The 144,179-nt window shown below is 36.2% G+C and overlaps 2 protein-coding genes and 1 non-coding gene across 3 annotated transcripts; 1 reads left to right on the top strand and 2 right to left on the bottom strand.

Annotated features, from left to right (window-relative positions):
* Positions 1 to 31,890: 31,890 nt before the first annotated feature.
* Positions 31,891 to 32,856, bottom strand: TMEM217 (transmembrane protein 217; the record flags this gene model as incomplete). The annotated part of the gene is made up of 1 exon (XM_074264721.1): positions 31,891 to 32,856. A coding segment is annotated over one exon (702 nt), but the record flags the coding sequence as incomplete, so codon positions are not given.
* A 9,980-nt stretch (positions 32,857 to 42,836) lies between these two features.
* TBC1D22B (TBC1 domain family member 22B) lies at positions 42,837 to 139,794 on the top strand. The gene is made up of 13 exons (XM_074311050.1): positions 42,837 to 43,088; positions 51,258 to 51,314; positions 81,597 to 81,904; positions 82,909 to 83,088; positions 83,662 to 83,732; positions 86,648 to 86,776; positions 89,548 to 89,613; positions 98,163 to 98,277; positions 118,279 to 118,385; positions 121,074 to 121,149; positions 123,722 to 123,849; positions 124,739 to 124,834; positions 136,734 to 139,794. Exons 1-13 carry the CDS (start codon positions 43,033 to 43,035, stop codon positions 136,860 to 136,862), a joined length of 1,518 nt encoding a protein of 505 aa, XP_074167151.1. The 5' UTR covers positions 42,837 to 43,032; the 3' UTR covers positions 136,863 to 139,794.
* Positions 131,964 to 132,065, bottom strand: LOC141542004 (U6 spliceosomal RNA). Its single transcript, XR_012482011.1, has one exon. It is a non-coding gene; the product is annotated as a U6 spliceosomal RNA (small nuclear RNA).
* Positions 139,795 to 144,179: the final 4,385 nt, after the last annotated feature.

Genomic DNA, 144,179 nt, shown 5'->3' with positions numbered 1-144,179 from the left:
TCCCCTTTATGTTGTTGTAATTCAATTGTATCCATTCTACATGTGCCATGGACAAAGTACATGGAGCTTTCTTTGTAAAGATAGTGGAGTCGTTTTGCATTTCCTTCTCTTGTGCATCCCATTTGACTGGAGGAACTGAGGCAAATGGGGCTTAAGTGACTTGCTCAGGATCACAGAGCTAATAAGTGTCTGAGTTCAAATTTGAACTCAGATCTTCCTAATTCTTGTCCTGGTGCTCTATCCACAACATACCCTAGCACCATATTAGTTGCAGAGAAATTCCTACTTTATACACTACTAAAACTAGACCATTCAGCATCAATTGGACAAGCCATAAACCTTATCCACTCTGTGACTCCTCAAAAATATTCCTTCAATGTCTAGCACCCTGTCACAGGCTAAGTGTCATCACTTCACACCTGATTGGTCTCTCTGCCTCTAGCCTATCCCTTATTCAGCTGCCAAAGTGACTTTGCTAAAGAGAAGATCTGACTATGTTTCCCCTCCCCTTCTGTAAACTCTATTGGCTCCCTTTCACTTCTGGGATCAAATATTAAATTATCCTTTGGTCTTCAAACTCTTTCACAACTTGGTCCTCTCCAATCTTTCCAGTCCTACTCTGCTAATGATACTTAGTCTCCTGACTACATTTTTATTGACTATCTTCCCATGACTGGAATCCTCAGCTCTATTTCCTGGTTTCTTTGTTCAAGTCTCAGCTAAAATCTCCCCTACAAAAAAACTTTTATGATTCCCTTTAATTTTAATACCTTCTATGTGTTAATTACCTCCAATTTATTCAATATATATCATAGTCATTTGCAAGTAGTCTCCCCCATTAATATTTTATCATCAGGGCTCAGCATACTGCCTGATCAGTCCAGTCCTTCAATTGTGTCTGACTCTTTATGACCCAATGGATCATGGCATGCTAGTACTTTTCATGGAGTTTTCTTGGCAAAAATACTGGAGTGGTTTGCCATTTCCTTCTCTAGTTGATTGAGACAAATCCTCTAAATCTAAATCACCAATAAATCTTCCAACCTTTTTTATGTGAAATGACATTTTGGTTCTCCTTTGTTCAGCTTTAGTTCACAGAAATCTTTCCAAATTTTTCTGAATTCTTTATATTTCCATTCTTTATAGTATGATTACATTTAATTCCATTTACAGATCCCAAATTTGTTAAACAATTCACCAACTAATGGATGGACACCCAATGTGGGATCTTTGCCTCTATCTGACATCTTTGGGGGTTCAGGTATATTTAGTACTGACATTACTGGAAATTTTGATCCATTTTCTTAGATTTTATTTGTCAAATATAGAAATACTAATTTTTTTTGCCAATTTACTTTTACTTTTAATTCTTTTACTTTGTTAAAGCTACTTCTTGTCCTAATGAGTGTTTTTGTTGATCTTTCTAAGCTTTCTAAATAAACTATCATATAAACTGCAGGGAAATTTTAACAACTACTCATCAGTGTATACTCCTTTGATTTTTTTTTTCTTTTATTATTTTTATACCTAGCTTTCCTAAAATTGTGGAAATCATAAGTGACTGAAAATATCTTTGCTTTGCCCTTGTTCTTAGCAGGGAGAAATGTTTATATATTCCCTGTTACAAAGAATTCCATTTCTTAGTTTTAGATAAATGCTTTTAACTATGTTAAAATAGTAACTGACAGAAAACATTCTTGTTTTATTCTTGTTCTTAGCAAGGAGAAATGTTTATATTTTCCCGTTACAAATAATTCCAGTTCCTGGTTTTAGATAAATGCTTTTAACTATGTTAAAGAAAAATCCTTCAATTCCTGTTTCCTAATGTTTTAAATGTAAATATAAGTGTTATATTTTATAGAAGGTTTTTCCTGCATATATTCTATAATTATATGGTTTTCAGTGTTAACATATTGTGCTTATTATCTCCTGAATATCACTTTGTGCATTTTTAATATAAATCTAATTAATAGTCATTTGTATGTTACCACAAACTATTTTCCAATATTTTATTTTATGTTTTTATACTAATATTCACTAATGCTATTGGTCTATAGTTCTCTTTCTATGACATCCTCTTTAGCTTTGGATATTTGGACTATATTTGCTTTATAGAAAGAATTGAGGAGAGAGGCTTCTTTCCCCATTTGTGAAAAGTTTTATAACATAAGATTATTTTGTTTTTTAATATCTGATCGAATTTACCTTTGAAGTCATTAGATGCTCATGCTTTATTTTCCTTTGGCACTATAGTTTTATCTGCCTGTTCAATTGTTCTTTCAGATATTGAACTGTTCAGATTTTAAAAATTTCATTTAATTTTCATTAAATTGATCATTTAAATTTATGAATAATAAATCACATTAATTAGTATTAATTAAATTATTTATCATTAAATAATTTTATTATTTAATTTAAACAATATTTTGTTAAATACAAAATGTATTAATATTAATAATTAATATAATTAAATTTAATCATTTAAGTATATAAATGATCATTTTATTTAAATTTCATTAAATTGATCAATTTTTATATTCTTTATAGATATCATCCATGTCATCCATGTTCAATTTTGCTAACATAACCAAATATATTTTAATAGATATTCATTCATTTTACTTAGATTTTAAGTTTTGCTGAAATCAATTTTGATTATTTTATATATTTTTATATTCATTATGATTTCTCTTGTTTTTATTTTAGTAATTTAATTTCTACTTTCTCTCTCTCTCTCAATCTGTATGTATGTGTGTATGTCTCTCTGTTTTTTGTTTTTTTCTCTCTTTTGATAGATTAACTAATGGAAAGTTGAATTTATTAGTTCTTAAACCATATCTTTATTTTGTTCATTCATTAAATTATGGAGGTTTGTGTCTTCAATTCTGTAAATTTTTTCCTTAATTTTCAAAATGACCTCTTTTGTTCTTGTTTTGTGTTTGTTAATTTAATTTTTTTAATTGCTTGTTCATTTCAATCATATTTTATTGACATACATGTTGAAGGATATAAATTTGCCTCTGAGTGACAGCCTATACACCTATACATTTTGGTATACTTATTGCAATTATTTCTAATTAATTTAGATAGTCTCTATCATATGTTCCCTTTCCCACTTGTTATTTTAGGTTTTTGTACTCATTTAGATCTGCTTCTTTTGATCAGATCTTGGAAATGAAACAACTCTAAATTATGATTTGCTCATTCCTATATCAAGACGATAGGGTAAGATTGTGTAAATTTGAGGGCACAATTCCAAAACTTCATTATGTAGTTCATTCTTGTTTTTTTCTCTTTGAACACATCATAACTAGTCAATTTATTTTTTAAAATTCAACAAAAATTCACTTTAACTTCATGACATTTTTATTTATATTTGCAAAAAGTATTTTAAAACAAAAAATTATTTCTATGCATAGAATATGTGTCTAGAATAGCTTGAAAAACTTCCTCTAAGTAAAAGTTCTTTATTTTTAACCATTAGCATGATCAGAATATTATGATAATTCAAAAGTTCTTATTCTTAGCAACTGCTTTGTAATTTTCAATTTTTTTGGCATATACATGCATTATGTTCTCTAAAAGTTTTTTTTTTTTTTTATTTCTTTTGCATTCAGCATGATTTCTCCTGTTGTCTTTCTAATTTTGGTGATGTGTTGTTTTTTTTTCTTTCTCCTTTTTGCTAAATATTTTAATGTTTTGTTAGTTTTTAAAAACATATTTTGGTTTTGTTTTTATTCAGTTTTTCCCTTATTAATTAGCAAGTGCTTATTCTCCTTCTCCTACTCTTTTCCCTCTTCTAATTAAACAACGGAAAAGGAAAAAGCAAAAAACAAAATCCTTGCAACAAATATTCATAGCCAAAGTGAAGCAAATTTCCTTCTTGGCTATGTATACAAATGCATTTTTTTATTCTGCATTTTGAGTTCATTACTTTTGTGAAAGAGACAGACTAGTGTCAATTCTTTGGCCCTTTGGAATCATAGTTTGTTATTGTACTGATCAGGGTTCTAAATTTTTTCAAAGCTTTTTTTCTTTATTATATCATCCCTAATTTTCTCCCAGTTCTGTTCACTTCACTATTTATCTGTTCATTTATTTGTTCTTCCTGATTATCTTTGAAACTGTTCATTTCATCATTTATCACATTTCATTATATTCATATATCATAATTTGTTTATCTATTCCCCAGTAGGTGGGTGGCCCCTTATTTTCATTTTGCCTTTTTTTTTGTTTTTCTACCATGAAAAGAGTTGCTATAAGTATTTTCAGTTCTGATTTTTAATAAATTATTTTCTTCAGTTACCTTTTGTAGTTCTTTTTGTATTTGGCCAATTGAATTTTTAAATATGTAGTTTTGTTCTATGAATTTTTTTTTCCATTTCATGAATTCTGTTTTTTAAGGAGTTGTTTTCTTTTCTTTTCACAAATTCTGTTTTTCAGGGAGTTGTTTTTTTTTTTTTTTTTTTTTTCCATTTTGTCAAATCTATTTTGTAAGGAGTTATATGCTTTTTCCATTTCACTAAATCTATTTTGTAAGGAGTTTTCTTCAGTTAATTTTTGTGTTTCCTTTCCAAACCCTCTCAAAATTCTCTTTTCCTTTTCCCATTTTTCTTCTCTCTTTTGAGATCTTTTAAAATTTCTTCTAAGAGAGCCTTGTGATATGGGGACCAATTTATATCACCATTTGGTGCTTCATCTGGAAAAGATATGCTTTTAGTGGCCTCAAAGTTAGAAATCTGTTCTTTTATTTCACCATAAAAACTATCTATGGTCAGAGTTCTTTTTGCTTTTTTGCTTATTTTTTAAAAGTTGAGGTTTGCTTTTAGAATAAGGAGGTTGTCCAATCTTCCCCAAAAGGGACAGCGCTTGTCCTTTGCCAGTGCTGATTAACTTCTGGTCTTGGGTAGGCATGACCAGGTTCTGCAGTATTCTTGGGTTTAGGGGGTCACTCTTTGCCTTTTGTATTTGTGTTGGATGCCTTTTAAGTAATGTGCTAATCTACTGGCTTGCAACCAGGGCAGAGTAATCAGTACTATGTAAATTCCTCTCAATAGATTCTCTGGCAAGTGGAGCCCACAGTTTGGGACTGTGCACTGCCTGCACTTGGTGTCTGTGCTTAGACCACCTGTGCTTGGCCCACCTCCTTTTGTGCTCAAATGAAACAGACCTTTTCTGGAGCTCTTCAAAATTATCTTCTGCTGGTAATTTGTTACACTCCCAATATTCATGGGTTCTGTCAGAGGCTGGATTTGCTATTAATATGAGGGTCATGGGGAGAGCTTAAAAAAAAGTTATGTCTCCTCTCTGCCACTTGGCTCTACCTCCAATATAAATATTTTTATATTATATAGGTTCTCTTCTTAATTTCACTGGGGAGTAGTGTATAGTAAGTTGATACCATACTATATTATGTAATATGTAATGTCACTGTTGAATGTGATTCTGGATTCCAAATTTCTAGAATTACCTAATTCATAAATATATCAGTAGTTTTCCTGTAGCCCCTTCCATATCTAGTCATTCTTTTGGCCATCTTTGCCTATCTAATGGCATAAGGTAGAACCTCAATAGGTTTTAATTTGCATTTCTCTAATTATTAATGGTTTGGGTTTGGGGATTTTTCTTTGAAAACTGACTGTTCATATGCTTTAACTGTCTAGTGCAGATTGGTTTATTTTTATTTCACTATTTTTTAAATTTAATTTTGAATCAATTCTTTATATAGTTTGGGGATGAAACCTTTATTAAAGAATTTGCTGCAAAGATTTACCCCCTCTCTCCCAATTATCTATTTCGGGTCTGTTCTAATTTTAACTGCATTATTTTGTTTGCGTAAAAATCCCTTTTAATTCATATAATCAAAATTGTCCATTTTATCTTCTGTGATCATTTCTATCTTGATTGGTCATGAAACCTTCCTCTCTCCATATGTAAAAAGTAATTTGTTCCTTGCTATTCTAATTAATTTATGATATGACATTTTATATCTAAGGCATGTATGATTTTGGAGTGTATCTTAATATATAGAGGTCTTATTCCTGCCAAACAACTTTCTAGTTTTCCCAGCAGTTTTTGTCAAAAAAAAAACTTTATCTCCCTAACTGGGGTCTTTGAATTTATGGAACCCTATGCTATTGAGTTCATTTGTATCCATGGTGTTTTACTGATGTACTTTTCTATTTTGAAATAGTTTTTGATAATTACTATATTGTAGAATAATTTGAGATTTGATTCTACTAGAGCCTTCTTTTCCTCTCTATTTTTCAGGATTTTTCTTGAGATCCTTACTCTTTTGTTCTTCCAAGTAAATTTCATTATAACTTATTCTGATAAACTCTAAAAACAATCAATTAGAAAATTTGTCAATATGGCACTGAATTAGTAAATTAATTAAGGTACTATTGCTAATTTTATTATATTGTCACAAGCTACTTATAGGCAATTTATCTCCAATTATTTAAATCTTTATTTATGTAGAGTATTTTGTAAATATATTCATATAGTTTCTAAGTGTACTGAGACTCCCAAAGTAACTTTTTTTTTTAATTTTTATTTTATTTTATAATTATAACTTTTTTTTTTAATACATATGCATGGGTAATTTTTTACAACATTATCCCTTGCACTTACTTCTATTCAGATTTTTTCCCTTCCTCCCCCAACCCCCTCCCCCAGATGGCAGGCAGTCTTATACATGTTAAATATATTACAGTATATTCTAGATACAATATATGTGTGTAGAACTGAATTTCTTGTTGCACAGGAAGAATTGGATTCAGAAGGTAAAAATAACAGTTTACACTAATTTCCCAGTGTTCCTTTTCTGGATGTAGCTGATTCTGTCCATCATTAATCAATTGGAATTGGATTAGCTCTTCTCTATGTTGAAGATATCCACTTCCATCAGCATACATCCTCATACAGTATCATTGTTGAAGTGTATAATGATCTTCTGGTTCTACTCGTTTCACTTAGCATCAGTTGATGTAAGTCTCTCCAAGCCTCTCTGTATTTCTCCTGTTGGTCATTTCTTACAGAACAATAATATTCCATAACATTCATATACCATAATTTACCCAACCATTCTCCAATTGATGGACATCCATTCATCTTCCAGCTTCTAGCCACTATGAAAAGGGCTGCCACAAACATTTTGGCACATCCAGGTCCCTTTCCCTTCTTTAGCATTTCCTTGGGATATAAGCCCAGTAGTAGTATGGCTGGGTCAAAGGGTATGCACATTTTGATAACTTTTTGGGCATAATTCCAGATTGCTCTCCAGAATGGTTGGATTCTTTCACAATTCCACCAACAATGTATCAGTGTCCCAGTTTTCCCACAGCCCCTCCAACATTCATCGTTATTTGTTCCTGTCATCTTAGCCAATCTGACAGGTGGGTAATGATATCTCAGAGTTGTCTTAATTTGCATTTCTCTGATCAATAGTGATTTGGAACACTCTTTCATATGAGCAGAAATAGTTTTAATTTCATCATCTGAAAATTGTCTGTTCATATCCTTTGACCATTTATCAACTGGAGAATGGCTTGATTTCTTATAAATTAAAGTCAATTCTCTGTATATTTTGGAGATGAGGTCTTTATCAGAACCTTTAACTGTAAAAATGTTTTCCCAATTTGTTACTTCCCTTCTAATCTTGTTTGCATTAGTTTTGTTTGTGCAGAAACTTTTTAATTTGGTGTAATCAAAATATTCTATTTTGGATCAATAATGCTCTCTAGTTCTCTCTTGGACACAAACTCCTTCCTCCTCCACAAGTCTGAGAGGTAAACCATCCCATGTTCCTCCAATTTATTTATGATTTCGTTCTTTATGCCTAAATCTTGGACCCATTTTGATCTAATCTTAGTATGTGGTGTTAAATGTGGGTCCATGCCTAGTTTCTGCCATACTAATTTCCAGTTTTCCCAGAAGTTTTTGTCGAATAATGAATTCTTATCGCAAAATTTGGGATCTTTGGGTTTGTCAAACACTAGATTGCTATTTTTATTCACTATCTTGCCCTGTGAACCTAACCTATGCCACTGATCAACTAGTCTATTTCTTAGCCAACACCAAATGGTTTTGGTGACTGTTGCTTTATAATATAGTTCTAGAACAGGTACAGCTAGACCACCTTCATTTATTTTTTTTTTCATTACTTCCCTTGAAATTCTCGACCTTTTGTTGTTCCAGATGAATTCTGTTGTTATTTTTTCTAGGTTATTTAAATAGTTTCTTGGAAGTCTGATTGGTATAGCACTAAATAAATAGATTAGTTTAGGGAGTATTTTAATTATATTCGCTCAGCCTATCCAAGAGCACTGAATGTCTTTCCAATTATTTAAATCTGACTTTATTTTTGTGGCAAGTGTTTTGTAATTTTGCTCATATAATTCCTGACTCTCCTTTGGTAGATATATTCCCAAATATTTTATACTATCGACCGTTATTTTGAATGGAATTTCTCTTTGTATCTCTTGCTGTTGGATTGTGTTGGTAATGTATAAAAATGCTGAGGATTTATGTGGATTTATTTTGTATCCTGCAATTTTGCTAAAATTCTGAATTATTTCTAATAGCTTTTTAGCAGAGTCTTTGGGGTTCTCTAAGTATATCATCATGTCATCTGCGAAAAGTGATAATTTGATTTCCTCATTTCCTACTCTAATTCCTTGAATCTCTTTCTCAGCTCTTATTGCCGAGGCTAGAGTTTCTAGTACTATATTGAAAAGTAATGGTGATAGTGGGCAACCTTGTTTCACTCCTGATCTTATAGGGAAAGGTTCTAGTTTATCGCCATTACATATGATGTTTACTGAAGGTTTTAAATATATACTCTTATTATTTTAAGGAATAGTCCATTTATTCCTATACTCTCAAGCATTTTTTAGTAGGAATGGATGTTGGATTTTATCAAATGCTTTTTCTGCATCTATTGAGATGATCATATGGTTTTTATTAATTTGATTATTAATATGGTCAATTATACTAATAGTTTTCCTAATATTAAACCAGCCCTGCATTCCTGGTATAAATCCCACTTGGTCATAGTGTATTATCCTGGGGATGATTTTTTGAAGTCTATTTGCTAATATCTTATTTAAGATTTTAGCATCAATATTCATTAAGGAAATTGGTCTATAGTTTTCTTTCTCAGTTTTCGATCTACCTGGTTTAGGTATCAGTACCATGTCTGTGTCATAGAAGGAATTTGGTAGGACTCCTTCAATCCCTATTTTTTCAAATAGTTTACATAGCATTGGAGTTAGTTGTTCTTTAAGTGTTTGGTAGAATTCACCTGTAAATCCATCTGGTCCTGGGGACTTTTTTTTAGGAAGTTGGTTAATAACTTGGTCTATTTCTTTTTTCTGAGATGGGACTATTTAGACTATTTACTTCTTCCTCTGTTAATCTGGGCAAGCTATATTTTTGAAGGTATTCTTCCATTTCATTTAAGTTATCGAATTTATCGGCATAAAGTTGAGCAAAGTAGCTCCTAACTATTGTTCTAATTTCCTCTTCATTAGTGGTGAGTTCACCCTTTTCATTTTCAAGACTAACAATTTGCTTTTTCTCTTTCTTTTTTTAATCAGGTTTACTAAGGGTTTGTCTATTTTGTTGGTTTTTTCATAGAACCAACTCTTAGTTTTATTAATTAATTCAATAGTTTTTTTACTTTCAATTTTATTAATCTCACCTTTTATTTTTTGAATTTCAAGTTTTGTGTTTGTCTGGGGATTTTTAATTTGTTCCATTTCTAGTAATTTTAGTTGTAAGCCCAATTCGTTGGCCCTCTCTTTCTCTATTTTATGCAAGTAGGCCTGTAGAGATATAAAACTTCCCCTTATTACTACTTTGGCTGTATCCCACACATTTTGGTATGATGTCTCATTATTGTCATTTTCTTTTGTGAAGTTATTAATTATGTCTATGATTTGCTGTTTTACCCAATCATTCTTTAATATAAGATTATTTAGTTTCCAATTATTTTTTGGTCTATTTTCCCCTGGCTTTTTATTAAATGTAATTTTGATTGCATTATGGTCTGGAAAGGATGCATTTACTATTTCTGCCTTACTGCATTTGATTTTGAGGTTTTTATGCCCTAGTATATGATCAATTTTTGTATAGGTTCCATGAACTGCTGAGAAGAAAGTATATTCCTTTCTGTCTCCATTTAGCTTTCGCCAAAGATCTATCATATCAAACTTTTCTAGTATTCTATTTACCTCTTTGACTTCTTTCTTATTTATTTTGTGGTTTGATTTATCTAATTCTGAGAGTACAAGGTTGAGATCTCCCACTATTATAGTTTTGCTATCTATTTCCTCTTGCAGCTCTCTTAATTTCTCTTTTAAGAATTTAGATGCTGCACCACTTGGTGCATATATATTTAATATTGATACTGCTTCATTATTGATGTTGCCCTTTAGCAGGATATAATGCCCTTCCTTATCTCTTTAAATTAGATCAATTTTTGTTTTTGCTTGATCTGAGATGAGGATGGCTACTCCTGCTTTTTTGGTTTTGCCTGAAGCATAATAGATTCGGCTCCATCCTTTTACTTTTAGTTTGAATGTCTCACCCTGTTTCAGGTGTGTTTCCTGTAAACAACATATAGTAGGATTCTGACTTTTAATCCAGTCTGCTAACTGCTTCCTCTTTATGAGGCAGTTTGCCCCATTCACATTTATGGTTAGAAGGACTAATTCTATATTGCTTGCCATCCTATTAACCCCTGCTTATGCTTTTCCCCTTTCCTTCCCTCTTACCCCCCTACCCAGTATTAAACTGGTGAACACCATTTGCTTTTCACAGCCCTCCCTTTTTAGGATCCCTCCCCCACCTTAAAGATCCTCCCCTTATTTTACCCCTTTTCCTCGAAATTTCTGTATTCCCTTCCCCTTAGCTTACTCCTTCCCTTTCACTTTTCAATGAAGTGGAAGAAGTTTCACCATAAATCAAATATGTCTATTGATACACACTATGTTCATCTCCCTCCTTTCTTTCTCTCAGATATAATAGGTTACCTTTGCCTCTTCATGAGATGTAGTACCACCACTTTACACTTTTTTATGATATAATTTCCTTTCCACCTCTAGTTTCTAAGACAAATTGTACATATGTTCTTTACATATTTTTTTGGCAGAAGTATAGTTCTCAAGATTTCTTTTTACCTTTTTAGAAATCTCTTGAGTTCTGTATTTGAAGATCAAACCTTTTATGTAGGTCTGGTTTTTTCATCAAAAATAGATGGAATTCATTTATTTTGTTAAATGTCCATCTTCTTCCCTGGAAAATGATGCTCATTCTTGCTGGGTAAGTTATTCTTGGCTGCATACCAAGTTCCTTAGCCTTTCAGAATATCATGTTCCAGGCCCTGCGTTCTTTTAATGTGGACGCTGCTAGATCCTGGGTTATCCTTATTGTGGATCCTCCATATCTGAATTGCTTTTTTCTAGCAGCTTCCAATATCTTTTCCTTTGTCTGATGGTTCTTGAACTTGGCCACTATATTTCTTGGCGTTTTGATTTTAGGGTCCCTTTCAGTAGGTGATCGATGAATTTTTTTCAATGTCTATTTTACCCTCTGTTTCCAGAACGTCTGGGCAATTCTCTTTGATAATTTCCTCGAAAATGGTGTCCAAGCTCTTTTTTTCCTCCCATTTTTCAGGGAGTCCGATTATTCTCAAATTGTCTCTCCTGGATCTGTTTTCCAGGTCTGTTGTCTTTCTAGTAAGGTACTTGACATTCTTTTCAATTGTTTCATTTCTCTGGTTTTGCTTGACTACTCTTGATTTCTCCTTGAGTCATTCATTTCGACTTGTTCCAGTCTAATTTTCAATGACGTATTTTCTTCACTCACTTTTTTTATATCTCTTTGTAATTGTCCAATTGAGTTTTTATCTTCCATGGAATTTTTTTCCATTTTATCCATTTTATTTTTTAGAGAGCTGTTTTCTTTTTCCAGCTCACTAATCCTGTTTTCCTTGGAATTGTTTACCTTTTCCAGCTCACTAATCTTGTTTCTCAATGATTTGATTTCTTTATCCACTCTGTCTTTGAATGTATGGGATGACTTCTCCAGGCTCTCTTGCCAAGCTTCCCTTTCCTTTTCCCATTTCTCTTCCAGCTCTCTTGTGAGAGCCTTTTTAATTTCCTCTATGAGATTATTTTGTATTGAGGAGCAGCTCATATCCCTCTTAGGGGATTCATCTGGGGACAGTCTGTTTTTAGTCTCCTCAGTGTTTGAAGTCTGCTCCCTCTCCACACAAAAGCTGTCAATGGTTAGAGCCCTTTTGAACTTTTCGTTCATTTTGTCAGAGTAGGAATCAAAGAAAACAAACTGACAAGAGAAACAATTGGTCTGTTTTGCCGGGGCTGGGGCTGGATGGTGTTAATGGGCTTCCTCTACAGACTGGGGGTAGGGCAGCAGAGAGCCACTAACAGAACAGCAATGACTGTACTGAGTCTGCACTCTGAGGCTCTGAGAACGCGCTGAGTCAGTCCAGGTGGGGGTTGGGGGTGGCCGGGTTCTGAGAGATGCTGGCTTTCTGGGGTTTTAATCCTCACCCCGGTGTTTACACCCTCTCCGATGCTCCTGGCTTGCTGCCTAGATGGAGTATCCACACTGGGGAAAAAGTGTTTTCACAGAAACGGCAGAGATCGTACCCCTCCCCCCTCCGGTCTGAGCTGTGTGAGCTGCCTGTGTCGCTCTGGCTTGCCTGCCCTCAGTCTGCGCCCAGTCTGTTCCACCCTCCCACGAGCAAACACAGACCCTTTCTGGCGACTTTCAAGGATGTCTTCTCTTGGTGATTATTTGTGAATTTCTTTCTGGGTCAAGCATTAAGTCTGAAGCTTGTCATGAAGTAAGTTCTGAGATAAAACGAGGAGCTCAAGCAGCTGTCTGCCTCCACGCTGCCATCTTGGCCGGAAGTCCCCAAAATAACTTCACAAAGAATCCCAAATGTTTTAGACATTCTGGAGGTATTTTGAATGAATTTTTCATTTCAGCTTTTTCCTGGAGGATTTTTATTGATAATTTACTAAAGATTTAGGTAGATTTCTTTTAAAACTTTGCTGGATTTTAAATTATTGTTTTAGTTAATTCATTATGGTTCTCTATCTAGATCAAAGTTTTTTGAATTTTTCCCTCTCACAACGCCTATTTGCCCCAAAAACTTTTATGTAACCCTGGATACATACATACATACATATATATATATATATATATATATATATATATATATATATATATATATATATATATAAAACAAGTTTACAAATCAAACATTTAATGATAAATTATAAAGAAATTAATTAAAACTATATATATATATATATAATTTTACCATTTATTAAAGATGAAAGCAAATTTGCATAATAATGAGATGGATGGGCTTGTTTATTTTTACATAAAGAATTAAAAACTGGTGGAATATTTGATACTGTAGGACTTAGAACATCTTCAATAGAGCTCAAATTTAAAAGAAAGGAAAAAGGCCCAAAAAAAGAGCAAAAAATAACAATAAGAATCCGATTATAGAAAGTTATTATGATGACAAGGATGATCAAGACACAAACTCAGAAGAGGACAGCAATGTCAAAACACCTATGGGAAAAACCCCAAAGAAAAATGGAAAGTAGTCTCAAGATCAGAGAGAACTCATGAGAGAGCTTAAAAATCATTTAAGACAGGTAGAAGAAAAATTGGGAAAAGAAATGAGAATGATGTGAGAGAATTATGTTGTTTATTTTTTTACATTTGTTTTTAAAACTTTTAAGTTCCAGATTCTTTATCTTATTCCTACCCCCAGCCTCCATTTAGAAACTGTATTTGAAATTAGGCAAAATATTTCCATAAAAGTCATAAGTCATGTTGTGAAAGAAAACATAGTTCTCTCACCCCCAAAAAAAACCCTCAAGAAATAAAAAAAGGAGAGAGAGAAAGAGAGAGAGAGAGAGAGAGAGAGAGAGAGAGAGATTGAGAAATAGAAAGATAATATTTCAATCTGTATTCAGAAACAATCAGTTCCTTTTCTGGGTGTGTTTAGGATTTTTATTATAGGTCCTTCAGAGTACTTATGGATCATTATACTGTCAAGAATAGCAGTTATTTATAGCTGATCATCCCACAACATTGCTTTTACTTTGTGTATAGTACATTTCACTTGATGCAAAAGAATTATGAAAAAACAACTGACATCTTGGAAAACTCCTGGCCAAATGGAAAAGAAAGTACAAAAGCTAATTGAGGAAACAGCATCTTAAAAGTTAAGTGGAAGCTATTTTAATGGCCTAGAAAAAATAACAAGAAAATCATATGGAAGAATAAAGGTCAGAATTGCAAGGGAACTAATGAAAAAAAAACTCAGAGGAAGGTGGTCTAAGTGTACCTGATCTAGAGCTGTATTATATAGCAGCAGTCACCAAAACAATTGGTATTGGCTAAGAAAAGACCGGTAGATCAGTGAACAGATTAGATACAAAGGACAAAAAAGGGTACATCTATAGCAATCTAATCTTTGACAAACCCAAAGATTCCAACATTAGGGATAAAAATTCATTATTCGGAAAAAATTGTTGGGAAAACTGGAAATTAGTATGGCAGAAATTAGATATGGATCCACACTTAACACCATATACCAAGATAAGATCAAAATGGGTCCATGATTTAGGCATAAAGAGGGAGATAATAAATAGATTAGAGGAACAGAGGATAATCTACCTCTCAGACTTGTGGAGGAGGAAGGAATTTATGACCAGAGGAGAACTAGAGATCATTATTGATCACAAAATAGAAGATTTTGATTACATCAAACTAAAAAGTTTCTGTACAAATAATACTAATGCAAACAAGATTAGAAGGGAAGTAACAAATTGGGAAAATATTTTTAAAAACAAAGGTTCTGACAAAGGTCTCATTTCCAAAATATATAGAGAACTGACCATAATTTATAAGAAACCAAACCATTCTCCAATTGATAAATGGTCAAAGGATATGAACAGACAATTCTCAGAGGAAGAAATTGAAACTATATCCACTCACATGAAAGAGTGTTCCAAATCACTACTGATCAGAGAAATGCAAATTAAGACCACTCTGAGATACCACTACACACCTGTCAGATTGGCTAAGATGACAGGAACAAATAATGACAAATGTTGGAGGGGATGTGGGGAAACTGGGACACTAATACATTGCTGGTGGAGTTGTGAAAGAATCCAGCCATTCTGGAGAGCAATCTGGAATTATGCCCAAAAAGTTATCAAACTGTGCATACCCTTTGACCCAGCAGCGCTACTACTGGGATTATATCCCAAAGAAATACTAAAGAGCGGAAAGGGACCTGTATATGCCAAAATGTTTGTGGCAGCTCTTTTTGTTGTAGCTAGAAACTGGAAGATGAATGGATGTCCATCAGTTGGAGAATGGTTGGGTAAATTGTGGTATATGAAGGTTATGGAATATTATTGCTCAGTAAGAAATGACCAGCAGGAGGAATACAGAGAGGGTTGGAGAGACTTAAATCAACTGATGCTGAGTGAAATGAGCAGAACCAGAAGATCACTGTATACTTCAACAACAATGCTGTATGAGGATGTATTCTGATGGAAGTGGAAATCTTCAACATAAAGAAGATCCAACTCACTTCCAGTTGATCAATGATGGACAGAGGTAGATACACCCAGAGAAGAAACACTGGGAGGGGAATGTAAATTGTTAGCACTAATATCTGTCTGCCCAGGTTGCATGTACCTTTGGATTCTAATGTTTATTGTGCAACAAGAAAATGATATTCACACACATGTATTGTACTTAGACTATATTGTAACACATGTAAAATGTATGGTATTGCCTGTCGTCGGGGGGAGGGAATAAGGGAGGGGGGGTAATTTGGAAAAATGAATACAAGGGATAATATTATAAAATATATATATATATATAAAATAAAAAAAATTAAAAAAAAAAAAAAAAAAGTTAAGTGGAAGCTAATGACTATAAGAATCAAGAATCAAATAAATCCAAAAGAAAGAAAAAAATAGACGAAAATGTAAAATTCTATAGTGGGAAAAACAATTGACCTGGAAAAAAGATGCAGGAGAGGCAATGTCAGGGTCATTGGACTACCTGAAAGTCACAATCAAAAGGAAGTCCTAGATAGCATCTTTGAAGAAATTATCAAGAAAAACTGCCCTGAAACTGGACATGGACCCACACTTAACACATTACTTAACACCATATTACCAAGATAAGATCCAAATGAGTTCATGATTTAGGCATAAAAAATGAGATTATAAATAAATTAGAACATAGCATTGTTTTCTTCTCAGACTTGTGAATGAGGAAGGAATCTGTGACCAAAGAATAACTAGAGATCATTATTGATCACAAAATAGAAAATTTTGATTATATCAAGTTAAAAAGCTTTTGTACAAACAAAACTAATGCAAAGAAGATTAGAAGGGAAATAACAAAGTGGGAAAACATTTTTACAGTTAAAGGTTCTGATAAAGGCCTCATTTCCAAAACATATAATCAACTCTTATAAGAAATCAAGCCATTCTCCAATTGATAAATGGTCAAAGGATATGAACAGAAATTTTCAGATGATAAAATTGAAATTTTTTCTACTCATATGAAAAGGTATTCTAAATAATTATTGATCTGAGAAATGCAAATTAAGACAACTCTGAGATACCATTACACACTTGTCAGATTGATTAAGATGACAGGAAAAGATAATGATGAATGTTGGAGGGGATGTGGGAATACTGGGACACTGATACATTGTTGGTGGAGTTGTGAATGGATCCAACCATTCTAGAGAACAATTTGGAACTATGCTCAAAAAAGTTATCAAACTGTGCATACCCTTTGATCCAGCAGTGTTACTACTGGCCTTATATCCCAAAGAGATCTTAAAGAAGGGAAAGGGACCTGTATGTGCCAAAATGTTTGTGGCAGCCCTTTTTGTAGTGGCTAAAAACTGGAAATTGAATGAATGCTCATCAGTTGGAGAATGGTTGGGTAAATTGTGGTATATGAATGTTATGGAATATTATTGTTGGGTAAGAAATGTGTGAAGGTCCAGGCTAGCTCCTCTGAAGGGCTCAGAATAAGTCCTTAAATAAGCTAAAAATCTTTGCCCCACTTTGTGGGCGCCAATTTGTAAAGGTCCTGTTGTCTCTCAATTGTAATCCTTCTCTGGGAGGAGGTTTCTTTTCTCTGTGAATCTTTTTCTCTATCCTCTTCTTCCCCTCCAAAAGTATGGGATTGCTGGACTTGCGAATCCACAGGACGTCTTCTCCTTGACCCAATCCAGAACTGACTTTTCAGACTCTACCTTCTTTTATCCTAGCAGAGAATGGGCTTGGATGTACTCCAGGGGCTTGTGGGAAATTCTTACAACCAATGAAATTGCTTGTTTGAACTAAAGGTGTGAACTCTGAGCTAGAGAATTGTTAAGTACTGACTTAGCACTTAGTAAGAACCTAACAGAAATGACCAGCAGGATGAATTCAGAGAGGCTTGGAGAGACTTACATGAACTGATGCTAAGTGAAATGAGCAGAACCAGGAGATCATTCTACACATCAACAACAATACTATATGAGGATATATTCTAATGGAAGTGGATATCTTCGACAATGAGAAGATACAGTTCAGTTCCAATGGATCAATGATAAACAGAACCAGCTGAGTAGAGACTGCCAAAAGGGAAAGGTGAACAGGGAAGGTGGTATACAAAAGCAAAATTCTGATGAGAAAGGAAAAGGTGAAAGGAGAGAGGGAAAAAATAGGAAGAATAAAATGGAGGGAATACAAAAGTGGTAATCATAACTGGGAGTGTGAAGGGGATGAACTCTTCCCATAAAATAGAAGAAGATAGCAGAGTGTATCAAAACCCAGAAACTTACAATATATAGTTTATAAGGAACACAATTGAAGCAGAGAAATACACAGAGAATTAAGGTAAGGGGCTGGAGGAGAATCTATTATGCTTTAGCTGAAGTTTAAAAAAATTAGGAGGAGCAATCTTGATCTCAAATAAAATAAAAGCAAAAAGATCTAATTAAAAGAGATAAGGAAACTACATCTTGTAAAAAAGGGACTATGGACAGTGAAATAATATCAATATGAAACATATATGTTCCAAGTGGTTTAGCATTCAAATTCTTCTTTAGATAAGATTCCAAGACCTGCGGTCTTTTATTGTAGCTGCTGATAAGTCTTGTATGATTCTAATTGTAGCTCCAGCATATTTAAACTGTTTTTTCCCTTATTTCTTGCAAAATTTTCTCTTTAATCTGGGGTTTCAAAATTTGGTAATATCACTATGTGTTTTCACAAAGGCTCTCTTTAAGGTGGTGATTAGTGGACTTTTTCTATTTCTATGTTCCCTTCATGTTCTATCGCTCCAGGATAATTTTCTAAGATAATTCCCTGCATTATTATGTTTAGGTTCTCTTTTTGGTCACAACTTTCTAGCAGTACACTTATTCTCATATTTTCTCTTCTTGGTCTGTTCCCCAGATCTGTTGTTTTTCTTTTGGGATATTTCACATTTTATTCTATTTTCTCATTCTTTAGAAACTGTTGTGTTATTTCTTGGTCTCTGATAGCTGCATTGACTTCCTTTTGCTCAATTCTAATTTTTTCTTTCTTTTCTTTTTTTTTTTTTGCTGAGGCAGGATTAAGTGACTTGCCTAGGGTCACACAACTAGGAAGTGTTAAGTATCTGAAACCACATTTGAACTCTGGTCCTCCTGATTTCAGGGCTGGTGCTTTATCCACTGCGTCACCTAGCTATTCCCCATTCTAATTTTCAAAGACTTATTTTCATCTTTGAGACTCTGTTCCTCCTTTTTTAATTGCTTAATCTTTTTTCCCATAATCTTGTTTTTCTTGAATGGTTTTAACTTTTTCTCTAGTTTTCCCTCAATGTCTCTCATTTGATTTTTTTATTCTTTTTTGAGTTCTTCTATAAATTCTCTCTGGGCAGGAAGCCATTTCACATCACTTTTTGGGGTAGAAGTCTTTTTTTTTTTTTAAATTAAAGTGTCCTCCTCTGAAAATGAATCCTGAAAAAAAAAAAAGAAAAAGAAAAAAAGAAAAAAAAAAAGAAAATGCATCCTTGTCTTCCTTATTTCCATAATATGTTTCAATAGTGGGGTTCTTTTTTTTTTTGCTGGTTTTTTTTTTTTTAAATAAGAAATATTAGTGTAAGCACCTCTAATCATGGGATAGGAGAATGATGCCTCAATCTTCCCTTAATCTCTCCACTCTGACCAGGAACCCCAAACCAAGAGCTTCATACACCTGCAAGTGCCTACAGCCAGTAGTGCCCATGCCCCATTGTTTCGGCACCCACCAGGTTCTGGCTCCTTCTTACCCAAGGCTGTTTCAGCAGCACAATTGGGCCTGTGTCTCAGTCAGGTAAGATTCACTCTATCTTCCCAGATTCAAACCCCCACTCAACACACACAGTCCTCTAGGTAAAGGGATCTGTGGTGCCTTTGGAGGCTCTAGCCACAACCAACTAGCTCCAAGGGATCCCTATTTGTTTCTGCAGAGCTAGCGTGGAGGTGTTTGCACTTCAGACAGGCTAATTCCCATCCCAGGTCTTTTTTCAGATCTTGTAGAGTTGTATTAGAAGGACCTCTGTTCTGCCCCAAGTCTTCTTGGTTTTTTACCAGTCTATGTGCAAATTAGGTGCAAATTTGTTCTATTTGGTGAGGGAATATGGAGAGTTTGAAATTTACCAACTTAATCCACCATCTTTCTAGAATCTTCCCTGCTACCATTCAGATTCTTAAGGGAGAAATTAAGTGAGTTACAGCTTTATGACCCTAGCTAATAGAGTACTTTAGGAAATGTAAAACAAATAAATTTGATTATATTAAATCAAAAGGCTTTTGCACAAACAAAAGCAATGCAACCAAGATTAGAAGAAAAGCAGAAAACTGGGAAACTTGATAAGCTGAATTTCTCAAATACATATAGAACTGAGTCAAATTTATAAGAATACAAGTATTTCCCCAATTACTAAATAGTGACTAGAAGGATATTAACAGGCAGTTTTCAGAGGAAGAAATCAAAGTTATCCATATGTAATTGAAGAAGTGCTCAAAATCACTTTTGATTAGAGAAATACAAATTTAAACAATTCTGAGACACAACTCTCAGACTGGCTAATATGACAGAAAAGGAAAGTTAGAAAAGTTGGAGAGGATATGGAAAATTGGAATGCTAACACAGTGTTGGTGAAATTGTAAACTAATCCAACCATTTTGGAGAGCAGTTTGGAACTATTAACAAAAGGCTATAAAACTCTGCATGTTCTTTGATCCAGCAGATCTGGTTTATATCCCAAAGAGATCATAAAAAAAGGAAAAGTACCTAATTGTACAAAAATATTTATGGCAGCCCTTTTTAATGTCAAAATAATATTTTAAAAAATTTTATTAATTTTTATAATTATAACTTTTTTTGACAGTACATAAGCATAGGTAATTTTTTTTTTTTACAACATTATCCCTTGTACTCCCTTCTGTTCCAAATTTTTCCCCTCCTTCCCTCCACCCCCTCCCCTAGATGGCAGGCATTCCCATACATATTAAATATCTTATAGTATATCCTAGGTACAATATATATGTGCAGAACCGAATTTTGTTGTTGTTGTTGTTGCAAAGGAAGGATTGTATTTGCAAGGTAAAAATAATCTGGGACGAGAAACAAAACAAAACAAACCAAAAAAAAAAAAAAAAACCCAATGCTCACAGTTTACACTCATTTCCCAGTGTTCCTTTTCTGGGTGTAGCTGATTCTGTCCATCATTGATCAATTGGAATTGGATTAGCTCTTCTCTGTGTTGAAGATATCCATTTCCATCAGAATACATTCTCATACAGTATCATTATTGAAGTGTATAATGATCTCCTAGTTCTGCTCATTTCACCCAGCATCAATTGATGTCTCTCCAAGCCTCTCTGTATTCCTCCTGTTGGTCATTTCTTACAGAGCAATAATATTCCATAACCTTCATATATCATAATTTACCCAACCATTCTCCAATTGATGGACATCCATTCATCTTCCAGTTTCTAGCCACTACAAAAAGGGCTATAGCCACCCTTTTTGTAGTGGCAAAGAATTGGAACTGAATGGATGCCCATCAAATGAGGAATGCCTGATAAGATGTGGTTTATGAATGTAATAGAATACTATTATGCAATAAAAAATGATGCTGAGTGAAATGAATAGAACCAGGAAAACAATGTATACAATATCAGCAACATTGTGTGATGATCAACTAAGAATGATTCAGCTCTTTTCAGCAACATAATGATCCAAGACAAGCACAAAGGTCCTAAATAATTGATAGACTTTGAATCCAAATCAAAACATACTTATTTTCCTTACTTTATTCTTTTTCATATTTTTCCTCTTTTGATCTGTTTCTTCTTTCACAACAACAACTAATAAGGAAATATATTTTACAAGATAATACAAGTATAACTTGTATCAAATTCCTTATTGTTTTAGGAAACGGTGAGAAGAAATAAGCAAAAAGGAAGAAAAATTTGGAACTCAAAATCTTGTAAAAATGAATGCTAAAAATTGTCTTGATATGCAATTGGAAAAAATTAAGTGGCATTGAAAAAAATTATCATTTTACATCCCATAAAGATCTGTCTCTTGTTTGATCATAAATTCTTCTCTTCACAGATCTGACAGCTAAACTATTTCATACTGACCTGATTTGCTTATGGTATAATCTTTTATGTTTAAATCGTGTAGCCCATTTTGACCCTATCTTGTAAGTGTAAGATTAAGTAGAAGGTGTTGCTTTATACCAAGTTTCTGTCCAAATGCTTTTTAATATTCCCAGCAGTTTTTGTGAAATAGGGAGTTCTTATCCCAAACTGCTTGTAGTTTCTTAAGAGTTAGCCTGGAGGTATTTATACTTTCACACTGGTTTAACCTCAATCTTGGGGTTTTTCTTAAGTCTTTTAGGGTTGTCCCAGGAGGATCCCTATTCTACCCTGTCTTATCTTTCACTGTTTTTTTTTTTTTTCACTAGTCTCCCAGTTTTTCAATGTTCTCCAAGAAGAGCAATTTTGTTTGTTTATGGTGGAAATCTGGAGAGCTTGGAATTTTCTGACCTACTCTGACATCTTCCCAGAATCCTCCCCTTGATTTTTTTAATGGCAATGCAGTTGATGAAGGCCTTAGCCCTATAACTGTATATGGATATAGCCAGTTGTTTGAGAGATGTCATAAAAGATTCTAAGAGAGAGAAATGCAAATCAAAGTAGACTCTTGGAATTTTAGTATCATTTAACAATTGTGCTAAAGAGGATAATTGAAATTTGTTTTGTTTTAGTTTGTAATTTGAGAGACCAACAGAATTTTGACATATGGGTTTTGTCATGATTATTTGGTACAAGCCATTAGGTATTAGATACTTGAAAAGACTATGTTTAATTCTTCCCAGGACCCCATAGACCTTTCCAGAATTAGGGATATGAACAAATGTGCCAACAGCACCCAGATTAAGATGAGCATAGGCAGAGGTGTTGTATCAATTTCAAAAGTTTCTACTTTAAACTATGAACTCTCTCTCTCTCTCTCTCTCTCTCCCCCTCCTCCCCCCCCCCCCCGAAATAACTACTGCTAATTCATAGCCAATAGTGTATATGGAGAATTTCTAGCAAAAAGCAATAAAGATTGATTTTATTTTGCTCTATATATAAGTGGATGACCCTGAGCTAGACATTTCCACTATTGGTGGCAGTCTTGTTAGTTTGAGATGTCAGTAGGTCCTAATTTCCTGAGTAGGGGCTAGCTGTTATCAGGAGAAATTTCCTATATTTGAGAGGAACCCTAGCTTTCAAATGATTGTCTGGATTTTTGGAATTTCCTGATCTCAAACAGTTGGCCCCAGCATCAGAGTACAGAACCAAGCAAAGGAAGGCTGTAGTAGTGAAGGTGAGGCGCAAGCTTCAGTGACTGGGAGGTGCAGGAGAGAGTAGAGAGTTGGATCACAAAGAACAAATAGAATAATTAGCTCCTAGTGGGAATAGCTGCCCAGCCAGCAGAAGAGTTAAAAAAAAGCTAACAGTATTGAACCTCCTATTTCCTATAATATAAAATGAATTGACCCTTCTCCATTGCTGCTTTCCTCAGGAGAGTTTAAAGATCCAAGGATTGGCATTCTTGGGAGGGAGTTTGGTTTCTGGCAAAAGCAAGGAAATGAAAGTGTCTGATCGGTTCCCCACAGAAAAAAAAAAGTTATTAATTCCTCAGAAGTCTCTCATGAGTGGAAGATTTTTGTGTTTTATCTCCCTCCCCACTCACCACCTCCACTATGTGAGTTCCAGGGTAAAGGAGGTCCCAGTTAGGGAACTAAGTGGCTGATGATATAAGACATGTTCCCCTTTATCCAAGAAGAGGATTAGTGATAATGCAGTAAGTGTCAGTATCTTTATTATAGCCCTAAAATTCCTCAGGTTGTTCCTTCTTATAGTCACCTTTTTATATTGAGAGACTCACTGTGAATTGTAAGCTTTAATTCAGCCTATAGCAGACTTCTTGATTAACTGAGGTGTAAAGGGCTAGAACTGAGCAATGCACTTGGATAATGAAGCACGTGAGACTAATTGCCAATTGGACGGTTCCCTATTAACTTGTTTAAGGTTGACCCTCCCCAGCTGTTCTGTGCTGACTTGATTGGTGGGACAAAGAGAGGGAAGTGACTTGTGTGGGAGGAGTAAGAGAAACTTGGGTGGTGGAACTCACGCTCACTTGCACTCGTGACCTGGCGTTGGAGGTGATGGTAAAGATCTAGAATAAAGACATTTAGTGATCCTGACTCCTGCTGATTTCTGGAAAGATAGAGTTCCAGCATTTGGCGTCCAACGTGTAGCTGGCACCCTACTTCCACCGAAGTCCTCCTGTGACCAGGAGATTAGGTGAGTATTCTAATAGAAATAAGGAACTTACCTTGTTAAGGACTAAATCAGCAATCTCTAGTAACTGAGATGGGGCAGATGTTAGGTAAATCCTGGGCCTCAGCTGACCCTGCTCCAACCCCAGCCCCTACCTCATCTAGCTATGCTATAGAGGATATAATTAAGATAATTGATGAGAAAAGTTTACTTGTTCCCATCCCACAAATGAATAATCTCTTACACTCATTGAGTCGTATAGATAAATGGAAGCTAGTGGGACTTGAAATGAAAGAATTTTACTCAAAAAATGGGCTTTGTCAAATTTTCCCAGAGGTATTTTATCTATACAACTTGATTCTATTTGACTTAAGCTATCAAGAAGAGTTTAGAAGAAGGAAGAGTTCTAAAAAGGCACTGAGAAGGAAGCGTGAGGAACAAAAGATAAAAGATAGGCAAACTCAGGACATTGCCAGAGGGCAAGGGGATTTGAATGAGGAATCTGAGTGTGTAGACTGATTGTCCGGAAGAAATTTCACCCCCACCTAGAGAGCAGATTATTGACCTGCCCACATCCACTCCACCTTCAGGGACGGAGGGAGGAGGAGTAGTGGGAGGGGTGATGACATCATCAGCGCCCCCTCCTCCTCCCACACAGAGCCCCCCCCCCCAACAACTGCCCACTCCTGTAACTAGATTAGAAAGAGGGCTTATTGAAGCAATTGAAAATGGAAAAGAAGTAGATAATGATTTCAAACTTCAAATTTTTCCCGTGATTCAACAGTATAATTCTGCAGGTCAAGAGAGTAGAAGATATGCTCCTTTTAATATGGATGTCCTTAAAAACCTGAAAAAATCTTGCACTGTCTTTGGGGCTACATCAGATTATGTTAAGATGTTAATACACAATTTGGCTTATGAAACCTTAACCCCTAGTGACTGGAAAGTCATTGCAAAAGTGTGCTTAGAACCTGGACAAAATTTGTTGTGGTTTTCTGAATTTACTGAGCTCTGTAGAATTCAAGCCCAACAAAATAGTCAAAGTGCAGCTAATACTTCCATCACCTATGACCTACTAATAGGTGTAGGTTCTTATGCAGACACTTCGGTACAGATTAATTACTCCATAACAGCATTTGAGCAAATTTCTGCTGCTGCTATCAAAGCATGGGCTTCTCTCCCCAGTAAAAACTACAAGGGTGAGACCTACACAAAAATTGTACAGGGACCAAATGAACCTTTTGCTGATTTTGGGGCACGTTTGCAGACAGCTGTCATACAGGTTAATGGTGAAAATGAAGTAACAGACACTTTGGTGAGGCAACTTGCTAGAGACAATGCCAATGAGGTTTGTAGAAGGATTATACTAGGACTACACAAGGCTGCTCCTTTAGAGGAGATCATAAGACGCTGTGCCACAATGGGCACAAATACCTTTTATAGCCAGGCTATGATGCACTTCCCAAGATCCCAACATGGGGAGACAGGATCCCTTTTGGCAAGGGGTTTCCAGAGAGACTCTTCAATGCTTTCAATGCGGTAAAGTAGGCCATTTGAAAGCTCAATGTTGGCATAGAGACAGAGTGAGAAGACAGGCTGGGAGAACAAGACCCAAAACCCCATGTCCAAAATGCAACAGAGGACTCCATTGGGCCTCAGAGTGTAGACTGATTCAGAGAAACGGGATGAGGGGCCCAGCTCCAGGGCCCCAGGCAAAAAACACTTGGGGCATGATGGCAGCCAATGCCACACCCAGAGAGTGCCTCCAAGTCCAATACCCAGACATGACCAATCAGCCAGGAAGCCATCTGAGGGGAGAAAGGGATTACACAATCAGTCAGCCAGGAAGCAACATGATGGGAGAAAGGGACTACAATTAGGGAGTTGTATGCAGCTGGGACAACTGAGATACCCCCTGGAGAGGTGAAATCTGTTCCTCTCCAACCTATGGATCCCTTGCCTCCGGGCACAGTAGGCTTGACCATTTCACCTCCTGAGTACTTACAAGACTGTGTTCATTCATACACTGATGTGGGAAACTGGGGAATGTGTAGATAATATCCCAGTCACTAACACAGGGAGACAAGGTGTGACTTATCAACCAGGGGAAGTAGTAGCATCAGGTTTATTGATACAGACTCCTAATAAGCAACCTGGTGACAGTCACCCATGTTTGGACTCCAAGCAGAAAAACCCAGGAATATACTGGACAGCAGCTGTGACAGCTGACCGACCTATGCTCACCATCTATATAAATGGCATAGCATTAGAAGGACTGGTGGACACAGGTGCAGACCGTACAGTCATTAGAGGTGCCAACTGGCCCAGTCACTGGCCAAAGAAAAAGGCAGACACCTACATGTCTGGGGTAGGAGGATCAATAGCAGCTGAAGTTAGTGCTACCCCTTTAAGATGGGTATTTGAAGGTAAAACAAGAGTTTTTACTTCTTTTATAGTTGAAAAAATCCCCATCAATCTGTGGGGAAGAGACATTTTACAACAATTAGGGTTAAAAATGAGTACTTCGGTTTTTTAGGCAGGGCTGCTGTTGAAGGCCTGCCAACACTTTCACCTGTTCCTATCCAGTGGAAAACTGATACACCAGTGTGGACAGAACAGTGGCCCTTAGATAACAATAAAATTCAGGCCTTACTAGATATAGTACAGGAACAACTTGACCAAGGACACTTACAACCTTCTCTAAGTCCTTAGAATTCCCCAGTATTTGTTGTAAAAAAGAAATCTGGAAAATGGAGAATGTTGACTGATTTAAGAAAGGTAAATGAACAGATGGAAACTATGGGAACTCTTCAACCTGGACTTCCATCTCCTACTCAGTTGCCTAGAGAATGGCCTCTGTGGGTTATAGACATTAAGGATTGTTTCTATTCTATCCCTCTAGATAAGGAGGATATGAAAAGATTTGCCTTTTCAGTGCCCAGCGTTAACTTAGCTGAGCCTTATAAAAGATATGAATGGACAGTTTTGCCACAGGGAATGAAAAACAGCCCTACTATGTGTCAAATGTATGTTGCTGCTGCTCTTAGTCCAGTAAGAAAAGCATTTCCAAAAGTAATGTTATTACATTACATGGATGATATATTGGGATGTGCACCTGAGGAACAAATGTTAGAAGCATGTCTACAAAAAACCATAGAAACACTAAGGAATTATAAATTGCACATAGCTTCAGAAAAGATTCAAAGACATGCTCCTTTTCAATATGTAGGATATGAAGTATATCCTAAGGTGCTTACAGTACAAAAACTCTCCTTAAGAACAGAGAAGCTAAACACCTTAAATGACTTCCAGAAATTGATAGGAGATATCCAATGGATGCGTCCCGTGCTAGGCTTGACTACCTGTCAATTGCAACCATTATATGACATTTTAAGGGGAGACAGTGCTTTAAATTCACCACGCCAGCTTACAAAAGAAGCTCAAGAGGCTTTGAGACAAGTTGAACTCGCTTTATCCAATGTGGTTGAAAGAGTCACTCAAAAACCCTTTGAAATATCAGTTTTTGCTACACAAGAGGCCCCCACAGCAGTCCTTCATCAAGGAGACAGTGTGATAGAGTGGGTGAACCTCCCAGCACAACCAGAACAAAGCCTTATTCCTTACCCAGTGCTTGTGGCTAGAATTTTATTAAAGGCCATTAAATGAGCAGTACAATTATCTGGGACAAGACCTGACAAGATATACACCTTTTATACTAATGCACAAGTTAATGTGTGCTGTGAAACCATCCCAGAGTGGCAAATTTTATTAACCATGGCTCCAAATTTTGCACACGGGTCTCCATTAAAGATAACCAGACTGCTACATAATTGGCAATGGATTCTTGAAGAAAAGGTTTCTAAAGTTCCTCTTAAAGGACCAACTATCTTTACAGATGCATCCAAACATAATATTTGCCTTGTGTATTCTCGTGACTTAACTATAAAGAAAGTAATCAGAACTCCTTTTCAGTCCACTCAGCAGAATTAATTGTATGCAATCATTCTAGCTCTTGCTTATTATCCGGGAGACATAAATATAATATCTGATTCGGCCTATTCAGTAGGTGTGGTACAAAGAATTGCCACAGCCCAAATAAAATTTGTAGCCTCCAATATATATCAGCTCTTTAAAGAGCTTCAAGAGCAAGTGAGAAAGCATCCAGGTAAGATTTATATTTTGCATGTCCACTCCCATAGTGGACTTCCAGGTCCTATTTTTGATGGTAATTCAAAGGCAGATAGCCTTCTAACCATGCTGGCCAGTACTCCTTTATTTCAAGAAGCACAAGAGTCTCATTCTAAATATCATCAGGCTGCCCAAGCTTTACGTTTGCAGTTTGGAATAACAAGAGAAGAAGCTAGGAGCATAGTAAAAGCCTGTACAGCTTGTCTTCCTTTCCATGCTCCTACACTCCCTCCAGGGAAGAACCCTCATGGTTTGAGACCTAATGAAATTTGGCAAATGGATGTGACCCATTATAAATCTTTTGGTCGTCTATCTTTTATCCATGTCATGGTAGACACCTTTTCAGGATTCACATTTGCAATGCCAGCAGCAAAAGAGACAGCCCGAGTGGTAACTGAATTCCTTATACAAGCATTTGCAATTATGGGTGTTCCACAAGCAATAAAAACAGACAATGGACCTGCATATACATCTAAACATTTTACACACCTTTGTGCACAGTATAAGATTTTATATACCACGGGCATACCCTTTAATCCTCAAGGGCAGGCAATAGTAGAGAAGAAACAGAGATATTAAGACACTCCTCCAAAAACAAAAGAAAGGGGGAGCCACGGGTAACCCTAGAGAACTTCTAAATTTAGTTCTCTATACCATTAATTTTTTAATTTTTGACAAAGATGCACTGGCTCCAGCAGACAGGTTTTATAACTCACCGGAAGGGCAGTGTCCAGTGCAAGCAGCTCCACTGTCTTTAGATAATCGCCAAGTGATGTGGAGAGACCCAGAAAGTGGTGAATGGAAGGGACCAGATAGGTTAACTGCTTGGGGGAGAGGGTTTGCTTGTATCTCTACAGATGGAGAAGGAATCAGATGGGTGCCAACGAGCCGTATTCGCCTTGTCCATCGGAAAGAGACAGAGCAGACCCTTGAAACGAAAGAGAAGGCCCAAGAAACATCGGGTGGTTCCGTTGCTGACTGTGCCCACCACTGAAAGAACCTGGCAGTTATGGCATTTGACCCATGGACATAAAAAACTGTTGGACTTGAAAATCCTCAGGAATCATTGGATTCTCTGAGACATCATAAGACTATTGTAGGATTTGAAAGTCTCAGGAATCATTGGATTCTCTGAGACATCATAAGACTATTGTAGGACTGAAATCCTCAGGAATCATTGGATTCTCTGAGACATCATAAGACTATTGTAGGACTGAAAGTCCTCAGGAATCATTGGATTCTCTGAGGCATCATAAGACTATTGTAGGACTTGAAAATCCTCAGGAATCATTGGATTCTCTGAGGCATCATAAGACTGTTGCTGGACTTCAAAACCTTGTGGGGATCATTGGATTCCCTAACATATAAAAAGACTGATGTGGGACTTCAAAAACTTGTGGGGATCATTGGATTCCCTAACATATAAAAAGACTGATGTGGGATTTCAAAAACTTGTGGGGATCATTGGATTCCCTAACAGTGAAGCAATGGACAATAGATTGGTTTTGGACTATCTCTTGGTTGCTGAAGAAGGGGTATGTGTGTCTGGTGTTTACATACCTTCCTTCTAGGACTTCTGGAAATATCTTACAATACCATGTTGATTTATATTGTTTGTTATATCACTACTTGCATGTATAATTCCTGTTTGTTACACCACATCGAGTCTGCACTGACTGTGGGGAGAGTCACCACTAATAGCCTCTGCGTTATTGCTATGTGCTTGTGTAATAACTCCCATGCTGATGGGTTTGTGCATACTTGTCTCTAATAAGGCCCTTCAATCCAGAAACCCGCTAGCAAATCCCCACTTCTCTTTGGTGTTTTTCATCTCCCTTCCTGAGATGTCAGGGAGGGCGTGATTATCTCCTTTTTAGTGCTTTCATCTCCCCTCCTGAGAAGTCAGGGGGGGCGTGATCACCTCCTTTTTGGGGTTCTCATCTCCCTGAAAAGTCAGGGATGGCACGACCTCCTGTGGTCTAAAACAAAAGAAAGCGGGAGATGTAAAGGGCTAGAACTGAGCAATGCACTTGGATAATGAAGCACGTGAGACTAATTGCCAATTGGACGGTTCCCTATTAACTTGTTTGAAGGTTCTCCCTCCCCAGCTATTCTGTGCTGACTTGATTGGTGGGACAAAGAGAGGGAAGTGACTTGTGTGGGAGGAGTAAGAGAAACTTGGGTGGTGGAACTCACGCTCACTTGCACTCGTGACCTGACGGTAAAGATCTAGAATAAAGACATTTAGTGGTCCTGACTCCTGCTGATTTCTGGAAAGATAGAGTTCCAGCACTGAGGTCAGGTAACTTCACTAAAATCCCTCAATAGATGAGATGATAGAGTGAGAAGTGCCAAGGAAGACTAGCTTTCTTCTATATACCTTAAAATAGCAATAGAAACATCAATAAGGAGCAAATTTATTTTAAATCCTTAAAAGAAAAAAATAGAAGATTTTAAGTATCTTACTGTCAAGGAATTGGGTGTAGTAGAAGCAATATCTTAACGTCTAATTTTCTTCAAAGTAAATTAGGCTAGTTTTTCCTTAAATTGTAATTAAACCATTCTCACTTAGTTGGCTCAGGAGAGTAAAGGCTCAAAATATTGACATCACATTCTGATTGTTTTTGTTCAGTTATTTTTCAATCATGTAAGACTCTTTCTTGTCTTACATGTAATGACCCATCTGGGGATTGCTTGGCAGAAATACCGGAGGGTTTTATCATTTCCTTCTTTATCTCATTTTAAAGATGAAGAAACTGAGGCAGAGTTAAGTGACTTGCCCAGGATTACACAACTAGTAAATGTCTGAGGTTGAATTTGAACTTATGTAGATAAATCTTCATGATTCCAAACCCAATGCTCAACCCACTGTAACTTAGTTGTCCTCCCAGCCCAACCCCACAACCTGGTTTCCTGTCTACAAATCTGACAACAGCCAGGAAAAGTTCCAGATACTCTCTGATGCTTGATGGCTCATGACAGACAACTAAAGCAAGGAAGCTTCACTCAGGTGAATCAACTTGAAGTATCCTCAGTGCATATCTTTGACCCAATAAATGCTTTATTATCTATTGAATGAGTACCCCATTTTGTTCCAATATTAATGCTAAAATATTGGGAACTGATCTCAATCAGACCCAATTCAGAACAACCCTCCGTATATTTTTCTTCAAGCATTTTTGCTGTGATTTCTTTTAATCCAGGATATTATTTTCACTGTATTGAATTTTTTCTTTGTTCATTTATTTGAATATTTTTCTTCCCTAATTTTTTTCTTTTAATGACTTAAGGTAATTTTGTTCCCTTTCTGGCGCTATTTTTGAGGTAGATAGTAAGAAAGCTAGTATTTCTTATGGGATTACACTTTTCTCTCATCCATTGACTCTCCTGTCATCAATTTCATCCAACAATTTCCATTCAATAAATACTCCTTAACTGTTGAATTAAACTGGTCCCCTAATATGAATATTAGTATGCATTACAGGTTCCTTTTAATAACCTTTGGTGGACTGGGACATAGATATGAATGATTCTGCCTCTGATACTTGGAGACTAAAATAAAATGAATGAGGACAATAGTTCTAAATTGGTTTTACTGGTCAATGATGGATATATGAAATACAGACACAGTTACCTTGAAATGTACCTTTATTTCACTTTTTTCCCTTATCACCTTACTTTTCTAAACAGATACCAAGAGGAAACAATTATTAACCTAACCAGGACATTCCAAATATGAACTTATTTACAATTTCCTTCCACTACCCACCTAATGATACTCCTTCACATACAAGTCCCCCTCACCTCCACCAAAAAAAGTCCACAAATCTACCAAGCACCTCAAATTGAGTGACTCCAATTTGATAGAACTATTAGAGAAACTGGAGATTTCAGAAAACCCAAGTTTCGAATTCAAATCCAAATTCAAATTTGAGAAAATTAAAGAGTGAAAATTAGATCTAAGAGTACTGAAGACAGGATTCTTGGGATAAAGGACTGGCTTTTTTTTATATTACTCTAGGAGCTCTGGAATTGAGCTTTGGAAAATTTGGGTAGTATGAATTGTCTCGCTTTGATTCCATATTGGTAGAGAGACGGCTGGTGTAGGAAGCGATATTAGTTTGCACCTGCTTTTTGTACACTCTGTGAGCATATGTGATCACAAAAAAAAGCCAGAATGCATGCATGAAAATACGGGAAATCAAGCCAAACCAGCGTAAAAACTTCACTTCTGACGGGGACTTGTCATTAGGCTTGTTGGTCAGGATCTGCAGTAGGGAGTTGACAGCTTCATAGAAGATAATCCAGATGACATAGATCACCATGCCTTTATAGATCTGGGCATGTACAGAGTACAAGAGGAAACAGCTGATGAGGACGGTGATAAGTGATAAGCAGAGGGTGATCTTATAGCTCCAACAGATGATAAAGTCATTTATAACATTAATATTGTCTTCGCCATTTTGCTCAGTACAATTGAGTTTTACCATGTGTTTCTCTTCAAACACAACATACATGTTGGTTGCAAAGATAGTGAAGACACCAGAGAGAAAAGTGCCCAGCTGGGCATTCATGGCAAACCAGTGCCGCATTTTTATACCAAAGTCTCCTACAAAAGATAGTAGATGGATATTAGATAGAATCTTTTGCCAAGGACATTTCAACCCAAATGTGATGCAGGCTGGAAATTGTCCTCTTTCAGTTGCTATGACACAATGTCAAACTCTTCTCTCCCACTTATCTCCAAACCTGTTTTCACTGTTGTCCACTCTAAGGATGGCAGTTGGGGATGGTTGAGAATAGAACCCAGAACTTTAACCTGCATCCTCCTTTCTTTTTCCTGATTCCCTCTTTCCAGCTTCTCTCTATTCTCCAGTAGAATGGAGGCTTCTTGAACAATGTAAAGAAATGTTTTTGCACTCCCAAAACCTAGATCGTCACCTGGACCACAGTGAATATTTCAAAAATACTTGCTGAATTTTGTTAATTAAATTAACAAGGTAATAGATCTAAAATTGGAAGGCACTTCTGTGGTCATCTATTCCAATGCCTTTATTTTACAGACATAGAAATTGAAGCCCCCCAAAATAAAATGAATCGAATTGTATTTTCTTGTTGCTCTCTACATGACTTTCCCTTTGTGTATTAAGATCTTTACCCCACTTTTACAATGCGAGTTCTCCTGCCTATAAACTTCTCCTTTAGCAATTATCATTTGATTAATCCATTTCACATAAAATCATGTAATGCCCCATTAGTTGACTTCTACATCCTCTTGAACATTATTCAAATCTTTTATTGTTTAATTTTGTATTCGTTTGTATCCTTTCCTTTCTACCTAGAATGGAGACTTCTTGAGATGAGAAACCCTGTTACTACTGAGTAATTGAAAAAGGATTAGAATTTGAGTGAAGTGGTCCTGGTTCCCATCTTGTTTCTGAAACTTACTAGCTAAATTACCACATATAAATAACTCAACTTTTGCAGTTTTCATATTTGTCAAATGCATAATAATAGTTGTCAATTCTGGCAGAGGAACATCCATCTTCCAGTTGCAGGAGAAGGCTGATGGGGAGGACAAGGTGCTTAAGTTGGGTCTGAGGCAGCCCTGTTAGATTTCCCAGCAATAGTCAACCTACAGCTGGGTAGGTGTGGGGAATCAGAGAGATCTCCAGTGGAGAGGAAGGATGCCTTCCTCATTTCCCTCATCTCCCTTCTAATTGAGTAGTGGAAGAATTGAGCTAAGAAGAGGTTGTCAACTCCCTGTCCTGTTCATGAACCACAAGGAAACCTCTTTATTCTACATCTGGCAGAGAAACCCCTGATAGCAGTTGCTTCTCTGAACACAGCCTACACCACTTGACCTAACTCTTCCTTTTCACCGCTTAGTAGACAGTAGCCACTCAATGCTTGTTGATTCATTGTCCTCGTTTCCTGTTTCAGTTTGATTTTCCTCCGGTTTTCATCTAAGAAAACTGCTCTCTTTAGACTTTTCACACTTAAATCTTTGCCCCTTCTAGAAAGGTTTTCCCTTTAGACCTCCTCCTGCTTTGCCCTCTCCTCTAGTATTCTCCTTTCGCCATGCCCTGCCTCCTGCTTGCAGCCTGAAAAAAAATCTCTGCAGCAAGTTTTTCTGATAAAGGTTTCATATCAAAAATATAAAAAGAAATTATTTAAATTTGTAAAAACACAAGTCATTCCCCAATAGATCAAAGAAGATGCCCAGATAGTTTTCTTTTTAAATTTTTTTATAATGGTATGCTATTTTGCCAATTACATATAAAGATTTTTCAACATTCATTTTTGTAAGATTTTGAGTTTTTTCTCACTCCCTTAACTCTCCCTCCCCATGCAAGCCAGCAATCTGATATAGGTTATATATGTACATTCATTTTTAACACATTTCCAGTCAGTTTTCAAAGGAAAAAAAATAGCAATATAAAAAAATGCTCCAAGTCATTTCTAATTACAAAAATGCAAATTAATTGTCAAAGATAACAAAAAGGGAAATTGACAATTAGAAGAATTGCTTGAAACACATACCCAAATGCATTTGTTAGAGCTTTGAATTGGTCCAGGCATTCTGGAAAGTAATCTATGCCCCCAAAGTCAATAAATCAAAGGTTCTTAACTTGGAGTCTATGAACTTGTTTTTTTCCCATTTCTACTTTATAATATTTTATTTTTTCCAATTACATGTCAAGATAGTTTTCAACATTCACTTTTATAAGATTTTGCGTTCCAATTTCCCCCCCTCTCTCTCTTCCCCAAGATCGCAAGCAATCTGATATAGATATAATCATATTAATCATATCTCCAATTAGTCATACTGTGAAAAAAGAACTGGAACAAAAGGGAAAAAATGAGAAAAAAAACAAAAAAGGTTGAAAATAGTATTCTTATTAACTTGTTTTTTTAAATTATGATATATGTATTTCAGTATAATTATTGTCCTTTATAATCTTATAGATTTTGTTTTATGTAGTTAAAATATTATTCTGAGAAGGGATCTATGACACAGAAAATTAAGAATCCCTGCACTAAATTGTGCCCCCAAAAATCAATTTTAAAAAAAGGGCAAAAGGAGCATATTTACAAAATTATTTATAACAGGCTTTTTTGGTAGTAGGAGCAGGAGCAAAGAACTAGAAACTAAGTGGCTGATTCTCCAATTGATAAATGGTCAAAGGATATGAACAGACAATTTTCAGATGATGAAATTAAAACTATTTCCACTCATATGAAAGAGTGTTCCAAATCACTATTGATCAGAGAAATGCAAATTAAGACAACTCTGAGATACCACTACACACCTGGCAGATTGGCTAAGATGACAGAAACAAATGATGAATGTTGGAGGGGTTGTGGGAAAACTGGGACACTGATGCATTGTTGGTGGAGTTGTGAAAGAATCCAAGCATTCTGGAGAGCAATCTGGAATTATGCCCAAAAAGTTATTTTTTGCCCTTTGATCCAGTGGTGCTACTACTGGGCTTATATCCCAAGGAAATACTAAAGAAGGGAAATGGACTTGTATGTGCCAAAATGTTTGTGGCAGCCCTTTTTGTAGTGGCTAGAAACTGGAAAATGAATGGATGCCCATCAATTGGAGAATGGTTGGGTAAATTATGGTATATGAAGGTTATGGAATATTATTGTTCTGTAAGAAATGACCAAGAGGAGGAATACAGAGAGGCTTGGAGAGACATCAATTGATGCTGAGTGAAACGAGCAGAACTAGGAGATCATTCATACACTTCAATAATGATACTGTATGAGGATGTATTCTGATGGAAGTGGATTTCTTCAACATAGAGAAGAGCTAATCCAATTCCAAATGATCAATGATGGACAGAATCAGCTACACCCAGAAAAGGAACACTGGGAAATGAGTGTAAACTGTGAGCATTTTTTTGTTTTTCTTTCCAGATTATCTTTACCTTCCGAATACAATTCTTCCTTTGCAACAACAACAACAAAATTCGTTTCTACACATATATATTGTACCTAGGATATACTATAAGATATTTAATATGTATGGGAATGCCTGCCATCTAGGGGAGGGGGTGGAGGGAAAGAAGGGAAAAATTTGGAACAGAAGGGAGTACAAGGGATAATGTTGTAAAAAAAATTACCTATGCATATGTACTGTCAAAAAAAGTGTTATAATTATAAAATTAATTAAAAAAAAAAAGAAACTAAATGGCTGTCCAACTACTGTTAAATGTCTAAGTTAATTATGTTATGGGTATATAATAGAATAGTATTACTACTGTAAGAAATGATGAAATGGACTATTTTGAAAAAATTCACAAAACCTCTATGAATTGATGCAGAATGAAGTAAATAGAAACACAACAATGTGTACAATAACATTACAAAGAAAAAGAACTTTGTATAGTTTTAAAAGTACATTTTTGAAGTATATTTTCTTTTCTCTTTGAACTATGGATACTAAGGATAAGAAGTTATCTCTTTCTCTCTCATCACCTCTCTACTATAACTTAGCTCTCTATGACTAATCCAAAGATCTCTATATGAAGGACTTAAGATAGTAAGAATTTATTGACACTTCAAGAACTATTTAAAAATAGCTAATCTTATATTGACTTAGATTTATGCAATATTTCAATTGGAATAGGCTGGTGTTTCCCAAAACTACAATCCTATGAACTCTGAATTCCCTGTCTGAAAAGAGATTGCAAGAGAAAATTCCAATCCTAGTAGTATTTTCCAATCTCACTTTATTAATATCAAATATGAAATCATATATGCATCATCTTTCTTACCATGTGAAATCATTTTTTCAAAATGAAAATAGGTTAATTTCCTCTATTTCATCCTAATATTTCCAAGATTTCCTTTTAGAGTAGAGATATTCAATAGAGTTATAAAACTAGGAGTAGACTGCTAAAGTTTTACAGAGGAAGAGGGCAGACTTTCTCCTTTCAACAGTTCATAAGTCACAACCTTGTGCTTTAAAATCATAGACCTCGGACATAAAAGGGAAGGCAGATGTTGGAAGAATGAATGTGGTTACAGACTTACAGAATTTGAAGAAAGACATGAAAATGGGTCACTTACTTCTTTTTTTCTCCCCTGAGGCATTTGAGGTTAAGTGACTTGCCCAGGGTCACATACCTAGGAAGCCTTAAGTGTTTAAGGTCACATTTAAGCTCAGGTCCTCCTGACTTCAGGACTGGTGCTCTGTCCACTGCACTACCTAGCTGCCCCCCAATCATTTATCCATAGTCAGTTACACTGTCTCTCCTATACACTTCTTGCATCTTTATTTTTTAAGAAATTTGTTCAACTAAACTATTGGTTCACGGACTGATCACATTTGAACATCCTATTTACAAAATCCTTTACTATGTTGCTTATACTACTTTTAATTCCTTTACAGGCTCCTCTATAATCTGATGTCTGGCTGTTTTTTCTCTACTTGGTTGTTATGAACAAAGTTACCAATGATATTTTTATAATGTGGATCAAAGATTTAAAAAAAATTATTGTTATATCCTCTTTCATGAATACTTTGGCCTTGCAATTATTTTCTTCTTAATATCCTCTAGCCTAGATCTTTTGTTTTCCAGTTATATTTCACTTTAATATTTAATTTTCCCATGAAATCTTCCCAAAGTGTCCAAGAACACTCAACAGTCAGTTAGTCTTGTCAATCAAGCCTACTTACTGATATTCCAAGCTGTTTTCCTACTGTTTGTGACCAAAAGATGAAAAATAGATTTATGGGAGAATAATAAAAGATGAAAAGAATTAACAAAGGTAGTTTCAAGAATAATTTTTAGAATTTCAAAATAGTAGAAACTTTGAGAAAAATCATAAATAATAGATAGTTAAAACAATGTAACACAGACGCTTACTAGCTGTATGACTGAGCAAGTTACTTAACCTTGTTTGCCTCAGTTTCCTCTTCTGTAAAATGAGCTGGAGAAGGAAATGACAAACTACTTCAGTATCTGCCCAAAATTCCAAAATGTTAATTTGTGATTTTCCAAGTCAAAATGTAGTTGAAGGTATCCATTTCTATTTGAATTTGATCCCACTGGTCTATACTAAGCTTTGAAATCCCTTTGGCAGCTTTTGATGATTCTCACAGTTAGCACTACTCTTGGTGATCCCATTTGGAGTTTTACTGACAGGGATAACTCAAGTCTTCTTACTCAAAGCTCAGTAAGTAATATATGTCCATGTGCCAAAGTATCTAAAGCTCTCCTACACTGCTCCCTCATTAAAGTGAATTTGCTTGTACCCACAGTAACTATTCTTGCTTAAACCACTTAGTTTTTATTACTGATGTTGTTCTTCCTTCATTTTCATGCTGAAAAGCTTCACATATGGGGACTTGAGAAATCTCTCTTTCCATATCGACTTGATATAAAAGCAGTAATACCAATTAGCTTTCTCTCTCTCATGTCAATTAGGAGGTGAAGCTTCTCTTTCCTTTCTTTCCTCTCTTAATCCTTCTTTTCTCTCCCTCCCTCCCCTTTTTCTGCATCCATTCAGGAGATCTGCAAGAGACACTGGAAGCTAAAAACCAGTGAGTAGTGTTCCTATAGGTGGAACTCATTGAGAAATGCTCACTGAAATGCCAGTGTCCATCACACAGTTCAGTGTTGTCCTGGTTCTGCTCACTTCACTTTGCATAAGTTTATGTAAGTCTTTTCAGCTTTTCTTGAAATCACTCTGCTTGTCATTTTTTATTCCACAATAATATTTCATCACAATCATATAGCACAGGTAATTTAGTCATTCCCCAATTGATGGGCATCCTCTCAATTTCCAATTTTGAGCCACCAGAAAAAGAGCTGCTATAAATATTTTTGTACAGTAGGTCCTTTCCTCTTTCTTTTTGTTATCTTTGGGATATAAACATAGCAATGGTATTGCTGATTCAAAGGGCATTCAATTTTATAGCTCTTTTGACATAGCTCTCTAGAATGGAGTAGTTGGATCAGTTTACAATTCTATCAACAATAACATTGTATCCCAGTTTTCCCACACCCACCATTTATCATTTTCCTCTTTTATCATATTAGTTAATCTGATAGAGGTGAGGTAGTACCTTAGAGTTGTTTTAATTGCATTTCTCGAATCAATAGGGATTTAGAGCTACTTAAAATTTTTTGAAAATTGTATTTCAGTGTAATTGGCTATCTTTGTAATCATATGTATGTTTTAAAATTAGTTTTAAAACATTATTCTGAGAGGGGTGTTGGTAAATTTCACCAGCTTGCCAAAGAAGTACATGACAAAAAACAGTATATAGAGATTCTGAGGTTTCATTGTAAAACAGCAGAAGGTGTAAATAGCCTAAAGGCATTCTGGCCCCAGAGGAGAGAAATAGCTGCCTATAATACAGGCAGCTGAAGTTCCTCTAATGTAATAATTTTATGGGCTGAAGAACGGAAGATCATGGAGGTGGTAAACCTCAATAGCTGGTAAACATACTAAAAGAAAGAATGGTGAGCCAACAAGTGCTGGAGAACATCAGTAGTCATGGAAGTAGTAGTAATGGAAGCAGCAGGAGTAGAACACTACAAAGTGTAAGGTGCTCTCCTGGCAGTTACTATTACTAGTCTGTCCTAGACCCACCAGAGTAACTTTGACCACTGTCCTTTGCAGTGTGAACTCCACCCGGCTCGCCTCCTCTGAGGCCTTCAAAGGTCTCTGGCCACAATCTCTTGAATCTATAGTTTAATAACCGGTAGCGCACTTAAGAACAACCACGTGTAATCTTAAAAGCCTTTATTATACCTACTCACATAATGCCCTGACTGATGCCCTGACTTGTTGGTTCCCAAGTGAACACCTGGTCAGAAGACCCACGTGTTCACTACCAAAATCCTTACCTCTTTTGGCTACCCATCTTGGCTTGGCCACCCAGGCTAGGGTGAAGAACGCCAGGTTAAAGAGAGCGATTGCTGCCTGCAGTGGGCTTACATAGGGCCTGTGAGGTCACACACACAGCCAATCAGCGAGAGAGTCACCCATTACGAAGCTATCTCAATATGGCCAGGATCCCACCCAAGGGCAGTCCTAATATCCACAGAAATTACTTCCGGACCACTCAATCTCCCGATTTGCTGTGGCACCCATTTAAAGGCCCCTTTCAACAAAGACCCAGAGACAGTCTTCTTTTCTGGAGCACCACACAAGGTAATATTGTAGACCCTAAGGACTGTACATGTTCCTAGGAAGCAAAATTGAATGGGGGGGGGGGGGGCGAAACTTGATTCTTTGGGGCTTGGACCTAATGTTTTTCTATTTTCCCCATAAATAAAACTGTTTTATGTTTAAAATCCCGTGAGCCTGACTGTTAGAAAAGGTTGCCTTGTTGATTGCTCTTATGGGAGATATTAAAGTTTTCCTTCTATTACTTGGGTGGAGATAATGAGAGAAATAAAGGAGAAGCATATCCAGGTCCATTTAAAGAAGGATGCTCTTTTTAATCTATATTGGTGCTATGATTAAGAGTGACTATGTTCTATTAAAACCAGAGGTTGTTTTTTTGTTTTTTTGTTTTTTGTTTTTGTACTTTGCACAAAACCATGGAATATCCATATCTGGAATACTGTATACAGCTCTGGCCACAACATTTCATGAGAGATATATTTAGATAATCTTCATTTAAAATGATCAAAGGGATAAATGGAGCAGTTTCCTTCTGAGTATAACAGCTCAGGAAAAAACATTTATAGTGGATGTATGTGGAGAAAAAGTGAGAGGATAGGATAAAGTCTTTAAAAGCAATGAGTTGAGTGATTGCTACATCAAATCTTACAATACTAAAGTCACAAGACAAAAAAAACTTGAAGAAAGGGGCAAAAGTTAGTTTGAATGGGGGTCATTTCTGGGTAATAAGTATGTGAGACTCATCCCAATAGGCAGTACTATTTGAAAACAGAAATAGATTGAGGGAGGGTTTTTCCTAAATACAAGTATGATTGGAGGGCACGTCTCTAATGATAAAACCAATCATGTCCTCCCACTAGAATGGTATTTGGTACCCTGGTCTCAATGAGTTATTGACTGAAACCATTATGCAATTTCTTATATTCTGTTTGTTAGTATTTAGGTTGTCATAAAGTAATGACTTTCCCACTTATTTTTGAAAAAATTCTTTTGTCTATTTCTAATGCACATATATAATACTGTCTATTATAGTCAATTGTTTGTGGTTCCACCTCCGTAATTTCCTAGACAGTTCTTTCTATAATGATTCGGTATCAATGACATCTTTCTGTATACTGCTGATACTTGCCCACTCATTCTGTGCAATTTTTGTCTATATGGTTGAAGCTTAATGTATATTGGTTGAATGAATAGGCACTGGACCTGTTTTCATTTCTGTAGAGAACTACTTCCACCAATACTGTTCAGTACCTTCACTACATTTTATAGCTTTAGAAAGTTGCTTACAGAACTGAAAAGTTAGCCACTATATAGCCAGTGGTATTGGAAGTGAGACTTAAACTCAGACCTTTTTGCTTGGGGCCCAGATCCCTATCTACTGTACCAAGTTCCCTCCCCCAACTAACTGAAAGAATGTGGATTATCTAGCATGTGAACTTCTTTGGGACAAAGATTAGTTTTTATTTATTTATTTATTTTCCTGAGGCTGGGGTTAAGTGACTTGCCCAGGGTCACACAGCCAGGAAGTGTTAAGTATCTGAGACCATATTTGAACTCGGGTCCTCCTGAATTCAGGACTGGTGCTCTATCTACTGCGCCACCTAGCTGCCCCTAAGATTACTTCTTTTATATGGTGTACCTCACCTCTAAATGCTTAAATGGATTTTCATCAACCAATCAATTATTTTGTTACAGAAGTGCTAGCTCTGAATCAAAGGCATTTGCTTTATGGGTAAGGAAATGGTCCAGAAGGGGAAGATTTTTCATTATGTGTATAGAGCCAAAAAAAAAATAGTTGGTGATGGGAGCAAGGACAATGGAACCCTAGGGTTCCTTACTTTTATTTTATTTTCAAAAATACATTTATTCTTTTTTTTTTTAATTTGAATTCCAAATTCTCTCCCTCCCTCCCATCACTCCCTACCCTCTAAGAAGGCAAGCAAATGATATTAATTACACATGACATAATGCAAATATTTCCCTATTAGCCATATCAAAGAAAAAGGTAAGAAAATAATACTTTATTTTGTTGTTAGAGTTCAACGGTATAAATAAAACTGTTTTATTTGGAGGTGGACAGTATTTTTTCATCACGAGCTTCTAACTTTTCTAACTTTTAGAACAAGGGTTCTAATTCTAGATGAGGACTTCCTTGCCCCACTCCACCCCATCCCCCCCAAAAGAAAAGAAAGTGAAAGGGAAGAGAAAGAAAAGAACTGAATGGATAGAGAAGAGGATAAGAAAAGAAATAGAAAAGCAAAAAGTCAACTCGGGTCCTAAAAGCCCCAACTCAACAAAAAAGTGTCCTTTTCCTCTTACAAAGGTGTATGTTTCTTTACCTATTCCATTTCTTCTCAGTGATTGGCGCCTCAAAGTCCCGCCCCTCCATCCTCTAGGACTCCTCCCCCGCTGCCCACCTGTATGCCCGACTCCTGATGTAAATCTTGGCTTCGGCAGCCCACATGACGCACGTTCCTCATTGGCCTGCGCGGCGACGGTCCCCGCTGCCGACCAATGGCAGCAGCGCGGCGTAGTGAGGAGGGGGGCGCCCACATCCAAGATGGCGCCCCCAGGAGGTGGGAGCGAGTGACCGGCGGCTGCGGTGGCGGCGGCGGCGGCGATAGGAGGGAAGCGGCCTTGTTCTGCCCTCGGGTGGCGGGGTCCTGGAGCGTCTCTCCGAATCCCCCCGCTCCCCGGCCCCGCCTGCAGCCCGCTCCCGGGCCCGAGTCATGGCCGGAGACAACAGCAAGCAGTTTTGGAAGAGGAGCGCCAAGCTGCCGGGGAGGTGAGCGAGCTAGCGAGGGACGGAGTCCCGGACGGGCAGGAATCGGGCCGGGACCGGGGCCGGACTCCACCCGAGCCCCAACCCAGCGTGTGGGCGCTGTTTCTAGCGAAGGGGGGCCCCGCGGAGGCTTGGGAGCGCTGCGGGGTGGGGGCTGCCCGCGCCTGGGAGGTGCATACAGGAACCCCGGGGAGATGGCAGGCGTGCTGATGGTCACTCTCCTTTCGGCGGCTGGGGGCGGTCTGTCTTCGCAGCCTTTCCCTCAGATAGCCCTGTGGGGGCACAGGGATGCGAGAGCTGCCGGAGCCCATCCAAAGATACGGAAACTGTGGCACCGAGAAGGACAGCCACTTCCCCGATGTCACACAGCCTGGAAAGGAATAAGCCCAAATGCACGCTCAGGATTTGTGACTGCTGTCCGTGCCCTTTACACTCCTGCTGTATGTGCGGCTGTCTTGAGCCGGTTGTATGAGGATGTGATAGGGGGCAGATTTGTGTTGGAAGGGGTCCCACCGAGGTGGGCAACTTTTTTCCCCGCCAGAAATTGGATGCCTCCTTTCGAGCCCCGGGGTTGCACAGGTGCATCATCAACATGGACCTCTCTTGAGCTCTCTTAAATGCGAGGCCATGCCCTTTTATCAGGCAATCAACAAGCGTTATTAGCTGTCTATTTACAATGTGTCAAGTACTTTTTTCTCTGGTCCCCTCGGCCGTCCCTGTTGTGGCAAGTGAACCTAGGAAGCAGGGGCCGTGATGAACCTCTTTTTTTTTCTGGACTCGTGATTTCCTATGGGAAACTCCTAGTAAGGAAATCCCTTTGCTCATGAAACTTAGAGTAAGTTTTCGAGTTTCTTGGGACACTGAGATGCTAAGTGACTTTCTCAAGTACATCCAAATGGAGTGTGCCTGAGATGGGGCTTGAAGCAGGGGATAGGAAAAGAGAAGACTTTCTTTCTCCTTAAAAGATGATCCTAAGAGTGCACGTTTGTCTGCGCTCCTTCCTGCCTTCACTCCCCGTCATTCCTTTCTTCTTTCCCTCCTTTTGTCCTTCTTTCCTTCCTCCCTCCCTCCCTCCATCTCTCCCTCTCTCCATCCCTTCCTCCCTTCTTCCATCCATCCTTCCTTCCTTCCTTCCTTCCTTCCTTCCTTCCTTCCTTCTTTTGTTCTTCTTTCCTTTCCTCCCTCCCTCCCTCCCTCCCTCCTTCCTTCCTTCCTCCCTCCCTCCCTCCCTCCTTCCTTCCTTCCTTCCTTCCTTCCTTCCTTCTTTCCTTCCTTCCTTCCTTCCTTCCTTCCTTCCTTCCTTCCTTCCTTCCTTCCTTCCTTCCTTCCTCCCTCTTTCTCCCTCCTCTTCCTTCCTTCCTTCCTTCCTTCCTTCCTTCCTTCCTTCTTTCCTTCCTTCCTTCTTTCCTTCCTTCCTTCCTTCCTTCCTTCCTTCCTTCCTTCCTTCCTTCCTTCCTTCCTTCCTTCCTTCCTTCCTTCCTTCCTTCCTTCCTTCCTTCCTTCCTTCCTTCCTTCCTTCCTTCCTTCCTTCCTTCCTTCCTTCCTTCCTTCCTTCCTTCCTTCCTTCCTTCCTCCTTTCTTTCCTTTCTTCTTTCCTCTCCTATCTCCTTCTTGCTTTCCTACCTCCTTTTCCTTGCTTCTCCCTTTCTCCATTTCCTTCCCTCCTTCTTTTCCTTAGTCTGTCATCCTATGATCCTGTCCTTGTGCAAGTATATAGTATTCTTCCCAATGCTTCATGTGTTTAGCTCATGTGTCTCCTTTTTTTCATGTTTGTTGCATCATAAATGTGCCTTTCCACCAGCAAATCCATTCTTACATGTGATTTTCAGGATGCAAGAAAGATAGAATATCTTCTCAGAGATATCTTAATAAGTTTGTGCCTCTTAGTTGAACTGCAGACAGGTCCAGCTCTAGTGTGCCAAATAAGCTGCCTTTTCCAACGTTTCTGTCCCTTTTCTTTCTGCCTATTAGTTTCTTGTCTTTTGCTTGTTTTTGTTTTTTTTTCTCTCTTCCTTGCCCTCACCCCCCAAATGTGTTGGATATGACTTTTTAAGAGGAAAAAAATGAAAGAGCTGAAGGTTGAGGAAATGTGTATGGTTATATATTTTTTTCAGGATCCAGGTAAGATGCACTTAGCTGGAAAAGGGTAGATAGAATAAAAGTCATTTTTAGATACAACTTTGGGTTAATTATATTATTTTGAATTCATATTTGAGAGGTTTTAATAGGCCATTTCCTCCAAACTGTTCTTTTCCTTCCTGGTTCATTGGGGTCTCCAACTCTTTTAAATGCTGTACTCGGGGTTTTCCATGATGAGATCATTATATATCATCATGTCCTGGAAGCCTGGGAATATGATATGAGTAACTGGGATCTCTGGGGAATCTAAATTGAAAAAGGGATGTGTATACAAGATGTGGGCTATAGCCTCTATTTCTGTTTATTTTAGGTGTTTCTAATGTTGTCCTATAAAAGAAAGCCCTATTCTTTAGTGAAGGGTGATAGAAGAGTTTCTTTATTGTGGTGCTCTATGCCTTCCCCCAACCCAAGCCGTTTTGCATTGTTTTAAAATTCAGGGCCAGTGAACTTATAACCAGGCCTTTACCCCTCCTAGTTATAGATGAACTTACTCTTAATCCTTGATCTATTATGCGTTTGGTGTATTAGATAATTGGATTTTTGTTAGCACTGTGTCCTTTTTCTTAAATATTTAGATCTGGATTTATTTCTGGGCTAGAGACAGTGTTTTAGAAATAAGAAAGGTTCTTAAGTGAGGCTTTGACTTGGACAGAAATTTTTAACAGTTTCCTGATCATAGAACTTTTTCCTCTTTCATTCAATCACACTAAAGAAAACTTTTATTTTGTGCAAAACTGAGAAAACTACTTTATATATGTGTTTAACAACTTAGAAGTAAAATTAATTTGCTATTCTTTAAGCTGAAAAGGGGAAAATACAGCAACTGGTTTCAATTCTTTTAGTAGTAGATCCAGAAAAGTATGACCAAAAAAATGGGAATTTTATTTAATAAAGTACATCTCCAAATACCACCCCCATAAATTATTAAAGAATTCTTAGAAGTGTTCCTATCCTTTAGGAACACTTGTTAAGATCCTTTAGTTTAATAATGTATCATTGAGACTTAGTTTGATACTCAGAAAAATACTTCCTTATTTAAATTTGGTTTCTGAACCAAACTTTGTTCTCCATCTAATTTCTGAAATTGGAATGAGAAAATGCTAACCAGGAATTGTCTAGTCTCCATCTAAAACTCAGGGAAAATAAGTTCTGCTTAGGAGATTTGTAGGTGGTTAGATATTAATTGATGATTGCAAGCCATTTCCATCTGATCTTGAAGAAGCCTTTCCCTGCTTCAGTTTACTAATATATAAAATATATTTATTGATACTGACAGTACCTACCTGGCATTTTTATCAATGATTTTTATGATGGTTACTAACATCAATTAATAATTGATTTAAAATAATTAAACATGAAGTATTATTCTATTACATGGTCAGGTAAGAAAAGGTCTAAATCATGCATTAGGTGATTTAGCCAGAAGATTTTTAACAAATATGTCCCCTCTCTAGCCCTCTTTCTCATCTGCAAAATAAGGATATTGAGTAGATACTGACAAGCCAAAATTTGATGTCCATAATGTTACTCCAATAAAACTTTCCTATTCCTGGTGTCAACAATAGATTTCATTCCTCTGGTGCTCTGTCAGTCGCCCTGAACATTTTCATAGGTAGGGAATTAATTATTCCCTTTTTGAATGTTCAGGTTAAAAGTATGGGGATTCCTGGGTATATTGATTAACTAATATATTCTTTTTCAGGCTCTTTTATGCCTATCTCTACTCCCTGTGGCCATCACCCCAGACTCCAACTTCCTTATTCATTTTCCTTTCTGTAAAGTGAGGTCAAGCAGATGACCACTACGGTTGCTTCCATTTCTAGTTCTCTGATCCTAGAATCCCATTCCTGCTAGCACCTGCTGTTACTTCAGGAAATGGGTTCTCCCTATAAGAAGATGCAGAAGGGATATAGGGGAAAAATCTGAGCCTTATGCTCAATCACTTCCTTATTTTCACTCCAAACTGAAAAATAGCCCTTCCTTCTTCTCATACAGAAATGATCACTATTAGTCAAGAAATTTTTGTTGCTTTATCAAGATCTGGAAGAACTGAAGAAAATACCTAAATAAACGACTTAGGGAAGACTTACTTCTATTCTGAATCTGGATCTGCTTGATAGGACTGATTAGGTCTTAATATAAGATGAACTTATTTTTCTTACAGCTTAGACAAATCTGATGTAGACATAGTATGAATTGATTCAGTTGAATTTAAAAGTTCAAAGTTTAGAGGAGGCCATTGCTGCCATAGAACTTTCAGTCTGGTATTCAGGCAACATTTATTCCATGCCTGCTGTATGCAAAGTACTGTGCTAAGAGATTATAATATTTTCAATAATAATATTTATAATATATAAAATTTGGGATCTCAGTGTGATATCCATGAAGGGCTAATTTACATGTAGTATGTATGTGCCCAGAGATAACTGAGGCTGGAATAAAGATTTAGGAATTGTCTAAGAAGAGATGATAGTTGAAATCATGGAAGTGAATGACCTTGCTAAAAGAGAGGATGAGATACTTTAACATATTTAACATATATTGGTCTACCTGCCATCTGGGGGAGGGGGCAGGGAGAAGGAGGGAAAAGTTAGAACAGAAGGTTTTGCAAGGGTCAGTGCTGAAAAATTATCCATGCATATATCTTGTAAATAAAAAATATAAATAAAACAATTTTTTAAAAAAATAAATAAAGAGAGAGGATGAGGAGAGTGCAGAGGATGCAACCTGAGACAGAACCTTTAAGAATATTCACTTCATGGGAGTTCCCAGGAGCAAGAACCAATTAAAGATGAATAATCAGCCAATCAAAGCACTTTTATTAAATGATTGTTTTGAGTCAGACATTTTGGTAGATACCAAACTGTCTTGTAGGAGGCGACATTTGAGTCAAGCTGAAGGAAAGCAAAGTTTCTAAAAAAATCTAGGAGAGGAGCAAGTTATTCCAAATCTAGAAGACAACTTGTACTAAGTGGTGGAGAGGTTAAAGAGGTTAAGGAACATTTAGAGTATATGGAACCTTAGAAAGCACTGAAGAAAAAAAGTCTTAGAAAGAAATGATAAGTAGTGTCAAAGGTAGAGAAATCCAGAAGGATGAGGGCAGGAAAAACAAAAAATACCACTGGATTTGGGAGTTAGGTTGAGTGGTGATAATTAAGAGGACAATTTCAGAATTACTGTTCTAGCTTTTATATTGGTTAAGTATAATGTAGTAAGCCATTTTGGGGATAGAAATGTCTTAGTGTATGAAAAGTATTTGTAAAGCTCTGAGTTACTGCCAAAATCTGGCAGAATTATAGTTTTGTAATGAACATATGTGGAACAAAGCAGTTCCTGAGATAACTGTCTTTCTCGTTAATGTTTCCTGATCTGTTGAATGAAGGGGGTGGACAAGTTGATCTTTAATGCCCTCTTCAGCATCCTGTGTCTTTTTCTATATCTTCAACTTCCTTTGTCGGCCAAACACCTGTTTATTTTTTTCAGTTCAGGTTTCTACAGATAGCAAGAAATGAAAAAAACAGCTATCAATAAATTCCATAAATAATAATAATTAAATTATCAAGTAGGAGAAATACCTTAGATATTGACTAGATTTAAAATTTCTCGGTTCTTTCATAGTATTTCCTATAACAATTTGATGAAATTTTGCAGTTTACTGCTGTTGGTTTTATATTATTGCCTTTGTTATATATATTATATATGTAGTATATATGACATAATATATTTATTTATATTATGTATGTTACATATTTTGGCTTTATATAAGACTAGTGTTTTAGAGATTTTCCTGGGCATTTCTTCCTTAGGTTCATTTATGAAAATGTTAGTACCATCAGTAACTCTGATCCTTGAGGGTAAGGAAAATCTTACCATTTATTTTTCTATTTAAGGAAATAACTTTTTATTTCTATCTCCACAACCCACCATCTACCAACTATCTATTCTCCTCTTAGGATCATAGACTTAGAGCTGAAAGGGATCTTCCAGATCATTGAGTTTGATTGCACATGTTGTGATCATCTTATTTCTACAGATGAGGAAAGTGAGGTAGAGAGAGGTAAAGTGACTGACTTATTCAGGGTCACCCAGTAAGTATCTAAAGTGAAATTTGAACTGCCATCTTCCTGAATCCAGATTGAGCACTCTAATCACACATATGATGATTTGCTTTCTAATATGATTCTTTGTTTCTTACCTTTTCATAGCAGTTCCCCAGTACCATTTGCTTATATTAAAGAAACCTAAAGCTAAATTCAAGGGTTAGTAGCTATATCCAATGATTGGTTAATCAAACAAAGTTAAAATGTCAGGACACTGATGTCAGAGAGAAAATATACTAGAATTGACTAACATTTTGTTTAAATATAACTTTTCAGCATCTTATCTATTATATAAAGTGAAGTATATAAAGAGAAGTATATTATGATAATAATTAGCATTAAAATAACACTTTGACATACATAATATATGTATATATGTAGAAATATATCCTTCCCTCCTCTTCTATCTAAAGAGCTAACCTTTGTGTCAAAGACTAAATGAGAGAAAAAAAACAGTTCTGCAAACCAACTGATCTTTTAACCAAGTGTGATAATATATGCAATTTCTATACTTATAAAAATGGCACATTATACATAATCTTATTTGATCCTTAGAACAATCCTGTGAACAGTACTATGTGTATATAATTGGTAAGTGTGTGAAATAATTATATTATTAATTGTATTATTATATAATATTTTATCAGGATTTTTTTGATCATAGCTTTACAGTAGTCTGATAATTCTTATGTTTGCTTTTTTTGATATGTTCTTCAGAGTAGTTATTTTTCTTTTGATATGTTTCACATTCTTTTATTTTTTTCCATCTAAAACTTTTTAAAAAATTATTTCTTGGTATTTTATGTCTTTTTCTCCCTCTCCCATTCCTCCATCTCTATTCTTGTTTTCAAAGAGTAGTTTTCTTAAGGTTCTGACTCTTTTTTTTTTTTCTTTCAGTTGATGAATTTCTTTTCATAATTTTCTTGGATTGTTTTTTTTTCTCCTAATTTTTCTAAAATCTCTTATATTTAATTTAATCCTTTTTAAAGTTTTTCCAAGAACTGTTTTTGGGTCAGGTGATCATTTGATATTACTCTTTGCAGTAGGAAAGGCTTTTTTTTTTTTGCTTCAGTATTCACTTCAGAAAATGAACCCAGGTCTTTTCTATTCCCATAGTAGCTGTCTGTGATTGGGTTCTTTTTCCTTTGCTTTCTCAATTTCATTTGTTTGTTTGTTTTTTCCTTTTTTTTTTTTTTTAAGCACTTGTTGTTATAATCATCTCTAGTCCTAGAGTGTGGGGAATGGTACCTCTGGCTTCAGGTCCTTTTTAACTGTTATTTTCTGAACTTTTCTAGGGCCCAATTTGATAATCCTTCCCTCTCTAGCAATAGCAAGGGCCCCCATCCACACTATACTGGAAATGTTCTTGCTCCCTGAACCCATTAGTGGTTGTAATCTTCATTTCTTCTCAGTGGCCTAGAGTTGAAACCTAGAACTTAGCTTTCCTGTAAATGTCCAGAGCCAGCCCCACTGCTTCTGTACTCAGGGGGCATGTGTTGGTTCTCTCATGCCTTTAGCACAGTTGGATCCTTAGCAGCAGAGGATCCTCTAGTCTTCCCTTGCTCAGGTGTCTGACTCTCCCCCTCTTCTCCCCAACAGTGTCTGTGAGTCAAGAATTTCTGGAGTTGAGGCTGAGGGTGCCTTCCAACCCAGCTGCCCTCAGGGCTTGCTGTTTGTTGTCTTAGCAGCTGTAGGAGAGATTTTTGTGCTTCACTATTGCCTAAATCTTCTCCAGTTGTCCCAGGAGGACCACTGCTCTGCCTTAACTCTTGTTCAGTTTTGACCCTTTATATTATCCTCGGGTACTATTTTGTCTTGTTTGTCGAGGAAATCTAGAGAGCTTCTCCAATACAGATGACTTCTTGAAGACTATTAGCCCACTGGATATGTTGGTTATTTTTTTTTTTCTTACTTTTTTGTTTCTTCCTTCCAGTATCCAGCCTGTATATGGAGCCCAGCATCCTCCTCTCGATCCTCGTCTCACAAAAAAGTAAGACATTTATCTTTTCACATATGTACTTGATATTGTCTTCCTCACCTTGTTGAAAATATATCTCAGCTTAATTTTTCCCTAGTTTAAATCAGATGAGCTATATCCTTGGGTTTGAAATTTGGAGTTTTTAAAAATTTATGTTTGTTTCCCATGGAAGACTGATGGTATTGAACTGACTAACATTCTTTCCTAGGAAAAGTTTCTGAATCTTATTTTCTGTCTTTTTCTTTATTTCTCTTGAAAATTCAGGTGAAACAAGATATGGCCAAAGGGATAGCATGTCTTCATGGGCTGTTGCTTATCAGTGCCCTCTTCTTGGACATGAGCTTGCATCAGAGATAAAAATAAATTGGAAATTATCTCCCTTCTAAAATGTTAATAATTAATGACTGGTGGAATCCCAAACAAATAAGTAGCTTTAAGTGTATGTGTGTTCAAACTCTGAATTATCCTTTCATTTGGCTTCATTGTTGAGGGTGACCAGACACTTGAGGACTAAGGACTTAGAAGGTTGGCAGGAAAGATTTGTCTCACTAGAGTGAAAGGGCTCCAGGAAACCAGGAAACCAGGAATGGGTGGCAGTGGTAGCCATAGAGTCTAGAGGCCTCAGCCCACAGGAGCTCTGTAAGGAAGAACTCTGTTGCTTTAGACGTTATAGTCTTTGTGACTTTATGACATTATAGTCATAGTGGAGCAGGGACCCACCTCACAGTTCCAGGGCAGAAAAGGATGGTTGTGGTCAGGTCCCTGGAAGGGCCTCTGAAAACAACTGCACAGAACTCTTGAATCTTGGAACAATGCACCTTCTACCCTGGTAATGGAGCCCTACTTTAACAAAGAATTAAAAACCAAGTAATAGGCTGGGGAAGTGAGCAGTCAAAATTCTGACCATAGAAAGTTACTAAGGTGACAAGGAAGATCAAAACACACACTGAGAAGATGATAATAAAGTCAAAACTCCTACATCCAGGGCCTCCAAGAAAAATAAGAATTGGTCTCAGACCATAGAAAAAAAGCTCAAAAGGGATTTTGAAAATCAAGTGAGAGAGACAGAGGAAAAAATAAGAGACATGAGAGTGATATAAGAGGAAGTAACAAAAAGCTAATAAGGAGAAGAATGCCTTTAAAAGCAAAATTGGGCAAACAGGAAAGATTACAAAAGTTCACTGAGGAAAATAATTCCTTAAAAATCAGAATTGAGAATTTGCTGATGACTTTATGAGAAATCAAGAAAAAACAAAACAAAATCAAAAGAGTGAAAAAATAGAAAACAGTGTGAAATATTTCATTGAAAGAACAGAACAACTGAATTGAAAATAGATCCAGGAGAAATAATTTTAAAATTATTGGTCTACCTAAAACCCGTGATCAAAAAAAACTCCCAGGCATCATCTTTAAAAAAATTATTAAGGAAAACTGTCCTAATATTCTAAAACCAGAGGATAAAATAGAAATGGGAAGATTACACTAATCACTTACTGAAAGAGATTCCAAGATGAAAATTCCCAGGAATACTATAGCAAATTCTGGAATTCCCAGGTCAAGAAGAAAATCTTCAAGCATCCATTTGAGTATAGTGGATCTGCAATCAAGATAGTACAAGATTTAGTGGTTTCTATATTCAAGGATTGGAGAGAGAGAATAGAGCTAGAAATACAACCAAGAATCACCTACCCAGAAAAACTGAGCATAATTCTTCAAGGGAAAAGATGGATATTCAATGAAGTAAAGGCATTTCAAACATTTGTGATAAAAAATACCAGAGCTGAGTAGAAAATTTTATTTTCAAATATAGGATTCAGGAGAACCATAAGGTGGTAATCACGAAAGAGAAATCATAAGGGACTTAATATAGTCCTCTAATAAGTAATGATACTTGTAACTCATAAAAACTTTGTTATTATGGCAGTAGTATATGTAGACAGAGGGCACAGGTGGGAATTGAATATGAAAGGTTAATGTCTAAAAAAAAATAAAATTAAGAGGTAAGAGAATATATATTAGGAAAAAGGGAAGGGGAGAGGTGGAATGGTATAAATTATCTGCCATAAAAGAGGCAAGTAAAAGCTTTTACAGTGGAGGGAAAGAAGGAGAGGAGAGTAAGTAAATCTTATTTTCATGAGAATTGGCTCAAAGAGGAAATAACAAACACATTTATTGATTTAGAGATCTCTTACTCTGTAGGAAAGTAGGAAGGGAAGGGGATATGAGAAGATAGGAGGGTGATAGATATGTATACATAAACAAGTATCATTGCTATGCTTATATTTTAGATGATTCTCAGATCTTTGGAGCCAGTCTTAGTCTATCTCTACAGCTCTAGTCTGATATCTTCAACAGACTTTTGGATATGTTAGACTAGATGCTTGTAGATAACTCAAACTCAGCATGTTCAAAACTTAGTTCATTATTTTTCTCTAAGTTCTCTCCTTCCTAACCTCTCAATTTTTTTTTTTTTTTTTTTTGAGAGGGGCACCATTTTTCTGCCTTTTCAATCTCAGCATCATCCTATACTTTTCTCTTTGAATCACCCTTTATATATAATCATCTGCTAAGGTCTTGGCCATTCTGCCTCCATAACATCTCACATCCATCCCCTTTCCACTTCCAACTGTTACCTTAATTCAGGCTCTCCTCACATCTTACCCATTTGGTCTCTTTCAGGTTCTCTCAATCCATCCTCCATGCAGTTGCCTGATTGACATTTTTAAAAAGAAAAGAAATCTTAATATCTTTTGTTTTTATATCAAGTTAATTTTCAAATATATCTCTCCCTCTCCTCCTTTACAGAGAAGCCAGCCCTTGTATTAGAAAAAATAAGGAGGAAAAAGCAGATCTGCAAACCAACCAGGCTATCTACCAAGTGTGATAATATATGTAGTTTCTTTATAATCTTCAAAGAAGGGAGGAAAAAATGGACAACTCTGAACCAGCTGTGTAGTATAGGCTTTCTCAAAATGAAATTTATTATGTTATGTTTTGAATCCTCTCATATGTTTTTTCTTTTTCTATTTTATATTTATTTTAAATAAAAAAGAGTAAAAAAAAAGAAATAATGGGAGGAAGATTTGATAACATTGATATTCCTAAACACAGTCTGGATCATTTCATTTTTCTGCTCAAGAAACTATTGTTTTTCTTTCTTGCTTTTAGGATAAAATATAGAATCCCTTTTCAGCATTTAAAACCTTTTCATTGCCTGACTTTAGGTTATCTTTCCATGTTCATTATATATTATCTCGTTCATATGCTGTTCCTCACACACAACATTCCATTCCCTGTGTCAGTGCCTTTGAAAGATTGCTACCTATGCCTGGAATGCACTCCTGACCTCTGCCTCTTAGATACTCTGACTTCTTTCAAGGTTCAACTCAAATACCATCTCCCGTATGAAACAGCTCTTCCTCCTTTTCAGGAACTAGCAGCTCTAACATCCTTTTCCCCTCATTATTTCATCCAGTGTACAGGTTTTTCCCTTAATAGAATGTAAACCATTTGAAGTCAGGGACTATTTTCTTCATATTTCTAACTCCTAGCATAGCGCTTGGCACATAGTGAGTGCTTAATAAATGCCTGTTGAATTAACATATTATCTCAGATAAATGTATAATAAATTTCTTATAATTCTACTACCATACTTATCTTATGGTTATACAATTATCTAGAAAGTATTTTTTGAATTATTGCTAAAACAAGTTTCTAGTTTTGTGAGATGGATATCTAGTTAGTGGATCTGGAACTGTTTGTTGCTTAGATGACTAACTTTTCTTTGTGTTCCTACTTAACTGCTCAATCTACATGCTTATTTTTATTTTGAGTTTTTTTTCCTGTGATATTTCTAGTAGATTAAATTAATTCTACTCCTTAGTTTTTTCCAGTAGCAGATTGGCCTGTTAGGCAGCATTTCTTGGTGTGTAATGGTTCTATTCCAGAACATCTTGTAATAATGACTCTTTAATCATTTTAGTTTTGTTTTAGTCCTTTTATTAGCCCACATTTGTCATCTCTTATTCTCATTTTATATTTGGTCTGGTAGTGACTGTAACCATATATTGTCCACCCCAGTCACTCTGTACTGAATTGACCAAATGCATCCTTTCTGTTCAACAAATAATCAAAGATTATAATTTTAAGCTTCAGTGAGTTTAAAATTGTTAAGGCAGGCAGCCCCTTAGAATTACATAAAAGAGACATATGAGAGATACCTCCCTATGTTTTTTAATATTTCCTTTTATAAATGCATATATTTTTATTGCCAGAAGATTCTAACATCCATGTTGTAGGTATTTTTGTAATATGAGATTGTTTGAGACTTAAAATGAGATAACATGTAAAAATTCTTTGTAAACCGCCACTAAAATGATGATATAAATTTGTGACATTCAATAGATATAACTTGAGATGACTTTTATTTTATTTTTCAGTTAACAATTTAATTTCAATTAATTTTCATTCCTATCCTTTTCCCCAGTTTAAAAGAAAAAAAAAAAAAGAAAGAAAACCTGTGTAACAAATATGCATAATCAAGCAAAACAAATTTCTATATTGTCTACATCCAAAAATATATTTCTTAATCTGCATCTTGAATTACTTCCCTCTCTGAAATCATGATTGCTCATTGCATTGATAAAAGAGTTCTTAAATCTTTCAAAGTTGTTTGCATTTACAGTGTTGTTATTGCAATGTTCATTTTACCTTCCTCATAAAAGTCATGGAAATAGTTTTAATATCTTACTTAGGGTCTACTAATCTCCTATCCTGACTTTGCTAAATTGTGTGTGTGTGTGTGTGTGCATATGTGTGTGCATGTGTGTGTGTGTGTGTCATGAAGCTCTTTTTGTTTCATCACTTGTTTTCAGTTTGTTAGTTTCTTATACTATTTTCTCAGACAGTGGTGCAGAAATATGAGTTTTTATTACCAGTTTATATAGGTTGCAATCAGACTTGCTATAGATGTAAAAGCAATTTTACAGTCTGTGAGTAATATAAATTATTAATGCTAATTTCTCTCCTTTCTTAGGATCAAGTATATAATACAACTTTTAGGTGCTCACAATGTTTATATTATTAACACTTGTTGCCATAGCATCTAGATCTACATTAGGCCATTTAAAAATATCAATTTATTATTTCAAAGCCAAGACCGAAGACTGTTTATTGGCTTTGTTTCATTATCTGTATTAAGATAAATTTAAAATATTTTCTCTCCAAGAAATCTATCTTATTTAACTTTTCATTCATTGCTTTGTGGTTTGTGGTTCATTTCTGTCAACTGCAGGAAGCTTAGATATTTATATATTTGTCCTTGTACTGGTCTTCACTAGTCTGAATAGCATCTTTACAGTAAGTTGACCTCTTATCCTTAGTATTAACTTATAATTACTTCACTACATCTGGGATCTTATCAGTATGGGTAAACTTATCAATGTTTTCTTATCCCATATGATTTATATTTTCCCATAAATTTTCTCTATCATGACCCTACCCAAAGTATGGGAGGTCTTTATCTGAGTCAGTATTTCATGAATTACCAGTATAGTATTCAGACTGTATTTTAGAGTTTTGCTCTTGATACATAACTAGCTCACCTTCTTTTTCCAATCCTTTATTTCATATCTTGCATTGTTGATGTGCTATCGCCAATTTAAAACCACTACACACTTTTCCATTGACTTTTGAGGCACCTATCATTTTGATTCTTCTAGGATTGTGTGTTCCATGAGTTGGAATTAGGATTAGTGCTAAAAGATGAGCTTTATGGCAGGAAACCATTTAGTGTTAGTGAAAGCACTGTGAAGTTTCCCAAATGAGGCCCTGTCCATTCTCCAATTTAATTTTGCTCCTGATCATTGTCCATTGGCAAGGCCTATCCAACTTAGATACATTCATTAGTTGTCCATCCATTTGATACTTCTTGTGTGGATTAGTCTATCCTGTTGCCAAAGTGTTATTATTTCTAAAGCATGTCTGACCATGTATCTTCTCAGATCAGTAAATTCTAATGGCTCCTTATTATATATTGGAACAAATACAAACTCCTCCATATATATATTTTTTTCCTTATAGCTTTGTTTATTTCATCAATGTGTCTAGAAACAATTCCACATAGAAATGTGATAATGTATTCAAAAATTGAGGTTAATTACATAACATTTGTCACCATTATGGCTGTATTTGATATAATGCCCCTTCAGGACTCAAGCTGTCTTTAAAAGGTATTAACTGCATTAACTCCCCATCTATTACTTTAGCCATTCAAGTTTTCTTTAAAAACATTTTTTAAAAATTCTGAACTTAACACCAACATATTAAAAAGTAGAACAGATAATGAAGATTATACATGAAACCATAAATTTTTCAAGTAACTAATAAATTTAATGTTACTTTCAAAGTTATCTTGTTCATCTGTTTCCTATTACCTTCTATTTAAGTAGATCTTTAAAAAAATGCTTTGATGACTCACTTTTCTTCTTTTTTGATAATGTAATTCTAGCCTCCTTTTTCCCCCTAAATTCCCTTCTTTAAAAAAGAGAGAGAGAGAGAGAGAGAGAGAGAGAGAGAGAGAGAGAGAGAGAGAGAGAGAGAGAGAGAATAAAGCCCCTTATAACAAATATACATATTCAAGCAAAACAAATCCATTCATGGTTCATGTCTGATAGCATCTCTCACTCTTTACCTTAAGACTGTCATGTTGGAGGTAGAACTAAGATAGTGGAGAGTAGACAGGACATTGCCTGAGCTCTCCCTAGCTTCCCTCAGAATCAATACTAGATCAAGTCTCTGAATGGATTTTGGAGTATAATAATTCCCCTTAAGATAGCTTAAAAAGACTTCAGGAAAGATCTATTTCAAATGGACAGGGAGAAGAGGGATGAGAAATGCAGTCCAGCTCAGGCATGGTGAGGGGAATTTAGCAGGAGGCTCTCAGCCAAAGTACAGCAGTGTTGGCTACTCTGTTGTGGTTTAAAAGACCAATGGAACAACAAACCAGCTGTGAGATCTCCAAGACAGCCACAGAAGGCAAATTGTGAGCCCTTGAGCCCCCAGCATAACAAGTGAGACTTGGCCAGGCCAACCTAACGCAATGGGAAAGCCTACAGCACCAGCCTGGCCCTAGTGCAGTCAGTGAGAGTTCCCTATCCTCCTGCAAAAGTTTTAGACAATCTTCACTGTGTCCCAGAAGGAGAGCTCAACTTTTAAAAATGAGCAAAAACACAAAAAGAATTCTGACCATAGAAAACTACTCCACTATGGAGAATAGAAAATCAAAATACAAACCCATAGTAACAGCAAAATCCCTACAAGTGAAGTCTCAAAAGGGGATATGAACTGGCCTCAAGCTCAAAAGCTCTCCTAGAAGAACTCAGAAACATTCTAAAAAGAGAAATAGAAGAAAAATGGGGAAAAGAAATGAGAGCTATTCAATAAAATTATGAAAGTGTGTGTGGGAAAGCCAGCAACTTGAAAAGGTAATAAAAACTGACTGAAGAAAACAGCTTCTTGAAAAATAAATTTGGTGAAAAGAAAAAAGGAAACAAAACCTCAAAGAATTTGCGAAATGGGGAAAAAAAACAATTCCTTAAAAAATAGAATTGGTGATATGGAAAAAAAATCTATTGAACAAAATAATTCCGCTAAAAGTACAATTGACCAAATGCAAAAAAAGATTTAAAAAGCTAATTGAAGAAAATAATTCACTAAAAATTAAATTGGACAAATGGAAGCAAATGACTCAATGAGACATCAAGTATCAGTCAAAAAAATGTTTTTAAATGAAAAAAAAAAATAGAAGAAAATGTAAAGTGCCTCATTGGAAAAATAACCGATCTAGAAAATAGATACAGAAGAGATAATCTAAGAATTATTGGACTACCTGGAAGCCATGATGAAAGAAAGAGTCTTGACAACATCTTTCAAGAAATCACCAATGAAAACTCTGATATCCTAGAACCAGAGTCTTTGAAGGATTCTACCAATCATCTGAAAGAGACCCCCGAAATGAAAACTCCAGGGAATGTTGTAGCAAAATTCCAGAATTATCAGACCAAGGATAAAACATCAAGGAACCACAATCAGGATTACTCAGGACCTAGCAGCTTCCACATTAAAGGATCAAAAGTCCTGGAATGTGATATTCCAGAAGACAAAGGAGCTTGGACTGCTATCAAGAATCAACTACGTAGCAAAATTAAGAATTATTTTTCAGAAGAAAAGACATTCAATGAAATAGGGAATTTTCAATCATATTTGGTGAAAAGACCAGAGCTGAACAGAAAATTTGATCATCAAATACAAGACTTAAAAGAAGCATAAAAAGCCAATAGGGAAGGAAAAAAACAGTAAAATTTTAAAGATTAAAATGTTTATATCCTCACACAGAAACATGATGATTATAACTCTTGAGAGCTATCTTTGTCAGGGCAGTTAGAAACGGGCATACTTAGACAGAGGTTGTAGGTATAAGTTGATTTCAATGTAATGATATAAAAAAGAAATTAGAGTGGGAAAAAAAGGATTGTACTGGGAGAAGAGGAAAGGGGAGGTAATAATTTATTCAATTTTACCTCCCCTTTCCTCTTCTCCCAGTACAATTGAAGAGGTACAAAAGATCTGTTATAGTAGAGAGAAAGAAGGAAGGGGAGATGAGCATTGTTTGACCTTAATCTCATCAGATTTTGTTGAGAGGGGATGTTATGCATGCTTAATTTAGTATAGAAATTTGTCTCACTCTATAGGGAAGTACAAAGGGAAAAGGAGAAAGGAAAAGGGGAGGTTAATAAAAGGGAAGGCAGAAGTAGAAGGAGAAAAGAATAAAATGTGAGGGCTTAAAAAAGGGAGGGCAAATTGAAAGAGGTGGTTGTTTAAAAGCAAAGCACTAGTGAGAAGGGAAAAGGGAAAGGAAAGAGAAAAATATAACCTGAGAAAAATAAGATGGTAGGAAATACAGAGATATTAATCTTAACTGTGAATGTAAATGAAATAAACTCTCCCATAAAACAGAAGCAGATAGCAGAGTGGATTAAACAATATGTTTTTTATAAGAAACATATTCAAAGCAGAATGAAACATACATTGTAAAAGTAAAAGGCTAGAGGAGAATAAATTGTACTTCAGCTGAAATAAAAGAAGCAAGGGTAAGGGATTCTAATCTTGGACTAAGCAAAAGCAAAAATAGACCTAATTAAAAGAGATAAGAAAACTACATCTTGATAAAGGGTACCATAGATAACGAAGTAATATCAGTACTAAACATGCATAACACCCAGTGATATAGCATCCAAATTCTTAGAGCAGAAGTTAAGGGAGTTGCAAAAAGAAATAGCAAAACTATACTAGTGGGGGTTTTCAACCTCCTTCTATCAGAATTAGATAAATCTAACTGCAAAATATATAAGCAACTAGGAGTTGGTTTTATGAAGAAAAAAAAAAAGAAGAGGCTCATCTCTCTTTCAGGAGGTATATAACATCATTTATCATCAGTTCTCTGGAATTTTGATTGGTTATTTCATTGTTGAGACTTCTTAAATCTTTCACATATGACTTACTTATAAAACATTATAAAATATTTTTGTCCTTAGATAAATAATTCTCCTGGTTTTTCTCACTTCATTTCATCTGCATTAGTTCATATAAATCTCCTATTTCTCAGAAATCATCCCTTTTGCATTTTCTTATAGAATAATAATATTCCATTGCATTTGTGTACGATAATTTATTTTACCATTTTTTTTCCCTGTCTTTTTGAAATACAGATATTTTTGTATTACTGTCAGAAGAAGTGGACAGCTTAATGACTTTGGGGGCTTAGTTCTAAATTCCTTTATAGAATGATTGAACCAATTCATACCTCTACCAGGTGTGCATTAAAATGTCTATCTTTTCATAGCCCTATGTTTACTTGCTTCTGGGTATTGTGTTCTTTATTACCTTTCAATTTTTTTTAGCTAATACTAAGTTGTTTTGATGATTACTGTTTTGTAGTACTGGCAGTCTCCTTTTCTTCTCACCATTTTTTATTTTTCTTCTTAAGATTTTACTTTTGTTTCTCCTAATGAACTTTGACATATTTTCTAGCTCTGGAAAGTGTTTGCTTATTGGTCTAATATTGTTTAATTAAGTTAATTTAAATGATATCATTTTTATTACATTGTCATGACTTACTCAAAAGCAATTAATACTACTCCAGTTATTTATATGTCTATTTCTATAAGTAGTTGTATGTTAATCTCAAGGTTTTTTTTTTTTTACATTCTGTAATACAACATATAATGTTGTATTTCTGTGATCTATTCTTTGATCCACCAATTCTCTTATATTAACTTACTCTTTAATCATTAATCCTTCAAAGACCCTTTATTGATAAACAATTTTTATTTTTGTGGTCAGTTAAGGATGTGCTTAATAGTTCCATTTTTTCTATATTTGTGTGTGGTGGTTTTGGGGGGTTTTTTTTGTGTGTGTGTGTGCCTTAATAAATGGACAACTTTTTGTAATGATGGAAAATATGTATACTCCTTTCTGTTCCCATTCAGAAATGACCTATTTAGTTCTCTCAAATTCTTCTTAGGACCTTAGCTTCTTTCCTGTTTGTATCCAAACTACAATTCATTGAAGTTCCTGGTTATTGTAATTTTATTGTTTTTCCCTATAAATCAGTTTTTATCTGTTATTCCATGAACATATATTAAATATTCACATTAATTGTTTATGGTGCCTTTAAACTTAATTTAGTTTCTCTTTTTATCTCTTAATCATTTTTACTGTAAACATGATTTACTTGCCATTTATGACCTGCAAGATAATGTAAGTCTTGTGGAAAGAACACTGGGTCTGGAGTAAGAGAACCTGGATTTACATCCTATCTCTTATGTTTGTTATCTGTGTGACTGTGGGCAAATTCTTCTCTATCTCCCAGTTCCATCATCTGTCAAATGAAAGGTATTGTACTACAATGCCTTTAAGGTCTTACCTTCCATCTTTTTGATCTTGTAAACCTGTGTGACCTCGGACAAAGCCCTTCATTTATCAAGGTCTTCATTTTCCCCTCTGTAAAATGAGGGGAGTCAGACTTGAGAGATACATGTATATTATTTTGCAACTAAATTATAATATTGGTTCCTAAGTGATTATATCCCTTTATTCCATAGTTATTCCCTAATAACTTTCACACTCACACACCATCCAACTAAGCAGTTAAGCAGAATTGCCCATCATAGTGATTGTACCTGACAATATATGAATCATTTTAAATTCAACAAGCATTTTGTTGTTATTGCTGTTGTTTGCTTTTTTTTTTTTTTAATGTGGTAGACACTAAAAATTCAAAGAGACATTAAAGAAAGCATTGTTTCTGCTCTAAAGAAGTTTAGATACATACTAAATACTCTTAACATATTTCTATCCAGCTTCTATTCAAAGACTTCCAGTGAATGAAAACCCAATATCTCTTGAGACAGCCTGTTCTACTTTTTAGTAGCTTTAATTATTAGTTTTTCCCTATTTCAAAATGAAATTTATGTTTCTGAAACTTTAGCCAGTGCATTGTTCCTGGCTCTATCTTCACAGCCAAGCAGAGTCAGTCTGATTCTTTTTCCACATGATAATGCTTTGGATACTTGAAGACTTTTAATATGTGCCCACAAAGTTGATTTTTCTTTTGGCTAAGTAAAACAACTTAACTTTCTTCAATTAGTCTTTCAATAGCATGTACCAGTAAGCTTTATTGTACTTTTAATGGATTGATTCCTTTTGGTTCTGTCCCAGCACTGTTTGTGGCAGTTACTTCCAAAAACATTCTTAAATTCATATGCTCTCTGAGTCAACATTTTTTGTTGTTGTATTGATCTCTTTCTATTCACTTATTTAGCTACTACCTCTTTCATGCCCTCATCATCTCTTGGGTGGACTATTTAAATAGCCTGCTAATTGGTCTCCCTACATTGTCTCTTTCCCAATCCAATCTATCTTCTACACAAACTTCAAAGTGAGTTACTTTAAGGTCAGGTCTGAATATGTCACTACTCCATTCCTCCTCTACACATGATAAATTCCAGTAGTTCCCTTTGATCTCTGGGATCAAATAGAAACTCTATTTGATATTTAAAGTTCTTTACAATCTGATCTCTTTTTATCTTTCTATTCTTCTTATATGTTACTCTTTTTTGCAGAATTTGTTGTATAGAAATAAAGACTTTGTCTTTATATTCCCAACTCTTAGTATACTTCTTATGTATAAGTGCTTAATAAATGCTTATTGATTGATTATTAAAATGAATTTGAGAGCTAACACTTATAGTCTAGTTAGCATTATTATGTCCATTTGTTAGAATCAACATCAACCAAGAAAGTGTGTTCTTCAATTGTGTGCTTTATTATAGCATCATTTGCTATATATCAAACAATCAAACTTTCCTTCATGGAAAAATTATAAATAAATCTTACATATCCTTGAGAAAATTTTGAAAGACACTTATTGTTTCTGCATCACTACAATAAATACTTCAGTTTCATCAAACAACATGACTTGATTTAGGCATAAATGAGATACAGCCTTATCCATGTATCTTTGGCCAAAAGTGAAATGCTAGTTGTTGTCATTCACCCTTCATTCTCCAAGCACCCATGATGTCATGAGGGTGATGTCTTACCTTGCACCTGAATTGGATTTGAGTGAAACAAGTGTACAAAGTAGTCAGCTCCACCCTTTCTTCAGTAGTCTTATCTTTGGTAAGACAAAGGTCAAGATAACTTGCTGTGGTCCTGGATTCAATGAGTGCACAGAAGGTCACTACCTTGACCTTTGTGTAGTTCCTAACTCACAGGATTGTTGAGAGAATAAGAATTAGTGTGTATGTGCAAGTGTATAGATAGTATATCCACTGCTTAGTATGATACCTGATATGCATCAGAGGTACAGTATATATTATTAAATTTAGGGGGTTTTTTGAGGCCTGTAGTTCTATGTAGTTCTATGATTTGTTGTCTATTAGTTTATGACAAATAAAAAACTTTTGATGTTCCAATCAAATGATTATATATGTTATATATGGGTATTCAGCAAATGCTTGCAACTTGAAGTGTCATCAAATCAAGTGAAGTCAACAAACATTAATTAAGCATCTACTATCTGTCAGACATTGTGGTAAGTGCTAGAGATACACAGAAAAGAAAAATAAATGTATTATATATATATATACATACATATGTATATACATATGTGTCTATACATATGTGTATGTATATGTGTGTGTCTATACATATGTATGTGTATGTATACATGTATATATACATATGTATGTATACATGTATGTATATATATATATATTTCTTGCTCTTGGAATCTCACAGCCTTTATTTCCTTTTATAATCATCATTAATCAGTAAGTCTGGGGTCCTTAATCACAATATTTTATGTAATTTCTGAGACAGTGACCTAATCATCAGTTGGCCTCATAAACTCCTTTGTTTCTATAAACAGTCAATCCTGACTCTGCCAAATTACTTGATCCTTTTTGGTTGACATATTGATGGTTGAATTCCTCTGGATGTGATTTATGGAGAGTTGTTTGTTTGTCCTCTTGGATCTTAACCATTTCCTAGGTTGTGGCTAGAGATAAACCAGTTTGGCTTATATTTGACAAATCCAATGGCTTTGTACCTCCTGTCAGCTTTTACTATTACTCAATGAATTGATGTTCCAAAAGTATTTCTTCCAATTTGTAATCTGCTTTACTATGTGCTTTGAGGACATTTGTCAGTCCTTTTCCTCTTTTTTAATGAAGAAGTTCATTTTCCCCTGTAAGATTCTGATCAGTTTTACAGATAAGAGTTAATAATTAATGCTCTTGAATGGTAACAATTTTATTTTACCTTTCTGTTCAACACATTCCAATTTGTGGAAGCAAATTTTGGGTGACTACTTTGTAGGGATGTTATAATAGGAATTTCTTCCTTGATTAGGTTAGACTAGATGGCTGCAAGGTTCCCTTCCAATTCTCAAATTCTTTGATTCTCTAATTCCCATGTCCCGATTGTCAAAACTCAGCTCTCACATGATAGTTCAATCAGTTATCCCTGTTAGTGGGATAGGTTGAAGTGACATATAATGGAAGCAAGGAAACCATGGAAAGAGAGATGAAGATAAAGTCTTATCCACAGATTGTTAACTGAAGTTCTGCCATCTTTCAGTTATTCTAGTTGAAAAAATTCCATGATTCCAAGGAATAACTATCCATTAATCATCTCCTATAAGTTAGTTTGCTGATACTTGGCTTCCATTCCAGGAGGAAGAGATAGGGACTTTTCTATTCCTATTTTCATAACATAACATAAAAGTTAAGTAGTAATATTTTCACCCAAGACATTTCTTGAAACAGCCAGACAAAGGTCTAATATGTAGAATACCTATCACTCTTTTTGTGAGGGGAGGAGTGAGAGCTAGAGAAAGAGAAAGACTTGGAAAAGTTCAATTAAGAAGCACAGTAGTTTTGGAGTTTAAGATAACCTGAAGTCAGATTGAACCAATGGACAGAAGCTATCCATAGTAAATACTTCAGTCTCCTCCGGACAAGGTATATCAAGTATAAAGCTGTATAAGCTTTATCAAGTATAAGCTGATTTTTAAATTTTTAATTTTTAAGCTACTTGGATTTGAATAATGATGGATTGGGAGGGTATGACCTGGTGGAGTTTGTTAATCATTGGGGAATAATTTTGGGTAGATTTTCATCATCCATAGGAGTTTGTCTGGGCATTTGAGCTCTCTCAGGGCCTTAGGCAGTTTAAACTAAGGGACAGGTGCTTGGTGCTGAAGGAATGATGTTTCTCCCCTTCCTCCAAGGAGACTTAGAGGACTTTTTCTTCAACAGGAGGGCAGAGACTTGGTTTGCAGAATGGCATTTTGTTCTCGTACCCCAAAGATAGGAGAGAGTGGAATGATGTTTTTCCATTTCCTGTAGCAAGCTAGAAACCAGGCAGGAAGCCCAATACAACTTTGACTTTAAAACTTTCACTTCTAGATGCTTCTTACTTTTAACTCCCATTTTTGCAGTTACCTTTAGGATTAAGATTATGTTCTGCCTTACAAAGACTCTATACCTAAATTAAATTCTTTTTTTAGTTCCTTAGAATTGCATTAGTATTTGAGGGTTATTGTTTTGTTTTTAGTCTAGGCCATCCTCTGTAGTCAAATTCTTTTTTTTTTTTTTTTTTTTTTTTTTTTTTGCTGAGGCAGTTGGGTGACTTGCTCAGGGTCACACAGCCAAGAAGTGTTAAGTGTCTGAGGCCAGATTTGAACTCAGGTGCTCCTGACTTCAGGGCTGGTGCTCTATCCACTGCGCCACCTAGCTGCCCCAAATTCTTATATTTTCATACCTAGTTTACCAGTGTCACAAATTCACAGAATGTTAGAGTTGGAAGAAATTCTGGAGATGTCTAGTCTGACCCATTTCCATAAAGGAATCCCTACTACATGCAACCTAGGCTTTGCAACAGTCCATTCTGCCTTTGCATAGCTGTAATTGTTAGGAAGGTTTTTCTGACATGAAGCCTAAATCTGCTTTTTCAAATTGTTCTTACTGTTGCTAGTTATTAACTTTGGAACCAAACAGAACAAATCTAGTTCCTCTTTCACATGACAACTCTTCAAATACTTGAAATAGTAAGAAACAGCTTCCTTCTCTCCTTTCCTTTACCCCCAAGACTTCTCATTTCCATCTAAACATTTCCTTCAGTGAGTCCTTACATGGCATGGACTTAAGGTCCTTCAGTACCCTGATTACCCTTCTTTGAACACTGCTTCAGCTTATGAACATCCTTCCTAAGCTGTGGCACCCAGAACAGAATATAATAATGTAGATCTTGTTAGACCAGGGCAGAGTACAGCAGGACTTACTCAGTCATTTATTAAGCAAATGCTTTCTTATAGATTTATGAATCATTTATATAAGGTTATCAGAAGTATGTATAGAAGAAAGGGCAAAGAACACCTATAGCTAGAAGTTCTGGAAGCAGTATCTCTCATAATGCAGCCCAGGATCTCAATGGCAGGTATTTTGTGTTTTCTTTTCTTTTTTTTTTTCCCACAGTGCTGATTCATGTTGAGCTTGAAGTCCACATATTTCTTGCTCCTTCTTCCTTTCTGCCTATTTTTTATTCAAAACATTCTAACTATTCCATATCCATCTTATACTGATGAAGTTGATGTTTTTGAACCTGTGTAAAACTTTTTATATTTATTTCTCCCTATTAAACTTCATCTTTTTTAGATCCAGTTTGCTATTCTTACCTGCTATGAACTTTTTGGGCTTTCACTTTTGACATCAAATTAGCTCTCCCTCTAAGTTTTGTATCACTTTTGCAAATTTGATAAGTACATCTTCTATGTCTTTATCATTGACAATTGTTGACAAAAATATCAAACAGCACTGGGCAGGCCAAAGATCCCTGAGCAGTGGTGGGAACCCTACTGGAGTCCTGCTGACCAGTTGACATTAAATTGCCCACAACCATTCTTTGAGTCCGCCTGGCATATTGTAAGTACTTAAAAATGCTGACAATTGACTGATCTGTTCAAAATCATGCTTGCATTTTGTAATTCTTATTCCTTTTTGAGATGTTCATAACCATCTCTTTAATAATCTTTTAAAATCAGTTTCATTGGCATATAGCTTATGGACATTATTTCCTTCCCTTTTTTTGAAAATCAAGATATTTGCCCCTTTTTAGTTCTGAGGAACTGTTTCATTTTCTGACGTTTCAAATGTCAGTGGCAGTCTTTTCTGCAGGCATATGCACTGTTTCTTTTGTACCTTCTGGGCCAGGAAAACTTGACCTCTTTAGGTTAGCCAGGAATTCTCTTCCTATCTCCTTATCTTAGGCATCAATTCACTTTTAGCCATTTTTGTTCAGTTTTTTTTTTTTTCTTCATCCTAAAATCTTTCTTCTTGAGAGGGAAAACAACTAAAAATATGAATTGTTCTGCTTTCCTTTCTCTTTATTGTCAGTTATCATTGTTCTTTCCGACTGAGAGAAATGGTTATTTTTTTTTCTTGACATTCTTATTCCATCTTTTTCCCTAATGTAACTTTAAAAAAAAAAAAAAAGGTGTTTTTTTTTTTACTGTCTTTAGCTTTTCTTACTAAAGTTCATCCTGAACTTTATAGAACTCCTAACACTTAATTTTACAGAATTGTGCCTTATTTTTAAAATCATCTTCTGTAACCTCTCTTTTACTTCAATCTTCAAATAGCTCTGTCAAGTCTGGACTAGCTCCTCTGAAGGGCTCAGAATCAGTCCTAGTTAGGATAAGCCACAGTCTTTGCCCCACGTTGGGCACCAAACTGTAATGTTCTGATCGTCTCTCAATTGTAATCCTTCTATGGGAGGAGGTTTCTTTTCTGTATAATCTTTTCCGCTGTGAGCAGGTTTCTTGGGAGGCTTCTGGAGCCTTCCACTCCAAAAATGTGGGATTGCTGGACTTGTGAATCCACGGGAATTCTTCTCTTTGACTCAATCCAGATTCTCTCCTTCCAGACTGCCGTCCAAACTCAATGTCCCCAGGGGGCTCCTTATATCCTTCCAGAGAATGGGTTTGTGGGTATTCCAAATTCCTTTAAAGGTGTGAACTCTGAGCTAGAGCATTGTTAAGTACCGACTTATCATCTAGCAAGAACCTAACAGCTCTTAAAGATTTAAGTTGGTCCACATTGATGTCTTCAGTCAACTATAGTTTTTCTACATCATGGAAATTATTTCTCTTTGTCTTTAAATTAAAAAAAAAATTTTTAAACCAGATTTATGATTTCATTGCCATAGTCAACTTCCTCTGCCAGTGCAGAGTAGTAACTACTCTAAAGCCTAGAGTTGCTTGGGGATACTGAGAATCTGTGACTTATAGAGAACCACATAATCATAATTTATCAGAAATAGTATTTCAAACCCAGTACTTTTTGATTCCAAGATCAGGTCTTTATCCATTGCAAGGCAAGAATGAAAATGTGAGGGACAGAATGATATTATGATGTTAAAAAAAAAAACAAAACCTTACATTTCTCTCTAAGAAGACATGCATAAATCAGCATACGCATATGTAGTGATACATGTATATGTGCATACACATATATGTGTAGTTATACCATATACATATATAGGAAGTGAAAATGCAGTGTCAATTGGGAGGATCAGGAAAGGCTTCATGTAGAAGGTAGGGCTTGAGCTGAGTTTTGAAGGAAATGAGGGATTTAAAAAGATGGATATGAAGGAGTATTTTCCAAGCAGAAGGAGTAAGTACTGTGAATTTATAGAGACAGGAAATAAGAATGCCATATGTATGGAAAAATAAATTTGCCTCATAGCATTTTTAAAAATTTTTTTAATCCAGACCTATGATTTCATTGATATAAGAAACTCCTTGTGTGTGAATTCCTTCTACCAATGCAAAGCTAGTTATTTTGCTACTTGCTGGTTTATAGCTAACTTCTAGGACTTATTGCCTGCAACATCAAGAAGTTCAACAATTTGCTCAGGGTCACATAGCTAGTATTGTTGTAGTCAGAACTTGAATCCATGTTCTCTTGTCTCTAAGGCTAGCTCTTTATCCACCAAACTATGTTGCCCTCCATCCTATTTCTACTATACCATAGTGTCTGGCACATAATAAGCTTTAAAATGCTTATTGATTGATTATTGATTGCTTTTTTGCATTAGGTCATCTAATTCATGTTGCTTGTTGCCTAAAATGTACACATTCGTTATAGATATTTGAAGATATAGATTTTACTATTGGTAACTACTGTTTATTGTATCTACTCTCTGTGCTATCTAGCTTAGTGGGGATACATGAAAACACACGCACACACACACACACACACACACACACACACTTTACTTAGTTTAACATCCAAGCAAATACTTTCTTGTCACCGATTATTTGGTAAACTTTTTTCCTGTCCAAGAGCTTTTTATTTTATATTTTCATTAATGGTCCAGAAATCTAAATCTCTTTCTTAGGTACCATATTCTTATCCAGCTGTTCACTTCCCAGATCAATTTTCTCTTTGCATCCTTTGCCTTTGATGGGCAACAATGAGAAAAACACCACCTGTGTCCCTTTGATCTTCAGTCTCATGCCAAGATTTCTAATCTTTAGCAAATGCTTTCTGGGTTCCTCCTGGCAGTATCATTGTGCCCATATGAATTACTGGAAGTTTCTGTTAGTTATCCATTCTGACAAGCCACAGGAAGGTTCTTTGTTATGTCCTGGAATCATGTCCCTAAAAGACAACAGATGTCTCTGTTGTTATGAAGTTGATAAATAGCCTTGAAGTTCCTGTGCAGGAAATCATTCTTTTGGGAAAGAATTTTGTCTTGTTTTGTTTTTGCTACCACCTTTTACGTATGATCTTCTCCTTAAATTTACTGTTATGCAAAGGTAAACAATTTTACTTTTTTCTTCTTATTAATATTGTAGCTTTTTAAAAATTCTAAGATGTTGAGCTGAATAACTTGAATAACTTCCCAAGAGACTTGAGAAAGTCTAGATACAGCTATTAATTTCCCACCTCATCTTTTCTATCTTCACAAAAGTAAGAACTTTGAGCAGGTACCTTAGTCTCCTTTGCCTTATCTGTCTAATAAACCTGGGGACTCTTTTTCTTTATATGATAGTTTGTAATGTTCTTTCATTGATCTCATCCTTTCAGTCTTGGATTTATATCCAATATAAAGAATCCTTATTCATGTATCTTTTTTTGTCATCACATACACTCTATACTTCAAATGTCTAAGTGAATAATTCTATACTTCAAATGTTTAAGTTAATAATTTGTTGATGCTTTTAAAAAACCTGTCACTTTCCATTTATTCCTTTTATCAATAAAACCCTTCCTAGTAACAAAATATAGTGAAGCAGACAAACAAATGAATGTATTATGTCTGGCAATATTTGCTTCCTCCCATGCTACCCCTTTGCAGAAAGGAAGGGGAGGTGCTAATTATAATAATGATGATAATAAATAGCTAACATTTATATAATACTTAAAGTTTTGCAAAGTACTTTGCAATTGTCACATCATTTGAACATCACAACAACTATGAAAGATAGATGCTGTTACTATCCTAGTTTTACAGATAAGGAATCTGAGGCAGAGGTTTCAGTGGCTAGTTTAGGGACATTCAGGTAGTAAGTATCTAAAGCAGAATTTGAACTCTTGGTGACAGATTTAATTGTCATCTTTAGGCTGTATGCCAAGTATTGGCAATGCAATAAAAATCTACCTTAATTAATGAAGGAATTAAAAGCCAAGGGAAGGTTACTACCATGAACTTCTTAGAAGAGATAGGTTATGAGCTGGGCCTTGGAGGAAAAGTAGGATTTGGATTAGCCATGAGGGGTCAATAGAAAGGGCATATTAAGCTTTGGAGACACCATAAATGAAAAAATAATGGCTATGTATGATTAAAAGATCTGACTGACCAGATAAAAAAGATTGAGGAACACTGTTAAATAAATGTTTTTGTAGAGCTCAGGTGATTTGTTAAGGAATAGTGAGAAGTAAAGTTGTTTGGTGGTCTTTAATATCAGCCTGAGAAATTTAAATTTGATCTGACAGGGAAGAAGTAATTGATTTTTGAGTGGAGGAGTGATGTGATGAAAATGACATTTTAGGAAAATTTAGCTGGTGTTGATTAATGTTCAGGCTTGATTTTATGAGAAGAAAGTAAAAGAAATATATTAGGTGAAGAATATAATAATTGGCATTTACATAGTACTTTAAAGTTTGCAAAGATCTTTGTGGACACAGTTGAACCACAAAAACAACTTGTAAGGTAGATAATATAGATAAGCACTTAACATTTGTTGATTGAGGAAATTGAGGTTTAGAGAGATTAACTGACTTGTTTATATTGCTAGTTTGAGTTGGAATACCCTGGAGCCACCTGACAGTGGCTACTGGAGATCCAATCCAGAATGGATCTTCTCTTGTGAGAGGATGACACAAGGAGACTGAGAGGCTGTTGCGTTGTCTGACCTCTCTCCTCTTCCCTCTGCCTCCAATTTATCTCATTCTCAGTCTGTAACACCTGTGTCAGTAAAGGCAGCTTTGCTACTCCTTCAGATGCTATGATCCACAGCTGTGGAGGCTCTCAGAGAATTGTCCTGTCCCTTAACAAGTACGGTCAGAGGCAGAATTTGAATCCAAGTCTTATCAACTACATGTTCAGTTTTTAGCCACTACGGCATACTCTTATGGATACTGTTATTTAAAAAAATATGGGCTTGGTAAGGGAAGCAGATGGCCAGAGAAATGGTTTTGTATGTGTTGAATTTATGTGTTTGTTTAGCATATATTGGATTATTTACTGTCTATTGGCAGGGGTGGGGAGAAGGGAGAGTGAAAAAGAATTTGCAACAAGGTTTTACAAGGTGAATGTTGAAAATTATCTATACATATGTTTTGAAAATAAAAAGCTTTAGTAAAAAGGGGGGGGAAGAATTTGTATATGTCAAATAGGTCTACAATCCAAGTGGAGCTATCCTTTAGGCAGTTGAAAAAATATTAGACTGGACAAAGGATATGAATAGATAATTTTCAGATGAAGATTAAAGCTATTTCTAGTCATATGAAAACATACTTTAAATCACTGTTAGTTAGAGAAATGCACATTAAGACAGCTTTAAGGTACCACCTCATACATCTCAGATTGGCTAGGATGACAGAAAAAGATAATGATAAATGTTGGAGGAGATGTGGGAAAACTGGAACACTAATACATTTTTGATGGAATTGTATTCTGTAGAACAATTTATAACTGTGCTCAAAGGAGTATAAAATAGTGCATATAAAACAGTGCATACATTTTGAATCAGTAGTACCAAAGGTCTGTATTCCAAAGAGATCATAAAAGAGGGATATGTGCAAAAATATTTGTAGCAGACCTTTTTGTAGTGGCAAAGAATTGTAAATTGAGTGGATGCCCATCAGTTGAATAAGTTATGCTATATGAATATAATGGAATATTATTGTTCTGTGAGAAATTATTTCAGAAAAGCCTGGACTTACATGAACTGATGCTGAGTGAAGTGAACCGACAAACGCCGCATTGTACACAGTTAAAAGAAGATTACGGGATGATCAACTGTGATGGATTTGGCTCTTCTAAACAATGTAGTGATTCAAGGAAATTCCAATAGAATTGGGATGGAAAATGCTATCCTGATCCAGAGAGAGAACTATGGAGATTGAATGGGGATTAAAGCATAGCATTTTCATCTTTGTTTGTTTTTTACTTTCTCATTTTTTTTTCCCTTTTAGTCTGATTTTTCTTGTACATGACAATATAGAAATATTTTTTAAAGCATTACACGTATTTAACTTATATCAGATTGCTTGCTGTAGTGGGGGAAATAAGGGAGGAATGGAGAAAAATTTGGAATATAAAGTCTGAATGTTAAAAACTATATATATTTGGAAAAATAAAATACTATTGAAAATTTTAAAAAAAAAGAAAATATGAGACTGGAACTGAGATGAAAGGATGAGATTTGAGATGTAGATTTGGGAATCTTTAGGTGAAATAACAGTGAATTTGTTCTCTAATAGATTGAATTTGAAGAGAAAAGAATGGGGGGACTGAGCCTTAGGGAATGCCTGTAGTCATGGGGTAGGAAGAAAAGACCAGCTGAAAAATGAAGGAGTAGTTGGAGATAAAAGAAGTTTGAGCCTTGTTAATGCTAAGTCACAGAAATAGTCAGGAGAGAATTTCAAAAATGCACAGATTTGTTTGCATTATCATGTGCTGCTATAGTCGTTAAAGAGAATGAGAACTAAGAAAAGCTCTTTGTATTTGTCTAGAAGGAAAACATTGATGACCTTTGAGACTGCAGTTTGTTAAAGATTGTGGGTAAAGAGAGAGTGGGAGGTTTGGGAACAGAAGATAGTTTTCTTGTGTCAATTTGGTAGTGAAAAGGCAAAATAGTAAGACCAAAAGAGACAGCAGAATCATTTGAAGTGTTTCTTAAAGTAGGAAAGACTTGTAATGTGTTAAGGCAGAAGTTAAAGATAAAAGGAAAAAAACTGAAGAGAAGAAATAAATGTAGTAGAAAGGTCCCTTAGGTAAGTAAAAAGGCTTCTAGAATGTGTCTTCCTCTGACACTGGAGGGAAGAATAAAAGGATAGATGTAGAGACAGGAGAGACTGAAGTGATGATAGAAGCAAATGAGAAAGCTCATGATAATCTATTCCAGTAAAATTTAAAAGAAAAGAAAAAACACTTGTCTCTTGAAAATAATGAAGAAGAAAAGTTGGAGGATCAAAAAGAAATCTGTTATGGGATATTCCACAAGGAGTCAAATGAGACATTAATTAAAGGAGTAAGTATGCTGCAGATGAGCAGCATGAACCAGGCCTTTATGATTGTACAACTTTATCCAACAGCTCTATGGACAAGACAAAGTCACATGAAAAGAGTCTGGGGAAGGAGTATTTGACTAAGTGACCCTAAAAAGACTCATCTAAGGATTCTATGACTTAGCATTAGGAATGCTAACAGAACCAGAGTCCGGGTGTGGATAGAACAGCTCTAAAGTAGAGTACCCTGAGGCCATGGAAGGGACAGAATATTATTGTATCCTGGTTGGAGTAAAGATCTGAGTGGAAAGGGGAAGAGCTGTAGTCATAGGCCTCAGTGAGGGCAGCAGCCCGGTGTAGTAGAATGGAATTAGAGCATCACCATCCCTCTAGCTATACTTTGTCACCTTAAAATAATCCTTAATTCAAAAAATTCACAGAATTGGAGAGTTGGAAGAAACCCTAGCAGTCAGCCATCCATGCACAAAAGAAATCCCCGTTGTAACATAACTGACAAGTAATTAGTTTTGCTAGCATTCTATCCTTCTCCTTATTTCATACTGCTCCTCTCCCCAACCTTCCATATCTAAGCTGTTGCTAATTCTTATATATTCTACCTCCAAAGTATCCCTCACCTTTTTCCTAAACTATGGTAACAGTTTCTTTACTATCTTTGCCTCTAGTCCCTGCTTTATGCAAAATTGTTCTTTGTCTCAAGGAATTTACTTTCTTTTCGAAGAAATAACTAAGTATAGGTCAGTAAATATAAGTAAGATGATAAGATTGGATTAGCAATACCAAGTTCGAAATAAACATGTGACAAATTCACAATGGCCAGTCTCTTTAATAAAAAAGATTTGTTTAGGAGAAGAATTTACAAATAAGAAGTAAAATAGATACCAGGAGTGCGAAATATGAAATAAAGTTGGGAGATTATATAGTTAGCAAGGGAAAAAAACAAGTTCCCCAGGGGAACTCACAGTTAACTAGGAGAAAAGGAATACTTTGTGATATGGGAATAATGGGGGGCAGTTAGGTGGTGCAGTGGATAATACACCAGCCCTAAAGTCAGGAGGACCTGAGTTCAAATTTGGTTTTAGACACTTAACACTTCTTAGATGTGTGACCCTGGGCAAGTCACTTAACCCCAATTGCCTCAGAAAAAAAAAAGAGAGAGAGAGATGGGAATAAGCCATTGACTGTCAGGTTAGACTAACCAGAATTAGAATAAGGAGAATAAAGGGAAGGCACTTATGAGGAAGGCTTAGCCCTGAAAAGAACTTAGTAAAGATTTTCATCATAAACAAATCTTTTGTAAGGGGTTTCCTTGGAGGTTTCCCAGGCATAAAAACCTGAACTCAAAAGGGAGGATGGATCCAGAAGGAGGAAATGCCAGATTGCTCAGAGGTGGAAGAGTTAAAGAGCCAGTTGGAATGCACCTAGCTGACCAGGTCTAAAGATATGCTTATCAATATCTCAAAGTTTGTTTAAAGATGCACAGAGGCTTGAGGGATAAATAAAAGAGTTCCATTCTCACAGTCTATACAGAAGATACCATTATTGGAATTGGTTATATCTGTTAATAGCCAGATGGACTTCTTCCTGACAGAGGAAGATAATTCACATCAGTAAACTTAGGAGAAAGAACACTTTAACTGCGGTGGGAAGTGACATCTAAACTTAATCCTGAAGTGAGCTGGGGTTCTGAGTAGCAGAGATAAAAAAGAAAGAGGCAAGCCAGATGGTCAGCAGGTGAAGTGTGATGTTCATAACGCAGTAAGTTGGCTGATTTGACTGAAATATCATGTGTTTAAAGGGTACTAATCTGAAATGCCTTGCAATGATTAAAAAGGAGCCAAAAAAGTTTGTATTTTCTTCCAGCAGGGCAGTGACATGGTTAGAGCTTATTATTTAAGAATGTTAATATGGCACTTATATGGAGTTTGGATTTAGTGAGAGAAAGAGAAACTAGAATCGGGAGACCAATTAGGAAATTATTATCTGAACCCAGCCTCAGACTCCAGAGCATTTCAGAGTTGATCACTTGAGTATCCACACTTCATTTGCCTTCTTAATGCATTGCCAAACTTGTGGAACTTATTCCCAGGCCTATACTATGGGATCACAAACTTAGAAACACATTCATGGTAACATTAAGAAGCATTTTTAATTTATCTGAAAGTCTTCAGGTCACTACAATTCCACTTTTTTTGTGTTCATTGTACTGGAATGTGACTTCTGATCGACAGCAAGCAAAGGTTTCATTTTTTAAAAAATTCATTTTTTAAAAATCTCAATCCTGCAACTTCATGTTTAACATGATGTCATTATCACTTAGCCTTTCTCCTATGTCACTTAGCAGCCTTCCTCTTAAGATAGGCAATCTCTGTTTCTGTTCTTTAGCAACATTTTTCCCATTTGATCTAGTTTTCATTTTGAAATATTTACTGATAAATTCCTGGAAACTTTCTTGGCTAGGTTTCAGATAACTAGGTCATATTCATTATTAGCAAATCAATGGAATCATAAAATCTTCAAATTGAAAGGAGGAACTTTTTTTTTTTTCCTCCCAGTCCAACCCTTTCTGAAATACAAAATGCTTCTATAACATCCCATTAGGTAGTTTGTGCTTGAGTTTTAATTCTCAACTAATAATTTAACTGACATGGAATTTTTAAAGAATTAAGCAAACAACATATGGGGCCTAAAATTACAAATGTTAACAAAATTAATGACTTATCTATTAAACATGTCATTTTGATTAGCTGATGGTATCTGTGGGAGGAGTCATCAAAATATTTTGTAAGTCTTAAAACGCTATAGAAATAGTACTTAGTATTAAGATATTCTAGAATAGGGGTATTGCTCAGATAAAATAAAACTGTTGACATCCCCTATCCCTTTTCTCCTTTTTTTTTCTCTAATAGTCAATTCTTGTTACAAGGCCATTCCATGTGCCCTTGATCCTATCACTTCCCATCTTCCATAGCAGATTGCCTCTTCAATCTTTCTCCATCCCTTTTTTCCCCTCTACTTTGTACTTCCTTTCTTCTCTCTTCTCTCTCCTCCTGTTTCCATTTTTGATTCCTCCCCTATTACCTTCAAGCCCCAATACTGAAGAACTTTCATTAGATTCTTCAAACTATTATACTGTATCTTTTCTTCTCTTTCTCAGCCAAACTTGTAGAAAAAAAGCCATCTCCATCCATCTTCATTTATTCTCCTCTCACTAGTGCTCCTTAATCCTTGCAATCTGTCTTCCAGTTTCGGCATTCAACTGAATTTGCTTTCTTCAAAATTACCATTGATCTCTTAATTACCAAACCTCTTGATCTTTTCTCAATTCTTATCCTCCTTGACCTCTCTGCTCTAATGAGATAATACCTATGTGAAGGGTTTTGCAAACCCTAAAGTACTACATAAATAACAGATATTATTGAGTTCCATTGGATGTGGATCATCTGTATATTTTCTCTTTGAATTTTCACAATATTACTTTTTCCTGCTCTTTCTCTACCTGTCTGACCAATCTGTCTCAGTTTCTTTGGTTGCCTTCTCATCCATCCCACCTTCTCACTATGGATATTTTCCAAGAATCTACCCTGAGTCCTCTTCAGTTCTCTGTCTGCTCTTTTTCTCAACTTCTCCTTTGCTCTCATCCCCACACATCTGTCTGCCAGATCTTGCTATTTTTTCCTCTACAACATCCTTAGTATTTAACCCCTTTTCCCTTTTTTACAAAGTTCAGACTCTCTCATTAGTACTTGCCTAAATTATTGCCTTTTCCATTTGAAGAATTTACAATCAGTGTATAGCTGACTTTGGTTCCATGTTTGATTCACTGAAGGTATTTGACAACATGGCTGAAAAAATCTTACTAAAAAGCAAGCATACTGCCTTGTTTCACTTCATTGGTGATTGGGAAAGCTCAAGAGCATTGCCCATAACCTGGGCAAGCATGCTATCATGAAACTGATGTTCTATATTGATGAACTTCTCTGGGCAAACCAAATTTTGACATAATTTTCCATAAGCTTCATTGGGCTGGCCACATTATTTAAATGCCAAATATACACTTGCCAAAAATATTATTTTATGGAGAACTCACCCAGGGCTAGTGCTCACCAGGTGGACAGAAAAAACAATACAAGAACATTCTGAAGGTTTCTCTTAACTTTAGAATCGATCGTATGACATGGGGAGACCCTGGCACAGGGCTGACTCAGCCTCATCAGAGTGATGTGGGTTATGGTCCCTTTAAGATTCCTTTCTGATTCCCAACCCCGCCCATGGCTGAAGCAGCTAGGACCTTTGATTCACAAATCCTGGTCAAAAGCACTCTTTTGAATTCCAATGGGAGATATCCGGGCTGTCCCAGCCCCAATTCTAATGATCTGCTCAGGTTTCCCAATCCCCACCTAGCAAATTCTAACCTTGGTTAGAATTCAAGCCCAAAGTCAACCTGGGACTTCACCCATGAGCCCCTTCAGATTATAAAAAGGGCCAAACTGGAGTCCGTTCTTTGTAGAAATCCCAAACATGGTATTCTTACACTGGTCATGTCAAGGGTTTTTGCCCACCCGACCTGTAGTTCTGGTGCCCTTTTATCTACCCTCAACTTTACTAACTAAACTTTACTTCCAAACCCCACAATAAACCTCTTTTATCAATCTAGGTTTTTGGGTCTGTAAATTCCTTTACAGGGGACTCTTGCATTGCCACTAGACCTCATTTAACTCTTTGTTGCTGAATCCAAAGGGGTTGCAGGGGAGCTCCATTTGACTCCCTGTACCCTGAACTTGCCACTAGACCTCAATTAAACCTAATTTCATTTAGATATTCCTTATCTAGTTCTCATCAAGAGAAGGTGCTAGGCTCTGTGAGCAAAGCAGAATTGAATTAGCCTAGAAGAAACTAAGGATGTATAAAATTAGAATAGCCCCTCCAAATGGTCATATAGACTACTTGTGTCTGATCGTGGAGGAGCATTCCAAGCTTGTATTGGTCTGATCCATAGTTGGACACACTGTAACTCAACTCTAACATAGTGATGTTATTTTGGTCCTCTTCAAGAACAAAGGACAACAACCAGTCAACCAAATTATTGTAATAAGTACCTAATTGGACTAGAAGTCCCTAAATTCTCTTCACTCCAATCTATGTTTACAGAGTAACAAAAGTGACTTTTCCTTAAATTCATGTCTGACCATTTCACCCATCTATTGTCTCTAGGATAAAATAAAAACTCCCCTGTTTTATATCTACCTATCTTTCATTGTTGATTATTTTCCTTCCTATACTCTGCATTTTAGTCAGACAGGCCTTTTCTTTCTTTCTCATACATACCTTTGCACTGGCTATTTCCTACATCTGAAATGCCCTCCCCTCCTTATCTTTGTTTGATAAAAATCTCTTCTTTGAAGATGCAGCTTTTCTTCAGTCCCCTAATTGTTAGTGCCCTCTCTCCATAATTATCTTGTATTTATTCTCTTTACTCTGATCTTTACATCCTTAATATGTATATTTCTCTCCCTGTAAAACATAGGCTTCTTGCAAGTAAAGATTATTTCATTCTTGATAGTTGCATCTACTGTTAGATGTCTGGTCTGTTACAGTGTCTGGTCTTGATAAACTTTGTTGATTGATAATATACTAATTGATTAACTTGGAATATTGTCTTATTTTGGTTTTGATGATTCACTTACTACATCAAACTCTACTTTGGGTGACTTTTGTCTCCCAAAATATTTTGAACTTTGGCATCTTTTCCTTGTCTTAGTAGCTCTTTAAATTTCTTGTGATTCTTGATTCTATTGTGTCATGAAGTGAATCTCACTTTTGAAAATAAAAAGGCTTTTTGATTCCTCAACCTCCTTCTTTGTTTATTAATTACAACAATAAAAGTTTGTAAGTCACCATTTCCTATATGGGTCAACAATTATTATTTAAAATATTTTGTTACTAAAGTTAGGCAGCTCATTTGGGTTCAGATATTGCCTTTTCCAAGTAGTAGCTGTGTGATTTTTGGCAAGTCACTTAAACTGGGTTAAGTTTCCACATTTGTAAAATGAAGGGATCAGTCCTTGAGGGAAGTCTGTAACATCCTTTTCAGCTGTAAATCTGTAATCCTTTCTTAATATTGAAAAGCTTCTTAGCAATGTAATGAGGGTAGGTGGTGAACTTTCTTCTTCATTTGTCAGTTTCTGTTTGAATTCTATTCTTGTCTTGCATCTCTTTTCCAGCAAAGGTTACTGGTAGTTACCATGGAAGGGGTAAATAAGAAGTAGATAGAGGCTAGGCTTGGTGTTAGGAAGATCTGAGTTCAAATCTAGCTTAGACACTTATTGGCTGTGTTGTGTGGCACTGGACAAATTATTTTACCACTCTGCCTCAGTTTCCTCAACTATAAAGTGATATAATAATAGCATCTAAGGCTTAAGATAGTAGAAGAGCAAATGAAAGAATATTTGTAAAGCCTTTAGCACATAGCCTAGAACATAGTATAGGATTAATTAATGCTTGTTTCCTTTTTTTCCCTTCCCTTCATGATTCTCCTGTCCATTGCTATAATTAGGATTCCCAGTATTTAGATAAATTCTTAAATTTCCCAAAGGTACATAGGGAGTTCATTTAAAATGCAAACAACAAATTATGTCAGCTGAGGAGAGGAGGAGTTCATCCTTGAAACATTCAGGGCTTCCTGCATCCTTTGGTTCCAGTTTTTCTGGAAAATATGGTAACTCAAAAAATTAAGTTCAAAGGATCCCTTAAATTTCCTTAACATTGAATACACAATTTCTTTAGAGGTAGAGGTTTCAAGTGGATTTTAATTGTATGGGATCCATTTATAGTGCCACAGTAGTTATTTTTCTGTGATAATGGTTTCTGTTTTTTATTTGTTTTGTTTTGTTTTGTTTTGTTTTATTCGTAGCTTCATTAAAGAACGCTCAAAAGTCAATGCAGTACCCTTGAAGAATAAAAAAGCTTCCAGTTTTCATGAGTTTGCTCGAAATACCAGTGATGCTTGGGATATTGGAGATGATGAGGATGAGGATTTTTCCACATCCTCTTTCCAAACTCTGAACTCTAAGGTTGCTTTGGCAACTGCAGCCCAAGTCCTAGAGAACCATAGCAAGTTACGAGTGAAACCAGAACGATCCCAATCTACAGCTGCTGATATAACAACTAATTTTAAAGTCATCAAGTCCAGCAGTGATGCCCAGCTATCTAGAAATTCTGGTAAGTCTGTCTCTATAATATGAACCATCTAAATAGAACTTATCTTAGTAAAAGAAAAAAATATTTCAATATTTATTCATTCAGGTCTATGATGAAATGGAGGAATAGTTCCAAGACAAGGTCCCCCTTGTTGGTAGAATTCTACCAACAACCCTTTTGTATTTCATCCCTTCCCTTTTAAAGAGGCTTTAAAGTGTTTTGTGCATCTATTTTACAGATTTTTGGTTCCTTTGAATAGACTTTAAAACTTGCAAGGAGACATTGGCATAAGTCTGACCTCTATTCTGTGCCCTTAGTGTTTTGAAACAAGTTTTTTCTAGAGACATTTCTCTGGTAGTCTCAAGGTTGTGGGAAACAAAGAATGATCAAGCTTTTTGTTTGTTTTTTGTTTTTAAGATCTTGATCCTTCACTTTACTTTTTGCATCCCCATCTTCCACATTTAGTGTTGCCTTGGGGCAATCAGAAATATTTGGAAGACATCATTACAATTCCTGGTTTTTTCAGTATTTCTTTGAAAGGTATATAGTCTCTTATAATTCCATTTCTGCCAGTCTTTGATGCCTGAGGATCTGAACAAGCCCCTCCAGAAGACTTTATATATGCATTCTATCTAAAATCTGTCAAAAATTGAAGTTGAGCTTTACAAAGGAATGCTACAAGGAGGCAACACAGTATATTGAAGCATCTTAGAAAACATGGACTCAAATCCTGCTTCTGACCTGTGTGACTTTGGGCAAGTCACTTAACCCCCTTCAGCTCCAGTATAGTGACTCTAAACTACATATGATAGAAGATTGTCTTAGTTTAGAGAGTTTAGAGAGTTATGACTTCAGAATAGAGGCACTGAGTAGATCATAAGATTGAGGATAAGTGCTATAAACTCAGGTTTCTTTTCATTTGGAATGAGAAGAAAGAAGTTCTTGAGATTACTGGGCTAAGGAAAGAGAAGGCTCCTGAATTACTTTACAAAACTACCTAAATTTCTCTTTTAAATTTTTCGTAGGTGACACGTGTTTAAGGAACCCTCTTCATAAACAGCAGTCACTTCCACTCCGACCTATTATCCCCCTTGTTGCCCGGATCTCAGACCAGAATGCTTCTGGTGCTCCTCCAATGACTGTCCGAGAGAAAACACGCTTAGAGAAATTTCGGCAGCTTCTCTCTAGCCACAATACAGATCTTGGTGAGTTATCATAGTTCTACAAACAGGTCATTTGGTAACTTAATACTTCTGTATCTCCATACTAAGTATCTTATTAGAAAAAGATAAAAGTGTCAAAGGAAGATAGGAAAGAGTAATTGTTTTTAGGCTTTCCTTAATTTAATCTTTATCTAGTCTCCTTTTAATTTTCAGCTTCTAATAAAATGCTGTTTGTGGAGACTTGATATTAAGTTAGATTTTTAAGGGCACTAGTTAGATGATCCTGAGTTCTGTGTCTTTTAACTCAGAGTCCCCAAAGTCAGAATCTAGACTTGCCTCAGAGTCTTTCTGAAGGTCCTGTTACTGTCTCAATCTGTTCATGGATTTTTATTTTTCTCTTTCTGACAAAATAATGAACAGATGAATTGGCACTTTAGGTTTGTAATCTAGGGCTCTTTATTGTGCAAGATTATTAATTTGTGCTATTTACTATGCTTTGTCAAGAGCTAGTGATAACTACTCTAAGCAGTTAGACATTTGACATTATTGCTAGAAGATTGGTTAAAGATATCTTCCTGGAAAATATAATCCATTAGAGCTGTTATCTATTTGCAGATGAACTGAGGAAATGTAGCTGGCCAGGGGTTCCCAGAGAGGTTCGACCTGTCACCTGGAGGCTCCTGTCTGTGAGTAGCACTGTTAGAAGGTTTATGAGCCACAAGCAATTCTTTTTGTCTGATTAGACAATAATTAGGCACATTAATCTTAACCTTAAGCTTTTGGCCCCACTAAACTTATGAGGTTTTGTATACATGTGGACCCGGACCTCCTAATTATGTGGTTCTCTTTAGAAATGTATTTACAGAAAAATGTGTGCCTGATTTTGATTTTTGTGTCTGTGTACTTAACAGATGAAATTTAATAAAGGAAGAAAAAAAAGAGAGGATTGCGTATGAAACTATGAACTTCTGTTACATACAGTTTGTTGTACACAAGTGTATTTAAATTTTACAATACTGTAACAAAATTGCCCTGTTTTTATTCCTTTCTCTTAACTCATTCTCTTCTGTAGCCCATTAGAAGCCATTGCTTTTATAACAAATAGTGTAGACAATATTTGACTGTTTCTGAACCCTCTGATTCATCAGGCTTTCTGAAATCATGACTGATTGCTGCATTGATCAGTTTGGAAGTCTTTCACAGTTTTTTTACTTTACATCATGAAAGTTCATTCATTGAATGAATGAATATTTATTGAAATATTTATTAAGTATGAGCCAGGGATTATGCCAAGTGCCAAGAATACAAAAAGAAGTACAAAACCATCCTTTTCTTCAGATAACTTAAAATATACTTTCCATCCCTTTCATCATTTCTTAAGGCATGATAATATTACAATATTCATATCCCATAATTTGTTCAACTCTTCTTCAATGAGTGGGTACCCACAGTTCTTATAGGTCCTTGCTATGGCAAAAAATAATGCTATAACATATTGGTCCATTCCCTCTATCTTTGACCCTATGGAGTTTATTTAGAGTTGAATTGTTGCTGGTTTCAAGAATTCGAATAATAATAATTTTTGCCATCCAGACAATAAAGGATTTGTTAATCACTTACTACATTTCATTGGAGAATACAAAAGGTAAAAAGAAGGCTCTTTCATTCAAGGTGCTCATTTCCTATTTGGGGAGGCTGCTATCAGATAATTATGTATATTAAGGGTAAATGGAAAGTAATTTTAAGAGAAAAGGATGGAATGGGAGGAGGAAAGGTATAAGAAGCCAGGTGCTGAGAGGTGAGGAATGTTAGTATAGACGGTACAAATAGATGAAGTTAGGAGATACATCATCATATGAGAGAATTAATAAAAAGACCAGTGTCACCAGGTCATAAAGTAGAGTGATATATAAGAAGACTGGAAGGTGCTAGACTTTGGTTTTAAAAGCCAAAATGTGGCTTTTATATTTGATCATGGAGGTAGTTGGCTTAGGTTTGTCTGGAGGTAATAAGGAGCCAATAGAATTTATTTGAAGGGGAAGGAAAATAACTTTGGCATTTTGAGTTCAGGCTGGAATTGGAGTGGAAATTTGAGGCAGGATATTAACTAAAAAGTTATTATAATAGCCCAGATAAGAGTTGATCAGCTTGAGTAGAGAAAAAGGGAATTATAGGAAGAATGCGGGGAAGGTAAAAATGAAAAGATTTTCCAACAAGGTATCTGGGGTGAGTTCTTATGAATACTAGAGAATGACACTAAGATAAGAGCCAGGGTAACTGGGAGAATGATGGTTTCCTTGACAGTAATTAGGAATGTTTGGGAGAGGAAAGGATTTTGGGGAAAAGATTTTGAGCATGTTAACTTTAAGTTGTCTACAAGACATTTGGTTCAAAATGTCCAAGAGTCACTTAGTTGATAATGTAGGAGTGAAACTCAGGAGAAAATTTGAAGTTGAATATAGAGAGATCTGAGAATCCCTTTCTTTCCTTTCTCCCTTCTTTCCTTCTTTCCTTTCTTCCTCCCACCCTCCCTTCCTCCTTTTCTCTTTCCTTCCTTCCTCTCACTCATTACAGTAATAGTTATCCATAGACTTTCTGAACATGCACAGTCCATTCATCCATTCATTCATTTAGTACAACTTATTGAATACTTATTAGTTCAAGGGACTATTCCAGAGAATTCAGACACAATGCTTGTCCAAAAAAAACTCACCATGAAACATAATATAAATGACTTGGAAAACAAAGAACAGAGGACTCAAGGCAGCCTCTTCTCTCTTACTATTCTTCCCTTCACATCCCAGAAATGATTTGATCAATTGCCTTTGCTATATGTAGTAAAAAAGAAAAAGAAAAAAAGTCACATAGTTAGGAAGCATCGTGTCTAAGGCTGGATTTGAACTCAAATCCTCCTAACTTCAGGGTTGGTGCTCTATCCATTGTACCAACTAGCTGCCTCTATATGTGGTAAATTTTAAATACTCAGAGTAGGATTAATTAGGGAAGATGTTTGTGTGGTACTGCAATAGATCAGTTCTAAGAGTAGAGATTTAAGTGGGGCATAGGTGTTGCTATGGCCAGGAGGAAGCCTAGGGCTTAATGGAGTTTTATTTGAAGGTCTGCATTCCATTAATCTTTCTAAGCTTGTAATTCTGATGACATACAGTTAAGTAGCATGTGGAATAGGCAGCAGCCTCTTTGAATCTCATTGACTAATGTTGCTCAGTAATATATGGGGAATATGCAAGTCTAGTTATATACTTTTGGAGGTCCCTAGCTTGAAGTTCAAACACCTTCCTCTGACCCACATTCAGTGCCTTGTTGTCCAACTAAGTTTTGGAGTGGTTCCCAGCCCTTTAGATTGAGTACAGTCCTAGAGATACAATTCTTTGGAGGTTAGCACTGTTTAATCTGATTGGATTTCATTGATTGGGAAGGAAAAAACTGGGAAACCATAAACTAAAAAAGATTAATCACTATCCTTTTGGAAGACTTTTCTCCTTTCCTTTTATAGTTTCTAGTACAGTACTAATGCTAAAATAAAGTTATGACTCCATCTGACCAGTGTCTGTTCACCTTTGACCTGGGCTCCTATCTGTAGGGATACCTCCCAGCCAACACTGAGCGGAGAAAGATGACTCTGCAGCGAAAACGGGAGGAGTACTTTGGTTTCATTGAGCAGTATTACGACTCCAGAAATGAAGAACATCACCAGGATACCTATCGACAGGTATATTTATAATTTGCTGAGTCTTCCTCTTCTTGCCCTAATGTGCCATTGGCCCCAGATATTTCTAGGGCATAAGCAAAGGGTTCTCATATACTTAATTCATCAGTCTCTTGGCACACCCATGATTGAAAATATTGTAATACCATGACCTTTCTTCTTTCAATATCATGTATTTTTCTAATTGAATAAAGCAGTGTTTTCCAAAGTGGGCCTGAGCCCCAAAGACTCTATAATCAGTCAGACAGAGGATGGAAAGATGGATTACTTTCTCCTCCTTCCCCCATTCCTCCTAAGCTGTTTGGGGGAGTATCGGCAACACAAACTGTCCTATTCTTATTCCCCCAATTTTCTTACCTCTTCTTCCATGAAGGGGATGAGAGAAGAAAAAAGGAATGAGGAGAGAGGTATGAAAGGAAGGAACAGCCTCCTGAGGAGGTCACAGTCCAGTGGGAGAATAAACATGCAAACAACTGTGTACAAATAAAATAATGACAGCATTAATTAGGGGTTAGTCTCAGAGGTGAAGCACTAAGATTAAGAACTAGGAAAGACATTGTAGAAGATGGGCTTTAGTTAAGACTTGAAAAGAAGCCAGCAGGTAGAGATAAGGAGAGAAGCTTTCTCCCAATTTTCCCCCTTGTAAGCCAAATAAGGCCCTCTCAGGGCAATAAAAAACCTATCTTCTACCAGCTAGCAAGTACCATTGGGAAAATGTCCCTCTCCTCTACTCTTTTATCCCCGCCCTTCAGAATAACAGCTTCCTGCCCCCAGATCACTTCCCAGATATAGCCGTCTCTCCTTCAAATGAGAGTGAAGCCTGAACTTCACAGCAGTGCCTATTGGATAAAAGCTGTATGTCCCTCCTTTTCATTTTGGGTAGAACAAAGTGAATCATCCAGGTTGAGCAGTCAGGGGTGATTTTTTGTCTTCATTGCAGTGTCTATTACATTATTTTCCCCAAAACTGACCTATTACCAGATGGATACCACCATCCTTCCAATCAATCACCCAGGTTGGCAACCTCCATGCCATCCTTAGCTCCTCATTCTCCGTTACCCCATATACTCACTTAGTCATCAAATCTTGTCATTTCCACCTCCATAACCTCTTTGCTTTCTCTCCATTCACAGAGCCATCATTCTTGTTCAGGCTTTCATTGCCTTTTGCCTGGACTATTGAAGTAGTTTCTCAATTTTCCAGAATTCCAGATCTGACCATATTGTGGCCCTTCTCAGTAAATTGTAGTGGGCTCTCCTTTGACTTTAGGGGGAAAATGATTTCACCTTTATCTTATTGTTTTATAAAGTCTATTTTGTAAAAGTTTTATAATGTACATAATTAGTAGTCTAGTGTATATACATATATACTTTATACTTTATTTTTTTAATTTTTTTCTAGCTGAATCTTTTTTTTTTAATTATAGCTTTTTATTTACAAGATATATGCATGGGTAATTTTTCACCATTGACAATTGTAAAACCTTTTGTTCCAATTTTTACCCTCCTTCCCTCCCCCCCAGATGGTAGGTAAACCAATACATGTTAAATATGTTAGAGTATAAGTTAAATACGATATATGTATGCATGTCCATATAGTTATTTTGTTGCACAAAAAGACTTTGAAATAGTATATATACTTTATTTTTTAAAAATAAACATGCATGTTTTGCTCAAAAGTTTCTTAATGATAAGATGCACAGCCAAAAAACTGGAAACCATTTGACTAAAGCCCCTATTCAGCATTAGTATCTCCTTGCCCACAGCTGTCATTGACAGTTGTCAGGACATTTGCTCTGTCATGCACTGACGAGATTTGGCAACAGCATTGAATTAGAGGAGTTAGTCATGATCATAGTTGTAGAAAAAGGTAGAAGAGCACTAGAGGCAGGAGCTGTACCTCAAGTGCGTCGGTTTCCGTTTGTGGTTCCTTCCTTCCTTCCACATCTCAACACTCTGCAGCTTTCCTGGGTACTAATGATGTTCTGTTTTGTATAATAGTTCTTTGTATATCTAGTTCATCTCTTTAAAAAGTTTACACTTTTAGGTAGCCTACCACAGTGCTTTGTACATAATAAGCATCAATAAATGTTGATTAAATTACTTTCTGAATTCTTGTTGGCCTCTTTTAGGGCTCCTGATACTTTTGTTTGTGAGTTTCAGCATGGGAGAGCTCCCTTTCCTCTCTCTCACAGGGAACTCTTGAAGGTTTCCCTTTCCTGAAGTTGACAAGTGAAAGTGCTGCCATTCCTGGGAATTTGTTTTACAGGCCCTATCAGGACCACAGCTGCAGCCATCAAATCTCTTGAATCACAGGAACTGTGGCTTTTTTTGCTGAGTAAAACTCTGAAAAAACATGAAAAGTACATCTTTCTGGGTGTATGCTGCATCTTTATTAGTTAATAAGCTCCCAACATGAGACATCCCAGTAATACATTGGAAGGACTGTCCAACAGGAAGAGCGGTTGATTTTGTGTGGGTGTTATGACTAACACTATTCAACCCATTTTTTATTTCACTTTTCAACCAGTTGTTACCCTGTAAATTTAGCTTATATGTGCACTCCAAGAAAAACCAATGGGAGTACACAAGGCTTTTTTCATGATGATCAGCAAGAGCAGGAATTTTCTGAGCTCCTACAGAAAGGAAATGTCATTCCTATGCAGTAGCTTGTAATCAGCCCCTTGTGTTCTAGTCCTAAAATAACTCTGACAAGTGTAGACTGGTGATTGTCTTTGGTCATGGGCCTAATTGGACACGGCTCTTCTTTTTCAGATACACATTGACATTCCAAGGACGAATCCTCTCATTCCGTTATTCCAGCAGCCACTTGTTCAAGAGGTGAGGCGTGCACTTTATTATTTGAGTTCTTTTCCCTCTTCTGTACTTCATAGTGTGCTTTTGTCACCCTTCCTTTGTGCCCTTAAGATCTCCTTCTAGCCTCAGATTATATAGCTGCAGATGATAATGCCTTACATTTATATATTGCTTCTTACATTTCAATTCACTTTCAATTAGGTTAATTTGTCCTTTAATCTCTAATTTAAGTGAAACAAAGATTAGGTGAGGGAAACAGCTTTGCAGAGATTAAATGACTGACCCAGAGTCCCAAAACTAGTTAGAAACATCTTAGAAACAGAACTCAAATCTTTGTACTTTTTTCTTCAGGAAGAGGGGAATCTGCAAACTATAAGCAGGTGAGTTGGTTTCTATTCATGTAACGAAATTCCAGAGCACTTTAAAAAGGATGGTTTGTGAATAGAGAGGGGAAACATTAATTGTTAAAAACTAAAATGGCTTCATGAATTCACATTCATGTATGTTATACAATTCTTTATTTTACTATGTAACTAGACTGAAAGATCAGGGCAGTAGATGTTGTAGATATGGCATTCTTATATTTTAGCAAAACATTTGACAAAATCTATTGTGCTATATTTTGTGGAGAGGTGCAGCAGATCCCAGATCTACAATTACGCAGATTTGGAATTACTTGAATGGCTTGACTCCAAAGGTCCAGTTGATTGATGATAGTTTGGATTACTATCTATATTGGAGAGTCTCAGAAGTCTGTGCATGACAGATTATTTCTTATTATTTCTATTTATGACATGGATGAAGCCATGCTTTCAGATTTGCATGTGACATGAAGCTGAAAGTAATAACTTGCCACATTAGATGGCAGAATGCAGAAAGGTCTTGACAGGTTAAAAAATTGGGCTTTAATTATGTCATTTAATAAGGATAAAAGTAAAATTTTTGATCTCATATTCAACAAAACAAGGATGGGAAAAGGTATGGCTAGAAACTGGTACATAGTAAGGTTATAGTGGACTGCCAGCTCAGAATGAGTTAATCATATGTCAGTCAGCCATGTGGCATGTTTTCTAAGGCCTCGGTCAGAAATGGTTATTGGTAAAGCAGTAAAGATAATAATACTCCCACCATACTTTGTCCTAGTCCTGCCACAGCAGAGTGTCATATTCAGTTTGAAGTATCACAGTTGAGGAAAGCTATGAATGAATTCAAAAGAGTTAAATATGAAGGTGAGCAGACTGGAACAAAGGAAGAGGGCTTAATCTGGAGAAGAGAGGATTTTGGAAGACATAATAGCAACCTTCAGATATTTGAAGGGTTATGTGGAAAAGAATTTGGGTTTGTACCATTGGATCCCATTGGACAGAACCAGGGAGCAGGAGAGGGAAAAAAAAGGGACAGGAATGACACTGCAGAGACTCAAAGTAGGACTTGGTGTATGGAAAAATTTCCCAACCTAAATGCAATGAGAGACAATGGGCACCTTCTCTCTGGAAGCTTCCAAGCATTTTTGATGCAAGCCTCCAGCGTCTCTTACCATTCTTAATGTCTCTTTTGTGGTTGTGTGGCTAAAGAGCCTGATGTTCTTTTTTATTGCATTGGATTGAAAACCCACACAAATATGCATGTTGTTTTAGGGATTCACAAGATTCTAATTAAAACAATAACACTACCCAAGAGGAAACAGAAAGCTTTCCCTATTCCCCATTATTTCTTGCTCCCCATTATTCAACCCCTTTTATCTTTATTCTATATTTAGGATGGATGTATTGGAGAATCATCATAATATAATGGAAAAAGCACTGAAAGGGAAGCCAGAAATCCTGAATTCCAAACCAAATTCCATTCCTGGTTAGCTTATGATTGTGGACAAGTCATTTGGCATCTCTGGGCTTCAATAGTCTTGTCTGTAAAATCAAGGAGCAGGGAGGTAAATGGTTTTCAGATACTGTCCAGCTCCAACCATCATTGAATCTAGTATTTCAGAGACATGTAATTGTGCATATGTACCTCAACACATGGATTATATCTTCCTTCAAGTGTTGGAAAGAATTTAAATATTTTGAAAAGCACAAACTGCTCTCTTTTTTAACTTCTAGTATGTTGTAGTAGGAAAGGGCCCAGAAAGATCAGATAAATTATACATGAACTGATGCTGAGTAAAATGAGCAGGACCAGGAGATCATTATATACTTCAACAACAATACTATGTGATGATCAGTTCTAATGGACGTGGCCCTCTCCAACAATGAGATGAACCAAATTAGTTCCAATAGAGCAGTAATGAACTGAACCAGTTACACCCAGCAAAAGAACTCTGGGAGATGACTATGAACCACTTCATAGAATTCCCAATCCCTCTATTTTTGTCTGCCTGTATTCTTTATTTCCTTCACAGGCTAATTGTACACTATTTCAAAGTCCGATTTTTTTATACAGCAAAATAACTGTTTGGACATGTATAATATATTGTATTTTATTTATACTTTAACATATGTAACATGTATTGGTCAACCTGCCATCTGGGGGAGGAGGTGGGAGGAAAGAGGGGAAAAATTGGAACAAAAGGCTTGGCAATTGTCAGTGCTGTAAAATTACCCATGCCTATATTTTGTAAATAAAAAGAAAAGAAAAAAAAAGATCAGATAAGTTAGCAGGCATTTAAGTACTCGCCATATACTGTGCATGCTGTGCAGAAGCAACAAATCTTAAAGGCTTCTCTCTGTTGGTTCGGAGGGAGATAGATTGTATGTTGTGTACGGCAAACCCATTGAGTCACAGAGCTGAGAAGAACCTTTAGAGTTCTCCTGGTTGTTCTTTGGTCACAAGTAGAACTAGAGCCACACCAGTCCTGACATTTTTAGTGACCTTCTGTAATGGTTGTTTTGTAATCTCCCACAGTAACATGTTTCTTGGCCTTTGTTGTCACAGTATTTTTCTCGGATGTAGTTTAAATCCCCTGGATTGTACTTTTTTGACTCCATTGTTGTTTTGCTCTGAGTTCATTAAACAAAGAGAACATCTACATTAACATACAATAGTCTTATTATATATACTTTACTATTAAAACAAAGTTTTGTTAACCAGTGTTTGAGGATTCAAAGGGTGTGTAGTACTTCATTTATACTTGGAAAAACATCATGAAGATTATATATGACCCTTGTGAAGTTTGTTCTGGATTAATAATCAGCATGAATAGGTAGAAATAAACATAGAGAGTAAAGGCAGGGAACCCTTGTAGCCACTGGGTACCTATTGCATTGCCCATACCTGGTTTCCAAGATGAGGAAAAGCTTTGGTACACTAGCTAATAGTCAAAGAGAGAGGAGGAGGAGGGAAAGGGAGAGAAGGACGGATAAAGAGAAATGGGGAATATAGGATGAAGGGAAATAACACAGTGATCAATCAAAACTTTTAAAAATTACAGCAAGTTTCTTTGATAAAGGCTTCATTTTTCAAATATGTAGAAAACCGAATTAAACTTATAAGAATACAAGTCCCCCCCAATTGATAAATGGTCAAAAGATATGGATAGACAATTTTCAGACAGAAATCAAAGCTATCTATAGTCTTATGGTAAAATGCTCTAAATCATCATTAATTAGAGAAATGAAAATTAAAACAATTTTAGGTACTACCTCACACTGTCAGATTGGCTAATATGACAGAAAAGGAAAATGATAAATGTTGGAAGGAATGTGAAAATTTGGGACACTAATGCACGGTTGATGAAGTTGCAAACCAATCCAACCATTCTTGAGAGGAATTTGGAACTCTGCTTAAGGGGCTATAAATCTTTGCATATCTTTGGCCCAGTACTAGGTCTGTATTTCTTTTTTTTTTTTTTTTTTTTAATTTTATTAATTTTATAATTGTACATTTTTTGACAGTATCTATGCATGAGTAATTTTTTTATAACATTATCTCTTGTATTCATTTTTCCAGATTTTCCCCTCCCTCCCTCTACTCCCTCCCCTAGATGACAGGCAATCCCATACATTCTACATGTGTTACAGTATAATCTAGATACAATATATGTGTGTAAATCCAATTTTCTTGTTGCACGTTAAGTATTGGATTTCGAAGGTATAAGTAACCTGGGTAGATAGACAGTAATGCTAATATTTTACATTCACTTCCCAGTGTTCCTTCTCTGGGTGTAGTTGTTTCTGTCCATCATTGATCAGCTGGAAGTGAGTTGGATCTTCTTTATGTTGAAGATATCCACTTCCATCAGAATACATCCTCATGCATTATTGTTGTTGAAGTGTATAGTGATCTTCTGGTTCTGTTCATTTCACTCAGCATCAGTTGATGTAAGTCTCTCCAAGCCTCTCTGTATTCCTCCTGCTGGTCATTTCTTACAGAACAATAATATTCCATAACATTCATATACCATAATTTACCCAACCATTCTCCAATTGATGGACATCCATTCATCTTCCAGTTTCTAGCACTATGAAAAGAGCTGCTACAAATATTTTGGCACACACAGGTCCCTTTCCCCTCCTCAGTATTTCTTTGGGATATAAGCCAATAGTAGCACTGCTGGATCAAAGGGTATGCACAGTTTGATAACTTTTTGGGCATAATTCCAGATTGCTCTCCAGAATGGCTGGATTCTTTCACAACTTCACCAACAATGTATCAGTGTCCCGGTTTTCCCACAGCCCCTCCAACATTCATCATTATTTCTTCCTGTCATCTTAGCCAATCTGACAGGTGTGTAGTGATATCTCAGAGTTGTCTTAATTTGCATTTCTCTGATCAGTAGTGATTTGGAACACTCTTTCATATGAGTGGAAATAGTTTCAATTTCATTATCTGAGAATTGTCTGTTCATATCCTTTGACCATTTATCAATTGGAGAATGGTTTGATTTCTTATAAATTAGGATCAATTCTCTATATATTTTGGAAATGAGACTAGGTCTGTATTTCAGATTAAGAAAATAAATAAATAAAAATATATTTGTACACAGATATTTATAACAGTTTTTTTCTGTAAGGACAAAGAATTAGAAATTGAGAGAATGCCCATCAGTGGGAAAATGACTGAACAAATTGTGGTATATGCTTGTAATGGAATACTTATTTTCTATAAAAAATGATGAGCAAAATGTCTTCAGAAAAAAATTGGAAAGACTTGCATGAGCTGATGCAAAGTGAAAGCAGAATCAGGAGAACATTAATTGTGAATGATTTAGCTTTTCTAAACAATACAGTGATCCAAAACAGTTCCAAAGGACCATGATGAAAAATGCTGTCCACCTCCAAAGAAAGAACTGATGGAGACTGAATGTAGATTGAAACTTACTGTCTTGTACTTTCTTTATTTGGGGGGTTGAGTTGATTGTAGGGGGAGAGTTTTAGGAAGGTTGAGTTTTTTGGTCTGTGTTTTCTTTCACAATATGACCAATATGGAAATATATTTTGCATGACTCGACATTTATAAGCTACATCAAATTGCTTGCCTTCATATTTGAGGAAGATGTGGGGGGAAAGAGGGAGAAAATTTGGAACTCAAAATTATTTTTCAAAATATTAAAAATTGTTTTTACATGTAATTGGAAAATAAAAGATTAAATGTGTGTATATGATATGTTTGTATGTATGTATGTATAAAAAGAGTTAAGGGTTAAGATTATTTTGTAATCCTACTATAGAGCCATCTGCCTCTGGTTTTTCTGTCTTTTATGATTCACTTAGAGTCTTTGAAATGTGGAGTCTTTGAATACAACTTTAAATCAAGTTGCTGAGTGGATCATTGGATCATTAATTCAACCCCCTAATTTTATTACTGAAGCCCAGCATTGGTCATAAATCAGTGGTAGAACCAGGATTGAAATTTAGACCTTGTGAGTCCCTAATCCAGCCTCTAGATGTGTCTGTCTGGTCTCAAAAGTAAAGGAACCAGAGTGAAACAATATTTTGGAAATTAGAGAGTATAAGGGAAGAAGAGATTCCTTGAGCTGGAATGAGCAAAGAAGAGAGCTTCAGGGCGTTAGTACTGCCTTCTTTGCCCAGTAGGGTTCTTTGCACTTACACAGGTTCTGTTACCCTTAAAAACTTTCTCACTGATGCCCTGACTCCATTCTTTTTTTTTTTTTTTTTAAATTCTCAATTTAAGGGCTCATTTGACTTCCCATCCCAAGATAATGTCTAGATTACTTTCTGTTTTGTTCAGATTGCACACTGACTTTTGTATAGCTAATTTGGGCTACCTGGATACTAATGTGGTAGCCATTAAAAAATTACTGAGCCTCTAGTTTCAAATTTCTCATATGTAAAATAGGAATAATACTTGTTGTACCTATCTCTCAGGGTTTTTGTAAGTAAAATGCTTTGAAAATGTAAAATTGTTAAATATGAGGGGTTTTGTTTGGTTGAGTTTTTTTTTTGGTTTTTGTTTTTTGTTTTTTCCTGAGGCAAATGGGGTTAAGTGACTAGCCCAGGATCACACATCGAGGAAGTGTTAAGTGTCTGAGGCTAGATTTGAACTCAGGTCCTCCTGACTAAAGGATTGGTGTCTATCCATTGTGCCACCTAGCTGCCCCCTAAATATGAGTTTTTATTATTTTCCTTCCTCTTTTACAGAATGGCATTCCTCATCTTAGTTTCCTTTTTCTCCTATATACATGAAAAAGAAATGATCTTTGAAAAATAGAGCTCAGATATTCTTTGATACTCTTCTCAAAATAGAAATTGAATTAAAAAGCAGTCAACCCTCCTGTTGGAGAATAATGGCCTCTTCATAAAGAATGAAATCATAAATAAATTGGAGGAACATGGGATGGTTTACCTCTCAGACTTGTGGAGGAGGAAGGAGTTTGTGTCCAAGGGAGAACTAGAGACCATTATTGATCACAAAATAGAAAATTTTGATTACATCAAATTAAAAAGTTTCTGCACAAACAAAACTAATGCAAACAAGATTAGAAGGGAAGTAACAAATTGGGAAAACATTTTTACAGTTAAAGGTTCTGATAAAGGCTTCATCTCCAAAATATACAGAGAATTGACTTTAATTTATAAGAAATCAAGCCATTCTCCAATTGATAAATGGTCAAAGGATATGAACAGACAATTTTCAGATGATGAAATTAAAACTATTTCCACTCATATGAAAGAGTGTTCCAAATCACTATTGATCAGAGAAATGCAAATTAAGACAACTCTGAGATACCACTACACACCTGTCAGATTGGCTAAGATGACAGGAACAAATAATGATGAATGTTGGAGGGGATGTGGGAAAACTGGGACACTGATGCATTGTTGGTGGAGTTGTGAAAGAATCTGACCATTCTGGAGAGCAATTTGGAATTATGCCCAAAAAGTTATCAAAATGTGCATACCCTTTGACCCAGCAGTGATACTACTGGGCTTATATCCCAAGGAAATACTAAAGAAGGGAAAGGGACCTGTATGTGCCAAAATGTTTGTGGCAGCCCTTTTCATAGTGGCTAGAAGCTGGAAGATGAATGGATGTCCATCAATTGGAGAGTGGTTGGGTAAATTATGGTATATGAATGTTATGGAATATTATTGTTCTATAAGAAATGACCAACAGGGGAAATACAGAGAGGCTTGAAGAGACTTACATCAACTAATGCTGAGTGAAATGAGCAGAACCAGAAGATCATTATACACTTCAACAATGATACTGTATGAGGATGTGTTCTGATGGAAGTGGATTTCTTCAACATAGAGAAGAGCTAATCCAATTCCAATTGATCAATGATGGACAGAATCAGCTACATCCAGAAAAGGAACACTGGGAAATGAGTGTAAACTGTTATTTTTACCTTCTGAATCCAATTCTTCCTGTGCAACAAGAAATTCGGTTCTACACACATATATTGTATCTAGAATATATTGTAATATATTTAACATGTATAAGACTGCCTGCCATCTGGGGGAGGGGGTTGGGGGAGGAAGGGAAAAAATCTGAACAGAAGTAAGTGCAAGGGATAATGTTGTAAAAAATTACCCATGCATATGTACTGTCAAAAAAAAAAAGTTATAATTATAAAATAAAATTAAAATTAAAAAAGAAAAAAGAAAAAAAAGAATAATGGCCTCTTTGAGTAACATACTCATTTTAGTCGCTATCCAGGTAGCAAAATGAACTGATCTTAGTTTCATATTTTAGTGGAAAAAGCAGTGGATTTGGAGTCAGGAGATCTGTCTTCTTCTTCCACTCATCAATATTGTGTAACCGTGTGTATTCACTGAAGTTTCTGAGCCTCAGTTTTTGAATCTGCAAGATGGGGATAATCTTGGCATATCATAGGATTATTGTGAGGAAACTATATACTTTCAAGGGCAATAGACATTTCAATTATTGTTCCCATCTTGTACAGATTTTCAAATAGCCAAAGGAGGAAGAGATTTTTTTTTTTTTTAATCTACATGGTTGAGAATTAGGTAAGCATCTAGGCTTCCTAGTATAAGTATGTTGGTATGTTGATTTCTTAAAATCTGGCACTAACCCTACTAGGGGAGGTACTTGAAAGATGATAATCTGCCGGCCTTTAACCCCACCATTTCTCTTCTTTCTCCTTTTCCTAGATCTTTGAAAGAATTCTGTTCATTTGGGCCATCCGACACCCTGCCAGTGGCTACGTGCAGGGAATTAATGACTTGGTCACTCCATTCTTTGTCGTCTTCCTCTCAGAATATGTGGGTAAGATGCACAAGTGCCACCTGGAACAAGAATTTACTTTTTCTTTTACTCTTAAGGTGTTCTTCTTGAAAGGACCAGTCCCAATGTCATTAGTGCCTCTATGTGTCACTGAGAGCAGATAATGCCTCTTCCATTCAGTTTTACTGCATAACTAAGTCTATTTTGATACAAGTGACTCAAAATTCCTCTCGAGTCAGCTGCATTAAGCTTGTAATCAGACTGAGGAAGTCTGCTTTTTCAGGATATAAAAAAAATTGGATACTAACCAAATAAATTTGGTTATTTTGGGATTGCTTTTCTACAAGTCTTGGACAAAGACCCTCACTTGTGATTGTTTCAGTTTTAAGCTACAAACATGTCTTTTTATTTTTATTTTTTTTTTTTTAATCTTTGCTGGAAGTACTTTAGGCATTCTTATCAGTTCATAGAACTGATCCCTAGAAAGCAGAATGGACCATTAAGGCATCATATATTTGCCCCAGGGAGAGAGATGGAAAACTTGAGACCTGGAGCCCATGTTGCCGTACATTAGAGAGCATCATGGTAATAATGTCAGCCCTGAAAGTACAAGACTGTCCAGGACTATAGAAATTAAGATAGTCCTGAAATCAGGTAATAGACTTAAAAGAATTTGATTAGCTTATATCAACTTTCTATGACCTTTTGGGAAGATTATCTTGAAATTTTGCACTTTTAGGATAATAACTTCAGTGTGAAGTTATTCTCTTTGCCTCATGTTATGAGGAGAACAGTTCTAGACAGGGAATTAGGCAATTTGGATTTTTTTTGTGGCCATAGCATTCACTAATCATTTGCCTGAGGACAAGATATTTCCCTCTCTGAGAATTTAGACTAAATAATCTTTCATAGGACATCCACTCCTGTGAAACACTCCTGAAAACAGAGCAAGTGTCATGAAAGAGTGTTAATAAGTATTGATAGAGTAAAACTTTTTGGATCAAATTAATTTTGTGATTTAATGAGAAAACAGTTTAAGGCTGATATATTTTTATATTGAATAGTAGGTTGGTTTTTTTTTTTTTTTTTTTTAATTTTGAAAAATAGTTCTACTGGCTAAGTGTAATGATTTGTGGTAAGAGAGGCAATAGCTACCTGCTATGTATGTATGCATACATACATACAAAATGATCTTAGGTTGGGACACTTTTTAAAGTAAAAGATCAGTTTATGCTTTAATATAAGGTAAGATAGTTTTTAAAAACATGGAATGGCATGGGTTTTATTGGGTGACTAACATAATAGGGAACATACTGAACTTAGAATGAGAGAAGACTGTTGTTTGAAATTCAGTTCTGACACTTAAAAGCCATGTTTAACTATGGGCATGTCACTTGACATCTCTTATTTCTGTGACTTTGTAAGTGATAAAGTGCTATATAAATATGAGTTGCTCCTATGTCAACTAGAATAATTGATCTTATGGCAATATCCCACTGCTTAGTATAGTGATTGTTTTCTGAAATAATACTCTTAAGGATAGACTTGAGCATGTTATAGCATTTTTCAATCCCCATTTGAAATTTGATTGCTGGTTTAAATGCTTAGCATCATTATTAAACTTGTTGGCATAAGCAGCTGAGGCTGCTTAGTTATTCATGTTCTTTGCTAGTATTCTATATCATCTGTTTCAAATTTCCCTACTCTATGTACTTGCAGTAATTTCTGGTGGCAATTGCTTCATCCTGAATCACTACAATAAAAACTTTTGTCTCAAAGCATGCTGGCTTCTGCCATTTGAAAGCTAACTCTTATTTCCATAAATCTTTACTAAACTAATCTTTGAAAGTAGACAAGAACCAGTTGTCACCAAAGCTTGATCTCCTTTATATGGAGAGCCAATCTTTTGACCATTTCAGCATAGTGGATTGCAAAATTGCAGATTTGTAAAATTCTTTTCGTATGTTATGCCATTTGAGCCAAAGAGTCATGCTGTGAGGTATAAATATGATTAGCTCTGGTCTTATAGATAAGGAGACTGAAGCTCAGAGAGATTGACTTGCCCAAAGGGTCACAAAAAGTCCCATCAGAGATGGAATTCTTGCCTTCAAGACTAGCATTCTGTGTACTATACCTGACTGCCTTGGTCTTGACAAAGTCTGTCAAAGGTTGTACCCCAAGCCAGGCAGCAAAAAATTAGCTTCACTAGATAGACCCATAAGGATCAAATGAAATAATATTTGTAAAGTGCTTAACACAGCGCCCTGCTCTCTTCTATCTGATTGGAAAATCCATTTATAGAGGCCCTGGGAACCTCTACTTAGAACTGAATTTTAAGTGAAAAACTGAGTTCCTATTTGGCTCTGTTGCTTCCTGCTAAAAGCAGGAGACCTAGAACAATTACTTAACCTCTTTGTTTCTTTGTCCTAATGCCTTCCCCAAATAGACCCCAAAATAGTCCCAAGGTGAGTCAGGACCTCTGGGGTAGGAAACCGATAACCTTTTTTGTCCTTCTACACACCCCAGACATCCATTACCCAGCATGTAGTCATCAGTTAATAAGTGCTTGTTGCTTCCCATCCTGATTAGCACCATAGACTCTCTACTTTGAGTTAGATTAAGCTCCACTCTTGAATTAATTTTTTTGAACATGGGCAGTTTTGCAAACTGGAAAGGTCTTCCTATGACCTTTCTGCCCTCACTACTGTCACTCTACCTCTTTTCCTAAGCTTTCCTGTCAAGTAATACATTATCACACTTGCTTTGTGTTATCTTGGGAGATACAGTTTCTGATTAAGCAAGGAGACAAAATGACTTCCCTCACCAAGTCGAAAGCCAGCACCATTCTTCCAGGACTAGTCTTCTGGCACTTACTTGATGACCCCTATTTCAAGACAATAAACTGGCAGAGCAGATATAGGTCCTTGGCCAATCTCACCTAGTTGATCAATGGTAGAACCAATACTAAATCCCCAATGTCTTGACTTCCTGAGGAAATCATATCCATTCAGAAGGGGACAATTCAGGTTCATCTAAGTCTTGTACTTTGGGAGTTGAGGGGTTATGTTGTCTAATGCTCAGAGAAGTGACCTGTCAACTGGGAATTCAGCCATGTCATCATGAACATTTCCCCCACCTCTAACATTCATTGAGGTGTATAAAAGGTGTCATTTGTTCATGAAAGGAGCTGGCTTTTTTTTTTTTTTTTTTTAAGAAACTTCTGCTCTGCTAATTTTGTCTAAATCATTCATACCAAGAGGTTCTCAGAATTTTTTTTTTCCAGTGACCCATCTATAGCACTTTACATTGACCCTACCACCCAAGACTTAAATGCTAGAAACATGTAGAGTTCTGAGAAAAATTACCCTTTGTCAACCTGCCACAAGCTTCTCACCAGTTGTGGCAGCATCCCAGCTTGTCTGTGACATGTTGATGAGCCAGTTGCATTTGTGCTTGCTGTTTCAGTGCTCAGAAACCCTTTGTATTCCCATGGCAACTATCTCAAAATTAAGAACAGCCAAAGAGCAGTGAATGATCTTAGAAGCCTAATGGGAAGGTCTCTATTGGCCCATTTACTTATCCAGGCCTCCCTAAAGCTCCAGAACTTTGGAGACCAGGTAGAGAGAGCATTAGTGTATAAATATTTTTAAGAACTATTACTCTGACTTTGGACAGCTTTAGATATCCAAAAAGTTTTTTGTTTTTTTTTTTTTAGTTTTGGGGGTTTTTTTGGGTTTTTTTAATTACTATTAAAAAAAAAAAATTCCAAAAGGAAAAGGAGCAAAATCTCTTTAAAAACATAACAAATCACACTTCCTCTAGAGGGCCTTCCTCATTCATGAATATACTATTTTAGCAAAATGTACATACTTATCTCCCCAAGTAAGCTGGATGATACTCCTTGAGGACTAAAGCTCTTTATCTTTGCCCTGCAGTATCTCTATAAACATTTATTGATGATGGGAGGAGAACATGCATCTATTTCTGAGGGGAGTTAATAAGATTACATGCAAAATACTTTTGACATAAATATATGATCCTGAGATCCTGAGATGTCCTATTTTTAAGAGGTCACTGACTTAATTGGTGTAACATTTTGTTGTGTGAGTAGGCTGTTTCATCAGATTAAGGCCTGCCTTGTAGGAAGAGAGTTGCCTTGTAGGAAGAGAGTATCTGCTGTCATTTGAATCAGTATGCTAACATGAGATTCATTTAATTTTTTTCATATCATTATCCATTTTGACATCAGCCTTACATCAGCTCATAGACGTTAGAGTTAGAACTTCCTTATTTTATAGATGAGGAACCTGAAGCCTAGAATGGGAAAGCTAAAAGTTAATCCAGCTAATTAATGGTAGAACCAAAATCAGAACCTAGGCCCCCTAACTTCCAGAGATTGCTCACTTGAATGCTTTCCTAGTGTCTTAATGGAACTTAATATAAAATAGCATGTAATTGTGGGTGGCTGGGGAACCAAAGACAGACAGATCTGGCTTGTAGCAATCAGAGCCTTTGAGCAAATGCTTCAAGCTCAGAGTGAGTCTGAAGTGGTCTCTGCAGTTAGTGACTGCAAATTAAAAGTATAGTCTGCATGCTAAAAAAGACTGCTAGTCCCATCCCTATCCCTGTTTTTGCCCCGCAGTCATATATAGGTAAATTTCACCATCAATAGTGTCTGACAGCACAGTGGATGTTTAATAAATGTGTCCTTCATTGTAACCATCAGAGCTGCAAATGATTCAGATATATGTGTAAGGCTTCTTCAGAGTTTTAGAGTCTGAGTATGCATACTAGCCAAGCAAACACCCATAAAGCAGGTTGCTTATAGTGACAAATCATTTTGTATATGTCAGTCAACGTGCAAAATTATAGATAACAACTTGCAGGGATAACATAATATCATAGAACTGGAGAGAACTTGAATATCATATAGTTCAATCCCTCATTTGTATAATGAGGACAGCTAGACATGATTTCCTATTATAAAGCTCCTCTTTATTTTGACATGGATTTATCACCCTTGTGACACCTGGTGACACTGTATTGAAATACGTGTGTGTGTGTGTGTGTGTGTGTGTGTGTGTGTGTGTGTGTGTGTGTAATTACGGGTATTCACTTAGAGCCTTTTTATTTGTGTGGCTAATGCAATGACGGGCTTTTAAACACCCTCCTCCCAATTCTATCCTCCCTTGGCCCCTCTGCACTGTTTGCAGTGTTTTCTCCTTTGCAGAATGTCGGTGATGTATCTCTTGCACCTTAGGAAAAGCATTTTTCTTGAAGCTGATTGACTTCTCTTTGTTACATACTATTACTGTATTGGTGTTGTAGATTATAGTTCAACTGAGACTGTCCTTACTATGTCAGGCCACTTGAGGGCTCCAAAACACAATGTCCTACTACACTGCTGAGTCAGCTGAACATTGAGTTCTCCAAGCCTAAAGTAGGAGCAATTTTGCCCATCTGTGATCATTGATTTTTCCTTTATGCTCTTTTTTATAGTAACCTTTCCATTGCTGGTTGGATTGTAATCACCTTTCTCCTTAAAACTCATGTTTCATACCTCTAATGCACTTATTTGGTATTTCTTATTACAAGTCACATAACACTTTAAGTACTTTCTTCATCATGAGACATAGTCTAAATTTTTTTCTTCATTTTGCAGATGAGAAAACAGGCTCAATTAGGGGGAATGATTTGCCCAGTGTTTTATAACTAGAATCAGAGGCCACATTAGAACCTGTTTCCCGACTCCCAAGCCTATTGAGCTTGCCATAGCCTTTGTTTTGGCTGATTCCCTTTCTTGATTGTAAGGTTTTAAAGGACAGAGAGTATCTTATCTAATCTTTCTATCTCCCCCAGGACCTTCTGCTGTTCTCTGCTCAGGACTAGCTCATATAAATTATCAGACTTACTATAAGAATAAAATAAATTAGTTGCTATTAATCATTACCTTTTCCATTTTAACTTTAATATGAGATGTTTTACTAGCATGATTCTAAGTCATAATTGAGCTATTTTATATGACCAATGAATATTAAAACTGGAATTACCTCAGTTTTGTTGTTGAATTAATATTTTTCTTTATACAAATTGAATTTTTATTTATTCCTTTTTAAAAGTATTATATAGTTATCCATTCAATTACTTTCATTTAGATAGATAGCTTTTTACATTTACAAAATAATTTACATATTATTTCATTTGATGTTCAGCACATCATGTTATAGCAGTAATAAAGCTAGATTATATAGTGCAGTGGATAGAGCACCAGTCATGGAGTCAGAAAAACCTGAGTTAAAATCCATCCCCAGACATTTAATACTTATTAGCTGGGCTAATAACTTACTATCCATCCTGGGCAAATCACTTAATCCCAGCTGTCTAAACAAAAAACAAAACAAAAAAAGAGGTAGTGAAAGTGTATTATTATTTACATTTACAGAGGAGGAAATTAAAGCTGAAAGATTAAATGAATTGCCTGTGATTACATCATCTAGTAAGTGTCAGAACTAGAACTGGAATCTTATTCTTCTTATTCCTAATCCAAGGCTTTTTGTCCTATATCAGGCTGCCTTTAAACTCTTAAAAAAATCTTGCTATTAGTGAGATGCCCTAGATCTCTAGACATTACATAGATACTAAAGCAGCACAAAGGCTTTCAAGTCAATTTGGCTCGTTCACCTTATGTGATCAGCTCACCTCCTTTCCAGGCAAAATTTTTTGATTCTACTAACTTGCCAGTCTTCTTTATTTCTTCCTGCTACTGCATCCTTCTGAAAGAAACCTAAGGAAAATTCCCCAGCAGATGGTGTGCACATGCCTCTGAAAGATTTATAGGAGGACTTGGATTAGAATTGAACAGGATGAAAAAGCACGGATGGCTTGTGATTTGTATGATTGTGTTAGTAAATACATAAATAAGAATATGAATCCATGTATAAGACCACATATATAAGAGGTCTTATGGCTATTCTCATTCTTTTTGAAGAGGAACTTCTCCCTGTTTTTGTAAATAGTTTGTGATAACTGCTTTGTGCTGGAACTCTATCTTCCCAGAAATCAGCAGGAGTCAGGATCACTAAATGTCTTTATTCTAGATCTTTACCTTCCCCTCCAACGCCTGGTCACGAGTGCGAGTGAGCGTGAGTTCCACCACCCAAGTTTCTCTTACTCCTCCCACACAAGTCACTTCCCCCTCTTTGTCCCACCAATCAAGTCAGCACAGAACAGCTGGGTAGGGTCAACCTTCAAACAAGTTAATAGGGAACCGTCCAATTGGCAATTAGTCTCACGTGCTTCATTATCCAAGTGCATTGCTCAGTTCTAGCCCTTTACAACTTTGTTCTTAGATATGGATTATATTTGTTGAAAATAAAGAGAAGTGCCATCTAGGGGAGGGGGTGGAGGGAAGGAAGGGAAAATTTGGAACAGAAGGGAGTACAAGGGATAATGTTGTAAAAAATTACCTATGCATATGTACTGTCAAAAAAAAATGTTATAGTTATAAAATTAATTTAAAAATTAAAAGAAAAAGAAAAAAGAAAAAAATAAAGGGAAGCAAGGAGCAGCTAGGTGGCGCAGTGGATAGAGCACCAGCCTTGAATTCAGGAGGACCTGAGTTCAAATTTGGTCTTAGACACTTAACACTTCCTAGCTGTGTGACCCTGAGCAAGTCACTTAATCCCAGCCTCAGGACAAAAAAAAAAAAGAAAGAAAGAAAAGAATGGGAAGCCCTGGTGTTATTCATAAATTTTTAGTTGTTCTTAATAAGTCTTATGTGTTCTTAATTGGCAGTTACACTCAGAGCAAATCATTCTCCCTTAAATCAAATCACCTCTCATATCTACTTCCAAGTGGAGACCTATGACATAAGTGTCATATATTTGGAAAGATATTAACCTTAAGGAAAAGAAGCGTGTTCTAGCAACAGCTTTATCATGTATTAGTCATGCAACTTTAGGCAAATCATTTAATTCCTTTGTACTTTTACTTATCTGTAAAGTGAAAATAAAAACTGTTTTGCCTTTCTGGGATACAATTAGTAGTTGTGAGGATGAATTGGAAAAATGTATGTGAAAACTCTTTGTTAATGGTAAACATGAATAAATTATACTATCCTTGTTAAGTAATGATTACATCCTAAATGGCAAGTAATTTTGAAAAGAGGCACAGAAGCTCATTTTATTTCTTCAAAGAATTGTGTGTTAACATAATGGACTGATAATTAGTATACTATATATTTTTCCTAGGCAGGTTTCTAGTCCAGTAAATAGAACACCAAATAAGTACATAATAATGATAGTGTTTATATTTTAACAGAATGAATCCATTAAGTGTTATTGGTTTATTGCTGCACTTGTTCTTTGATGATAGAGGAATAGCACTGTTCTTCCCACAATTATTGTCATTCTCACTCGTGGTCATATCTTTCACATTCCAGTGGCTCTAAACACCTGTAGTTCATCCTCTGAACCTTGCTCCATCCCTCCCGCCTTATCCAGTTCCTTATTTCCATCCCCCTCAATTATTCCATCCCAAAGTTTTCTTCTAACCATGTGTATCCTTCTGGAATGCTTCTATAGGTAGCAAACTTCCCTTCATTTTTTTCTCTCCTACTCCTTCCACCTGCCAGAACTTACTGAAACCTGGCTTTCCTCTCCTTGGCCACACTTTCAAGTACTGGCTGCACTTTGACTCATTCCCCTTGGCTTGCTGGTTGAGGTGGGGGAGATAGACTACTCTTTGCTCCCTGTTGCCACTTTCAGTTTCTTCTCCTTCCTTCTCAGTAACCTTTCTTCCTTAAACCTTCATGTTATTCATATATACCACCCTATCAAAATCCTAGTAGCTGTTAGCTACAAACCCCCAGGCTGTTCTGCTTTATAATATTTCTTTCTCAACATACAGATTTGACTTTCCTTCAGATACATTAAATATTCAGTTCCTTAACCTAACTTAGTTCCCATGGGCTATTCTTCTACTCCACTTCAGCCACACACCTTCAATCTTGACATCAGCCATCTTTGTGTCCTAGAATTTTGAAATACCCTAATCCAACCATAATTTATTGGCTTTTCATCTTTTTCTTTGCCTTCCTTTACAATACCTTCATCTACACCATACATCCCTTGACCCTTCAGTTCTCTCCCAAGGCCATCTCTGGCATAAGCAACTCTTTCTTCTTTTTCCCATCTTGACTTTTTGGTTAGCCTTGAATGTTCATTTTCCTCCTCTCTTGAATCCTGAGCCCCTTATTATGCTGACGATTGCCATCATTCTACTAAAACTGCTCTCTTCACCATAACTAATGATCTCTTAGTTACCGAATCCAATGGCCTTTTCTCCATCCTCATTCTCCTTGACTTCTCTGCTGCTTTTAACAGTATTGATCACCCTCCCCTCCATGTACTCCTTTCTTTTTAGGTTTTCAGGACACAACTCCTTCCTGGTTTTCCTCCTACCTATCTGGTCACTCCTTTGTCTCCTTTGTCGGATCCTTTTTCAGATCACACCCTCTAATCATAGGACAGAAATCCTGGGCTCTTTTCTCTTTTTCCTCAATGTTTTTTTTATCTGGTAATGTCAACAGCTCCCATAGATTTAATTATCCTCTCTATGCCAATGATTCTTAAATCTATCTATCCTGCCTCAGTCTCTTCAGTCTCACTTCCTTTCAGAAATTCAAGCTGGATGTTTGGTAAATACCTAAAATTCAATGTGTCCAAAACAAAAATCATTATTTTTCTTCCTCAACCTTCCTGTTCCACTTTCCCTATTTCTGTAGAGGGCAGTACTCTTTTCCCAGGTGCTCACAACCTGCAAGTCATCCTTGATTTCTATCTCTCACACATACATACTCCACCCCACAACCTGGCCCATATCCAAGCTGTTGTCAAGGTCTGTAAATTTTACCCTTGCAATATCTCTCTCTCATGGCCCCTTCTTTTCTCTGACTCTGCCATCACTTCGGTTTAGTCCTTCATCACTCCACACTTGTCTCAGATGAGTCTATCTTACTCACGTCTCTCCCACTTCAATTCAGCCTCCATTTAGCTACTAAAGTGATTTTTCTAAAGCATGAGTGTCCAATTATGTCACCCCATACTCAGTAAATTTCATTGGCTTCCTTTTGCCTCCACATGCAAATACAAAATACTCTTTAGGGCATTCAAAGCTCTTCGTAACCTAGCCCCTTCCTACCTGTCCATTCTTCTTACACCTTAGTGCTGGCCAAGTACTCTTTGATAAAATGACATTGACCTCTTGACTATTCCACTGGATATCCTCATTTCTGGAATGTTCTCCCTCCTCTGCTCTGACTACTGACCTTTCTGGCTTCCTTTAAGTCCCTAAAATTCCACCTTCAACAGGAAGCCCTTCCCCCCCAACTCCTCTTCATTTCATTGTCTTCTTTTAATTATTTCTTTTTATCTAGCTTGGTTTATATATATTTGTTTGTATGTTGTTTTCTATAGTAATAACTTCTTAATGGCAGCTTTTTGCCTCTTTTTGTACCCCTAGCACTTAGCAGTGAGCTTGGTACTTAGTAAGCACTTAATAAATATTTATTGATTAATTGATTTATTGATTAATTGATTGTTTTAGACAATCTGGCCAAATGGATTGATACTGAATTCTTTTTCTCCCAGTTTGGCATTTTAAACTCCAACCCTTTCTCCAAGCTGTCATCCATGCCTGTCTACATAGTCAAAACAATCTTGAAGCCAGAAGACATATGTGGGACTCTGTCAGAAAATGCTACTGCTATTTCAATTGATCAATGATCTCAGCCAGGATGCTGAGCTCACCTACTTAAAGCTGATACCTTGATGATGGTAGAGCCTGGGGGAAGCTTGGGGGACTTTAGAACCAACTTTTGAGCATCCCACCATCCTAGAAGAGAGATAGCATGATTGATAGCAAGAAAATAGAGTCAACCTACTTTTTCTCTCAGTCATGTAGTACAGAGTTCTTTTTTATGACCAAGGAAGAATTTATAAATTGGAAAACTGCAGAAACTGACATCTCATATTTCTCAAGCCTAGGATATGTGGGCTTTATTCAGCAGACATAAATGGAGCATCTGCTTACATCATGTGGGTAAGATACAAAGTTTAAATAAAACACAGTCCCTGCCCTCATGGAATTTAGTCTGGGAATGGGATAGGATATCTACAGATAATTATAACAGAATAACATGCAAATGTATAAGTGAGTTAAAAATAATTCAGTCAGTAATCATTCTAATTGCCAGACATTGTCCTCTGGAAATATAAAGAAGGGCAAAGACAGTCCCCACCCTCAAGGAGCTTATATTCTGATGGAAGAGACATCATGCAAATAGCTATTTATATCTAAAACAAAAACAGTATAAATAGGTGATTTCAGAGAGGGAAAGAGAGACCTGGAAAAATCTCTTGAAGAAGGTAATGGTTGAGTTTTGAATCCAGGAAAGCTAAGGGTTCAAAGGTAAGGAGAACAACCTTTCAGGCATATGGGTTACAGCTAGTGCTTTTGCACCAATTTGGGAAGTGGACTACCATGTGTGAACAGCAGCAAGCAAGCCATTATAACTGAATCATAGGAGACCTAGAAGAGAGTAAAGTATAAAGACTGGAAAGGTAAGAGGTAAATATTGTGAAGAACTTTAAAATACAGAAGATTTTATATTTGATCCTGGAAGGAACAGGAATCTACTAGGAGCTATATTGTAATCAGAGCTACATGTAGGGGAACCTGTAGGGAACTGTATAGATTTTAGGCTAAAGAGTTTATTTTCCGGAGTAAAATTGAAATGGCACATCTAAATCAATCCCAAGATGGGTCAAACTGCTATAGTTTCTTTATTTGAGGAAAATCTTAATTCATAAAGCAGGCATGAAAGGCATGAAGAAGCCTCCCTGGCTCTGGGTTTCTGCCAGTTTGCTTCTACTCCATCCTGGCTGTCCTAGGCTGTGATAGCAGACAGCATCAGCCTTCTTTTGAGGGGTTGGTTGTTGGCATACTTTCTTCCCCTTTTGGCTTCAGTCATGTATAGAATAGCCTGACTCTTACTGCGTGACTTTTAATGATCCTTCTGAACAGATTGTGTTGAATGAACCACTTCAGAGAGCCTTTGGTCTTTTTTTCCCTGTTGTTATTTGCCAGAGCACTGAGCTTCACAGAATCTCCTGTTTTCCGATGCCCTTCTGAGCTAAATATTTGAATTCTTAGTCTCCCTGCTTGCCTGCAGACAGCATAGAATAACTCTTCCTTTCTGCAGCATGACATGCTTTTGCTTTTGAGAGAGAAGGCCTAAGTACCAAAGAAATTATGGACTGTCCTAGGCATTGTAAGTGACCTGAATGAGTGGGGCCAAAAGAGATTCTGAGCCCAGGCATCTCACCGGAGAAAAATGAGGCAGAGAAACAAATCACACTGTTACAGTCTCCAGGTCAAAGCTGATGGCTTTAACTAGGGTGGTAACCTCTGATGGGGACAGATGCAGTAAATATAGCTGAGAAAATTGAAAATCTTCAAGTAGGGTTGGCACCAAAGCGAGTTTGAAAGAAGCTAAGGATCCTAAGCTGTGGCAGTGAAAAGGGAATACATTCTAGCTCTGGGAGATGGACAGTGTGGAGGGCTGCTCGGAGAAGGGAACGTTGCCCTAAATCATACTTGGAAGTCTGTAAGATCTTTCTTTAACTCTTTGCACAATTATCTATTATTATTTGCTTTTATTATCTTATATCAACAGAGATGTATTTGACCTTCCAAGAAAAGGAGTTGTAGAAAAGAGTATGTGTTTGTGGGTGGGTGGATGTAATCTGACATAGTAAGGCTTCTAGCCAACTTGCTTAAATCTCCAGTGGAAGATTTATGGGGAAACATGAAGGAGAAATGCAAAGGAAAAAAAGGTACAAGGTTTTCTGTTTTTTTTTTTTTTTTTTTTTTTTTGGTGGGTATTTCACCAGAGAAATCATGGACTATACTAGGCAGTGTAAGTGATCTTAAAGAGTTGACCTATTTTGCTCCTGAGAGGTGCCAAGTAGGACCTCTGGCTTTGAGCCTGGGCATCGGACAAGAGACCTCCCTCTGAATAAGAATTTTCCAGCATTTGATCAATTTGATCAGCCCTAGGGATCCTTCATAGTGTCTTCAGGGTAAAAGGATCACAGGGTTTAGAATTATAAGGAACCTTAATATTCATAAGATTAACAACAGTTAAAGAGGGAAAGAATAAGATACATTTTGTTTAAAAACATTTAATGATGTTTAGAGAATTGAGCTCACTTCTCACATTTGTGAGAACTAACCTGTTTTATAGTGTCCTGGATGGTTCTCAGTTACTCTGTGTGTATATGCGTGTGTGTGCACATATGTGTGCATGCATAATATAAGATACGTACAGGATCATTTGGAGATTATCAACAGAAGAAAGGCATTAGAATTAAGGAGGGTCAGGAAAGGCTTCCTTTAGAAAATGAATTTTAGCTGGGACTTAAAGTAAGCCAGGGAAAGTGGGATGTTTCCCAAAGATGAGGAGAGAATTTCAGGCAAGGGAAATGCCCACTGAAAATGCATGGAGATGTAATATAGAATATCTTGTCCAAAGAACATCAAGGAGGCTGGTGTCACTTGATTGAAGAATAGTTGGAGGGAAAGAACAGAGGAGAGAAGAAAAAAGATAAGGAGAGAAAAGAAGGAAGGAACCATTTAAAAAATTTTAATCGTATTTTATCTTTTCAAATACATGAAAAGATAGTTTTCAACATTCACCATTGCAAAACCTTGTGTTGCAAATTTTTCTCCTTCTCTTCCCCCCTTCTCCCTCCCCAAGAAAGCAAATAATCCAATATAGGTTAAATGTACATGAACTAATGCTGAGTGAAATGAGCAGAACCAGGAGATCATTATACACCTCAACAACGATACTGTATGAGGATGTATTCTGATGGAAGTGGATATCTTCAACAAAGAGAAGATCTAATTCAGATCCAATTGATCAATGATGGACAGAATCAACTACACCCAGAGAAGGAACAGTGGGAAATGAGTGTGAACTGTTTGCATTTTTGTTTTTCTTTCCAGGTTATTTTTACCTTCCGAATCCAATTCTTCCTGTGCAACAAGAAATTCGGTTCTGCACACATATATCTAGGATATACTATAACATATTTAACATGTATGGGAATGCCTGCCATCTAGGGGAGGGGGTGGAGGGAAGGAGGGGAAAATTCAGAACAGAAGGGAGTACAAGGGATAATGTTGTAAAAAATTGCCCATGCATATGTACTGTCAAAAAAAGTTATAATTATAAAATTAATTTTTAAAAATATAGGTTAAATGTGCAATTCTTTAAAATATATTTCAATATTTGTCATGCTGCATAAGAAAAACCAGATCAAAAGGGGAAAAGAAACTTAAGAAAGAAAAAATAAGCAAAGAGCAATAATAGGAAAAAAAGGTGAAAATATGCTTTGATCCACATTCACTCTCCATAATTCTCTCTCTCTGGAAGCTCATGGCTCTCTCCATCACAAGTTTATTGGAATTGCTTTGAATCATCTGATTGTTGAAAAGATCCATCACAGTTGATCATCGCATCATTTTGTTGTTATTATGATCTCTTGGTTCTCCTCACTTTACTTAGCATCAGTTCACATAAGTCTTTAAGGAACCATTTATTAAATGCCTACTATGTGCCAGATACTATGCTATAATGTCATTTGATCTTCACAATCCTTATGAGACATTATCATCCCCATTTTACAGATGAGAAAACTGAGGCAAACCGAAGTTCATGACTTGTTGGGGTCATACAGCTATTGTCTGAAGCTAGATTTGGACTCAAGACCTTCCTGACTCTAGGTCCAAAGCTATATACACTGTGTCTTCTAGCTGCCCTAGAAAGATACAGTGTAAAAAGACTGGAAAATTGGGGTAGGAAGGACAGTTTATGATGGGCTGTAAACACCAGGTGATAGTGAGCTACTAGGAGTGATTGGGAGAATAACATGGTAAAATCAGTAATTTAGGAAGATCACTTTGGCAGCTGAGTAGAAGTTGGACTAAAGTGGACTGAAGAGATGACTGTCATCTTCACCCATTCATCATGCCCAATTGTCCTCCTCAATTCCTAACAAGTACAAGTCACTTCATTTTGGGGGCCTCAGTTTCTTCATCTGTGAGGCTTTTCTAAGCTCTAGTAATCTAAGAATCTATAGGATTATTTTAAGTAGTTAGCACAGTTTTCCTGCTTTTGTTCCATATAGCACTCATTATTTCTTTGCAAACCAGTGAGAATGTGAGACTCGGTTCCTAGAATGGAATCCAGGAAATGACAAGGAAATGCTAGTCTTAAGTGTTTGTTTGAATTCTTGGGTTTTTTTGAACCTAATTTTCTTTTAAGAATAATTTCCTCTTTTGATCACAACTTTTCTAATAAAACATTTGAAAAAGAAAATTTATTGTTTTTAATAGCCACTGGTCAATAGTCACTTTTATGAAAGTGGTGAAAGAAAGAAAGGAAAAAAAGAAGAAAGAATTACATCTTAGATAATTGCCCATGTATAACTTATATGTTTACAATGTATATTACATATATACATTGTACCTAGAGACAAGAGGTCCTACATAGGAGACAGCAAATTTGGCCTCAGACACTTACTAATTGTCTGACTCTAGGCAAATCACTTAACCTTGATTTGTCTCAGCATCCTCTTCTGTAAAATGGGAATGAATAATAATAACTCCTACCTCCTAGAGTTGTTGTAAGGATCCTGTAAGATAATTGTGAAATTCTTAACATAGTGCCTAGTATAGGCACTATATATAATGATGCTATTATGATCATGATGATGATGCACCAAGAGTTAGAAAACATAGGATTTATTTCTTTTTAACTTTTTCAGTGCCTGTTGCATTGTCATTGTATATGTTTGATCAGTGAATTTTTTTTGTTTTTAAATTTATTTTGGTAAATTTTATTTCAAAAAATCATATAAGCTTCCATTTTACTGCCAATTATATTACCCACAATATACAATCCCTGAAAAGTTACATAAAACAAGAGTATTATTTTATGCAAACCTACACTGAAATAGTTGTATGTTCATTAAATGAAAGGACAGGTAGTTGAATTTTGCTACCATTTAAAGCTACCTTCATTTATATATTTGCAGTGATTTTATATATATTTATACATACACACATACATCCATACACTAGGTATAAAACTTCTTTCTTTTTTTTTTAAATAACAAACCATTTATTTATAAAAAGTACTACTATTGAATCTGCCAAACATTTATTAAACACTTAATATGTACAAGTGCCTTCGCAACACCACACAAAAATTATATAGTCCCTGCCCTCCAGGGACTTCATTTTCATCACTATGTTAGAATCAATTTAGTGTGTCTGGCGGATTAAACCAATACAAGCTCAGAATGCTCTGCCATAGGTCAGACACAAATAGTCCCTTATGAACATTTGGAATGCATTCTCTAGCCTTGTGCATCTTGCATTTCTTCTGAGCTAATCCAATTCTGCTTTGCTCATAGAGCACAGCAACTTCTTTGATATATTACTTGCAGAGATGTAGCTCCTCCCTTTTCCTTTCCCTCCTTCCTTCCTTCCTTCCTTCCTTCCTCCCTCCCTCCCTCCCTCCCTCTCTCCCTTCCTTCCTTCCTTCCTTCCTTCCTTCCTTCCTTCCTTCCTTCCTTCCTTCCTTCCTTCCTTCCTTCCTTCCTTCCTTCCTTCCTTCCTTCCTTCCTTCCTTCCTTCCTTCCTTCCTTTCCTCCCTCTTTCCTTTCCTCCCTCCCTCTCTCTATCTATATCTATATCTATATGTGTCTATCACAGTTGTTCATCACACATAATCTTGTGGTTACTATGTACAGTTTTTTCTTGGTTCTGCTTACTTCACTTAAGATAAATACATGTAAGTCTTTCCAGGGTTTTCTGAAATCAGTATGCTCATCATTTTTATAGAACAGTAATATTCCCCTGCATTCATATACCATAAGTTATTCAGCCATTTGGGATATTTAATTTAAAGAAGTACTATTTTACAATTCACCCTACTCATTCCCATCACATATCTAGACGATTTAGAATTTTGTATTCTCTTTTCATGGAATCTTATTCATTTCCCCCAGTGATTTTACACAGGATAGAAGTTTAATAAATACTTATTCTTCTTGCTGAGGTCAGTGGGGTCAAGTGATTTGCCCAGGATCACACAGTTACAAAGAATTAAGTGTCTGACTTCAGGGTCAATACTCTATCCACTGCACTATCTAGCTGCCCCTTAGTAAATACTTGATATTAGTTATGACTAAAAAGCTACAATTGATAAATAATAATTTCTTTATAACATATTAAAATTAAATCATCCTTTACTTCTTGTTGCATTCAGTTCTAGATTATTTAGTTTATATTTAATTTGTTTGTTTGTTTATCAGAGGTCCTGCCCAGTTCCGGAAAGATTAAAGTCTCTGATCTCATGAAGAATCATCTTTTCCTGTAATGGAATATGCTCATTTTTGCAAGATAACCAATCTTGGAATACAGACTATTTTTTCTTACAATACATTTCTTTTTTTGTTCTCATTCCATAGACTTTTATCATTTGAATGTTGCTTGTTGATGTAAAAACTGCTTGAAAGACTCACATAACTGTGAAGCACTGGAAGTTGTCAACCGCATTTCTCAGACTCCAATTTTATTTATTTCTTTGTCAGTAACCTATGGGTTCTACAAAGTTCTGTCTTTCTTTTTGCTGTTTTCAATACTTCTTGTATAGTATTTTAGATGTGGTCTCCAATACTATTTTTTCTTCTTCTGTCCCTCTAATTTTTTTTTTCTTTTTGAACCACTTCTTTATTATTGAGCTTTTTTATCATCCTTTGTCAATTCTTTTGTTCATCTTGCTAAATTTTTTCCTTTAGCTATCTTATTTCTTATGCTATACGTATCCCATTTTCCTTTTTATCTTCTAATTGTAATTCTGAATTATTTTTGAGGTTCTTGCAATAAATTCATTCCTTTCTTTAGAGGCAAATTCCTTGTGGTAATTTTGTTCTTTCTTGCTACAGACTTGTCCTTGCTTTCTTATACCTCATTACATTTGTTCATTATTTTAGCAGCTATGTTTTTGCTTATTCGTGTCTTTTTTTTTTTTTTTGTAATTTTTCCTGTAAGAATTTCTTTTTCCTTTTTTAAAAAAATTTACTTTATTTGACTATGTATTGTTGTTTTGAGGATAGTATAGAGGATGGGTTTAGGCATGACCACTTATTCCACTAGTTGGAAAGACATTTAAATGCCTGAATTTAAATATACTTTAAATATAGCATATATTGGCCACTAAGTGGTGGCAGTAGATAGTGTTGGCCCTGATGGCAGGAAGACTTCCTGAATTCAAATCTGATTTCAGACACTTATTAGCTGTATGACTCTGGACATGTCACTTAATCCTGTTTACCTCAGTTTCCTCATTTGTAAAATGAGCTGAAGAAGGAAATAACAAACCACTCCATTATCTCTGCCAAGAAAACCCCAAGTGGTGTCACAAAAAAGTCCAATATCACTAAAAAAATGATTGAACAAAAGATAGTTAAATGTCTGTTTATTATTTAAGGAATAAGTGTACTTAGGGAATAGGACTTGAAAATTTTGAAAAACTATTATCTACAATAATCTGTGCCAATATTTATGCAATAGTATGTGCCTGGGGTTGTAAGGAAGAAGAAAGGCTTTCTCACAATCTCTGCTTCTTCCTGAGAGATAAAGAAAGATTATACCTTTAGTTTGGGAGGAGAAATACCTGCATATTCATTAATTTGGGAGGGGGGCAATTTGGGGTTAAGTGACTTGCCTAGGGTCATACAGCTAGGAAGTGTTGATCCAGGCTGGTGCTCTATCCACTGCACCTCCTAGCTGCCCCTAATATTCCTTTAATGTTAGTGGTTTATCATAAGTAATTTGTTTGGCCTAATATGAGGCAGTAGAGTATAGTGAGTTGAGAGCTAAGCTTGGAGTAAGGAAGATGGAATTCAAATCCTTCTGTTACTTACTGTCAATCAACAAACACGCATTAATAATGTGCCTAGTATATATGTGACTCTTAGGAAGTCACTTACTTTGTGTACCTCAGACAACTCCTTAAGATTTTTCTACTAAGTTAGAATTTAGTATACTTTATTTTGATAGCGGGAGATAGAATAAGAGATGGCTTGCCTCTTTGTAGTGTGGTCTGTTTATGTCAGGTGGACTTTGGATCTAAAAAGATCTTGGGTAATGATGCCCAGTGTCACACAGCCATCATCTACTTTGACTGACAAAGTTGTCAAATATAGATTAGGGAAATTCCTCAATAATGGTAGTTTTGGGGGGCAGCTAGGTGGCGCAGTGGATAGAGCACCAGCCTTGAATTCAGGAGGGCCTGAGTTCAAAAATGACCTCAGACACTTAACACTTCCTAGCTGTGTGACCCTGGGCAAGTCACTTAACCCCAGCCTCAGGAAAAAAATTAATAATAATGGTAGTCTTGTACTAACTATTTAGTTAGATACTAACCATATAGTAATTCTTTCAGAATGCTTAGAGAAGAATGATTTTCTTTTCATAGCAACTGCCATCATGTGACAATTCTGTGCCACTCTCCAAATGTTTGAAATAAATGAATATTTTTCCAGAATTCAGGACATTAGAAGTGTTAATCTGCTCAAAATTAAATTTGTAGTATTTTCTTTTTAAACTTTCAAAACTTAAATTCTTTATTTTAAATAAACAAGAGCTAAAATTGAATATTCTATGTCTCTTAGAGAAAGGAAGAGATGTACTAGGTCAGAGAGGGTCAGCATAGAAATGGGCCTGTAGTGGCATAGTCCATATGTGTCCTTGGAAAGAAAGATGTGAGCCATCTTATTTTAATTAATGGGTTAGTGTGGTTCTCCCCTATACTTGAGGACCCCAATGAAGACACTAGATTCTATCTCTCTCTCTCTCCATTTTTTAGATAAGTCCTCTGGACTCTCTTCACCTTTTGTTTTACAGAAGAGGATGTGGAGAACTTTGATGTGACAAACTTGTCTCAAGATATGCTACGAAGTATTGAAGCAGACAGTTTTTGGTGCATGAGTAAGCTGTTGGATGGCATACAGGTGAGCTTTCCCTGGGTCCCAGTCAGGTTGACATGCTTCTGCTACTTATTCTGTCCTTCCTGTGAGTGTTCTTCCTTTTCATTCAGGGTCACCACCAAAGCTCCTATTACTCCCTTCCTCTTTTCATCAAAATAAAACAACTTCAGAAAGAAAAGAATAGTTTACCTGATATATGGAACTTTCCACATACTTTTTTCTATCCTGATGACCTCTAATTAGAGGCTAAGGTAGTCCTGTCTCACTAAGGCCATCACTTTTTAGGGCCAATTCCCCTTTTCTCTTTTACAGATTGTCATATTAGCTACCAGTCTTTTGCACATAACCCAATTTCAGGCCTGCCTTCATTCCTTCCCAATTCCTGATCCAACAGCTAGATCAGCCTCTTTGTTGAGTGAGCATTGCTGACCCAACTACTCCTAGCTAGGGCCTTTAATTGTCAGTGGTGAATTGGCCTCTGCCATCAAATTGTAAGGAAGAAGAAAGATTGGGGGGTATGAAAGAGAAAGTAAGACATGATCAGTGATGAGATCAGTCCTGAAGTTCTAGAATATTTGGCTCACTAGTTCCTCTTCATGTAAATCATGGCTGTCCATAACAAAAGGAACTTGAATTGCACTATGTCATTGAGTCAAAAATGAGATTGGGAGAGAGAAAAATCTGCTTTTTGCTTTGCTGTTGCTTCTGTTGATCTACCTTCTAAATTGGACCAGCATAAAACATAAGATGAGCTAAATCAACCAGTTTCACTGATGAACTGGGGACCATTTGTCCTCATCTTTACTTCAGCATCTTTTTCTCTGTCACCATAGTCATTTTCCCACTTTCCTTACTCTCTGCTTTCCAATCTTGCTATAAACAGGTTATTAGACTGTCTTTTTGATCCACTTTCTGTCTTTCCAATGTCCCAAACCAGAGTACTCTTTCCTATCACTCCCCATATATGTTATCTCCTTAAAGACAAAGACAATCCTTCTTTTGTATGTATACTCCTGGGTTCTTACTATATAGTAAACACTTTATGTGTGTGTGTGTGTGTGTGTGTGTGTGTGTGTGTGTGTGTGTGTGTGTGTGTGTGTACAGCTTGTATCCATAGTCACATTACTTATAGGGCTTAGTTTTTCCAGTTACAAAATAGTATCTAACTCCTGCCCCCATTGTGAGTATAGATAAGCAATATTTGTTTAAAAAAAAAAAAAAAGATTTCAAAATGGGATTTAAATAAGGAGAAGCAACCAGGAAGATCTGGGTTCAAGTCCCATTTCTAACATTTATTGACTATGTGACTCTGTAATTCTAGATAATATTCTAAACAGATCTCTAACACTGACTTGCAAAGAAGGTGTATTGGCAGAAGGAAAACTCATTCTAGAGTTCCCTGTACCAAATTCCAAGTATGTTCTGCATCTCCTTTTTTATATAAGAAGCAGTATTATGAATGGCAGCCAGCCTTTGGGTCATGATTCCCTGGACTCATCTGTCAGTATTCTGGGCAGTTATTTAAGACTATAAGATGCAATCTAACTGCTCCTTGGTTTTAGTGGAGGGAGTTTCAGCAGCCAGAGTTGAATACAGTGATGAAATTATAGAACCACACTCTCCCATCCTTCCTCTCTCTTCTCCCAATGTGTGTGTATGTATATTAAAGTGTATCTCAGATTTATAAGCATTTTCACAGTTCTAGAAGAGAGGAGGGTGAGTGAGGGCTAGAGCAGGACAGTAAGGTTTCATGTATGAAGAAAGACTTAATTCTGCACTATAGTGGATATATGTTTAACAAGCAATGAAAATTGGAATAAAGACAGTTTATGAACATTAGTACTAAAATGTCCATGAGTAAGAAATCTTTGTTGGAAAAGAGCTATAATCCATGATGACAAGCTGATACTATACTTCTTAGTATGCCTAGATCAGAGTAATGTCTTTATTAATGCTCAAAACGATTGTCTTTTTCAGTCTTGATTGCAGGAACATAGGAGTACAACATAGGTGATAAATGTTTGATACTATACCAAACAGATGCTTGAGCCCAGAATATTATCTTCCCAGAAATTCAGTGTAACACACCTATCTTTTATAATAGAATGATACCATGATTCATGCTAAAATCCTATTGGTTTAGCTATGACAGTGATAGAATGTAGGCATTGATATGAGTCATCTTAAATTTCTTCCATTATAAAATTAAGGAGTAGGACTAAATGGAATATAAGAAACTTTACAGCTCTGACTTTCTGAGCTCCTGTGGTTCTGTAAAAAATGAAGTAGGATTTGAATAGATGGAAAGGCAGGTGAGGAATCAGTATCAGAAAAAAAGCACAGAACAGAGAATGAACAGAGTGTCTACAACATTATCTTTTTAATCTTCTAAATCATCACTTAGAATCCAAATCTTCTTTTCTTCAAACTTTATTTCCTTTCCTAAGCCGTGTTAACATATTTCTCCCTTTCCTTTATTTGCCCTAAGCTACATCGATGAATAATGCTCTGTATTACATTGTTCCCAAGAAGACTCCCATTGATTTTCAGTAGCATGGTTTGGGATGATGAAAATATGAAAATATGTTTTATTCAAATAGCAGCAGCACAATTACAATAATCTCTCTCTCTTTTTTTTTTTTTTTTTTCCTTGAGTGGTGCTGTACCCAGCAGTACCTGGATTTCCTTTAATCTTGAATTGTGTCATTGTAGGATAATTACACCTTTGCTCAGCCAGGAATCCAGAAGAAAGTCCAAGCATTGGAAGAGCTGGTTAGCCGGATTGATGGTAGGTCCAAAGGAGACTAGATCTCTGACCTAACTTTAACATCACACCCCCTATGGTTGTCACCCTTTCCTAATTTTCATCATCATCATCATCAATGATGCCATTATCCTATTGTTCCTCCAAGTTTATAGTGCTGGTGGCATGACAAGGCTCTTTTCCTTTGTTTTCTGTTACATATTTCTAAAAAATTTTTTTAATTCTTTCTAGTAATTTAGTGATAACTTTGTCATCATATCACAATTATTTTTTGGACCCAAACGCTCTCAAAGTGTGCTCTTCATTGCAGTGACAGGACTGTAAGCAAGAAATGGAAACAAGCAAAAAGAAACAAAATTAGTCCAATGTTTGATAAATCGAAGAACATAAATCATCAGAGGAAGGACTATCTTTGTAACCAAAACAAAAAAACCCCACACCATTCCATAAACTCCTAAAAAATTCTTAACGTTCAGTATTTCTTAGACATGTTTCTTCCTATCAAATTCCATAGTCATGACTCTGGTCTATGTCTTATTAATTATATACCTAGTCGACTAACTTTGTCCTAACAGATGTCTCTATCTCATACCTTTTTCTCTCTAGTCCAGTCAATACATAACAGCTATTTTTTCTTTTTTTGGTGCTTTTTTCTTTATTTGATTACTTGTACTTTCTACTGTCTTCCTTCTCCTCATCTCACAATAGAGCCTTGACCTCATAACAGTAAGTGAAATGAAGTTAAACAAATCAATATATTGGCCATATCTGAAAATATATATATTTATAGTTTGCTGTCTCTCTCTTGAGAAGTGAGAAGCATACTTCAGTCCTCTAAAGTCACCATTGATCATTACCTTGAATAAAGTAAAATTATCTTTCCAAAGCATAGTTGTATCATATCACTCTGCTACTTAGATATCTTTCTTAGGTTCCAGTTACTTTTTATATCAAGTGTATTTTAGCTTTGAATCCTGTGATAATCTAATTCATTATTTGTGTAGAATTCAAAGTGATAGAAAATAGTCACTAAAATGATACTACTCTCTGTAATCCCAGTTACATACTCTGAAGAAGAAAACCATAGTACGTCTGTATTTCATTTCTGATAGTTTGTTTCTTCTTTTATACTCTTTTATATCTCTTGTTTATGGTTCCTTTTTTTATGTCTCCTCTATTACATCATTAGAACCATCAGGAAAGGGGAAGTAAGAGGTTTTTTGAGGATCAAATCATATAACATATGTAAAATACTTCAAAGATCTTAAAACATTATACAAATATTAACTTTGACATTACTGTTATTATATTATCTATCCTTTAAATGCCTGATATAAGCTCTCAAATGAACACTCAGAAAACTCTCCTGTGCATACCTGCTGATTTCCAGGAATTCATTAGGGCAAGTAACTGTGGTGCCCCCTTCCATCACTGATTATCTGGGACCTGACTGAAGTGAGGTGGTCAACTTCTTTTCTTAGAATTGTAATATTTGATAAAAGAGGAATGGTGTTTTAGAACAAAGATTTTATTGGAGCTGTTAAATAATATTTGAATACCAAAGGGAAGCAAAAGTGGGATCAGACACATTCTATATTTCTCTAGAATGCCAAACTTTATTGCTTTGTCTAAAAATCCCAAGGGATAGAAGTAAAGTAAAAAGGCAGATTTCCATCCACCATGAAGAACTTTCCTATAATAGACATATCCATTAATAGAATTGACTTTCTCAAGAAATTAAGTTCCCTTTCACTAGAAGTCTTTAAGCAGAGCATCATTAACCATCTCTCAGGCAAGCTGCAAAGGTTATTCTTCACCAAATCTGACATTAAATTAAATGAGCTCTGAGACCCTCTAAAATTCTTTGATTTTTGAAAATATCAGAAGTTTCAAACAACTTCTTGATTACTTACTCAGGGGATTCACAAGTTATATCAGGCAACTAAAACTTTTGTTTTCCATTTTTACACTGAGATGCCCATTCTGAGAGGAGGGTAATTATTAGCACATGAGGTAGGTTTTTTGCACTTACTAAATAAACAACATGTGATATATTTATTTCATGGACAGTTGATATGAAATAGCTAGGAGGAAAAATATCTGTACAGAATGAAGAGGAGGTAAGATTCTTGTCCATCCCCAACTTTACAAGAGTAATGAAAATGAGCTACTTTTCCTATTGGGATGAAAACTTGTTAATCCTCCACTCTTCATTTTCTCTCACTTATCAAGTCAATTTTACTTTTTCAGAATTCCTCAAATCCCTTATGTCCTCACCTCTACCTCCTAGAATCCCAAAGTTTCCCTCAAAGCTTAGCTCAAATTCTCTCCTGCATAAGGCCTTTTTGGATCTTCCTCTGCTGCTAGTATTGCCTTCCCTTTAAATTACTTTGTATTCACTTCATATATATTTTCTGTTTACTTGTATGTTTAGGTGAATGTAAGTTCCTTGAGATCAGAGACTTTTTTTTTTCCTGTGGGGCCCAGTATAATACTCAGTGTATAAAATTAAGTGCTTGTCAAATTAATTGTCAAATTCTTCAGACCCAATTCCATAGGTTATACTGTTGAGCCCAATGGCATTTTCTTGTTTTAGAACAGGTACACAATCACTTCAGGAGGTACGAGGTTGAATATCTACAGTTTGCCTTTCGCTGGATGAATAATCTGCTTATGAGGGAGCTGCCCCTCCGATGTACCATTCGGCTGTGGGATACCTACCAGGTACAGAGACCTCCTGTGCCCTCTCTCTCCCCCCAGTGCCCCACTGAGGATGAAGCTTCTGTCTTTGTGCTTCATGTCACTCTCTATTCTTAGATATTCTGTGCCTGCCCAAAAGAAGTCCAGGTTCCTTTGATGAACATTCAGATCCTTCAGCAAGCCGACACTGCTAGTCTTTTCTATGATATCCAATATGAACAGCTATCTGCCGTTATGTCCCTTGTCTCCTTATCACCTTTTTCCTTTTTGCACATGCTTTCTCTCTTATGACCAGAAAGTCCCCCATCTACCTCATGTTGAATTCTGATCTGTCCTTTAGTGTCCAACTCAAATGCCAGCTCCTCTAATTTACCCACCTATGTCACACTTTGTTTTGCTTTGTGCTTATGTGATACTTTGTATCATGATTAGATGTTTGTGTCTCATCCTATTACTAAATTATGAGATGTGTAAATTTCAAAAATTGTTTCTTAATCTGAATTGTCTCCCCAGCATCAGGTATAGTGTGTTAGAGCATCATATAGACAGTTAATTAAGATTAAATTGAATGTTTTTGTTAAGTAACAAATTTGTGCTACCTGCATAAACGCAGAAGTATTTGGAATAATAATTTTCTGCAGAAATACCTTCCTCCTTTCATAGTCAGATGTGAGTTCTGTGTGTTCGTTTGTTTGGTTTTGCTGCTATTCTTTGTGATAAAAGTAGGGCAGGGTGGGTGAGGGCCAATATCGAGACACGTCTGTGGGGCAATTTTTTAAAAAGTCATATTCAGGCTACCTAGGTGGAAAGGGTGATTATATGACTTCTAGGTTAATGTATTTTAATCTAGGAATAGTGGGACCTGGCATCTTCATCTAAGTTTGGGATGCTCTCTCTGGTTTTTCCTTTCTAGTCTGAACCAGAAGGATTTTCTCATTTCCATCTCTATGTGTGTGCTGCCTTCTTGATTAAGTGGCGGAAGGAGATCTTGGATGAGGAGGATTTTCAGGTAAGTAGACAGGAGTCTATCTTGGGCTTGGATGTTAAGTATTAGGGTAGTAGTACCACATCTGTGAGCTTGTAACAAAGATAAGATAAGTTTATACTTAGTATTTATATTTGATCCTACACACAGCTGATATATTGTGGAGATTTCCTTAATTCCTTTTTAATCACTAGGGCTATGGGCATGATGTAATATTGCTGGAGAAGGCCATACCTCCTTACACCAGCAAGTATATTCCAAGATTGTTTGGGGAGACAATGTCCTGGACTTCAACTCAGGAAGACCTCACTTCAAGTACTACCTGTCATCCTTTCTAGGATGAGATGAGCAAGTCAGTTGCTTCTCTCAGTGCCTCTGTTTCCTCAATTATAAAATGGTAATTAGCCGTACCATACATAAAGCACTTTGCAAACTTTTAGATGTGTAAATACATAAATACTAAATAAATACAAGTTATGTTATACTGTACTCTGCTTCAGCTAAGTGCTGCTATTAAGGAGACAGATTTGAGAGAGATGAACTGAGGAAAGCAGAAACCACTCATCCATGGGTACCATCTGAAGCACCCAGTACCACCTCAGAACAGTGGAGATGTCTGACTCCAGAATCTGCATCCATTTGTAAACATATTCAAGAGAAGCATGGAAGCTGTTTTTAAATATGTATATGCATAAGACCTCACCTAAGTATGAGAATTTTTGTTAGTAGGTGAGCTACTTAACAAAGCCAAGATCCTTTGTAATCAGGAGCAACATTTGATCTCCCAGGAAAAGAACAGTAAGGCCAAAAAAAAAAAAAAAAAAAAAAAAAATGGCAACAAGGATTTATTAGGAGCTTACTATGTGCCTGGCCCTTTGCTAAGCCCTAGAGAGACAAATACAAGGAACTTACATTCCACTGAGGAAAGACTTCACAATGGAGCTTAAAGGAAGGGAGAAGGAAGGAGTTTTAAGTCCTGGATGTCAGAAACACAATCAAGAGGGGAATGAAGCTTGGCTGGTTTGGGTCTCTCCCCAAAATGGGTGTCCTGAAGAACTCACACATGGGAGAAGGAAGGATATTCCAAGGTGAGAAGGCCACAGGGGATGTTCAGAGTAAGAAGATCTGAAGAATATCCTAATGGGAGATTTAAAAAAAGGAGACTACCTGTTTGCCTAGTGTATGGTGCCAGACAAGATCAGAGATTTTTCAGCAAGAAAAAAGAACTTTGTGCTAGATGGGAGCTTAAGAAAGCTGTAGGATCCCAAGCCACCATGATAGTGATATTCCAGCAGTTCTATCAAAAGGATTTGTAAATAATTATGAAATTGAAACAGAATTTAAAGAATATGTGGTCCAGCAAGATGATTTCAGAAAGGCCTGGAGAGACTTACATGAACTGATGCTGAGTGAAATGAACAGGACCAGAAGATTATCAACAACAATACTATATGATGATCAATTCTGATGGGCGTGGCTCTCTTCAACTATGAGATGAACCAAATCAGTTCCTTTTGTTCAATAATGAATAGAACCAGCTACACCCAGGGAAAGAACTCTGGGAAATGAATGTGAACCACCACATAACATTTCCAATCCCTCTGTTTTTGTCCACTTGCATTTTTTTATTTCCTTTACAGGTTAATTGTACATTATTTCAAAGTCTGATTCTTCTTGTGCATCAAAATAACTGCATAGATTTGTATACATATATTGTATTTTACATATTTAACATGTATTGGTCTACCTGCCATTTGGGAGAGGGGGTGGGGGGGGAAGGAGAGGAAAAATTGGAACAAAAGGTTTTGTAAAGGTCAATGCTGAAAAATTACCCATGCATATATCTTGTAAATAAAAAGCTATAATAATTAAAAAAAAAAAAAAGAAAAGAAAAGAAAAAAGAATATGTAGATCCATGCTACTAAGGAAGGCCAAAGAACAGAGAGAACACAAAAGTCCAAAAAGCATCTCTAGACTTTGACACCACACCAGTCAGGTACTGATTAATAAAGTAGGTGTTTTCAAGGCAACATTTCCATTTCACTGAGAGGTGCTAATCTTGATTCTGGAGTATCACAAAACTGGAGCAGGGACTCACATGCAGAAGAGAAAGGGAAAGATAGCATCAGACCTATCCCAAATAAAGAAATAAAAAAAAAGAAAACAGGCATTCATGTGATTCCAAGTCTGTTCTGGACATGCTGCCAAGTCTGAAACCTATTAATGAAAGCTCATAGCCACTGCCAGCGAGTGTTACGTGGTAGGTGTTAGAAATAAATGAGGAATATTCTGGGATGGCTTTCTACTTTTTCAAAAGTATGCTTTCAAATGGAGCCTGATATTGAGAATGTCATATAATTTTATCCTTCTGAACCAAGCACAGACCCATTTCAAATATGATGAAGTGCTTTCCAGATCATCTGTAGCGATGATAGATGACTCTTGGGAAAATGCAGAGCTTTCCTAATATTGCTTTGGTCTGGCAGCAAGGTAGGAGAATAGCTTTTAGCCACATAGCTCTCATGTGGCCATCTTGAGGAAAGTGAAGACCAAGAATGGAAAATGGGCAATATGTGGAAAATATTACTGGAGTTTGGAATCAGAAGATCTGAGTGTAAATTATTGCAACATAACATCCTCTATGATTCTGAATTTGTCGCTGCCCTCTGTGGGCTTCAGTTGCTTCATCTTTTTATTGAGGAAGTTGGACTAAACTTATCCCTGGAAATGCCTTCCAACTCTGAATCCTATGAAATGAAGATTCACTTTGGGGAGACTCTTGTGAAATTCCCTTAGGTAACAAAATATCCAATCACTCTTGTGGTTATATTAAAAAATTGGAATTAAAGTGAATGCCTATCAAATGGGAAATGCATGAAAATGTTGTAGTAGATGAATGTGATGTGACATTAGGCAGTAAAGAAACCGTGAATATGAAAAATTGAAAAAGCTTGGAGACACCTTCTGAAGTAATACAGTAAAATTAAAACCAAAACATAATATAAAGTAAATGAAAATGTGACCTCTTATAACTATAATAAGCAGTAGTGGTTCCAGAGAACAGATGATGACACATATTTGGTTCTTTTCAAAGAAGTAGAGCATGAAGGGTACAGAATGTGACATATGCTATTTGATGAAGAGGCCATTGGTGATTTTGCTGAGCTTTTTTCTGTGTTGTAATGGAATGTTTAGTGAGGGTAGCATAGGCATATTACCAGAGGACGATGGTGAAAAAACATGAGGCATCAAGAAAACTTCCCAAAAAATAGAATCTTTAAAAAAAAAAAAAAAAAAAAAAAGCAAGTTGGAAGTTTAGAATTAATAGATAATGAGTCTCTCTTCCTGTGCTAGCTCCCTAACTCTCCCTCAGACTTCACAGTTGCTTATTTTGCTTCTAAGTGCTTTTTATTTGCTTGGACTCTACTTGGGAGTATTAAGATGAAGATGAAACATATTATTACTCCCAATCCTTCATTTTACACATGAAGACTTGGAACCCAGGGAGGTTGTGTCTTATCCTTGATCTTACAGGTAGTAAGTAACAAAGTTGGGACATGAGCTTGTAAGGTCCTTTTCTATGAACCAAGGACCTCATTCTCTTCCTCTTTCCATTTCTGTCCTGAACATGCATGTCTTGTAATGTCAACAAATGGAATATGAAAGGAGGATTACATAGTGACTAAAGTAAGGAGATCCCAATAACTAATGTTGAGATTGCTAGACTGATATTTGGGACTCATTGAGTAGTAGTGGCTTCTAAATTTTCAGGTTCTGGGGAAAAGGTCATCTCTACATTCTCTATGCATATAAAAAGTAAGATTTTTAGATTTATCACAAATCTGAAGATTTTTGGAAATAAATGGAACTTGTGGAGGAATGTTAGTTGCCACTTGAACAAAATTTCTGGTACTAAAGCCACTTACTCCCCTTTGGCTAAACTTGTCAAACTAATATTTGAGAAAAGTTTATTAGCTATATCAAGTTGATATTGGCTCTACTAGGAGAGCTTAAAGGAAATTTGGTAAGATATTTGAAAAAAATGGAACAACACAATTATAAATCCACTTGATCAAATAATTGGCAAATTGTCAGAAATGGCCAAACCAAAGATTTATAGAAGCTTCAATAGTAATACCAGGTGCCTAAATAAAATAGGTGAACTGACGCAAAATTTCATGAAACAGTTTATATGCAATAATTAGTAACAGACTTAATGGAAGAAAGGAGGTTTTTTATTATTGAGAGTCATGGAGCTGGAAAGAATGTCAGAGAAACCACCTAATTCAACCTGTATCTGAAGAATCTCTTCTTCCCCCAAGAATTCAAGAAACTAGCATCTCTAACACATTCTATCATTTAGTCTCAACCTGGAATTTTTAGTGATGGGCAACTCACCAATTTTAGTGATGGGCAACTCCAAAGGTGCAACCCATCCACTTTTAAACATCTCTAATGATTGGTGAGTTTTTCCTTTTGTTGAGTTAGTTAACTGCCCTATAACTTTCCATCAGTTAATTTAGTTTTGGGCAAGTAAATCAAACCTAATCTTCTTTCCATGTGATAACTCCTCAGATTCTGCTAGGGGGCAAACACTATAGGAAGGATAGAAATGGATAGCCAAAAAGTAAGAGCAGCATATATAATAGTATGGTAAGAATTACTGAACAAAGGAAGTTCCTTGTGTTCAAATTCTGTTACTTAATAAAATTATGACAATAGAGTTGGGGTTTTTTTTTATAGTTGTACCCCTAATTTAATTTGACATTTTAAATAAAATCTCCAGAAGCTACAAAATTAATTCAAGTAGTAGTAAGTGTACCCTATTTACTTCAATATCCACACATGCATTCGTATTGTCACCCTACCAAGAAATAGTAACTTCTTTTCTGACTACCTAATTTAGGATTTTCAAGGAAAGGAAATAGTAAATTGTTGAATTATGGACAAGTCTTAGTCCAGATAGTGTCCATGGGTCTACTACTGTGTATTAATGACCACAGCATCAATTAAATTCAGTTTTAATATTGGGAAAGGAAAATTATTTCAAAAAGGGTTTGCCTTTATGAACTTATGGGGAGACTTGGTCATGTTGCATTTTTTTCTTTTGCTACTAAAATTCCAATTTTCAGCTATACTTTATGTTCCTGAGTGTGATTAAGAACACTTTCAGATTGCCTTTTACTCTGTATGACCTAAGCTACTTCATCCTTCTCTTTCTTCTCATTTTGGTCTTGATGCTACCACCTACTTCAAACACAATTTATCTATAATAACCCCTTTTGTTAATCCAGCATTCAGTAAACATTTATTTAGAGCCTACCATGTGCCAGGCACTGTGCTAAGTAGAAGAGTTATAAAAAGAAGCAAAAGATAGCTCCTACCCTCAAGGAGCTTACAGTCTAATGAGAGATATAACATATAAACAAATATATGAAAACCAGGCTATATACAGAATGAATAGGAAGTGATTGACAGAGGGAAGACACTAGAATTAAGAGAGGTTGAGAAAGGTTTCCTATGGAAGATGGAATTTTAATAGAGACTTTAAAGGAAGCTAGAGAAGCCAGGAAGTAGAGATGAGGAGTGAGTGTAACAAGCTGTCGGCTCCAGAAGCTGCTGGATCGCTCTCTGGGAAGAGATCTGCTGTGTCTACTCAAATCTTTCAGACAGATTCTTCTTCCTGTAGTGAACCGTTGTCTCCAGGCAGTTGCTGTTAACTCTTGTCCAGAGAAGTGACTTCCCTTCCTGCAGAGAGCCGACTTCCCTTCCTGCAGAGAGCTGCGTCAAGCCAGATGTAGTTCAGAGTCTTCTCCTCTTCCTAGAGTGGTGTCCTCTTTTATCCTCCCAGAGAATGGGCGTGGGATAATGCAAGGGCTTCTGGGAAGAACCACTTCAGCCAATGAGCTTGCTCCTTCTATCAAGTCAACCTGAGTTCTCACCTTGTAATTGTCCAGACAACCTGAATTCTCACCTTGTCACTGTCCAGACAACCTGAGTTCTCACCTAGTAATCCTAACATCTCCCCCTTTCTTTTGATTTAGAACATAGGATAGTCATGACCTTGAAACATAAATCCATCAATATGGGAAGTATTACACATAATTACATAAATTACATAAGCACATAGTAACATAGTAACATAACACATGCTAGAAATATATAACAAATAACATAATCAAATAATCATAAATTGAAAATTTATAAATGTCCATAAGTCCATTGTCCATTAGTCTCATCTTGTGTGAGGAAGTCCAATGATTCCTGCTGGTTTTAAAGTTCTTTAACAGTCTTTTTATTAGCCATGCTCTTTCGGTGTAAGATGTTTCTTAGATCTTCTCCTTTATTTTGAGGTCTTTCTCTTTTTCTGTCTCTCTCTGATGGACGAGGCGAATACAACTCGTTGGCACCTAGTAATCCTAACAAGTGAGAACATTCCAGGCATGAAAAAAAATGTTTAGAACTGAGCAATAAGTGTCTTGTTTGTGGAACAGCCAAAAGACCAATGTCACTATATCGAAGAGTATGTAAAAATATGGAATGCTTCATAAATTTGAGTTGTTGTCCTTGGTCAGGGTTCCTTATTGGAACTCATCTCTTTTCTAGTTAATTCCAGTTTTTCTTCATTTGCCTCTTTTTTATCTAATTTAATTCTTTCCGTACATAACCACAGACCTGAAAGCCTTTTCCTTTATTGTTGCTTTAGTCCCTACCCCTACCAAGTCTGTCGCAGTGGTTTGGGGACTTATAGGTCTTCACAGAAGAGACAGGTGATATTCTAAGGAAATTTGGCTTCCCCTTCCCCCTGCCCCGATTGGAGCATTTTATTTGTTTACTTATTTTGCACTCTTAAAAAAGAATCCCAGGGTTTTCCTTCCTATGTGTTTCATCTTTCATGACCCATGATGTTGTGATGCTGAGAGATTGGGAGTACATTGAACTCGAGCTTAGAAGGTGAACCATTTTTCCTGAACTTTAAATTGAAAATCAAGACTGAGACACATTACATCTATTTGTTTACTCTGCTTTATTACAGTTTTTCTTGCTTTGTGATCATCTGTGATCTCAGATTCAACATTTTAACCATGCTTTATCACAGTTGAGGATCAAACAATTACTTTACAGCATGACCTAATAATTAGAACTTGATATTTAAAACTTAGAACTGTTCATAAATTTGTGAGTCATCTTTGTTCAGGAACCGTGCTTCTCTGTATCATTTTAGTTTTAGTATTTATCCTGCCAAATTGAGCACATTGTAGAACTTTGTTCCAGCTACCTTTTAACGAACACAACAGAGAATATAAGGCCTAAATTTACACAGCTGAAGACATGAAGAAAAAGACATATATGGCAAAGGCCATGTCTGTGATGCCATCATTGCAGAGACAAGGATACAGATATATCTCCTGAAGAGGACCTCTTTATCCCTAAATGGAGAATTTCTCAAACTCATGACCCTATACTATGCTTTAGCTCAGGACTTGGTTTTTTTTTTTTTTTTTTTAGGAACAAGTGGATGCATCTGCTTTTCTTGAGTTACACCATTGCTAGGGAGCTCATGGCAAGGGATTGGAATGTTAAGGGTCTCAGAAAGAGGCTATTTCCCCCTCTCCTTTTCTCCACTTCCTCCTCTAGATGGCAAGTAATCCAATATATGTTAAGCATGGTAAAAAATATATGTAAATCCAATATAGGCTTATGTATTCATACAGTTATCTTGCTGCACAAGAAAAATCAGATCAAAAAGAAAAAAAAATGAGAAAGAAAATAAAATTCAAGCAAAAAGCAATAAAAGAAGTAAAGATGTTATGTTGTGATCCACACTCAGTTCCCACAGTCCTCTCTCTGGGTGTAAATAACTCTCATCATCACAAGATCATTGGAACTGGCCTGAATCGTCTCAATTTTGAGAAGAGCCACAGGTTGGATAAATTCCTAGAACTGTTATTTCCCGGTATCAAGTATTCTGTCTCCATTTGGGAATTTCTATAGTTCTGAAATAATTCTTCTCAATATATCGATGTGATTTCTAGAGCTCACTTCAGACCATGCTCCACCTTTTATATAAGGAAGCTTGCTTGCTTTTTTTTTTTTCCATCTACAATTATTTCCAATGGAATTTTCTCTATCTCTTACTGCTGGGAATTATTATATATAAAACTGCTGATTGATTTGTGTGCATTTATTTTATATCTTGCAATTGCTAAAGCAGTTTCAAGTAAGTTTTTGAATGATTCTCTATGATTCTTTAAGTATATCATCATAATATCTGCCAAGAGTGATAGTTTTGTCTCCCTATTGCCAATTTCTAATTTCTTTTTTCTTTTCTTATTGCTAAAGCCAACATTTCTCATACAATATTGCTTGCTAATGGTTTTAGATAGATGCTGCTTATCATTTTAAGAAAAACTTCCTTTATTCCTATGCTCTCTAATGTTTTTAATAGGAATGGGTACTCTATTTTGTCAAAAGCTTTTTCTACATCTATTGAGATTATCATATGATTTCTGTTAGTTTTGTTATTGATATAGTCAATAATGGTGATAGTTTCCTGATATTGAGTCAACCCTGCATTCCTGATATAAATCCCTATGTGAGGAAGATTTCTGATCCCCTGAGCTATTAATCTTCTCCCCCTGCAAAGAAGGAAAAAAATGTTATCTTGTATCTATTTTATATATGCTTATATGTGTGTATATTTTTTGTCCTCAATAGATTTAAGCTTCTTGAAGACAGGGATGTTTTACTTTTGTCTTTTGTATCCCCCCATAATTAGCACAGTGCCTGGCACAGTTGTTGCTTAATCATTTCAATTATATCCAACTCTTCCTGTGCCCATTTGGGATTTTCTTGACAAAGATATCACAGTGGTTTGCCATTTCCTTCTTCAGCTCATTTTTACAAATGAGGAAATTAAAGCAAATAAGATTGTGACTTGCTCCTTTTAGTGGGGACAAGACTTCCATTCCTACTGGAAATAAAAAGATCCCTAAAATATTTTTAATGGATATTTTATCTGATAAAGATTCCCAAATCTTACAAACTCCTTTATACTTATTCTGAAAAAGATTTCAGTATGACTTTAAGTGAAAAGATGAGATTTATAAGTAAAAACTACCCTTTTCGAGCCTTGAGTACCTAGTTATATATATTATCTTGCTCATAATAATGTTTGGGTTTTTTTCTTCATGGCAGTAGTTAACCACTGTTTGTTTATTTGTTTACTAGTCTTCTCATTGTTCTTTCTTCAAGAAGTCTGACTGTAAAAGATTCAGTAATAATAACTTCTCCAGTTGTTAGGTTTCTAGCAAGACAACTTATTATTTTTGTTAATTTATGAGTTTTGAGTCTGCATTGACCCTATGTTAGTCCTTGGCATTATTTTTCAAGTCCTTGGCATTATTTTTCATTTTTAATGACTTCATCAAGACTAATACAGTTTCATTGTGGGCTGGAATGGCCCTTGAAAAGCTTGACCTCTTCACACTCAAATATCTATAATAAAAATTGAAAAATGCTTTTTAAGGGCTGTAATTTTTGCACATTTTCTGTGTGTAATATCTATTTTTTTTAAATCATACAACAAAAGAGGGAGTTGAGTCCAGAAATACCTAATAATCTAGTTTACTTAGAACATAATATATATGAAAGGGAATGATTTAAAATAAGCCTGGAAAGTTAGATTAAAAGCTAGATTGTGTAAGATTTTAAGCTCCAATCTGAAGAACTTATATATCTTATATTAGAAGCATTAAGAAGCCACTGGATATTTCTGAACAGGCAGGTGACCTTCTCAGCTTCTGAATGATGGTCTCATGTGTAAAACTTACCTAGACTGGAACAAAAATAGAAATGAGAGGTTTTTGCATGGAAATGATTTATTGTGCAATAGGGTCTTCCTTCTTTTTCTTATCTTGGTTATTTTTTAAAACTGAAGTTGTCTTTTTTTGGTTTAGCAAATAATGTGGTAAGAACCTAATAGTCATTAAAATTTGGGAATGAATAGTAATTACAATGCTTTCAGCTGTCATTTTAAAGTGCTTTTATATTGCTTCTAGGGAGGGCACCTTGTGACCTTTCCATTTAAAAAAAAAAATTACATAACTGAGGTTTGGGGTATTCAGTATCTTATCTAGTTTCTTATAGTAGAAGAATGACAGGATAAGGTTCAGGTACCAAATCATCTGACTTCTGATTTTCTTTTAAGTCAAAATAAACAGCATGAACAGTTTGCAGTACCTACCCCAGCTCAGCTATTATTTATTAGCTATATGGAGTCACATAGGGGAGTGAATCATTTAGCCCTTTGGAGCCTCAATTTTTTCATCTGTAAAATGAGCTGAATAATATTTTTACAACATACTTCATAGGGTCGTTGTGAATATAAAAGTGAAACGATATATGTAAAATGGCTTGTAAATTTTAAAGTACTATGTAAATATCAGTTATTAAGAAAGTAAAAGAAAAAAGATGGGGGAAGATAGGATAAAAAGTAGTATGGGTACTTCATTAAATTAAAACATATATTAAGTTCTTGCTGTGGATAGGTTTTAGGGAAAATGCAAAAGTTTATAGTGTAATGCAGGGATGCTTACCTTTTTTTTTTCTTCCATGAATTTCTTTGTCAGTCTGATGAAACCTACAGATTCTTCAAAATAACATTCTTAAATGCATTAAAAACCTGAAATCTATCCATCAATTTGAAGTTAAGAACTCCTACTTTTCTCTTTTTTTGTAGTGACAAAGAATTGGAAATTGAGTGGATACCCATCAATTGGGGAATAACTGAATAAGTTATGGCATATGAATGAAATGGAATGTTATTGTTCTATAAAAAATGACAAGCAGGCCAATTCAGAAAAGCTTAGAAAAACTTAACATGAACTAATTTTGAGTGAAGTAAAGCAGAACCAGGAACACATTGTACTTGATAACAGCAAGATTATGTGATGATATGATTATCTATGATAGACTTAGCTCTTCTAAGCAATATGGTAATCCAAGACAATTCCAATAGACTTGGGATAGAAAATGCCATCCCCATCCAGAGAGAAAACTATGGAGACTTCAATTGAAGAATACTGGTTTCACCTTTTATTGTTTCTTTACTTTTTCTTTCTTGTGATTTTTCCCTTTGTTCTGATTTATCTTTCACAACATGAAAAATATGGAAATATGTTTAAAATTATTATACACATATAATCTTATCATATTTCTTGCTGTCTTGAGGGGAGAGGGAAAAAAATTTTGGAACTCAAAATCTTGCAAAAATGAATGTTGAAAACTATGTTTTTATGTAAATGGGAAAATAAAATATTTCTGAATTCAAACAAACAAACACATTATTCCTGCTCACACATTTTATGGTCCAGTCAAACTAGTTTTTCAGTGCCTTAGGTGACATTCCATCTCCAACTCTCTGCACTCTTTGTCCCCCATTCAATCTCCCACTCCTCTCTTACTTTCACCTCTTGCAATCTTTAGTTTCCTTTAAAATTGAGACCATGCCCCAACTTCTGTGAAAAGATTTAGCTACTAATTCCCTCCCTCATTTCTGCAAAGAAGAAAAAAATGTCCCTTGTAACTATTTTGTATATGCTTGTTAAGTGTATGTATTTCATCCTCAATAAATTGTAAGCTTCTTGAGGACAGGGACTGTTTAACTTTTGTCTTTCTATCTCCATCATGTAGCAAAGCACCATTCATGTAGTAGTTAATTTAAGTGAACTAAATTGTACTTTGGACCATAGTTTAAAGGAAGTAGCAGGTGTTATTTGATGAATGTAGAAAGGGAAACTTCTATGTTTTTTGGATGTTCTGAGCAGGAAAGATGACCAGATTTATGGATGGGTCCTTAACAGTGGGTTAGTGGTCATGTTGTTTGGCATCCTTGTATAAATAAAGCTTTCTTATATTTCAGGGTCTCCTCATGTTGTTGCAAAATCTACCTACGATACACTGGGGCAATGAAGAAATTGGCCTTCTCCTGGCAGAAGCATATAGACTGAAATATATGTTTGCCGATGCTCCCAATCACTACCGTCGATAGGTGCTGCCTCCATGCAGAGACCTGGACTTCCCTAATCACTGTGGCAATTGTTTGAGCCCTTGGACCCCAAGCCAGAAACCACTTCTACTGTAAAAAGCTCACATCAACCTAGGTCTTCACTTTTTGTGTGCCTGTGCACCACTCCATGTCTCTGGATGTGTGTCTCTTAAACATCAGTATTCCTTGCTGTGTAGATGGGCTCACTTCTGGGAGAGGGTGGAAAGGACAGTGCAGGATTGTCTCCTGCCAAGAGAGACTGACAAAACCAGGGGAAGGCTCAGGGCCTGTGCCTGTATGTGCCCCTGCTTTGCCTGGTTGTCTCTTGTTACCCTACTCTGGCTGAGTCCATTGCTCTTCAGACACAGCTTGATCTGACCACAGGTAAAAATGCCTTATGTTGTTAAGACACCTGATCTCCATCATTCTCTCACCAACTCCATTCCGTCTGGCCTGTGCCCAATATTGGACAACTTTCTAGCACCATTTTTATCAATTGATAGATGCATTGAGGCATAGAGCTTTCCTTGAGAGTATCTGGGAAATGCAATGCATTTAAGGGCTGGGAACATTTATTTTCCCTTTGTTCACCCACATGTGTGCATGTGTGTCTTACTGTGTGTGTATGGCCTGTGTGTGTGTGTGTGTGTGTGTGTCCGTGTTTGCGTGCATGTCTGTATTGGCATGTGTGCATACCCTCAGGGCAAGATGTCCATTTGTGTCCAGACTAACCCTACCATGACCAGCTGTGAATGACCCAAATGAGATGTGGGAGATGTGGTATGTGCCCTGGATTTTCTGGCTCTTACTCTTAAAAAGGATGGGGTGGGGAGGAGAGAGACTTTTTGCCACCTCAGACCCTTTCTCCATCATAACACTCCTAGGCATTATGTGTATATTGTGTTCTTATGTATATGGGTAAAGATGTACAATATATGTCCTCTTTGTAGCAGATATGATTTATATTTATAATGTGCACCCACATTTGAAGCCAATCTCGGTCCAATGTAGTAGGCATTCTGCCAGCTTTGGAAGGTAGAAAATTTTGCCTACACACTAGCACATTTGAGGTTAGAAGGGTCCTCTCCTAACAAAATGCTGAACTCTAGATTTGGTTTTGCAGGTCCTCTGGTGGGAATGACTTTTGAAGAAAGGTTGTTCAGAGCCAGAGTGATTACAGGGGAATAGATTGTACTTCTTCTAACACCAGCCCCTGGACATATATTTGTTTCTCGCAGCTTCCCTTAATCCTCTTCTTCCTTCTTTATGGGGTTTTCTCTGTAGTTTCTGCTCTGCTCTTCATGCTTCTCTCCTAATCACTGGAGGTAGAACTCAATGAACTTCAGTATCCTCCCACAGACAGTGTCATAAACATAGGAGGAAATTAAATCCATAGGTTTTAATCCCTCCCCTTCCCTTTGTATCTGGAGATGATTTTTTTTCCTTCTTAATCTTAATTCAGCATTTTATGCAGAATGGAAACTGTGACTGGTCAGTGCCAAGGGGAAAGGGAGGTGTGGTATGTGCCCTGGATTTTCTGGCTCTTACTCTCAAAAAGAGCTAAGTGTCATACCTCCCACCCCATCTTAGCTGCATCCCTCAGAACAGTATATTGTGGGGTTTGGGGATGGTTAATAGAGAACAGCAGTCTTAGAAAACTGAGCAGTGTTCCCAGCAGATGACTCCCACCATCTTCATTGCCAATTAACTCCAACTACTCTGGTACTGTGTTGTCTTCCTAATCTGAAGCTGTTTCTCAGGCATTCTTCATAGCCCTTTCCTCCCTCTTCCTGTGGTTTGGGCACCTCAGGTGATCCCAAAGGGAGGGGGCTTATCATCCTCTCTCAGCTGGACTAATTAAAGAAAGACACTTGTCTTCCCAAGTGGTGGTTTTATTTTTTTAGTTTTTATGTTTGTATGGGAAATTGTGGATAAAGTGAAAAAATTATAAATAAATAGTGAATTTCCTCCTCCATTTGCTGATTTTTCATCCCCAGAGATTATGGAAATTGGGGGTTTAAGGACTTTTCTTCAATTCTTGGATTATGACACTGTGAATATTAGTAAACTAAGAGGTGTAGGTCCATATTGGGTCCTAAGGAATTGGAAAGTCAACAAATATTTTGGGGCTTTAAATATGTTAATATAATCCTACAGAGTCTGAGCTTTAAGATTTTTTTTTTTATTTGGACATGTTGATGCACACCCCTCAGTAGATGTCTATTTAGTTATTTGTAAATTATCCATGTTATGTGTTTTGTAAAATTTACACAAGAAACACTTTAAAAAAATAAGATAAAGATGTAATAACATTTGACCTCAAAACCAATAGGAAATTGTTAGGTTCTTACTAAGTGCTAATGAGATAAGGAGATGTTAGGTTCTTACTAAGTGCTAAGTTGGTACTTAACAATTCTCTAATCCACACCTTTTGGTTCTGGCCTTTAAGGGGAGTTAACCCCTTTGAACTTCTAGGGAGGAGCTTACATGTTTAAGAGGAGCAAGTTCATTGGTTGAAGTATTTTTCCCACAAGCCCCTGAGTTATTCCATGCCCATTCTCTGGGAGGATAAAAGAAGCAACATTGGGTCTAGAGGAGGAGTCTACTCTAGGTCAGAGTTGGAACAGCTCTCTGGCCGGGAGATTGAGTCGAGACAGCAGATCTCATCCCAGAGAGCGATCGGCAGTTTCTGGAGACAACAGAACTTGACAACATGGGGCAAGGACTTTTGCTTATCCTGACAAGGACTTATTCTGAGCCCTTCAGAGGAGCTAGCCCGGACCTTCGTATTTTGGCGCCCGAACAGGGACTGACAAAATCCTGTTCCAGTAGGAGTTAGCCATTAAGCCACTGAGCATCCCTTCTGTTCAGTTCAGGTCTGTAAAATATTATGTACTTTGAACACAAATTAAAGCACATTTCATTGATGCACAAATTGCAAATCCTCTTTGATTTTAACATGGATAACTGGTTAATGAAGGTCAGTCTTAAAGCATATGCAAATATTTTCTATTTAGTTTCTGCGAGTGGAAAAGTATTATTCCAATGGAAAAGCCTCCAATCCAGATCTCAGTGGAAAAGTTTCTCTGATCCAGAAGTGTGAGTAACAAGGAAACTTTGTTAAACTTTTGTTAAACTTTGTTTGAAAGAGCTGAAGTAGAATTGGAGTGAAATGGGGCAAATGTCTTCTGTTCAAGGAAAATGTTTAGGGAGCATTATCAAGGTTATGAAAAGCCAAGGATTGATTATAATTTTGGAGGAGATTACTGAATTTTTAAAAACTGTGCAGGTCATATGTCCTTCTTTTTCTCTGGAAAAAGAATTGGATCCAGATGAATGGGAATTAATAGGAAAGCAATTAGGTGGACACTACAATTCCAAACCAAACTTAATTTCCAAAGATATACTTCGTACCTACAATTTAATCCAAATGGCTTTAAAAATTGTTATTCTAAAGGAAAAGAAGAAGGAGCAAAATGGAGAGGTGTCCACTAAACTAGGTGAAAAGGATGGATCAGATAACAATGAAGTTAAGTACAATTCTGAGCAACAGGAGTATTTCCCATCTCCTCCCTCAATTAACCCTTCAGGGGTACAGCAAGAAGGAGGAGGGGAAGAGGCAGAAATATAAACAAAATCGCCTGTTAAGCAGCCTAAGCCTATGACAAAATTAGAAAAAGCATTGGTTAAAGCTAAGAGAAAAGGACAGGATATAAGTGATTTTATATATGCATATCCTGTGATTGAAGAGATTGAATCTGTAGGTCAAAAAAGGAGAAGATATACACCTTTAAGAAGATATACACCTTTAGATTTGAATAAAATTAAAGATTTGAAAAAAGGTTGTACCCTTTATGGGGCTACATCAGCTTATGTTAAAATGTTGCTAGATGGTTTGTCTTATGAAGTCCTAACCCGAATGATTGGAAATCCATAGCAAGGACATGTTTAGAACCTGGACAAAATTTGTTGTGACTTGCGGAGTTTCATGAATTATGTAAAATCCAAGTCAGATGCAATTTGGAAATAGGAGTTAACACACAATTCACTTTTGAGCACTTGGCTGGTGAAGGTCGCTATGGAGAGAATTCAGAACAGATTAATTACCCCATGACAGTGTATGAGCAAATTGCTAACGCTGCAATAAAAACTTGGGGTTCCCTCCCCGGACAGAAAGGTCGGGGAGAGGCTTTCACTAAAATAGAGCAAGGTCCCAATAAACCTTTTGCGGATTTTGTGGGACGTTTGCAAATTGCTGTCAAAAGAACTATTGGAGAAAATGCAGCTACAGAAATAATGACCAGACATCCGGCTAAGGAAAATGCCAATGAGATTTGCAAAAGAATTATATGGGCATTAGACAAAGATGCTCCTTTAGAGGAAATCATAAGATAATGTGCTACAGTGGGAACAAATGCTTTTTACACCTGGACTATGATGAACATGGAAAGACAAGGTCCCTTTTGGCAAAGGACTTCTAGAGAAATTCGTTGATGTTTCCAATGTGGAAAAATTGGACATGTAAGAGCTCAGTGTAGATATGGAGATAGAGTGAGAAGACAGGATGAGAGAAGACCTAAAACCCCATGTCCAAAATGCCACAAGGGTCTCCACTGGGCCTCCAAATGTATATTGACCCAGGAAAATGAGAGGAAGGGTCTAGCTTCAGCCCCCCAAGTGAGGCATGATGGCAGCCGAGGTTACATCCAGAGAAATTTAAGACATGATCAATCAGCCAAAAGGCAATCAGATGGAAGAAAGGGATTGAAATTAGGAAAAATAAAGTTGTATTCAGTAGAGACTACTGAGGTATTCCCTGGAGAAGTGAAATCTGTTCCTGTTCAGTCTATGAATCCTTTGCCTCCAGGCACAGTAGGCTTGACCATTTCACCTTCTGAGAGTGCCTACAAAACAGTGTCCATCCATACACTGATATGGAAAACTGGAGAACTTGTAGCTAATATCCCAGTCACTAACACAGGTAGACAACATGTGATTTATCAACCAGGAGAAGTAGTAGCATCAGGCTTATTGTTACATATCCCTAATAAGCAATCTGGTGACAATCGCCCAGATTCTGACTCCAATGAACAAAATCCAGGAATATATTGGACAGCAACTGTGACAGCTCACCAACCTATGCTTACTATTTATATAAATGAAATACCATTTGAAGGATTGGTAGACATGGGTGCAGATCGTACAGTTATTAGAGGTGCCAAAGTCACTGGCCAAAGATTAAGGCAGACACCTACATGTCTGGGGGAGGAGGATCAATAGCAGCAGAAGTTAGTGCTACCCCTTTAAGAAGGATATTTGAAAGTGAAACAGGATTTTTTTTACTCCTTTTGTGGTTGAAAAAAATCCCCATCAATCTGTGGGGAAAAGACATTTTACAGCAGATAGGATTACAAATAAGCACTTTGGCTTTTTAGGCAGGGCTGCTGTTGAAGGCCTACCTGCACTTTCACCAGTTCCTATTCAGTGGAAGACTGATTCACCAGTGTGGGTAGAACAGTGGCCCTTAAGAAGTGATAAAATTCCGGCCTTATTAGACATAGTACAAGAACAACTTGACCAAGGACACTTGTGGCCTTCTCTTAAGTCCTTGGAATTCCCCAATATTTGTGGTGAAAAAGAAATCTGGAAAATGGAGGATGTTAACTGATTTAAGAAGAGTAAATGAACAGATGGAAACTGTAGGAACTCTTCAGCTTGGACTTCCATCTCCTACTCAGTTGCCAAGAGAATGGCCTCTTTGGGTTATAGACATTAAGGATTGTTTCTATTCTATCCCTCTAGATAAGGAGGATATGAAAAGATTTGCTTTTTCAGTGCCTAGTGTTAATTTGGCTGAGCCTTATAAAGGATATGAATGGACAGTTTTGCCACAGGGAATGAAAAACAGCCCTACTATGTGCCAAATGTATGTTGCTGCTGCTCTTGGTCCAGTAAGAAAAGCATTTCCAAAAGTAATATTGTTATATTATATGGATGATATTTTGGGATGTGCACCTGAGGAACAAACGTTAGAAGCATGTCTACAAAAGACCATGGAAACACTAAAGTACTACAAACTGCATATAGCTACAGAAAAAATTCAAAAACATGCTCCTTTTCAATATTTAAGATATGAAGTATATCCTAAGACACTCACAGTACAAAAGCTTTCTTTAAGAACAGAGAAGTTGAACACCTTAAATAATTTCCAAAAATTAATGGGAGATATCCAATGAATGCGTCCAGTGTTAGGCTTAACTACCAATCAATTGCAACCTCTATATGACATTTTAAGGGGAGACAGTACTTTAAATTCACTATGCCAGCTTACAAAAGAAGCACAAGAGGCTTTGAGAGAAGTTGAACTGGCTTTATCCAATGTGGTTGAAAGAGTCACTCAAAAACCCTTGGAAATATCGGTTTTTGCTACAAAAGAGGCACCCACAGCAGTCCTTCATCAAGGAGACAATGTGATTGAGTGGGTGAACCTCCCAGCACAACCAGAACAAAGCCTTACTCCTTACCCAGTGCTTGTGGCTAGAATTTTATTAAAAGCCATTTTTTGAGTGGTACAATTATCTGGGATAAGTCCTGAAAAAATATACACATTTTATACTAATGCACAAATTAATGTATGCTGTGAGACCATCCCAGAATGGCAAATTTTATTGGCCACAGCTCCAAATTTTGCACATGGGTCTCCATTAAAGATAACCCGGCTACTACATAATTGGTGGTGGATTTTTTAAGAAAAGGTTTCTAAGGTTCCTCTTAAAGGACCAACAGTCTTTAAAAGACGCCTCCAAAGAAAATATTTGTGCTGTGTACTCTCATGATTTAACCATAAAGAGAGTAGTCAGGACTCCTTTTCAGTCCACTCAGCAGAATGAATTATTTGCTATCATGCTAGCTCTTACTTATTACCCAGGAGATGTAAATATAATTACTGATTCAGCCTATTCAGTAGGTATAGTACAAAGAATTGCCATAGCCCAAATAAAATTTGCAGCCTCTAATATTTATCAGCTCTTTAAAGAACTTCAACAGTAAGTAAGAAAGCATCCAGGCAAGATTTGTATCTTGCATGTCCACTCACATAGTGGACTTCCAGGTCCTATTTTTGATGGAAATTCAAAGGCAGATAGCCTTTTAACTATGTTAGCCAGTACTCCTTTATTTCAGGAAGCACAAGAATCTCATTCTAAATATCATCAGGCTGCTCAAGCTTTATGTTTACAATTTGGAATAACGAGAGGAAGCTAGGAGCATAGCAAAAGGCTGTACAGCTTGCCTTCCTTTCCACATTCCTACACTCCCTCC

The sequence above is a fragment of the Sminthopsis crassicaudata genome, chromosome 4, assembly GCF_048593235.1.
Source record: "Sminthopsis crassicaudata isolate SCR6 chromosome 4, ASM4859323v1, whole genome shotgun sequence".
Classification (NCBI taxonomy): Eukaryota; Metazoa; Chordata; class Mammalia; order Dasyuromorphia; family Dasyuridae; genus Sminthopsis; species Sminthopsis crassicaudata.
This window is presented reverse-complemented; position numbering and strand designations above follow the sequence as displayed.

Bases quoted from the DNA above. Each gene is read 5' to 3' on its own strand.
- TBC1D22B (XM_074311050.1), top strand. From the start codon at position 43,033: ATGGCCGGAGACAACAGCAAGCAGTTTTGGAAGAGGAGCGCCAAGCTG. The intron at 118,386-121,073 runs GTGAGCTTTCCC...GTGTCATTGTAG, and splicing joins AGCTGTTGGATGGCATACAG to GATAATTACACCTTTGCTCA. The intron at 121,150-123,721 runs GTAGGTCCAAAG...TTCTTGTTTTAG, and splicing joins GCTGGTTAGCCGGATTGATG to AACAGGTACACAATCACTTC.